This window comes from Calonectris borealis, chromosome 3 (assembly GCF_964195595.1).
Source record: "Calonectris borealis chromosome 3, bCalBor7.hap1.2, whole genome shotgun sequence".
NCBI classification, from domain to species: Eukaryota; Metazoa; Chordata; class Aves; order Procellariiformes; family Procellariidae; genus Calonectris; species Calonectris borealis.
In genome coordinates this window covers 72967899-73112077 of record NC_134314.1, presented here as the reverse complement: position 1 = coordinate 73112077, position 144179 = coordinate 72967899, and the positions used below count along the sequence as shown (strand labels likewise).

At 43.3% G+C, this 144179-nt stretch overlaps 1 protein-coding gene and 1 pseudogene across 1 annotated transcript; one reads left to right on the top strand and one right to left on the bottom strand.

The window, feature by feature from the left end:
* Nucleotides 1–46063: 46063 nt before the first annotated feature.
* On the bottom strand, nucleotides 46064–48339 carry LOC142081219 (uncharacterized; annotated as a pseudogene).
* A 1299-nt stretch (nucleotides 48340–49638) lies between these two features.
* PPP1R14C (protein phosphatase 1 regulatory inhibitor subunit 14C) lies at nucleotides 49639–103410 on the top strand. The gene is made up of 4 exons (XM_075148129.1): nucleotides 49639–50070; nucleotides 90325–90408; nucleotides 91773–91805; nucleotides 102086–103410. Exons 1-4 carry the CDS (start codon nucleotides 49795–49797, stop codon nucleotides 102158–102160), a joined length of 468 nt encoding a protein of 155 aa, XP_075004230.1. The 5' UTR covers nucleotides 49639–49794; the 3' UTR covers nucleotides 102161–103410.
* Nucleotides 103411–144179: the final 40769 nt, after the last annotated feature.

Below are 144179 nucleotides of genomic sequence, written 5' to 3'. Positions count from 1 at the left end.
TTTTGGCAGTTTCAAAACTCTTCAGAAAATACAGGGCTTCAGGAATGCTTGCAAGGGCAATAGACTCTTTGCGTCTTGATTGATTCTACAGGAAAACAGAAATACGATGATGATAATGTTTAACTTAATGGCAACAGTAGAAATCATGAGCTGACTGGACAGCTTGATCTGCAGTGGCAGACGTCAGCCGCCTTCACTCTGTTCTTTCTAAGGCTTCCTTTTAACCTCCATTACAAAATACAAAACTCACTTCAAACTCAAATCTGCTTCCATTTTCCTCCCAGATGCTCCTGTTCTCTGTTCTTTTCCTGGGGATGTCAAACAGTAGAAATTAGTCTACTGTTGATAATTTTAACCCATTGTGTTACAGCTGATAGCTCTCCCAATGATTTTTGTAAAGCGATTTCTTGGATAAAGCTTTGTCTCTTAATCCTGAGAATGCATTGGCTAGTTTAATAAATCAGCTAGAACCGTGAAAATGTTCAGTTCAGTTCAGTTCAGCAGCCTGAGCTGCTGCTTTCATATTCTTTTGCTGTCTTAAGTGAGTGCAGCCATGATTAGGTGGAAAGACAATAAAATTCATGTAAAGGATTGTTTTACTGCTGAACATCAATGTTCAAAAATAGCCAAAGACTGTTCTTAGGTCTTAATGTAATTTTTAATAATAAAAGTGATAGCTTATAGCCTTGCCACATTGGTTTGGCTACCTATTATTTTATCAAAGAAATAGGACCTGATGTATTTTTCTGTTGCAGGCATAAAAAATGAACCCGTGATAGCTGGAAAGACAAAATTTTTTCTTAGTCCAAAGGTGTACAAACAAGATCAGTAGATCCTCTCTGTGTCTTGCAGAGCAGATCGCATAGCTTGCCCTCCCAGCTCTGAGAAAAGACTTCTGGCTTTAGTAGGCTTTGGGTCAGATTCATAATGTGCATCTCTTATTTGCAAGTTGGAATTACTAATAGATATCTACAAAAGGAGAGCTGCAATAGAAAAATTAATTCATGTTAATAACACACTTCGACGTCATTGCATTGAGTAATTAAACGATGCAATTAAAAATATTCTTGTCTGGTTTTTCACTCGGTACAATCCAATTCCTCTTTTGCATGTTAAGCTGACTGTGTTTGCCTTAGATTACTATATTTGCATTTGTGGGTTTTTTTTCAGGCACTCTGACTGTACAATTCTAGCAGTTCCCTTGTATTTCTGGCCACTGTCATGTTAGAACTGTTGTCACTGTTGCATTGTAGGTCACACACACAAATCTCTCCAGGTGAAATCAGTGGTATGGTTTAGTGATGCTCCTGCTTTGCAGATGGTGGAGAAATGGGTTTTAGGTGTGTCATAACTGGCCTGTTAGTTGGAGCTCTTAGATGAGTTTTATCCCAAGCATTTTACTTTTATCCTCATTAAAAAGTCTTTCTGGACTTCAAAGCAGGAGGGCTGTTAAATTTACTTAGACGGAAGAGAGAGTGGGATTTTCTTTAAACTGGGCTGCAAATCACACATTTTGTAGTGAAGCTTGAGGCAAAGTGACTTGAATGCAGATAAGAAACACAGTGTTCTCCCATATGTGTCTCGGAGGACGCATATGTTTCCTCACAGGTGACAAACTTGGCTAAGCAAATACCACAGAGGGTGTCAGCATAAAAAACCCCAGCCATTTTATCTCAGTCACCTATACTTTAAATACTGTCACAGTATATAAATTGTAACGGGGGGATATCTAGATTTTGGTTAGGCTCAGATACAGATTACCCAGGGTAACCGTGCAACGAAGACGCACTGGTTGCATTAACCAAAAAAGGTCCTAAATATGATATAGACTTTTTTTCAGGGAGTGTAAGTTTCCAATTTTCCCCCACATTTTGGATTGCATTATTGTTTAATAAGGACCCAGAACTTGAATACATATCTGAACTATGGCATATTATGAATTTCCAGAACTGGCTGGTAATATTCTTGAAAAATACTGTTGAAATGAGAGTTACTGTTTTCTTGCTTCAAATGTGGCCTGGAAATATTGTGATAACAACCATTTTTCTTATGTTTCTGCACTTCTTACCTGGGCTCATCTGGAAACTAACAGTGAAAACCTATTTATTTCAGACCCTCAGAAGCAACTCCCCTGAAGCGCAGTTCTGGCAGGAGGTGAAGATTCCAGCAGGTTCATCGTTTAACCAAACCAGTTTGCCCCTTCTTGTGTTTCTTTTAGAGAGAGAAAAAGGAAATACTTGGACTTGAGCAATACTGACTTTTTGTATATATATGTTATCAAGTTACTATATTCCTGCTTAACCAGATAGTGCTTCAGTCAGTATAAGGGGTTGTGAATGAACACAGTTTATATGCATTATGCAGCATACTTTTCGCTTAGGAGGTTTTCTTGTTGCTAATATTGCACGGAAGTTATTTATATGTGAAATTTGGAAACTGTGATTAGAAGCAGTGCAATTCACAGTAAGTGTGTGTTCAGTTTGTATCATGAAGCCATTTTAAAAGGCTTTCCCTGCACAGTCGGGTTACTGTGTAGTGCATATATGCGTGGCACTTCTGGAGCTGAAAGCCTGCCCATAGTTTTACATCTCTTGACAGCTACAGAACAGCCAAAGGACGAATCCTGAGGCCGTATCACCAGTGTAATAAGTTAGCTCTCTGAGTGAGATGTGTGTGGCTGGTAACTCATATTCCTGACTGGAAGTCAGATCATATCCAGAAGAGTTACTGAGGTGAGGTTGCTATAGGATATTATGGAGCGACTTGATTGTAGAACGTTATTATCGTTACTGCTTGATTACAAAGCATGCATACAGTGCAATAGCTCATTCCGATAAAACTACTGAATTTATTTGTTCTTCTAATCTAAGTCAGTCTTGTAGAAGAGATCTTGCTGGATCTCTGCCAGCAGGGCCAGACTTCAACCTCTTGCTCTCTGCTGATATATAGTCTACAAGTGTTCAGGCTCCTAATACTTGAATAAATACTCGAATGCATACTTTTTGTTTTCCGTTCTCCATTCTCTCAATAAAAACCGAATGTCTTCTCCAAGGGCCAGGAAATTTGGCTGTGCATGAGACAAGTATCCAAATGTATTGCTTAGTTAGATCAACCTCACAAATCACACTGTTAGGTCCATCCGGACTGGAATCAGAGGAATTTTCTCAGGTTCTGTGTAAACTTCCTGCCAGATGGTATGGAAAGTTTGGATAGTGTGTGGGATTGACAGTTTACTTGAGAGGTAGATTAAAGTGATAATGGTATGTGCTATAGGGTTTTCTGATATCTTTGAGCAGCTCTCAGTAAAGCTTATGTGCTTTGTTTAATGTTGTTAAGAAAAAACTCTCCTTTCATTCCTTAGCTTTTTCATTTCTGCCAGCAACTTTTTTAATCCAGAGGAGGCAAGAACGTGTTTACCTTCTCTTTTTTCCAAGAAAAGGGGCAGGAGAATCATGTAACTTAATGCTTATATGAATTAGTAGTTTAACTATATTATAATAACATTTTATTTATACAACTGTTACTTAGCTCCCATTTTTAGGAAGAAAATAGGTGAAATATATTAAGGTAACTTCCCTACTTTGTAGAAAATTCTCTCAGCTCCTGCAGCAAAACTCTCCTCTCCTTAGTGGAAATACCATTTTTATAAGGGGGCATCCTCCAGGAAAACACTAGTGAAATATTTTTTCAAGAATGGTGCCATTAGCCGGTTCATGTTTTAGTTACAGCATGCATGACGAGGACTCTACTGTTTTGTCAGCTCTGATATTAGTAAGGCATTTCAGCTTTGCTTACTCACTGTTCATGAGCTGTTGCTGAAATTTCAAGTCTGAGGATCATTTCACTGGTATGACTTGCTATTCAGTAGGTCCTGAGGTGGAATATCGTCTCAAGGTAAAGACTTTTTAAGATCTGGTATTTGACTCCATGATGTCTGCGTCTCCCATGGCCTCCTACGAGGCTCTAGGCATTTGCCCTTTGTCTCTCCAGTGGTCTGACACAGAAAGAAATGGCAGACGTCTTATACGTTTAAGTATTGCTTAAGTGTCTGTAGGCTGTTCAGTGAAAATAACACACCTCTTTGTAGGCTGGCATTGCATTTGATCAAGATGCCACTTAGTCACACACCTATTCTTAATGCAGTTTGGGATCCTGCCGTATTTTGCATCATTTGTTATGTGATTACAATAAATTTATCCTCTTACTCCTTTAAGCTATTTCAATTATTTATTAATCTGTGTATTGCTTTAAACAGCTTAGCAATAGCCTGCATAAATACCCAGTGTAATTTTCTCCTGTAACAAAGCTGCCAAATCCTTGCAATAGATTGCCCAACTGTCACCCTGCAGTGCCCCAGCTAGCTCATGGCCTTTCAAGATCCATCCAGCCACGCTAATTCAGGTTGCCTTTCCAAACCCAGAGACACTGGGTAAACACCTGCACAACCCTTCAGCTTTAGAATTTGAGAAATAGCGTATGGGGTTTTTCTTTATTTCTGATTTTTTTTTTTCAGTTACAGGATTTTGCACTTATTAGACAATAAGCATAAAGGAAACATCTGCTTAAACAACTTCCACATTCAGTTTAATGGCACGACTTTTCCTCTAAGTGAATTCCTGGGTACCTTTCACATCCTGAAGGAAATCCTCAGTGCAGTCGTTGCAAGTATTCCCCTATGATATCCCAGTTCCAGATCAGGACACTGTGTAAGGGGGGCCTGATCAGTTGGAAGAGTCTGGCCCTACACTTTGAGATGTAGCTTTAATTTATACCAGAAATAAATTTGCATTCTTCACACCCCAAGTCTGCATATTGAACAATCGTTGTGCTCTTTTCCCCCTCCCTAGCTGCACACCCTATCTCTCTTAAACAGGACACAACCCTTCTGTATCTTCTCTCCTTCCCTACCCCGGGCGATATCACACCTCACCTCTCCCAAGCAGGACACAACCATTTATTCCCTTTTCACCCTGCTCTCCCTTTCACTATCTCCCACAGCACACGCCACCTCTCCCAAACAGGACAGAGCCCTTGCGCCCCTGTTCCTCTGCCTTCCCCTGCACATTGGGACCAGCTCTCCCAACCAGCCCACCATACTTGTGTGCCTCTGCTCCCCCTTTCAAGCCCATGCCTTTCTCCCGGCTAAATGTGATCTGGGTTTAATTCTAATTTTTTTTTTTTATGATTTGATTCATTCTGGTTATGTAAAGAGAGGAGAGAGACTTTCTGAATGTAAAGCCTTTATTATATACAGTACAGCGGTAGGTAAGGGCATACATTAACATACTCATGTATGTATGTCCTGAAAAGGCTGAGTTTTGCCTCGTTTCCCCACCAAGGTTCCAGGGGCATTGCATTACTTCTTGTTTAGCTAAGAAAAGTTCCTGCATCCTTCTGAACTTTGATTACCTTAAAATAATGGGATAAGAATTTAGTAATTTCATTTGATAATTTGCGATACCTTCTATTGAAATAAACCTTGTGATTCATTTGGGGAAGGGCGATGCAGCACTTTTATCCTGGTCTGCTCTGGGGAGAGGGGAGATCACAATCTGCTTAACAGACATGAGAGATTGAGACCAGAGCTTTCTGCATCCTTTCTCCTGAACTGCATGTGGGTCAGGCTTGCCATGGTGTGGTGAGGTACTTGAGAAGACTTCAGTTAAGCCTGACCATCCTCAGCTCAGTCAAGCTGAAGGAAAGGGGCTGAAGCAGCTAGCCAGGTCTTGAGGCTTTGCGCCCCAAATTCACATTTTTGCACCAACCCATTTGCACCACACAGGTTACCCCTCTGCCCCTTAGCCTGCACTTCACAGTCCCCTAAAAACATGCACAGCCCCACCAGCAAACTTTTACATGGAAACCTGCACGTTGTCCCCCAGATGCCACCTAGCACTACCTCCACACAAAGCCACCCTGTCCTCCAGGCAGCCAAAACACTCCAAGGGCTGCGTTAGAGGGGCAGCGTTATGGTTGCCTGCACAGCACAGTTGTGTTGGTATGAGTTAAAGTAGAGCTGGGTTTGAAGGCTGGATGTGAATGTGACATTTACAAAGCAATCAGGTTCTTGCCGGGAGAAGAGCAGGCACAGGACCTGATTAGAGACACAGAAAGAAGCTGCCCTTCTGTACTCTGAAGATGAGGGAAAGGAGTGGACTCTGTATTGGTGGGTAAAATCTTGTGGTCTCCTTGCTGCCTCCTCAGTTCGGGTGCTGCAAAAAATCTACAGGTTTGGGACAGGGTTAAGCACCTCGTGATCGTTACCCCAGCACATTGTTACCTGAAGCCTGCAGGCAGCCTGGAAGCCTAGCTCAGAGTTGTGCCAACCTCTTCATTCTTACGAGGTGTCCTCTTCTCCACGGCTGGTGGTTCTGGCGCATGGAGAGCGAGTGCTCCATTATGCTTAATGTGGCTTTTCATTTTACTTTCTTCATAGTAATATCCAAGCACGAGCCTGAAATGATGGAGCTGCTATTTGCCACTAAGAGCTCAGCCTCATCACTCTCTTGGGGAAAATTGTGCATTTGGAGTAACGCTTTGTTTTAACAGGGTTTTGTTTTTCCTTTAATAGGGTCTTGGTTTTGTTTTATATATATAAACCAAATATACATATATTTGTAGGTATAAATCTATGTAAATGTACTTACTTTTTTTTTTCAGAGAAGGCAAGGCTCAAGAGGAATGTCTTTTTTGAAAGGTGGAGGATGGTAATATTTAAGGTGGTTCCTGGTGGCTGCAAGAGTGCATTCTTTAGCCTCAGGGTCTGTCCTGAAAATTATGTTAACAGGTGGGCTTTATCCTCACAGCGGAAATTGTCAGTTTATCTCAGGAATGGAGCTGTTAACTGCAGTCTTTATGTCTTATAGAAACGCATGAGAAACTATGCTAGTCCTCCCACCTGCTTTTAAAGAACAACAAAAAACCCAGAATTATTTTTAAAAAGTCTAGGCCCTTGATAACCATCATCAGCTGGGATGCTGCCAGTGGTCAAAAAGTTATCAGCTAGCTCCATCGGTAGGCTGACTTTTGACTTCAATATCGGTTGAATGAGTTCCTAAAAAACACGGCAGATTTGCATTTGAGGCGTAAGCTACCTGAGAGTGAGAAAAGATTACTGTAATATTTTAAAAGAAGTGTTTCCTATCTGCCCTCAGACATTGTAATTAACCTGTATGAGGCCAGAACCATGTATTGTAAATGAGTGGAGAGCATCCAAGCTATTTGTAGACTAGGCAACTTATCTACTTTACAAGCAGTCATGCAGCACCTAGTGCAGCACCTTTAAGTATAGATTTTAAAGCCCTTCATTTTAAACAATAGTTGTGTGATCTGTAATTGCAATATACAGCTGTAAACTATCTTTACCCTACTCTGTATTACCTCCGTGACTGCTCATTCCTCAGTGGGCTCTGAAAGAATAATTCAAACAAGCTTAATTTATTGTTGCTTCACACTTCTTCAGCACAATAGTATGTCTTGTTACCAGGTTAGCAAGCACTCCCTGCTCCCTCTCTATTTATAGAAAAAGATGGAACAGGTCCTAGAAAGTGCCTTCCAAATCGTATAGTGGTCCCCGCATCTTCTGAGATTAGTAATGTTCCCTATTCATTTCCTATTATTTTCTCTGTCAATCTCTAGCTTTGCAATCACACTCAGAGACCTTTTCATAACTCCTGACTTGGGCACTGCTTTCAATCCACTCCTTCTGGAAGTTATATTTTGCGCCTATGATTCTGCGATACAGTATGTACATGCAACACTTTTATCTTCACTGGAGATGAAGCTGCAGATCTGACCCAGATTGTGTGCACTAACTATAATCTTGAAATTGCTTATCATTATCTACAAATTGAAGTGTGAAATTACAGGATTCGTAATTTGCATTACACTGGAAGGACATATAAAGTGAGTGTAAGTGTAATGAGAAATAATCAATAGGGTTTTTTCCTTTATGCTTAAGAAATATGTTCTAGAAATACTTTTACTTTTAGGTAGGCCATTTTGTATACCATGTTTTGGACAAGTGAAAGAAAATCAAAAGGTGGCATCTGTACATCTGAAGTTCTGGAGAGAAATGATATGAAGAAAGCTCTGCTAGCTTGGGGAAGTTTCACAGTTGCCTAGATTTTCAGTCTTGATAGGAATTAAGATACAATCTGGTGTGTAAGAGTCATGCAGTGTGCCTTTGTGTCTGCTTATCTATCCTTCTGTAGAATCCTTTTCCTGACCCTACCTCCCTGAAACCCCAAGCCTTGCTCATGAGCCCCACGCAAACGTGTTGCCAAACTGTGCACTGCCCTGTGGCTGATGGGTTTTGGGAAGGGGAGATTGCAGCCAGAGCCAGCCGGCTGACTCGTACAATAACACACAGGTAATTTCTTAAACAGACTAATAAATGTGCAGTTTTCTCTGGTTCTACCTATCCAATGCTAGTGAAGAAAAGCTGTATGGTAGTGAATAAAGAAGGGCTAAAGTCAGTGAGGTAGGTGAGGCGTATACAGAATAGGGAGCAGATGAGTGGTGAAGCCCTTTCATGCATAGGGATGAATCTCCTCAGACCCACAAAATACAGATTTTATTTAGTATTCCAGACTGGGCAGTGGCACGCTGGGGTCTGAGGCCGACTTCAGCTTCCTGTTTTATTTAACTGGGTGGCCATGATTGTGTGGGATCAGGTGGCACTGTCCCCCCAGGCGTGTGTGTGTGTGCAGGGGGAGAGGCCCTGAGTGTGCAGAGCGGGGTTCAGGCTGCCTGCTCCAAAGGGGCAGGCACGGCACTGGTTCCTGCGTGAGCAGGTAGCAAGGCATCCTGATGTTTTCAGGGGTGCATGTGGGGACAGACAGGGGCCAGAACAGACTAGCCCAGAACACCCTTGCGTTAGGGATGGGCAGGGCTGCCGTGGGGCAGAGAAAGCAAAGCTTGCTGGAGGTGCTTAGCAAATCTTCCAGGATGTTTCTGTGATTTTAACAAATCTAATTGCCCCCAGCACAGCCCCGCTGCATACAGCTGTAGATTTGCATGCTGGCCCACAGCAAGATGCACCCCATTTGTACGTTTTTCTTGAGTTATCTAGTCTTATGAATCCCACTTAGATTTTGAAGAAGCCATAGACTTCCTGGAGATCTAGGGTAAGGAAACAGCCCAATTATGCCTTAACCACAGACTTTTCATAACTGCAAAACACTCAGGTGTAGATCAAAGGCAGGGATGGAGAGGCACTAGAGATGTGCCAGTGCCAAAACAAAGGGGAAAAAAGCCTGCGTAAGAATTACAGACAAAAACTGAAGGAGATCAACGTTGCCTCTGTCAGTGCATCTCCTATCAGTACCTGCCATCACAAGCTGGGCAGATCCTGCTCTACAAACCACGTCAAGCACTTCGTGTCTGGCTCTGAGGGTGCCTCCCCTGCACAGGCAGCTGTGCCTCCACCAGCCGGGGTGCCAGGCAAAAATGCACAGGGCCTCCCCCATGGACAGGCACACGGCTTTCCTTCCAGGCAGCACCCAAAGGGAAAAACACAGATGGGGCAGGCACCGAGGCCTGGTTTGCAAAAACCAGCCAAGGAAACAATGAGCAGAAGACTCAGCATCTTCCACTAGTGGGTCCCAAAGGAAAAGGTAAGCCAAAGTTAAATTAGGATGCCTGATGCAGATGGGTATTTGGTCACATCTGCTGGGTAAATGATGCCCTGGATATGAAGGATGAAGTCAGAGACCCCTCTGTTTTCTCCCCCTGGTTTGTGAAAGTGAGGAGTTCATCCCAGCATATCAAGTGGCTGAGTCATGAATCAGAAGACTTTAGCAGCAGCTTATAGCAATAAAAAATAAAATTAAGCACTTCACTCTAAGATTGTTGCCATCTCTGAAACAGGGACTTTCCAGAATGGTTGGGAGTCTTCTTTACACAATTAAATATTCAGCATTTCCTGCTAAATTTAGATTTATTGAAGTAAACAATGATGCATAAGGGCAGAACTGGACAATTCCATTTTTAGGTATTAATAATTCAGAACCATATTTGAAAACAACAGAGGGATATGTACAATACATCATAGAGGTTTTTATTATATCCACCCACTGCCTATCCACCCACATGGAGATCTGGATACTGTTTCTACTTGGAAACAATATAGCATCATCATATCTTAGGCTTGTTTAAGTATACAGATATACGGGCTGCATTTACAAGAATGCAGTATTTTATGTGCAGCCGGATGAATCATTCTTTTTTTCCTGCAACCAAATCAGCCTCTTATTACTTAAAGTTGGTATTGGCAAACATTCATGCTTAGGATAACAGAAACTATGTTTATCAGATTACACTAAAATAGAGAAAACTGCGTTCTACAATGTGGAAAGTATTATTCCAGGATAAAGCTCTGTCACTTTATCACTCCATTTTACTATTACGTTTAAAATCTGAATACTTTTGTTTATCACATTGTCATTATTTATCTTGCTGTCACTGTAGGGCATGTAAAAATTTTTTTGCTTTGGGACCCATCTGATAAATTCCTTGTGCAATACTGGGTGTTACCTGTGTGCTCCCCATCACTGCCCCTGACACCGAAGCAACCACAGAACAAAGAAGTATGTGGGGTGCGTGGAAAGGGCAAGAGAAGAAAAGGGGAGACAGTGGATGCATCTGTTAGGGATATATTCTTACTGCAGTCTAGGGTTGTGGTTTTATTTAAGGACTGATACCTTAGCTGGCTTTCAACAACTTCAAGATTGATTTAGCTCAAGTGAAAGAGGTTTAAGGGTTTTTTGCTTGCCCATGGTGCTGAGCAATGCCTGCAGAGACATAAGTATCGCTCCTGCCCCATCAGCCTCGGGACCCCTTCCCCCCAGCTGCCACCCCCAAGATGCTCAGGGCTGAGGAGAGATGTATGTAAGACTGATTTCACCTTTCTGGAGATCAGTCTAAATGCTGCTCCGTAGACACTGTATAAGAGATTCAACAAGAGAATTAATAACATAAGGAGCCAAATTCAGCCTGGAGGAAAGAGATGAATTTCCAGCAAGTAAATTCCAGCAAGGGGCCAAACTAGACAAAGACCTAAGGTACACCTCAAGTGAAAGAGGTAAACAGCTCAGTCCCTTCAATGAAATTGTTTCAGGTTTATCCCTGGTGAAATGAAGATCAGAACTTGCCTGGAGGGAGCTTGCTTTATTTTATAGCTATCTAGTTATTTTTTCTGCTGCCCAGACCATCTGTTCCATTGGTGGGTATGTCATCATTCGCACACCCACTGAATGCCAAATTAATCCAAGTCACACAGCTTACACCTCCCTTCTGACTTTGACCAAACTATATTTTATTCCAGCATAAAATAGACATCAGAGCTAAGTTTGCCTCACTCACTTCCGAGGAGGAAGAGGTGAGCTTTGGGGCTGACTCTGATCCCCTGAGGGGAGAACCTTAAAACACCAGAACTTTTGTAGGGAGCCCCAACACAGCTTATCAGCACTGGGCAATAATGGATGCCCAGCGGGAAAAGGGATGCAGAAACAAAGCAAGGACACAGCCATGCTGCCAGACCCCTCTCTCACACTCCCAAGATCTGCATCTTTGGGAAACTCTGAGTCTTTGTATCCAATAACTCTCAAATGGATTCCTTTTCCATAAATCTTTTAAGCCCACAGAGAATTTTTGTGCCCGCAGACTCCTGTGGCAACGAGTTACACAGCTGAACTGTAGTTTGAAGAATTATCTCCTTTTGCTTTCTTTGGAACTATCACTATTGATTTCATTTGATGTTATATTGGAAGACAGCAAACAATTACTCAACATTTGCATCCTTCTAGCCACTTAAGATTGTTTAGACTTTTATCGTGTGCCCTCCCTGATTGTCTGTTCTCCCAGACAAAGGCTCCTGGTCTCGTCGACCATTTCTCATATCAAAACCATTCCAGACTTTGGAGCATCTTTGTTTTTCCCACCCACTTTTTTGAGCTGGGAGGATGGCGACAGAACAGCACACACTATTCAAATGCAGTCACACTGTGAATCTGTACAGTGACATCATGATATTTTCTGGTTTGGTCTTCATTTCTTTCCTAACATTTGATTTGCTTTTTTAAATGCTACTGAGCACTGAACTGACATTTGCATAGACCTCTCTATAATAACTTCAAGATTGCTTTCCACAGTGGTAAATCTATTCTGGAGCCTATCATTGCATATGTCTAGTTGGGCTTTTTTCTCCCATGTGCATTACTTTACATTTATCAATATTGAATTCAGCTGCCTTTTTATTTCCAAGTCATTCTGTATTATGACATTCCTCTGCAGCTCCTAGCAGCTGGCTTTAAATTTACTTCTTTGAATAACTTAGTATTGTCAGCAAACTTCGTTACTTCATCTTGTCCCACTTTCCAGGTCACTTAGGAATAGATCAATCAGTGTATTCCTGTGGGACTCCACTGGCGATCTTCCTCCACTGACTTTTATCCTTTGTGTCCTATCTTTTAACCATTTCAGAGCGTACCTTCTTTTTATCCCATTGCAGCTTAGCTTCAGGTTAGCTTTGTCCCACTGAAAATGCAGCCTAATGACTTTGAGAGGAACTTGAACATTGGTTGTCTCCAAAAGCAACTGAGTGGGACACTATGGAGGTAGGACCAAACTGATTCTTTTTTGTCACAATTCAAAAAATGCCATCTCTCCCAACAAAGAGTGCCCCTGTTTGCAAAGATCTAGGTTTGCTCCACGTTTGATTTGGGATTCACTGGGATGTGCTGGAGCTTCCTGGCAGTAGAGGAATATAATTAGCTGTGCTTGGGGAGTGGATTTGTTGATCTGAGCTGATGTCAAGTGTGAGGGAGACTGTGGCCTGCAGAGATGAGGTCACTGAAATGTGCGGTTGGGAGACAACTGTGGGAGCCGCTGGCAGATTTGCAAACCTGGGAGGAAAACAGTAACGATGGCCTTGGGAAGAAAGGGCAGTGGAGGCAATTACCAAGTGAGACATTTCACGAGGCAGTTCTGCACTGAATACCAGAGCAGCAGTGATTTAATGTTAGGGGCGGTCAAACTAGAAGCAACAAAAGATATTTAAAAATACTGAATTGTGAAACTAAAGGGTAAATGCGTAACTGTCACATAGGACTCATTGTTACAAGATATTGCTGAAATGACGATTTCATCAGAGCTCAGATTTAGCGTGGGCTAAATCAGCTTGCCTGGTGACAGGTCTGTCTTTTCAACTCTGCTACTCCCTGAACCGGAGCATGAGTCAGGGAGGGTTAACAGTGAGTAAGGCAGGTGAAGGCTCACCCATTACTTGTAAATGAGTGGGCGTCTGGCAAGAAGCCATTGTAACCTGTAGTAGAAAGCTTTGAATAAAACTCGATGGCTGAAAGGTGGGTTGTAAAGCAGAGACACTGCCAGTGCCGAGGCAGGGAGCCGCGGCACGGGTGTGGAATAGCCTGCCGGGGCATGGCAGCTCAGGGGCAGCTGTAGCCGAGACCGTGGGCGGTAGACGAGAAGACACAGAAATGGTCCCTCGAGTGCAGCTCTGAGAGGCAGAGCAGCGACTACTTCTTCTGAGCCCAGGAAATGGGGATTTCTTTGATTCAGAGAGTCTGCGGGTGACAAGGGAGGTAGTCAGAAGAAAGCTGGAAACCCAGGGGGGACAGGCGGGGAATTCCTATTACTGGAGCTGCGGGCGGGCGTGACGCAGCGCACCTCCTCACTGCGGCACCAGCCTCCCCGACGGCAGGGCTGGGTGGCTGTGCAATAAGGGAGCAAAACGTGTGTCTCGGAGAGGTGGCTGCTTTAGTGCCGCTAGTGATCGAGTGTGATCCACGGTGAGCAAGCATGACCAAGCATGGTCAGGGGGTGCTGAGGGAGATGCAGCAAAAGACCATCAACATGTCCAGATGAGAGAAAAGTCTCTGAGAACAGCAATTTGATAAAAAAAAAACTGGTGCCAGGGCCCTGGGGGCACCACCAGCCCTGACTGTCCCTGCCTGGCCCCCCGGGGCTCCCCACGGCTCAGGACCCCACGTCAGCCCCTGGGGCTGCCAGCCCCTGCCCCAGCGACACCACAGCAGGGCCGGTCTCCAGCTCCCCACAGCCCTGCCCGGCCATGGGCCCCACCGAGCCAGGCCCACCTGCGGGCCCACGTCCTGTCCCCGTCCCCAGGGAGGTGCCCGGGGCTGGAGCTGCCCTGGTGCTGCCGGCTGCCTGATCCTGGCGGGGGCTGGGAGGGGCCCTGGCTGCCAGGCCCTGCCCCAAGAGAGCCCCGTGGGAAGCTCCTGGCCCGGAGTTTGCTGAAGCAGGATTCACTAATGGTCCAGCGACGGTCTCAGCACACTCCAGCCCCGGCCGGGAGACAGATTTTGTAGCACCTAGGCATTGTGCCCATGGCAGTGCTGATTCATTGCCTGCATCACATTTCTCAAGGAGGAGGTAGAAGAGTGTGCTAGGCAAAAAAACCTCGTGTTGATTCCTGCCAGCATTAAAGCATATGGCTGCACCTGTGAGTCTCATCTCCCTGTTGCCCCTGCGGAGGACCCTTCCTGCTCCCCTCCCCACCACGGCTCGCATCTGGTGAGTGCTGGTGACTCCAGGCTTGGGAAATTTGGTAGGCGTCTGTGGGGAGTCATGGGGATACACAAGGTGCCATCTCACTCTGCAAGAGCTGCAGGGATAAGCAGCCATCCCTGATACCCGTATGTTGTGCAGAGCCACAGAGCTCTCCGAGAGCCTGTGGAGCCGGGATAACAGTGCAGGCACGGTGCTCCAGCCTGAGGAGCTGACTGCAAGACACGGGAGTACAGTCACAGGGCGATACCTCAAGAGCAACCTAACAGCTGGCTGTTTCCAGTCTCAATATTAGACTGAACAGACTTTTTTGTCAATAAAAAGACAGGTGTTCAGATGTCTAAGTCTTTCATGTAAGGCTGAATAAAACCTCTTGTACAAGAGTATTTGCAATTATTTCACACTTAAAGTATTTGTGTCCCTTTGGTTAGCTAGCAAGCTGTGTAAGACAGCAGGCAGAGAAGTTTCTTGGGGTAGATTTTTTGTCAGATCTTTCTGAGCGAAAAACAGTATGAAATAATTTCCTACTGCAACAAGGCCCTAAGCATTTTTTGTCAGCTTTTTCTATTCCTGCTTAGGTATCACCAGTGTTCCTCGCTGGCTGAAAGGATTTGAGCAGCAGATTGATGCAGCGGAAATTCAGTCAAGCCAGATGCACACGCCTGCAAGAGAGGTGATGGATCCTGTGTTGCAAGGGTAAATGAGGTCAGTATTCACAGAAGATAACGGGGTACTGCTGAGCCATGGACATGCTGGTCCTGTCGCACTCTCCTTTAGCCTGGAGATGGTGTTACGGTTTGTTCTAGCCTGGACCAACTGCCACTGGATGTTTCTGGGAGCATGGCGGGGGGGGGGGGAACCTGTATGTTAAATTTTGCAATGGGTACTTGTTCTTGGAAACCTGTTAGCATCTTCTCATTTTCTTAATTTCATTGAATTTGGATGCCACTTAAGACTTACTAATCTCTATTGCCCCATTGAGAAGCTAGATACTTTTTGTTGAATAACACCCTCACTTCCTATAGAAGAAAGCAGCATGGATGTGAGTATCTCTCCAGCATGAATTCTGTGATTTGAGAGAGGAATTTCCAGACATGTTGGAGAACAATGTGCAAAAAGGGATCAAGGCTGTCTTATGATCAGCGCTGCAACCTAAGCATTAGGCAGCCACTTCAGGGAGCTGATCCACAATGCTGCAGGCAGCAGGTTTGTGTCTCCTTGAGGAAGACATTTTTATATATCAGGGATTCTTTGGGGGGGAAAAAAGAGAAAATGCCTGTGGACAGAGAAGTCTAAGTCCTCAAAGTTTTATTAAAGAAGGGCCCTCAACAGCCAGAGCATCTGGCAGCTGGCCTCATAAAAGAGTATGCAGCCTTTATGTTCAATAGATGTAATATTGAAAATGGACCTTGGAAACGTTTGCATGTAAAATCTCCCAGGGGTATATGGTCCTAAGGGTTAATAAAGTCTCTTTATTGTCTAATGATGTTTACCTGCTTCAAAATGGCTAACTGTGGGTTTCATCCTAAGTGATGCTAGACCACTGAAAGCAAGCACTGCTTTTGCAAGTCTTACATTATCAGCACTCTTGTGCTTTTGGACAGACCAAAAATGGAAAGAGAATTGCAAATTTTTTTTTGTAATAAATGTTTCAGGGCTCTGCAAGCTGATTCTTAGTGGGTGGAAACAGGTAACAGAGAAGAAAATAATCTCTTGGTGGTAAACTGAACAAATATAAATGTAGGTGCAGAGTATAAAGGGTTTCTGGTACCTGTGATAGAAATGGCGGCACAGCAGAGCAGAGCTGAACTCCATCCACGCAGGTATGCCGTCTCTGACAGAAGCCCAGTATCAGCAAATTCATCTGCAGAAAGCAAACAGGACAGCTTTCTGTCCCTGCTTCAGTTTGTGTGTGGGCTAATAAGACTGACGGGGGAATTATGCGAATCAGGCACAATATGGAGCTGCCTGGCAGATTGCAGACAGATGTAAGCTTGCTTTGCCTGTGCTCTGCGCTGACTGGAGCTCAGCTAATATATTCTGTTTCTCCGGCAGGCTTATTGCATCAAGCTCAGCATTGTGCTGATAATGCAGTCACGTGGCTTCTGCATCCGAGCTGGCTCGCTTCCTACCAGCTTGAAGCAAACTTGCATCTGTCTTCGAAATATGATGTAGACTTAACCTTGTAACAGGCCAGCACTTCTCAGCCTGCATAGCGTGGAGCTGGGACATGCTCAAAGCAGGAGGGAAAGGATCAGAGGTTGTCTCAAACTCTTTGAAGTAGAAGGGATTTGAAGATAAGTGGTAGTACATAGGCAACCTGGAAGGGGTTACAGTGAGTGGGAGCAGATGGTAGCTTGACTGACAAGTGGAGATGCTGAGCATCTAAGTATACTAAACTAACTGGGTCCCTGGAAGCAGAAAATTGAACAGTGTATATTTCACATAGGCTTGTTACTATGGCTATTTCCTGACTAGCAGATTACACCCATGTGTGACCGTCCCTCTTTATTCCTGTGGTGTGTTCCCTACTTGTGATACAGAGCAACCAAGCAATTTGATTACTGCCATGCTGATACAGATGCTTTGAGATCTTTCCTTTGGACACAAGATGTCATTTTGTCATAAAAATGGAGATATAGATTGCTCCATAAATTATACTGATTATAACTCAGAGCATAGCAGGGACCAGTGAGATGGTTAGAGAAAGTCAGAAAGAATATACCTACCTACTTCTGAGCAGGAGAAAATTTAACTCTTTTATTTACAGTATTAGTCATTATTCCTATATGCACCTACAGTTAACTCTTAGTTGCTTTTTGCTTTAAATTTGAAACTTCAAGTAGGAGCTTTTTGTTTTAAACTTTATTTTTTTAAAACTGAAAATAAAGAGCAAGGTTCTAATGTTCTTTCATGCTCTAAGTGTCCTATTCCATCATAAGCCCCATTTGTTTTATGTTTGGAAGAACTACCCATACAGCACAGTTACCATAAAGACAAAAATATTGGGCAGACTCAAATTTCCCCTTTTTCCTAAACAGTACACACTATTCGTATAAAATGCAAATGGATTTTTCCACATTAGTCTTGTCCTAGTATGTAAATGTGTATTCTTTCCTGTACGATGGAGATGCTTTGCTAAGCTTAAGCAGACTTTTTTCAGGGTCAAAATGTGTATGTCCGCCACTTCCAGCTAGTTTTCCATAGAAAAGGATGTTATAAGTGCAAACATTTATAATCCTAACAATTGATGGAAATGAAAACAGCAATTCTTGCTACAATAAAAGTGTGTGTGTGTAGAACCTAACCACCAGTGAGAATATTAAATTATTCACTCGAATTTGTATAGTAACAAAGATTGACACAATTTAGCAGTAATTTTATTTTTATAATGTAAACACAAAGTTGCAAATGTAGTTATTTATGAGGCCCTATATTTAGTCTTGTGTTTAGTTTGCCATTTACTGTTTAAAATTAATACCTTCTATGCCTCATGAAGCTTGTACACAATTAAGCTTTCTCCAGGACCTTCACTCATTGACCAAAATGCCCCCATCCTGGTTTCCATTGTGGCAGGATTGGCTCCTATGCCTTTTGCTATTCTAAAATTTCTATTGTAGAGATGCTGAATGTTTTTACTTCGTAAAAACCTGTAACCTAATGCGTTGCTTAAACTAAAGGACCTTTTCAATGAATAATAGACTACAGTGTATCAGACTTCTAAGAAGTTAACACAGGTGATTTGGGACCAAGGAGAGCATTCAGGTAGTATAACCCTTGAGTGCTCTGCCAGATTGCTTATTACATTAAACTTTTTTCTTATTTCAATTTTTATGAAACTCTTGAAGGTAAAGATCTAACTTGAGATAACTTCTCTGAAAACCCAAAAGGACTTCTGAAGACTCTGATGATTTTGCATGTGATTTATAAAGCAAAAACTTGCTTTTCATTTTTGTTTTAATTTCCTCAAGCCTCTGTTGTGGTGTCTCAAGCATAGTAGTGTGAATTTATGGTTTCAAGACTTCAAAACCACAGCATAATTAGCAGTGTTTGCCAACCAGCTGAACAAGTCACTTGCCACCTGAATACCGGAATGATTGTTTTTCCGCTTAAGAGAAAGAGTGAAGGGTCCGTAGTTTTGTTGCACAGAATTTTTATCAACCAGTAAATGGAAAGACAGCCTCGCATCTTGCAGCAAAGCAGACTGCAGGAGCAACATTTCGCTGTGCTGAAGATATGCTCCTACTTCTCCCTAGGGAGTTACCATCTACAGCCAGTTGCCTTTCTGAGTGGCAAGAGATGGATGTTCTAGAGAAACACATTTAAACTTTTAATAATCTTATGTCAAGACGCCTGTAAAAGCAGTGGATTTATCCCCTGTTACTTCTGTTAAGTACTCCACTCTCTCCCCAGTGGATACTCCAGTGTTTAACTACTATTAACCATTAGAAAGACTTTCCTAATGGTCATCTTAAATATCTCACGTTGTAGCATAAACCCACTACGTTTTTCCCCTGTCTTCAGTCACATGGAAATTAATTCATTCAGGTTATTTTGCAATAATGTTTTAAATATTGAAAGACTTCTCACATACCCCATTTTCTCGACTAATCAACCCCATTTTCCCGTTTTTCTCATAACTCCTCCTCTTGCCTTCCCTAGACTTACTCCAGATGATCTCCATCTTTCCTAAAGCGTGTGATATGCACAGCTGTACACAAGTACACAACTCCACTTGAGTGCCTATATACACCACCCCTGACTCTGTGAGACTATCTTTATTCCTGAGATATTCAGCTCTGAAGCTACATCAGTAAAATACATATCTACATGGCATAAAATAGAATACATAACAAAATATATGTAGGACAGCAAAGTAAGGTTCCATAGGAATCTTCTTTGTAGGGTTTTTTTAGGTGATTTTTTTAAGGGAGTATAGATACGCAACGGAGATCTTCCAGTTAAACAAAAACGTCAGTAACTGATGAGATGTATGGGAATGGATGATGTGTATAGAAAAGGTGAAAGGTACAGACTGGTTTTGGTGGAAAGCTGGTACTGAGCAAAATGTGGCAGCATGTGGGAAGAGTTATAATGCATTTTATAAGACCCTGGCGCAGGTATAAGGAAGTAGAATCTGACGTGGAAATGGAAATGAGCTAATTAAAGGACTTGGAGAATTAATATGCCTACCTATTTAGTACTCAACCCTTTCAGAGCACTTCTGGTGATTACACCCTACAGCATGAGGAATTAAATCCTTTAGTCTTATTCTAAACAAAACTAAAACAGGTATCAGTGCATTGGCTGTATTTTCACTTTCTTCAAAGTGGGAATATCTAAATACTCAAGACCCCAACCTTGGTTGCTGGAAAATAACAGAGCTGAGGTAACATTTTACTTTACATTGCCTTAGAGCGAGAGTTTACTCCTTGAGCCATGTTTTCGAATAAGTGGAGATCCCTATGGGTTCAAATGCTTCCTTGCACTTCATTTGGATGTATGCTAGGAGGTCCTAAACTCAAGGTTTCCTGAGTCAAAGTCAGGAGGGCAGATTCCTGTCTCTGTCACTGAACACTTGAAAAGAACCAGTAAATCTCAAGTACTTCTCCTCTTAGCCAAGGGGGTGAAATTTGAGCAATTAAACAAGTGACCAGAGAGAGAGAAAGTGATAATGGCGTTCAGAAAGGGAAAAACAGTGGTAAAAGCAAGATGATGTCATTTCACTTTCCCCCATTTCTTTAATGCAAAGCTATTTGTGGAACAGGGAAACACAGTCTAGAAGGACAGACTCTGATGCAGAAATAGTTTGCCCAAAAGGAATCCACTGCTTGCTTTCCCCAGTTCCCTTCTCTCATGCTTTCCTGACAGTTCACGGATTATTTCACTGCCATAAGAAATGGGTCATCTCAGCAGTACCGTAGCATATGGGTCATTCAGCAGCACCGTCGCAAATGCACCAGAGCAGGGAGGGGAATCAGGCTTCTGAGCCTTCTCAGCTTGCTCCGGGCACCAACGGGCAGCCAGCTTTTCTCCTGACACACCTCGGTGCCCATCACTTTGGGGGCAGCGGTGGTTAGGGTGGCTGTCGCTAAAGAGATTAATCCCTCGCTGTGTTTAAGTGTCTCACAGATCAGGAACCCTTTCTGATTTTACCCCAGCTGGCTGTACTCACCTTTGATTCACATAGGAGTTAGACTGTTTTACCTCCTCAAAATGGAAGCTTTAATTGTCCTTGTGTTACATCTCATTGTGGTTACAATACATGTAATTAGATGACCTCAGGCAAAACTGAGTCTTACAGTAAGTTGGCATTGTTATTGGCCGCCGGTCTACTGACCCACTGCTTCTCAACCCTTGCATTTACTCCAAAACCTGAGCAATGATCTAAGTGCTTTTGTATTTCAAGGGTATGACAAAGAAATTTATGCAGACTTCTACCTACTGCCCTATAATATTTGTCTTTATTGCATATATCCAGCAGACATATAGTAGAACAGCCATTAAATATGATGTTCAATACATATGGCCAAAGGAAGTGTGTTTAGAAAGCATGGCTAATAGTGTAGGGACAAATTCCATTTTATTTCCTGCAGATATTAAGGCTGACAGACTGTTAGTTGCATGGTCATTAGCTAAAGTGAGCTCCACAGCAATGCTTGAGGCAAAATAATAATAATACGGTGGCAGATGCAGCAGGAACAGCACAAGTCAGCAGCACCAGTTAGCAATTCTTTTGCTTATTAGCGGAACATCCAGATTCCAGCCAGAATCTTTAGATTGTTTTTTTTTCTTAAATTTTCTTTCTGAATCCTTCCTATCTTCAGGTCTTACTCGTTTGTTGACAATCAATTTTTCAAAGCAATACCTAGAGACTATAAATTCCATTTTCTTTAAACAAGCATATAGGTAAGGGAAGTTCTTTATGGCCTAGGAGAGGCTGGTTTTTTTTATAGAATCATAGAATCATGGAATAGTTTGGGTTGGAAGGGACCTTTAAAGGTCATCTAGTCCAACCCCCCTGCCATGAGCAGGGACATCTTCAACTAGATCAGGTTGCTCAGAGCCCCATCTAACCTGACCTTGAATGTTTCCAGGGATGGGGCATCTACCACCTCTCTGGGCAACCTGTTCCAGTGTTTCACCACCCTCATTGTAAAAAATTTCTTCCTTATATCTAGTCTGAATCTACCCTTTTTTAGTTTAAAACCATTCCCCCTTGTCCTGTTGCAACAGGCCCTGCTAAAAAGTCTGTCTCCATCTTTCTTATAAGCCCCCTTCAAGTACTGAAAGGCTGCAATAAGGTCTCACTGGAGCCTTCTCTTCTCCAGGCTGAATAACCCCAACTCTCTCAGCCTTTCTTCATAGGAAAGGCGTTCCATCCCCCTGATCATTTTTGTGGCCCTCCTCTGGACCCGCTCCAACAGGTCCATGTCTTTCCTGTGCTGAGGGCTCCAGAGCTGGATGCAGTACTGCAGGTGGGGTCTCACCAAAGCAGAGTAGAGGGGCAGAATCTCCTCCCTCAACCTGCTGGCCACGCTGCTTTTGATGCAGCCCAGGACACGGTTGGCCTTCTGGGCTGCGAGCGCACATTGCTGGCTCATGTCCAGCTTTTCATCCCCCAGTACCCCCAAGTCCTTCTCGGCAGGGCTGCTCTCAATCCCTTCATCCCCCAGCCTGTATTGATACCGGGGGTTGCCCCGACCCAGGTGCAGGACCTTGCCCTTTATAACAGCATGCAGTGTTCAAGTTCCTAATTACTGTTGCATTTTAAAAATAATTTATGCATGTTTATTATTAGTACTCCAAAATTATGATGTATAAATCTGATGCCTGATGTCCTGATGCCTATCCCTAGGACTGGAACAAAAAATTACACCAAAGACCAGCCTGTAAGTGTAAATCACCCTGCTCTTTATCATCTTCCTCCTCGATAGCCTGGAAAAAAAGAGGATAATAAGGATTTAAATACATTCTTCATAATCTGTATTTCTTAAAGTGGCTGTGGTAACAGTAATAGATTTTGTAGGTTTGCTCAAAGTCAACCAAATGTGAAACAATCTATGCAGAGTTGCGTTTGGACCCTGAGGGACACATCCACGAAGAACCATGAAGTCATATTTCATAATGACATATCTGCAATGCATGGTTCAGCCTTCAAATTTCAGAGGCGTGACAAGTTATTAGGGTTTAATTCTATTTTTACTTCAGTTACTAACTGAAACCAGCCACTTCCTCACATTATTTAAAATTTCTCCAGATACTGGCTGGTTTCTCGCTGCCCTTTCAGGAGTGACTCAGTTCAGCAGCACCGCTGTGACCATCTCAGTGTTGTGCTGCACTGGGAGGGACTTTAAGACACCCTTCATAACGTGGTTGAAATAGGACTACAGAGCCCAGAAAACTATTCCAGGAGGTGGGTGTGTGCATTTAAATCAGACTTTCCCGTCAACACAACAACTAGCCAAGGCATTAGGAGTTACCTAATTTTTTACTACTACATAAGGCTCATAGATGTTGAGGAATTTTCTCCACTTTTCTCTTTTAGGAACGTGTCAGAACTCCGTTATCTTCTGCTATTAACCAGGGTGCCTGCAGTCTGGTCTAAAATGTCTTGATCACATGAAAAAAACCCCAAGTGCTAGACTGATCTGATTTTAAAGTGATGTTTGACAGAAGTGACTAAATAATGGATGCTCCCTAATTATAGAACATCTACAAGGATTTGTGATTTCTCTCAAGATGTATTATTAGAACTTTTTCAACCACTCGTGTTTATGCTTTTTTAAAGTTTCTGGGCAATAGCAAGGTGTCAGCTATTTAAGCTGACTAGTTGGTAAGGCACATGGCACCCAGTCTCCACCTCCCCCAGTCTCATTACAGCTTCAGTTCTGGGGTCCCGCATGTCAACAGATGAATTCAGAACTGTGCCTGGAGGAAGTCTTTGGGATTTAAGCACCCACTTCGATACTGCCCACAATAGGGATGGACCTAGGCGGACACCTACCTGCTCTCCTAAACTCAGAAATGTGTGAGCATTTCTATCAAGAGTAATTGTTAATCATAGAATCATAGAATCATTTGGGTTGGAAAAGACCTTTAAGATCATTGAGTCCAACTGTTAACCTAGCACTGCCGAGTCCATCACTAAACCATGTCCCTGAGTGCCACATCTAAATACCTCCAGGGATGGTGACTCCACTACTTCCCTGGGCAGCCTGTTCCAATGCTTGACAACCCTTTTGGTGAAGAAATTTTTCCTAATATCCAATCTAAACCTCCCCTGGCACAAGTTGAGGCCATTTCTTCCTGTATTATCGCTTGTTACTTGGGAGAAGAGACCGACCCCCACCTCACTACAACCTCCTTTCAGGTAGTTGTAGAGACCGATAAGGTCTCCCCTCAGCCTCTTTTTCTCCAGACTAAACAGTCCCAGTTCCCTCAGCCGCTCATCGTAAGACTTGTGCTCCAGGCCATTCACCAGCTTCATTGCCCTCCTCCATGTCCTTCTTGTAGTGAGGGGCCCAAAACTGAACACAGTATTCGAGGTGCGGCCTCACCAGTGCCGAGTACAGGGGGACGATCACTTCCCTGGTCCTGCTGGCCGCACTGTTTCTGATACAAAATGCTAATGCAAAGCTCATTAACCATGAATACTTGCATATGCAGCTTCATAAGAAATGAAGTGTAAAAACTGCTGTCAATCAAATGCTGTCAAATGTTTGTGGAAAGCCAATCCAAGATGACATGAACATGTTAAAAGTGAGTTCACCCTGGAATTTCGGCACTTTGTTGTGAAAGTATTTGCAGTGCTGACCCGTCTCCACCTGGATTCTTTTAAAACACTCTGGAGCTTTATCACTGCTATGATTTTTTTTTCTGGTTCTAAAATTGGTCTTGTAATAATAGAAGCATGAAATTTGCTGACAGATTTCCCAGTGAGCTCGGATGGGCTGAAGCTGCTATTTTAAGCACCCTTGTGAGAAAAGTGATTGGTAGTATATGCACTGAGCCCTGATTCAGCAAGAATTAGTGCAGGTTCCCTGCTTCATGTTTAAACTACAAGAAACATCGAAGAGGAACTCTACTTAAATGAATGGATAGAAACATTGCAAGATGATTGGAAAAGCAAATTACTAATTTTGTTAGTAATAGAGAGCTGAAGATTACTTAGAAGAGTCCAGCTCTAGTCAGAGCCTCAGCTGATGAAAATGGGCAGAAATTCAATGAATTCAACAGGGTTATAATGATTTTACACTCACTCAGGATTTGATCTGACATCGGAATGTGAATTTATTTTAATGACAATTTAATCACAACTGCTGTCAGTTGGATACCCTTATATCTCATTGTTCCGCAACAAAGACAGAACTGTTTTCCATCTATGTATGATCAACTTGAACAAACTCGGAAAGCAGTGGAACAAGCAGTTGAACAATCTAAACCTATGGTAGATGAGAGACCTCTGAAAAAGATATTTTTTTGAATGTAATAAATCAACTGCACCTGGAATTTGAAATAAATTTTGAGGGTGATCATCCAGATTAGCTTCCTAAAATGGCCTGGGAAAGGAGGAGGTTTCAAGAGTGGTTGGCAGTTGTAGTTACTGCGCTGTTGAAATCTGAAGTATACTGAGCTCAATTGGTCCCATATTTCTTTTCAGTTGAGGCTGGATTTAGCTGGAGATTATCTCCTGACATGGCATGAAGCTAAATATGATACAGAAAGACATTCTCTATAATAACTTCAGTGGTTTTGCGCATACTTAATTTTATTTTGTCAAGATCAAATTAAGCCTGTTCTAGTCCATTAGGAAGGTGTGTGCACGATGAGCCTGGGGATGTGGAAGGGGGAACCAGCCTTTGGACTGCGTGGATGCCAGCCCTGACAGCTTTCATACTCTCTTCCCCGGGGGGATGGAAAGAATGATGTAGCACAGCAGATTTTATCTGCATGTGATACTTACTGTTATTATAAGGGAATTTCAGGGTGTGGAGTTAACCCTCAAAAGTCTGTGTAACTACCTGCATATGACACGTAATACATGTCATGTAAAATACATTCAGCATTCCCTGGTGAGTCTTTCTCTTTGTCCTCTCCTATAATTGCCTTGATCCACCGGTGATCTGCCCAGTACTATTGCAAATGAGAAGCTTAGGCCCTCTCCACACCCCCAGGTTTTCCTCTGGCCCTTGAGAAGCATCTCCTTCAGCATCTTCCTGCTACTCTTGTCCTGTGATGTTCCTGGCTAACTGCTCGTTCTTCCCAAATCCTGACTTATGCAGCAGCTGTATACCACTTACTTCTCGGTGTTTCAGATCTAAAGGAGGGAAGGAGTGCTTTTTGGCATGCAGGCTTCATAGAAAACAAGAGTAATCTGGGATGGAAGAGTTTAAAATGAGCAACATCCAGTCCAACACAGGGCGTGGTTTTTGTTTTTGTTTTTTTTTTGTTTGTTTTTTTTTTTTTCTTAAAAGTGGTGTATTTTACACCTTTTGGGGTACCTCACATGAATGAAGTCTCCTGAGGTTAAAAAACCCAAAACAATGTGTGGATAATATCCTGCAGCTTTAGTACAGAATAAATGAGTTTACCCTGAAAGGGTGTTTGGAGAGAAGAGGAAGAGGCAGAGTTTAGTGCTTTAGCTCACTGAGTTTTTCTTTCAATAAAACTGCCATGCCTGGTGTCTCCTGCAAATTTATTACATGCTTGTTATTTGCTCCAAAGTAAAGAAAACATCTTTTTTCCTTGGGAAGTGTTAAAGACAAAGCTCTAGTCTCCCTTTCCAAGACTGCCTGCCTTTCTGGGCAGCCTGCCTGCAGTTCAGGATCCCTGTTTATCCCAAGGCGGGCAAAAAAGCGCAAAAGGCTTTTGTAACATTCGAAGCTTTCCAGGCGTCAGAGGCCAGGCTGCGCCTGGGCGAGGGGGGACAGTGGGAACCGCGGCGCGGGGTCACTGCCAAACTCACCTCCCACAGCTGACAGAGGGGGTCCCCAGTGCAGCTGCAGGCAGAGAAAGTCACACCAGGCATGTAGAAAGTGGGGGAGCAGAGTGCACCCCTGCCCACCCGTGTAAAACAGCCACGGTGGAAAAAAAAACCATGTTATGTCCTGCCTTTAGTAGGGCAGCAGAGTCCGGGGTTTCCCTGCGGTCACCTCGGGAAGCATCGCTCCCCGGGCTTTTGCTGGGCAGTACAAGTCCACGCAGCCTCTTCTTGAAGGCTGTGGCTTACCATCTTAGCTCGGTCCTAACTATATGTTTGACTCCGTGTGTTGCCTTGCCTGCCAGCAAGTAAAAATCAAACCTCCATTTCTTTGTGGGTTATTCTTTTTTTGATCTCTGGAAACTGTAGCCCTGAACTGCGTTTTCAGTAATTGCAAGATTTATTTTTGTGCTGCTGTACATTAATCACATTGGAATGGGAGGAAAGCAAAAATAGAGAGGGAACTGCATAATTATTGAACAGGAATAATAAAATCAAAACATTCATATCTAATTTTCTAAGACTCTTGAAAACAATGGTGCAGTTTGGTGAAAAAAAAAGTAGAAAGAGCAAGCTGCCAAAAAAGTACATAAAAGCAAGTCAAAATTGCACAAAAAGGCATGATGTTCCTTTAATAAGCTACATGTAATCACCAGGGTTCCTGACTAACTGGTACATAACATGTTCGTCTAAGCATAGTAACTCTCCCACTGAGACAAACACCGTGAGCCGAACAAGAATATACATGCTTTGGAAATACTTTTCCAGAATCATGATGCTTGTTCCATTAGTCAATCTGGGGCACTTTCAATGGGTAGAAGACTGTTGAGCCTTAAATGAAACAATTACACGGAAAATACAGAGAGAAACGGGGGAGCTTAGTTTTAGAAAATTAAACTTCTGCAGAGAAGAAAATATGAGGACAAGATATGATCCTGTGGGTGACTGCCTTAGAGGCCCTCAAAATGCTACTGTAGTCCAAGCCACTGAAATGCCCACCATTTATTAAGCAAAGATAAAGATGCAATAATCTTGTGAAGAAAAGAACCAAAAAGAATAAAGAAAGAACTGAAAGCTGTAGCACTCTTGCAAAGAAATAAGTTTTCATATCTTTCTAAATGTCTTTGAGCCTGTTATGTCTGACTTACTGCTGCCTTTGTCTTTTCTGAAAATGAAGTTCATTTTTCTGGATAATGTTTTGTGTCTTTGAGGTGAAAAATAAATCAGCAACATAAAAGCCAGCCCTAAGGAAAGAAGGGGTTCCCAGTAAAGAGTCTGAATCTTTGCTCCCCCAATGGTCAGCGCCATCTGTAAGCAAGGTCAGGGCAGAAGGGCAAGAGCTTTGGCCCAGAGAGGCTGAAATCGCTCGCTCCCTCTATCCTGCCACACTGGCAGGGCACTTTGCCACATTAAGTGAGGGAGAAGCAAATAAATCGCGTTGCTCTACAGCCCTCCGTGGTCGCAGGGGTGGCATCGTACACGGGGCTGCTGGGATGGGTGGCCGCGAGGGGCGGCGGGAGCATCTGGCACTGTCACCTACTCGAGGCTGAACGGGACTGGCTCCACTCCAAAGCCGCAAACTGAGCAAAATTTCCAATCCCTTTCTGAATAAAATTGAATGCGTTGTTGATGGGGCCTGAAATATTGATGAAGCATCAAGATTTTTGTTTCCCGCACTCTGATTGATTTGCGGTGCCCAGTAAATGTAAGAAAAGCCCTGCACATGTGAAATGGTTCCCAGCTAAATAAATGGGAAAAAAATCTCAAAAGAACAATCAATATAAGACCTGATACTTCCTCGACCTAGCTGGCTATAAAGGCTAAATGTACTCCAAATCAAACCTGTTCCATCATTAGCGAGAGCGAATGAAGGGGATGTGAGAAGTGAACATGTGTTTTGGAAATCCAAACACCTGTTTCCAGCGGTTGTCAGAGGTCATGGTGCGCAAGGGAAGATGTGAGTGACCGACTCGCCGAGGGACCGTACTGCCATAAATGGAGTAGTTGTGATGAACTTACCCTAAAGCTGTCCTTGAACTGGGGTCTCAGTTACACATTTCAGTAAATGTTAAGTGCTCAGGAGAGAAAAAACAATGATTTCACGGATTCTACTGATGCTTGGACTAGGTAGCTGCTTTGACTCTACGCGGTGCTCACTGCTGGCGAGGCCTTGAACATGTGGGACATCCCCAGTGAAGCATGGGGAAGAAGCTGTAGCTGTTGAAGAACACATTGATGGCTTTGATGCTTTCTTCAGCTGAGATGCATGTTGATATATTTGAATGCATTTGGATTTTAGAATACCTTGAGAATGTTTTTTTTGTGGAATCACAGAAAAGGGGATCTGGAAAGCAGGAAGGCACCTTGTCCATGTTTATCCTCTTCTTAAATAGCCACAAAGGGAGATGCTCCACTTCCTTGGGGCAATCAATTTGAGTCCCTCATTACCTTTATGAATTTCATAGTGAATCTTGTATATGCATACTGGAATTGATATTGTGCTGGCTAATGATATATTACAGTGTGACCTATAACCTCATTTTGGTGAGGTCCAGCATTATGCTCTGAAAACAATGGGTGCACACACTTTGCTACTCGAGTACATGACTTAACCATCATTTTATGTTGACTTAAGCACTAGCTACTTCCAAAATGGTCTATCTCACCTTCTCCTGCACCCTGCTCAAATACCTCTACTTGCTGCCTCCTGGGTATTCATGCAGCCACATCAGCTGTATTGGACTCAAGTCCTTCCCCCTTCTCTACCTCACCCAAGGAAGGGATGTTTTCTGGTGGATCAGGTCCCGGGTCTGGATGACTGCGCAGCTGCAGGAGTGCTCACATTGGCACCAGCAGCAGTGAGACTATGCAGCCGAGGACCTGGAGGCACGGACATAGATTAGTGCCAGCCCATTGTGAAAGTGGCCCTTAGGTACCGCCCAGGTATTCAGATATTGCAAGCCAGCTTCCTCTCCCCCTAAGATGCATCACCTCAAAAAGAAAAATGGTTTTCTTCTGTTTCTAAGCCTTCACACTGCTCAAAAGTTGCATATTTGCTCAGTCTTTTTTCCACAGATGCTAAGGCTGGGACATTGCTTTAAGAATGAGGAGACTCACTATGTGGCTCCAGGCACCGGCTGAACGTCATCCGCTCAAGTGGAGTTTTGCTTTTGACTTCAGTGGGGCTGGCTTTCATCCTGAGGCTTTACGCCAGGTGCGGAGAAGAGGAGTGGGGTTAGGATGGACATCTGAAGAACAGGCAGCGGGAAGACTTCTGCCAGCCATGCTGTGGCCTGCCTGTATCCCCGCAGCCTCCAGGCATGCCAGCATGCAGTGGGCATGGGCGTAGCATCGCAGGGAAATGGCAGTGCTTTGCACAGCCGAAGCTGCCGCGTGGCTCTGCAGGCAGCGCCGACATGACCTGCCCTAAACGGTGCCCCAGCATGGCTCCCCTCTGAGCCTTCCCGTATCTGTGCTGGGTGAGCAGGACCTTTTGGACGTCTACAGAAACAAGTCAGGAATGAGTTATAAACAGCTGCCCTGGGATTATTTCCCAAATTTCAGGGCCTATTTCTAGTTTTGGGTTTTTTTTTCCTTTCACCTGTTTTTAGCTCAACTTTTCGCCCTGTTCTCCCCAGGCCCAGCTTGGGGCAACTTCCAGGTCAAACAGGTGATGATGCAGCCTTTCCCCTCTGTCCCGTAAGGTCCCCTCTGCTGAGGGGAAGATCAGGAAAAAAACTTTCCAGGAGACAGAATTGTACCGTTAGGTGCAAAGGCAGGTGACAAGCACAGACATGGATGAACACTGCAGAACTTCGGCCACAAATCAACATGAAGGTTGCCAAAAAAACACAGCAAGGGAAAATGGCCAGTCTGCAAGGCAAACCACAGCAGCCCAGTTTAATTGCCTAATTCAAAGTCCCCTGCTAAATAAAGATAGGTCTGTAGTTCTCTGACGCAGCTCATCACTGCAAAAGACTCAGAAACACACAAACAAAACTCGGTGTGGAGAAAGGATTGTGGGAGAAAAAGTCACAGGAATAATTCCAGAAATTATGACATCAGTATTTTTCCCACTCAGCAGGTAAAATTAGAAAATAATAACAATAATAATAGTAATAATGGTAATAACACTTTGCTGTATTTACTGAAATAACACCAACCTGGACCAGAGATGCAGCTCCATAGATGTTGTGCTGAGAGATGACATGGCCCGTGCCCTGTACCCACTGTGGCCTGGGGCGTGGAGTGGCTTCAGGGAGTCCCCTGACACCAGGCAAGGTCCTCCTGTTGCATCAGTGCCATAAATCTACTTTTGTCTTCCTCCCTGCTATGCCCTCTGGGAAGTAAAACATAGTGAAAGCGTATTAATGAAAACTGTGCTTTTATAACGATCCTCAGGACTTTTCTGGCATTTTTCTAAATTGGATGGGTACGTTACCTCAGTATAGCAATTAATGACAGTTAAACATAAATTGACAATTAGTATCTGCCAGCTTGATATGATGTAGTCCTAGCAGGCTATTTCCTACGAAAATCATTATTCTTCAATTACACTGTTTCAGCTTTGTCAGCTAGTGTATACCTTGTGTATGTTGTTTTTCAAATTAAAGAAAAGCTTGGCATTGTAATAGGGAAGAAGCATGGCATCTGCAATAGAAATGCCAAAATCCTGGAAGCTGCTCTGCAAGCATGAATATTATGTGCAAAGCAGATGGTAGGAAACTAAGCACATAAGAAAATACAAAAGTGGTGTGTTTTGTGTAACTGTATTGCTACATTTTATTTAAAGTAAGCTTTTTTCAATGTATGCAATATACTGGAATACATATTAAAGCACTGGCAATGCTCTGTAGAACAGGTGCCATTCTTAGCATTTGTGCAATAATATCAAGCTTCAGAAAGAGAGGAAAGATTGTTGTGAATCATTTGGAAAGAACATGAAAAATGCTGCCTGTTCAGCAATAAAGAAAAGCTCCAACCACTTCACAGGATGCAGTTTCCAACCTTCATCCTGTGTAATGAAGTGAGCCAGGTTACACATGTGACCAAACACTTATTTAATAAATGTTACCATAGATTTTTCCAAGTGCATTAGTAATCCAGTAAAATAATTCCCATGCTTCAATTAGATATATGTGTATTTTTTCCCCCTACCTAATCAAGACAAGCTGAACTACATCAGACAGGGCCACCATGCCTCCTTAGGCACGGACTGGCAGTTGTAAGGTATCAAGAGCCCTGCTTTACTCTGTAGGCAGCAGGCGTGCCTGTTGCAGGCAGGCAGAGGATTACAACCTGTTCAGTCAAAGTCTTAATCTCTTCTCAGTCATGAGTCAGTGTTGAAATGGCAGTCAGAGCATGCACAGGCAGCAAGAGAAAGATTTGTTGTGGCTAATGAGAACACTAAAGGAGAAAACACTTCAGTTGACTTTACTGAAAATATAGAGGACTCCGCTATGAGGAACAAAATTTAATGACAGTACTCATAAGAAAATTAGAAATAAACAACCTAGCCATGCTATGAGGAGAGGGGCTTATTTAAAACCTTCTATTAATTTTGATAAATATATTGTAAATGCTTTGACATAAAAAGAAACATGTCATGTCATGTTAATCTATGAACCTAGAGGATTCACAAATTCTATAGCTAATATAGGAAAGATGGAGATCAGCTGGGTAAAAACACTATTAAACAAACAGCTGGTTATTGCTGAATTACTTAATGGTAAAATAGTTACTGCTATTAATATCATATCTCTTATAATAATATTGTACAGTCTAATATGTTCATCCAGGCATGATGCAATATAGAGTACTATCACCTCAGAATAAATTCAGAATTAATTTCTCTACCTCCCTTCAGCCACTAAGGAGCATCTGTTTTTTCTTTTTATCTTTTTTTAAAAGAAATTCCTAAAAATGTAACCCAGACAAGCACTGTACACCTTCTTTTGAATGATGCAGGGATGTGCTTCTGCTAGCAGGTATGTCAGACTAGAGATTAAGTCAGGCATGTGTCTTTTCATGGAAGTGTCTGCTTTTTTTTTTCACTAACAGACCATACGCCAAAATCCTTTGGCCAAATCCTATGGCCCAAAATCCCAGGGAGGAGAACTGAGAAAGCCTGGCAGGAGACACTGGCTCCAGCCATGAAAGAGTGCAATACTTCTATTTACTATAGAAAGGCTGTTTAATAATATTGTTCAAGACAATTGCTGGCAGAAAGAAGTGGTTTAGGGTGTGATGGGGGGTACCAACTGGCTAAGGAGATGTAGTGAGTAAATGTTTGTTTTCCGCCGTCTAAATAGCAACCTCATAGTTAGAGGACTCGTGTAGAAAGCTGGAGAAGTTGAATCTAGGATCGCTTCAGAGTCACCCTAAAAAAAATGCCTCCTCCCAAGAGACTGCTCTAGCCACCCCCGTGCCCGCCAGTGCAGCCCCCACAGCCTCTGCTGAAGTTACGCCGTGAGAAGCGGGGTATATAAACCCAAATAAAGTGCTGCAATGATGCTGCTATGTGCTTCTAGCTCTTGTTCAGAATCAGCCAAGGCAATTCTGAACGAGGCTCACCACTTCGGACTCAATTCAGGCATCTTCTGCAAAAGCAGGAGGTATTTTGGATTGCTCTTCTGAGGTGTCTTCTGCACTGTGTAGAAAAATGTAGCTACCTAACCATGGGCTTGGGATTCAGCTCTGAAAGGGGAGAGCAGTCAAAGTGGATTTATTAACTCTACCTATAATTGCCTCATTTCCTAGTGCTACAGAACTGTACTACGTATCATTCCAGGAATAATTTAGATGGAGGAATATAAACACACTGTTGCTAGAAAAAATATGAGTGCAAAGTGCACTTATATATCAAAAAATAAGCATAGATAGCTAATTCAACAACAGCATGCCTGAGCTGAAGGACCATTCCACATAGCACCAAATATTGGTTCAATCCTTTTCATATGCTCTGCCCCTCTAGTTTTTTCAGAGTCACCTTACATTTTCTAGAACAGCTGCTTTAGATCCAGCCTCATCATCAGAAAACACATAATTTAGCAGGTGTATCTTATCAAATTCAATTTCTGCCTGGTTTTTCTTTGATTCATTAAGCTCCTTCTCCCATTCTCAGGATGATCCATGGCAGATTGCAATCTTTTCTCATTTACAACATATCAGGGACATTTTATTGTCTGTTCTTTAAAGATGAATTGCTAATGTACTAACCCACAGAAGCTAGCATATATCTACATTTGATTTCTTCAAATGCCAAGGGTTGTTTTTGAGGTCAAATCTAGTGAGTTTTTAAGAATCAATACAGAGGGGCTTAGGAATAGGAATCATTAGAATTGCCCTAAATGATTAATGATTAATTTAACATTAGCTAGGATGCCATATTTAAAACTAGTAACATACTACCACTTTTTAAGTGCAAAATATTACAAACATACCTCAATACCATGCCTTTCACATTGCATAGGACCAAAATATAAACAGAATTAATAACTTCATTTTTTTCGTAACTCACCTTTTTACGTAGTACTGTGTGACAGAGGGACATTTGCAGGCTGTGGGGTAGATGGAGATTGAGCTATGTAATAAAATTCATGCATAAATTACTAATGGTACCCTGTCTAAGGTTAATATATTGACTAACCCTCCTGTGAACATCAAACAGGTCAGTGCACTAAGAGGTTACTAACTAACTGATGCCTGTGGTGGTTTTCTTATGGTGGTTTGAAAGGAAAAGAAAATGACCCTGATGTAGACAGTATTTTCACTACTGCAAGAAATATATGGGCCCATTTTGCAACTCTTCTCTGAATTTCACTTTAGGAAAGTGCTGATACCCCAACTCTCAGAGGTGCTTAGAAACGTGCAAGGCCTGAATGACAGAATAGCTTTAAAGTTGACTACAGTTAAAAAGAGTAACTTTTGTTTATTGAACCTGACAGTGTTTCACTCTCCTCCCATTAAAATTAGAAAGTTAAATACAGGACAATACCTGTAGGTAAAAACTCCTAAATCATCTCTGTACTATCCAATTCTTTGAAGCTTGTTAAATGGAGGCAATCTAGACAGGCATTTAGCAGATTAACTAATATGTATATTCGTACAAGAAAATTGGATTTTGAAGCAGTCATACCATTGTATAAACCTTACTGAGCTGAACCTCCTGGAAAATGACTTAAGCCTAAGTGGGGGAGGAAATGCTAAATTGTGCCTTATACTGAAAATTACTACAGACAATCTCATTTTTAGACTTAAAAAAAAGTCCTTTATGTAACCAAATGCCTTACATGACCATGTGTTTTTAACCTCTGCTCTGTTGTCTCAAACCATGCTGTGCAAAGTTTGGGACAGGGTGTGTCTCTTGCTACGGATTTGTAAAAATACTTAAGATAATGAGACTTTCATCTTGGTAATATTGCAATAATAACTGTTTTGTATTTATGAACATCTTATGCTTACACATGGAATATTTCTTTTCGTACGTTGTTTTTACAGAGCTGCTAAGTGCAGCAAAATTGCATGAATGCCCCAGAGCTGGATGGTTGTTGTACACATAAAAGCTTATTCATTTAAATTGCACATATTTAGAGAGGGCTTTTGGATTCTTCTTGTTAAAATTAGCTTGGTACAGAAATACCCACAGAAATTAGGACGGGAGGGCACTTTTAGGCTATGTCTTTACAAGAAACCGGGCCATGACCTTTTCTTTTGCCCTGAGGGCAAATACCATGGTGCAGTTGAGTACTTTCCGCCCTGAATGTGATAGCCTTGTCGGTAGTGGCTGTTGGGGATAATCTCTGAGGTCCCCAGGACAGTGAGCAGTGCAGGGCAGAGCTCCGATGGGGACACCACTGGTAGCTTAGCAAGTATTTGGGTACCAGTGCTTGAGCCTGCTCCTGACCCTGGAGAGCTTAGGGGGATAGGTGTAGCCTGAGAGGCTCCTGGTTCATCTCCTTGCCTTTGGGCTGGATAAACTCTCCCCGGAGAGAAATAAATAAACAACAAATATATGCCTTTTTCTTTCTGAGAAACCTCTAAAGAAGTGGATTCCACAGCCTCCCTAGGCAGCCTGTTTTGCCATTTCTCTATCCCTACCGTTGGAAATTTTTTCATCACGTTTAATCAAAATCTCCTTTACTTCAGTTTAAGCTCATTATTCCCTGTGCTCACCACATGAGATCAAGAGCACATTATTTCCCTCAGCTTTATCGACACTTCTGCATTTTATAAATTAAGTATTTCTGGTTCTTTTACTCTTTCCCTGTAGGTTATTACAGAAAGGGCACGTCTTTTAGACCTTTAATCATTCCAGTTGCTTTTCTCCGATTTCTGCCAAATTGGTCCAATCTCTTCTGGAGCCTCACACTCTTAACAGGGACCTTACCCACAGAATCTTGCACAGTGAAGTTACTTCATGTCTCATAAGTATGACACTTTTGTTTATACATCCCACTGCGATGTAGCTTTTTTCACCACAGCATGTTTCTGACCCATGTTCAGTCTGTGATCCAGATCCCCTTGGTCCTTGTTGGTAACTGCTGTCAAACTTGCATTTTCCAATCATGTATTTGCGCAGCTGACTACTCCAGATGAATATGGAGCGTTTGCTTTTCTTTTATTGAATTGCATCCTGTAATATACATATAAAATTTATGAACTAGTTTTTTTGCTGCTCTACATTTTGCTGATCTCCTTTCTTCAAAGCCTGCATCCTCCATGTTCTTCATTTACTAGATTGTGTGTTGCAACTTGGAATATCCTTAAGGTTTGAAAAATGTGTTCAGCACTCTTGTAAAAATCTTCCAAAAAGGCACCTGAGCAGTAGAGCTTGTTTTACTTTTGCTCCTCATTTTCTTCTCTATTCAAACCATATCTGATAGCTTTCGCCAGCTAGCCCTCTTGATTGTTTATGCTTCCTCCATCAAAATAGCTTTTAGCTTGAAAGAACATGCACTGGGATGGCATCAATTACTTAATGCTTTTAACAACTCTGAGCTCTTGACGTCTCCTGTTTTAGCCAGAGAGACCACAGGCTCTTTCCGTGCTAAACAGCCCAGTGTCATTCCTGCTTTCCCAAAGGAGGTAACAAAGGACTTGGGAAGTTTAGCATATCGTTCTTGTACAACAATGAAGAACAGCACCACGTTTTAACTGGTTTTTAGACAGTCTTGGCCTCATTCTGTATACGTTCTTCTGCAGAACGCTTTGAGGGGCAGGGATCAGGGGACATGAGGCAAACCAGGACTATTGGCACCCAAATTTCTAAGTGATTGCTTTCTGCTCTAGCTTTCCGGTTTTTTAGTTTGTTTTTTTTTTTCCAGATCCAAGCACCCAAGTGCCATCACTCACCACTAATTGCCAAGCAAAATGGGTAAAACACATTATGTCCCTCCTCTACAGGCTGGCCAAGCTATACAGAATAACTTATTATCATTCTTCATTATTTCTTGAGTGCAAGTGAAATGGACTGTGTAGCAGAGGTGACAGGTACCAGTCTGGGAGATGACTGATCCAGAATATTATTAATCTAGATATTGTCAGTGTCTCACTCTCTAACCCATATTTTGTTTTAATGTTTTTCTTGGTCTCTTTTTATGGACTAATACAAATACTTTATCTGTGTCACTCATTTTCTCCCTTTGTATTTTACCAAAGGGTTAATATCTCAATGTAAGCAGAGTGGGACTCAAGGGCAAAACAACAATCAATATTACTAGAGGCTGTGGCATGTTAATTGTCCAGCCCTGCTTCATGGTCTGTTTTGCTGTTGGTTTTTTTTCAAATATTTTCCTTTATTGATTCCCTACCTCCCCACTAATCCCTTCCAGAAAAAAGGAAGGCTGTCCACATCTTTCTAAATAAAAGTGACAGCTTGGGTGGTAGTGCTCAGATGAACTATCATAGGTTATTTGTACCAGCAATTGCTGATGTTGTTGAGGGCAAGTGCAAGTAAACAGAGGTTACCTACTTCTTTTTCAGTTGCTACCTATCCTCAACACAAAGTACCATGACAGCACAGCCTGTGTATCCTAACATGACTGAACAGCATGCACCAGGGATGCTCAGAGATGTTGTACTTGATACTTGGGAGTGCTCTGAATTTCTGGCTGCTTTCTGAGACCCAGTAGTGGGCAGCCAGACTGCAAACTGGAGCCCTTCCAGAGAAACTTTCTGTTCTAAAGGACCTGCCATCCTCTCTCACTGCTGCCACCACAAGAGCAGCTGGGAGAGCCAGAGCCAAATGGCGCCTGGGTCCCATGCAAACTGCCAAGACGTGCACCCAGGAGGAGCCCAAGGGGCAGGTTTCTCACTGAAGACACTGGCTGGGCAGCCAGAGGCAGGAGTCGGGGAGGGAGAGAGGGCTCCTATGGACAGCTAATATACAGGGGTCCTAATTAGCCTTCTTGTCTGGGAGCAGCTACATGGATGTATCACGCGGTCCTACAATATGTGTGTAAGGTGAGATTTTGGAGGAATTCCACCGCAGAGGAATGGCCACCGCTGGCAGACCTCAGGGCATCACAATCTCCAGCCACTACTGGTATAGGGGAGAAATGAGGCTACAGTCACATCACAGGCTTGGATCTCTGCTCTGAGACGAGGAACTTCTGGAAGAGGTTGTCATTGTGCACACTTACTTTGTAGGAAATAATGGGTGTATGCATATAAATTTGTGTTTCCTTACATTTTTTCTCCCTCTTATGTAGCGTTTATCTTGACCTGAATGTAGCTTGGCCTGTGTAACTCACGAGTACACAAGCTTTGTGTCATTAGTTTATACGACTAGTATTAGAATTACTGCTTCCACCACAGGTATTACAGCTGGGGGTTGAGCAATGAGCCAGTGGTGTCTCCTTTACAAGAAAGGACAAAGAGAAAAAAGCAGCCGTTGGTAACAGACATTTGTAAGAGCCAGACTCTGAGGAGCTTTTTAGTAAAGGCAAAACAAACTAAAAAAGTAAAGTTTTGGAGCATCAAAAGGATAGCTACAAGAACAAAAAGTTGGTGGTGCTGAGAATGATAGATCGACACAAACAGAGTGTCTTTGGAGTATGGAACATCAATATCACAAACAGATGAAAAGCAATTGAAAATGAAAACAAAATCATAATATGTCTGGGGAGACAAGGAAGTTACGAGTCAGAGGGAGGGGCATTAATTAGGACATGCAAAGTAGAAAATCACTTAGAGACACAGAACCCATTAACAGCTCATAGCCTCAAGCTAAATTCAAATAGGAGACTCAAAAATTGCACTTATACACTGTCTGACACACATGCGCTACTGCTGTGATGAAAGCAAAGCTTAGTTCTGCGGTGGTTTATGAACTGTGGCAGTATCCCCCCAAACCACTTTTGCTTATTGATGGGGAGGATGGCTGGTCCAGACACGGCAATGCACAAGCGTGACCCCAGTACCCACGCCACAGGGGTGAAACCTCCTCCGAGCTGAGTGGGGTGTCAAGGCTCCTCATTGAATAAACACTTTTCTTGCACAAAAATAACACTAAATAACTCAGGACAGTGTCTTCAGCCTCCTCAGACGCAGTCACCAGGCACAAGACTATATGGTTGATGGCAGTTTCCAATAATCATGCAAAAGAGAAGCCCTGCGACAGTAAATTTCGCTAGTATGCCTGGAGCAAAGTCTCACAGCTCACCAACAAGATGCCACGCAGAGCTCTTAAATGGCAGGGTAGACAGTAGACAAAGACGGTCTAGCATTGCAAAAATAATGGAGTCTATCATTACACACACAGGAGATTCCCTGGCAACTCCTAACTCAAGTATTTTGTTAGCAAGCCAAGGAGTACAAGCATGAAACAACTCCTATGATTCTGAGAACACGTAAAAGCTAACATGCATTTCAAGAAGGAAATATAACCACCAACTGGTGTGTACTTTGCAGTTTAAACAATTCCAGGTTGCTAAAAATCTCCAGCCTGAGTCTTCCACTGAACTCCAATTTCTTCCTGAGCACAGTCACGAGAAGCAGAAACCAGCAAAATTACGTACATGTGAATCCCTTAAAGAGCAAATGCCTCAGGAAAGTAACAGGTACTGAACTGAATGAAATTTCATGACACATGCTGGTTTATTTCAGAGTCCAGCAACTTCTTATTTCCAAAGTTATTCAGCAAAGAACATGGAAACATCTAAGAGAAGCTGCTATGAAACGGTGGTAAGCCATGGAGAAGAGGCAAGCTGCAGAGGTCCTTCCTTCGAGCAGCCTCCGGAGAAGGAAAACTTGTGGAGAGCGGCATAAGAAAGGGGTTTTGGTTTTGGCCAGTGTAATATTTGACAGTATAGGAAAACAAGGATTTAGACTATCACTGAAGATAACAGCCTAAACTTTGTTTCCTAAATAGCAAGCTTGCCTAGAGAAGAACCTTTTAGCCATAGAAATGAGCCAACATTGACATTTGTGGCCAGCACTGATGGAAGTGTCAATTGTTTAGGAAAAGAATATACCTGGTGTCAAACAGGGTTACTAAAGGTGAACCGGCAATTAATACTCAGGGCCTTGAACCCTCAAAGGTCACTGCGTAAGCCTCCTGAAAGATTAGTCCAGATATTCTTTAGTATTTTCTTGGATTGGAAAACAGGTGAGGACCATGCAATATGGGCATGGGAAGTGGATACAGCTTCATGTTGCTTACATTCACAAGAGATTCCCACATCCACTGTTTGGGAAAGAAACATAGGGAAGTACAGGTGATGCAAGTGTTCCTCTGCCTTTGGTGTTTTCTAATTCACATTGTCTTTACTTATCCTGTCACCCGATACAATGTTCTTGTGAGAGAGACCTGGACATGATCACACTGAGAGAGCACAATATTCCAGTGACGGTGTATTTTATCTCCCCTTTGGTTTTATTGATGAAACATTAGCGTTAGATGAAATGCAGCACTGTGATTTTGATTTAGCTGCTGGAAGACCCTTGCCTATGAAGCTTAATCTCTTACACCCTGAATTCATTCCTCAAGGTAAGTCTGAAACTGAGGCTGAAAGGTTGGGAAGGATTGTTCCTCTCTCTGCCACGTTAGCTCTTGTCTTTGTTATGGGTGTAACCATTAACAGTTCCGTTGTGGTATAGAGAAGTATTTGCGAGGAAACTTCTCACTCCAAGAAATGCTCTCATATGCCTCCAGACACTCAGGAGTAAAGTACAGATTGTGCCCACACAGGGCTGCATTGCTCGTTCCCATGATGTTAGCAGACCTAAACGTTTTTGCTCAACTTTGACTTTTAAACAACTAGATCTTTCTTTCAAATGAAGCAAAATCATTGTAGGAAAGATTCTTGGCAGCACTTTTTGCCCTGGCTTTCTGAGGAATGCACTTGCTTTAAAAACTGAATGAAAAACCAATGGCACATAAAACTGCCTTATGACAATGCTGGCAGTTCTACCAGTTTCTCATCCACCCACGTTTACCAACCACTATGCATTATGTTAGAATTGTAACTTTGAAATTATAACCTCTGAGGACACGCTTTTTAATCCCCTGTACCTCATTTTCTACTTTAAGAGTGTTGCAAAAGTGTTATTTGAATAGCGGGTGCCAGCATTTAAATGTCTGCAGTGATTATATTATCCTATTAATAATAGTATTGAAAAAGTCCCTCAGCTGAGACTTTCTGGATTCTCACACTCAGAGTCAATGAGATTATTTTAGCCATCCGTACACCTGATATTTGCTACAGCAGGGAACAAAAATCTCAGTATTTTCCAGCCAGCTTAGGTCCAGTGTGGAATACCTCAGCATTCTTTTGGCTCCAGAAAATATCCTATTACAGTGACAGTTTGGGTATTCCTGCTTTATATCCCACAGAACAGCAAGTATGATGCTTATTATGGCTTTAAAAAACCTCTTGTGCAATATTTACGTTCTTTTGCATTAATCCATTTTTTCTCAGCAACCGAAAACCAAATCAGTCTATAAAGATGAAGAAGTTCCTGCTCTAAAAAGGAAAGTTTCAAGTTTTGTGGTTGAGAACGTCAGCACCAGACTCCCAACATGACACGCAGAGCTGAAGACCCAAATTACAGGCCACACCAAACACAAAACTTTAAAAGACAGCCGCTCCCCTTTTTCAAAAACTCCTCTGCATCTTTTTGGTTTCTCTAAGAACAAGTTGTTGATGATGGTATTTTCCTGCTGTATTTACCCAAGCCCAGATTTGTAAAAGCCAGGCTGGCAGCACTACTCAGCTGCAGCTGGAAGTTGAGATCTGCTTGAGTAATGGCAGAGAAGACTGCCCAGCAGATAGGACAGGCTCCTTGCATAAACTCAGACTTTAAAGTCGGACAGGGATGCGACTTTCTCTCAAGCTCTGCCCGCAGCCCAAGCTTCAAGTGTGAGTTGCACTGATGCCTAGTGGCAGTTGCTCCGTATCTCTGAAAATCATGTGGTCCCTACAGATAAGGAGCTTAACTTTATATGCTTTGCTTTGAAGAACTGGCACTTTTTTAGATGAAAATCTAAAAGCTGTCATAGCATTTAAGACCAATAATAATAATATTTTATCTCTTGATCATATTGGACTGTGATCTCTTTAGCCGCATAAGCTGAGTTTTACCTAAATAGCTTGATGAGGCTCAAATGCCTCATGCTAGCCTCTTGTTCAGTGGTGTGTCAAATGCCGAGAGCAGAAGAGGCTGAAATGCCACTGCAACCATACAGGCATGCGAAACAGCAGCAAGGATTTGACTAAAGCAGATACGCCCAGGTAATTATGGCCGGCGATCCATGCCCCCTTCCCCTCTGCCCCTTGCTGACTTAAGACATCCTGCCCCGGGTCAGTGTGTGCAGGGGACGGTCCCCACAGCTGTACCGCAGCTTTGGGACACCGGGCGCTTCCAGTCCCAGGTCTGCATGCGCAGGGGGTGGGCTTCTGCCCCTTGTCACAGGCAAACCTCTTTGCTAACGGGGCCCCTAACCAGTGCCTGCATTATGTTGGCTGCTTACTTGCAGTCACAGGCACATTTTGGTGTGTGTGATGAACCACTGGTGATTTCAGTCAGTGCGTCCTGAGAGACACAAAGCTGCTGAAAACACTAATGCTAACCGGTGCCTTTTAGAAAGACCGCCATCTCCAAATGGCTAATTGTTACACTAACTGCGTTAGCTCAAAATATTTGCTTTCTATTTGGGTTCACTGCCCTGAAATCATTCATCCCCACCCTGTCGCAACCCAAGTCTCAAACCCTGGGCTTGAAGACGGGCCACAACTAAGTTTTGCGATCCCCGGCGGACAAATAAAGGCGGAGTGAACACCAAACAACTGATAAATACAATTAAACTCTTTATTGATTACAAATAACGAATGGCTAAGCAGTGGAGGATGTGCTCTTAACTATCTTATCTCCTACATTACTAGAGAATTAGAAAAGGAGAGAGAAGAAGAGGAAGGGAGAGAGAGATGATAGAAAGGAAAGACGTTTTATAGTCTCTAGCTCGTGCCTCCTGGATGCTGGGCCAGCAGCTGGTCTGGCTCATCTTGTGCCTTTTATTGTCTTGGGGTTTGCAGGGTCCTCTTACTGGGTGGAGCGTCATTGAGCATGCGTACCCTTCCATCTACAAGGTTCTTGAATTGAGTCTGGGGGGTGCAGGGGGTCTTGGTGGTCGACTCGTCCTCTCAACTGCAGTGACTGCGGTATGACCTTTCCTGCGATCATGCGCCCTTTCCTTCAAGTCAGAATGGGGGAGTTACAGCGGGCTGCGACACCGCCCTGCCTCCGCAAGACTTGCCGCCTCAACTGCTACTTCGCAGTTCTGCTGATTTTGCAAAGCAAAAATGGTTTGTTTAAGGCATACCTCACAGGTCCCGTATTATGTTCATGACACCACCCCGTGACTTAGACAGACTTCTTTGCTGAGTTTCGAGTCTCAATTTCTTCTTCTAGGGTGGTGATTCTCACATAGTGAATAGAAGGAGAAAAGAGAGAAGAGATAGAAGATAACATATGGGTAATCATACATCACACTATAGCTATCCTTATAATTAAAAATATAAATCCAGCTAATATAGTTAACCAGATTTGGTTTAACCCGATTTATATCAACCATTTTGCCCACCCCATGAGTCCTAAAGATTTCAGTATGGATGTGATCCATGACCCCGGCGCGAGTCCATCAAATGAGTCCTTTGGTTGAAGTGATTGGAACAGTTTGGCAGTCTGGTCGGTGATTTCTTTCATTTTAGCACAAGCTTCTTCAATAGGGTGGTGGCATTGTGGATAGTAATACAGCATTCACCACTGGTGAGGTTTAACATCCCACATAGCCCACGCTCTTTTAACAACAACATATCTAACGCTAATCTATTTTGCGATGTCGTTTTGGATACTTGTTGGACCTGTAATTTAATTCCCCAAAAGCATGCCTGGTCCAATTACTTAACAGGTGTAACTGCCAAGTAATATTCTCTAAGACAAATTGGTGTCTTTTCAGGGTAAGATATGGGGTAAATATGTTTTCAAACATCAAGGAGATTGTTTATCCAGTGGTATAATAATCGGGTATTCTGACTCTGCTTATTGCCCACCTGGGTATCCCGGTTTGGGACTTGGCTTGTTGACGTGTCCGTCTCTGAGGAACAGTAAAATTAAACACCCTAGTAGGACATAGGGAAGGGATCCCAACACTGCATTTTCATAGAATCATAGAATCATTAAGATTGGAAAAGACCTCTAAGATCATCGAGTCCAACCGTGAACCCAACACCACCATGCCCACTAAACCATGTCCCTAAGCGCCTCATCTACACGTCTTTTAAATACTTCCAGGGTTGGTGACTCAACCCCTTCCCTGGGCAGCCTGTTCCAAGGCCTGACCACTCTTTCAGTAAAGAAATTTCTCCTGATGTCCAGTCTAAATCTCCCTTGGCGCAACTTGAGGCCATTTCCTCTCGTCCTATCACTAGTTACTTGGGAGAAGAGACCAACACCCACCTCACTACAACCTCCTTTCAGGTAGTTGTAGAGCACGATGAGATCTCCCCTCAGCCTCCTCTTCTCCAGGCTAAACAACCCCAGTTCCCCCAGCCACTCCTCATAAGACTTGTGCTCCAGGCCCTTCACCAGCTTCATTGCCCTTCTCTGGACACGCTCCAGCACCTCCATGTCCTTCTTGTAGTGAGGGGCCCAAAACTGAACACAGTATTCCAGGTGCGGCCTCGCCAGTGCTGAGTACAGGGGCACGATCACCTCCCTGCTCCTGCTGGCCACACTATTTCTGATACAGGCCAGGATGCCATTGGCCTTCTTGGCCACCTGGGCACAACTGCCGGCTCATGTTCAGCTGCCTGTCAACCAGCACCCCCAGGTCCTTTTCCTCTGGACAGCTTTCCAGCCACTCTTTCCCAAGCCTGTAGTGTTGCATGGGGCGTTTATCCTGCTCGCTGTCCCTGCCTTCCAGCTCAGGGGGGCTGAATACCCTGAATCCTGCATGGTACTCCAACGTCAGATAAGAACAGAATTTCCCATCCAAACATCCCCAAGCCAGAGGGGCTGGATATATTGTCGGATATATTTTACAATTGTAATTGTCAGTATAATTTAGAACAGTTCTTATTGGCTCCGTATTTAAGGCAGTCTCTTTTATAGGGTAATGTGTATATGGGATGCCACACGGAGAAACGCATGAGGTGTTGGTAGTGTTACAGTTATTATTTTCATTTTGCCACCCTTTGGATGGGTAGCCCCACCAAGTACACATATCTCTAATCATAGTTCTGAGGTCATTTATAAACCAGGTCTTGGGGGGATCCCCCAGTCCAGTATCACAAGTAATCACCTTGGTAGAATTAAAAAGAGAGTTTGTTGGCCCCCTGATTGGTGGTTTAAATTTAAGATCTAGAAGTGGTTGTCCTATTGTGGATCTGGACAGGTCCACATTAGGTTACTCCCATTTCTTGGCGACATTTGTGTTTTGTTGGGAGTTGTATACACCAAGTTGGTTCCCATTTAGTATAATAGTTTGCTTCATAAAAGTCAGGTTTAATCAGGGGATTAAACAAGGGGTCCCAGGGATAATACCGACACCATTTGTTGTATGTATCACCTTCAAAAGTAATATTACCCTGAGCCATTTCTCCCTCATGTAACACTGAGTTTGGTCCTTTTACCGGAGAATGAGAAAATACGGTGATATTAGGCAGTGTGGCTGTGCATGTTTCCTTCCATAAACTAACATTCTTAGTTTTATCGGGGGGGTTTGTCCAACTCGTATAGCTTAATTCCATCATTGGGCTACCTTTCCACCTCACTTTGTTGTTGCTGCTGCGGCTCACTATAGTCCAATTTTTGGCGAGATACATTAGGGAAGTGGCATTGGTCATATTAAAGATACATGTCAAATTTACAGGCAACATGAAAAATCTCAATCCTTCTTCCGCTGCCCAGGGCATAGAAATACATAGCCCTTGATCTTGATGTCCCGTATCATTTCCCAGGTAAGGTTTGGGGTCCCATCTCCTCAGCTCCTTGTGACAATAAGGGAGAGGAGAAGAGCAACCCAAAACATCACTTGTGGTGATAATACATACATCCTACGAAAACTAATAAACTAACAATCACAGAAGTTAACAAAATGCCTGGGATCCGCTTCAGGCTTGAACGCGGGTCCGAGTCCTCGATGGCGAGTCCTCCTGAAAGAAAAGAAAGGAGGAAAACTCGGTTCAACCAGAACCGGTTTCAGAAGGAAGGGACAATCCACCAAGTATTAATTTTATGCTCTTTTCCATGGGCATCGGTGGCTACCCATGCATAAAGGTTAAGGGAGAGTTTTAAAGTTAAAGGCACTTGCCCCATGGTAGGTAGTTCTACCAGGACCGACTGCCCTGGATGATGGAGGGGTTTTACTGGGTCTTTATTTTCTTTACTTCCAGGCATAATGATGGGTGGCTTCGGGTAAAAAGCAATGAGCCGGGGACAGCCATTCACTCCCTAGCAGCTATTTACTTTAGTGACCGCATCCATTATTCGCTGCGCCCATCCCGGGTCATGATCCCGGGTCATGTGGCTTCAGGGCTCATTTTAATAGCCCATTGGTACACTCCCCAATGCCATTTGCCTGAGGATAATAGGGGGTATGGAAAACCCACAGTCCTTAGCAATTTCCTGCCTGAGAGCTGATGCTTGCGCGCCTGTATCTACTAAGAAGGTGGTTGGTCTTTTTAGTGGTCCAGTTGGGAAGGTGATTAACAAATCTCCCTTGACATTTTCAGTGAGCCTCCTTAAATAACGCCACTCGCCGTCCCTGGGCTCACTTACAGGGGACGATGTCGGGAGTTTCCTGAAGCGTGAGGTTCAAAATCAATCAAATCCCTTTTGGGGGGTGGGGGGGCAGGGGGACAGTGTTGTTTTTGTTTCTCCTTGGGGCAGGAGGGAGTTCTCGGGTTATGATATGGGCCTTCGTTAGGTCCTCTCCAGGTCCTGATTAATGCCTCTAGATTGGGCGTGGGTAGCTTGTCCATGACCTCTCTAGGGATCCCTTTCAAAATGCCTTCAGTCCACAGAGCATGTCTCGTATCGTCCTGAGTATTCACTGGCCTTCGCTCTCCCCATCCTTCTATCCTACAGAGGTTTGCCCGAGGCTTAGTTCCTCCTGAGCTCATAAATCCCATTTGCCGTCCATAATTAGTTAGCTCTTGGGCAGCTTCTCCCCAGGTCATGGCTTGCGCCCCCCCCCGCTCCGTGGGTCTTCCCCTCTTGCCCAAGGGCCATAGCATACAGCTCTCAATTGGTCCTGAAGCTGGACTGCATAAGCTTTTAGGCTGTCTGGCAGGCCTCTTATAAAGGGGAGTCATTCAGGAGGGATCCGCCACCATCAACATAGTAGATGGTCTCCATGGCACCAAGACTCTGTGATACATTAATTGGAGGCAGGCCGCTTTCTGAATGCTCTCAGTTAACCGATCAATGTTAGGCGTATCAATGCGGACTGGGTCACCCCTCTCCAATGGGTCTAAGCCTCCTGTCCAACATGCTGCCCTTTGGGTTAGGGACCAGGGCTCCCGAGGGTCATCTACCATAAGAAATACCCCAGGTCCCCAGTATCCCTGAGCTTCTTCCTCCGACAACATTATATGGTCTCCGCCGGTAAGCGAAACTCTCCGGACATATTCCAGGCATACCGTTTCTCCCGGTCCCCTAGAATGTTTCTCCTGAATTTTAGCCAATTCTGTGGGGGCAATAGGGGACAGTACCAATTGTAACTTCTGGCTCCATGCCATCTCTACCATCTATTACTTCTGTTTTTATTAGGGGCCTCAACGCTGCCTCCCCCTCTCCTTCGGAATATTTCTCCTTCACGCACCCTAATTCTTCTAAGGGATATTCTGAATCGAGCTCTTTACCTTCCCCTTCCAAAATACCACCGTACCATTTATCCCATATTTTGTTTCCTCAAGAGGGCCGCCTATTCTCCACTCCCTTCTCCAAGGATGCCTAGAGTTCTCCCGTTCTCTTACTAACTGATCCTTGAGACTCTCAGTCTCAGTTTTTAATTGTTCCTGCACTGCTTTTACCAGGTCCTGTAGGCATTGGATCACCTCTCCTGCTTGCTGATTAGCTTGCTTCTCCTGTTGGGCAGCGGTGAGGGCTGCCCCTAACACCGCGCAGACTACAGCCTTCCCTTTGCCACGTCTAAAATTTCGCTCCTTGGTTAACAGAGTTATTCGGTCTGTTACCGCTTGTGGGTCGTGCCAATTTTCCTGTGCCCGGGTCATTCCTGACGGAGAGGAATGAGCATTATAACACTCTAGTTTTTCTAAAAGCGGGGATACGTCTACCGCCATTCCGCCCTGGGAGGCCATTTTATATTTCAGCTCTCAGCCCTCTGAGGGTGAAAAATCCTTTCGTCCTGGGAGTGATCCCCTTTCACCCCTGGGGGAAAGCTCCACCAAGGTCCAGGTTTCCTTTGGCAGTTGCTTTTGTCCTGAAACGGGGTATCCTGCCCACTATGCCAATTTAAAATCTCGCAGCCCGAGTCTCAAACCCTGGGCTTGAAGACAGGTCACAACTAGGTTTCGCGATCCCTTGCAGACAAACAACACCAAGCGACTGATAAATCCAATTAAACTCTTTATTGATTACAAATAACGAATGGCTAAGCAGTGGAGGGTAACTATCTTATCTCCTACATTACTAGAGAATTAGAAAAGGAGAGAGAAAAGAGAAGTAGAAGAGGAAGGGAGAGAGAGATGATAGAAGGGAAAGATATCACCACCCTAGGTTCCAGCGACGTCTTATAGTCTCTAGCTCATGCCTCCTGGATGCTGGGCCAGCAGCTGGTCTGGCTCATCTTGTGCCTTTTATTGTCTTGGGGCTTGCAGGGTCCTCCTACTGGGTGGAGCGTGGTTGAGCATGCATACACTTCCGTCTACAAGGTTCTTGAATTGAGTCTGGGGGGTGCAGGGGGTTTTGGCCCCCTCAACTGCCGTGACTGCGGTATGAGCTTTCCTGCGATCATGCGCCCTTTCCTTCAAGTTAGAAAGGGGGAGTTACAGCAGGGTGCGACACCGCAAGACTTGCCGCCTCAACTGCTACTTCGCAGTTCTGCTGATTTTGCAAAGCAAAACCAGTTTGTTTAAGGCATACCTCACAGGTCCCGTATGATGTCCATGATACCCGCCCCCCCCGGGAGAGAAGAAAAGGATCGCATTCGGCGTTTTAATGCTGCAGATATACAATATTTATAAACGTCGTGTGCATGACGGGGCGATACTGCATTTCCTTAAAAAAAAAAAAGCCATAAACCACACAGCAGCCGGAGTCCCCGGGCAGCCCCCGGGGAGCGCCCTGCGGCGGGCACATGCCGCTCCGGCTCCCATGACAGCCAGGAGCAGCCGCCCGCGCCGCGCTGGCAGCGGGGCGACCCAGAGGCTCCGCCGCCGGCACCGCGCCTTCCTCGGGCTGCTCCGCGCTCCGCCGCTGCGGGGCCGGGACGCGCTACCGGCGCGGAAGGGCGGGCCGAGGCGGCGGCGGGCGCGCTCCGCTGTTCCGCCCCGCCCCGTGCCGTGCTCCGCCGCGCCGTGCCGCACCGCCCCTCGGCTGTCCCCGCCCCCCGCCGGTTCGGGCCCAGCCCTCCCGGCGGCGGGGCCGGCTGCGCTGCTGTGCCATGAGAGGCTTTAAACGGCAGGTGCGGGGGAGCGAGGCAGACGCGCAACCGGCGGCTGCTGCGGCCCGGCGGTAGCGGCGGGCGGGCGGGCGCCTTTCGGCTCGGCTCGGCGGGAGCCGCGGCGGAGCGGAGCATGTCGGTGGCGACCGGGGGTAGCGAGGCGGCGGCAGCGGGCGGCGGCGGCGGCAACCGCGTTTTCTTCCAGACCCCCCGCGGCGGCGGCGGGAGCGGCGGCTCCTCCGGCGGCTCCTCCCGGGAGGACTCGGTGCCGGCGGCGGTGGTGCAGGTCCAGCAGCGGCGCCACCAGCAGGGGAAAGTGACGGTGAAATACGATCGGAAGGAGCTGCGGAAGCGGCTGGTGCTGGAGGAGTGGATCGTGGAGCAGCTGGGGCAGCTCTACGGCTGCGAGGTGCGGGGCCGGGGTGGTGGGGTCCCCGGCGTGGCCGCCGCAGTCCCCCCGCCCGGCGCTGCTCCCCTCGCCCCCGGCATCCTCCCCCCGCCCCGAATCGCGTTTCGGCTGCGGGCAGGGGAGAGCTGTCACCGCCACCTCCAAATGACATTCCCGGCCCGCAGCCCTCTCCCTGCCGCAGCCCCGCGCCTCCGCGGTGCCCCGCCGCGGGGAAGAGGAGAAGGTGTCCCCTGTCCCCCCCGAGGTGAATGGGAGGGGACAGGCGGCGGCTACCATACGGCCGCGCATGGAGCGGCCCCTCTCCTCCCGGGGGGCCCCGGCGGCTGCGGCAGGTCCAGGGGTGCCGGGCGGCGCCGGGCTCCCGCGGCTGTGCGCGGTGTTTGACCGGGAGCCGCTGTCCCTGCAGTCCCCCAGGGCAGGGCGGCCGGGGCGCGGAGCTGGGGAGGTGTCGGTCCCCGTTAGACGCGAGCTGGCCGTGCGGAGGGGCGCCTGCCGGGCCGGAGGGGAGAGCGGTGTGCTGGAGGCGGGGGGGGGGGGGGAGGAGGAGGAGGAGGAGGAGGAGGAGGGAGCTGTGCGGAGGCGGCTGTTGTGGAGGAAGGACTCCGGTGCGGGTACGGTCCCTGCTAGACCATGGTTTTGTATTACCCCGGCCTCCAGCAGCGGGGTAGATACTAGCCAGGAAATTTCAATGAGCAGTTAGAAGATCATTAGGATGAGAATCGAAAATACTGGCGGGGGTTGTATCTAATCTGTAGATATCAAACCTGTTTTTCTGTTACTCTGCGCAAAAAGTGTTGCCAGAATGAATTTTCTTCTGTAGAGGACAGGTGGACAGGAGGATTTTTTCAAGATTATTCAAAGGAATGGTAACTGTTCTCTTCCACATAGAGATGACAACGTTGTAAGTAAAGGAAGTACCAGTACTTGGTTTTGTCAAAGCTTCATTAGAAATGTAGACCTTTTATTCCCCAGGATATTTATTATTTCCTCAAGTATTTACCCTTATAAAGGATCAAAATGTTAAATCTAAACTGAGGTTTGCACATGCTTTTCCCATCACTAGTCTCATTCACTTTTATTAGAGCCTTCTGAAGTGAGATTTGTTGAAGCCAAATGTGAATTTTGCAGCTGGCATCTCTGGATGCTAGCTAGCTGCTATTTGCAGCTAACATCTTTCCTCAGGGCTCCCGGCTGTTCTGGAGCTAGGAAGGCAAGAGCTTGACAGTCCCTGAGGTGTGGATGTCTCAAGTGGATGTGAGGGCCTAAATAACCAGGCCTGAATATCTAGCACGTACATAATACAAATGTTTAAAGAAACTTCCTTTCATCTCAAAACCAGTTTATCAGCAAATTTGTCAGAAGGACTTGCCCTCATAAAAAATGTGCATGTGACAAGTTAAACCTCCTTAACTATTCACATCCATGAACTAAGGGAAGGAAAGATACAAATGGAAACTCTGGTTAAAAATAAGCAGTTTTTATTCTTCATCTTGGTGTGACTTGCTTCTCCAGCCTCATGATTTGTTAGGCCACATAGCCTGTAGGCAGCAAGGATTTCTTTGAGGTCAGAAGTACTTACAACTGTTTGCATGAACTGATGATTTTGTGTCTGCATGAGCTGATAATGTAGTTAGTAGCTGGCCTACAGGATGTATTGCCTCTGGTTTGACCCTCATTGTTCAAAAACACCGAGCCTGTTTGGGCTGCGTGTTTTTGACATACAGGCATAGTTCCTCTGTCTGTAAGAAAGGAGGTAATACATAGGACCAAACCAAGGTCCAGAGGAATTATTGCTGCTCTTCACAGTATTCAAATAACTGGCTTGCTGAAGGAAAAAAATCTTTCATTCTTTTCCTTATTGTGGTTGCTGCTTCTGACTGAAATAGAAGGAGGTTTGCTTTAGGAGGGCTCTCCATTAAGATGGGGACTGTATATGGCAGCATAAAAAGAACTTTTTTGACGATTTGGTTTCTAAGTTGGCTTTTAGGGGAAAAAATGGTTTGACACAACAGATGAAAATCTTTTTAGCTTTGAAGGTTGAGGACAAAATGTTTAAGTCGTCTTCTGCTTTTCTTTGCTGTTATGCATGAACTTTATCCAGTGTCAGCACGGATGGCAGTAGTGAAAAGGTCAAGCAATTAATATGCTATCAGGATAAAGTTGAAGATGCATGATGAGTGTAGTGATTAAAGACAATAGCAATTTATTGCAAGGTGCTTTGCTTGAATCTGCTTGAATTACTTTTAGGCTTACAGATCTAGCTCTCAGGCTGAAACTTAATCACCTATGCAGACAGTTAATAACCCTGTCTGAAGGCAGGTTGGAGGGGGTTGGGAATTGCTCGCTTTAACTTCTGTGGAAGATCTACTGTAACTTCCTGATGCGATGACACTTAAGTTCTGAAACAATCTGAAATCTTCCAGAATGCCAGAAATAGCCATTGAATTGCTAACCCTGGAAGAGCTAACCAGTGCCAGTGTTTCATTGCTATTCTGATTCGGAGCTCTGTTTCTAAGGAGCAATGCACTTCATTCCTGGGAAGAGCAGAAGTAAGTAGAGGGCGTTTGCAGTGTGGTGCACTGAAAGTCTGCAAGAAGACCTAAGTGTCTCTTTGTGGGACTGCATAAATGTAGTGCCTGCTCGCTGTTTTCCATTTAAATAATGTTTTCTATTAAATTATGCTGAGATTCATCAGTAAGTGGATACTTGCAGAAAGACTCCCTTTATCCAAAGCTAAACATGTATTCATAGTCTCTCAAGTACTTGCAGGTTAAGTCAGCTATAAGCCTGTCTTGGCTTGGTGACAAAGTTTAGGAGACGAGGTTGGGAAATAAGGAGACAGGTTGGTTTGTGTTCTTTTTCTAGTGGATCTTGTCTTTAGTGGTGCAGTTTTAGTTTTAAAAATTGGACGCCAAGCAGGATAACGGAGTTGGGGGGAAGTGGTTTAGAAGGAGCTCTTTGAGACTATTTTTAATGCTGACCACAGATCTGTGATAGAAGGAACAGCTTTAGAAAGGTTATTTCCACTTGATGCAGACTTTAGGGATAAAAACCAGCCTGAATGGTAAAGGGTCACCAAGGTAGAAAACTTTAGTAGGATCAGAGACTCTTAAGCAGGATTTGTTTGGCACCAGAACCTTTCAGGCTAAGTACTCGGGACAAGTGTTCAGGTGAATGTCAGTCTGGCTGTTTGCTCCTGGAGCTGCTTCATTAAAAAAATGAAGTTTTATAACATGTTTGTTCTGGTTTTTATGAATGCTGAAACCAAGGTTGTGGTCACAGATTAGTATATTGAAAATGCAATGCCTTAATTGCAGGACTTGGACTGACTTCAGTGTTGACCTTTACTAGGTATCTTGTTTCTAAAAATAGTTTCTCCACAGATGCTTCATGTTTTGGGCTAAGTCCATTATTGGTTAAGAATTGCTAAATAATGCTGCACAGAACAACTTACATCATCGCTATTCATTCCCTAATGGTTTGCAACTTGTAGTTCAGCATGAAAGTGATGACAGTCTAGTTTTCCAGATGTATGATCTACGTTGTGTGCACCTGCCAAACTTGTACAACTTTATATATGGAAAAAAAGGCTATTGGATTTGTCCCCAGAAACCATTCAACTTTGCAGGTGAATTACTGTGCTCAGGGGTCCTGTCTATCCACAATTACAGCATCTGCTGTAAATGGCAGAATGCTGATGGAATGACTGCATTGAGGGCACACAGATTTTGCACAGCATTAGTAAACAATGAAGAAAGACTTTGCTTGTGCTATGGGTTTGTTGCTGAGTATTTTTTAATGTAGAGACATCCATGTACAAATCAAATGAGCCCTTAGATTTTGCACTCTGGAAGTTGAATATAACACCTTCTAATAAGAGATATTGATGAGCTTAGTTGGATAATCTATTTTATTAGTCTGTCTAATCATGTGTGGAAATTGGTGCTTAGCAAAGGATATGGTGTTGGTCTGGAAGTAACAGGGAATTATGACCAAGCTTATCCCTTTTCCATTTCCGGGCAAAATACCCTGTTTAAAAACTCAACGTACAAGAAAATATAACTGAAAGAGCTTCCCATAAAAGCCCCTCAAGCATTTCCTTTAAGAGTGCAAGGCCATGCCAGACTGACAATTGTCATATGTAGGATTCTCTTTCACCGCCTGATATGGGTACTGCAATGACAAGAATGGCATGAAACTCCAACTCAGGTTGGCAGGGCCAATCTGTGGCCATTAGTTAAAAAAAACCCAAACCGGTATTCGTGGGGTATGGGAGGGAAGGGAGCAATTTAACTTTGTCCTGCATGGATTGAGCTCCCTTCCCCTGGGTGCTCAGTGACTGCAGTGCTGGAGAACACCCTCTTCGGCCATCTTCCTGAAGCTGCTGGGGTATGCTAACAGTGTCAGCTTGTCCCTGATATATAGCATCAGAGAGTCTGTTGGTCTGTACACACTTCAATTTGAACTGGTTGGTGCTAGACAGGAGACAAGAGGAAGGCCCTCATGTAGGCTGGAGAGCTAGGTCACAAAAGTAAAAACTTCCTGGCCCTCCCTTTCCTCTCTTGGCGCACAGCTGTGTTGGCTGTAGTGGTAAAGCTAGTGGCAAGGTGTAAAAGGTGGACCGAGGGTTGTGGGGAAGCTCTGAACAAATTAGCTGCCTTGACTATAGTTCCAAAATATTTTTTCAATATTGAATCCCGTTGCAGACTGATGGGTATTGGTGGTCTACCGAGAGCAGTGCTGCGTATGCTGAATAACTAGATACTGTACAGGGCATCAGTTCCTGCGTGCATTTGCACCCAAACAGGCATGTCTTGTGATTTGATGGACTCAGTTGCAGCTGTTTCTCTCTCTGCTCTCCGGAACTGTATTTATGTGGGGCAGTGACCTTCTGCACAGTGTGGACCACCTTCTCCAGCCCACTCTCTCATGGGTCAGTGGCTCTGCACCCCCTGCAGAGGCAGTTGCCATGGTTACCAGTGATCTCTTTTGCTCTGGGTTTGGAAGAATGCAGAATAAAATGGTGCAAGGACTTCAGCACCAAACTTTTCCCCCCTCCATCCCAAACATCCCGTTCTTTCCAAAACAGCCCGGTCAGCATGCTGCTAAGGCTGCCATGTAGTGATGTGGACCTGATGGTATGATCAGGTACTGCTTATTCCTCAGGCTATGGTGAGGTAATGTTTGAAATTCGTTATTCATTTCTCAGAAAGGTGTTTGGTAAGGAAATCCACTGAATAAAACACTACAGAAACCAACTTTTGCTGACTGTCTGACTCTTTGAATAGACTTCGTCTAACTTGGACCAAGATCTCACAAATGGTAATTGCGTGTGGACTCTTTTCTAAATGGATCAAAAGTGGAAAGAGACTGAGAGGGGTCTAAGAGTTGGAGAGAGTGTTGCTCCTTAAAAGGATGCAAGTCAGTAGGAAGCGTAATAAAGGATTTCTTTCTTCAGGAAATCGAGTATTAAAGTCTAGATGCATTCAAGCAAAGTACTTAGAGGTCCATCAAATTGCTTAGAAATGTATTTGGGTTTTTCCTTTTGGACAACTATTATTGATGTCAGATCTCCATGTTGCACGGCATGAACTTTGGAGCACTCTCTTGAGGGCAGGGATGCTGCTCAACATACCCGTGTCAGTTGAAGGTTGCTGTGATCAGAGACCTACAAAGGACAGTAGGTAGCAACTACTGGTTGCAAAGGCTTCTTATATCATATAGCAACCAAAGAAAGACATTTGAGTCCCAAGAGTAGAAAATAGGAAGTCCAAAATGGCCTATAAAATGCATGTTGCTGTAAAACAACCCTTGTAAAATGCATGCTGCTGCTTTCAGAGAAGGACTGGGCTTAAGTACCTGTGAAGGTGCCAAGTACCTGATGGCGGTGAGGCCAGAGCCTTTTGTCTCTAAATGCACTGCTTAAACTCTGATCTTAGGTTCTAAAGACCGACCCTAGACCCTAATCTAGTAGGAAATGTACCACCATTCAGCTACTTTCCTCCTTTTTAGATGCAGAATTTGCACTAGGTCTCAAAGGAGTGCAAAAAAATTATTTTTCTTCTACTTCACCTTTGTATGGTCTGGATGTCATTTCTGCACTGGTCGTGGTTCATTGTTTTAGCTTAAGTAGCAGCAATATTCTTGACTTCTGATTTAGAATCTTCATCTTCCATCAGCTATTCCATAGCAAATCTTTTGTCCTCTCCCTCTCTGTTCAAGATTCAACTGGTCTCTTTGCTGAAGCAGTAGGTGTGGTTGTTTTGTAATAAGGCAAAGAAATAATTGATTGCTTACATCACTTAAATTTTTATAATTGTACTTCTTATAAACAGTAGCTTTCAACCGTTGTGGCTACAAAGGCTCTTCTGCCTTTAGGCAAATTGCTTTACATAGAGTCAGTGCTTGATTATCCAGGGTAACAAGGGTGGGGAGTGGGGAGGGGGTGGAAGAGAGAACATGGATACAATGGAAAAAACCGTGGATTAAAAAAAAAAGTTAAACTATGCTGCAAATCATGCAGTGAACATGCAGCTGAAGGGAAAAGAGGGGGAATCAATCATTAATCTACCCCATTTTCTCCCACTCAAGTTCATCACACAAACTCATCTTTTGGACTTGAGTGTAGCTTGGATGTGTCTGTACTTGTAGCACAATTAAACTACAATACGGATGATCTATCCACAGAGAGCTGAGAGCTGGTTTTGTTGTGCTTTGTTGAAGACGCTGGGCTGACTTGTGCACTGTTGGTCCCTTGTACCCCTGTATTCGGACAGGGTAAGTCAGAGTGGGGTCTCTCCCATTATTCTCAGAGCTTTGCATTAGCTGATCTACACTGTGCTACGGCAGCAAATGCCTGAAACACAAATAACCCTGTTTAAATGAGGAAAAGATGTATTTCATGGCACATCTGCCTGCTTTTAAAAGACACAGGGAATGTTTCTAAATAGATCTTGTATCTAAATAAAAAGATGTTCTACCTGAAGTAAGACTCCATTTCACAAGTAGTGTGATAGCTTAGGGTTATCATGAGACTAAACTAATTCTCTGACCCATGCCTTGCAAAGGCTGGCTGAACTCTTGTTTGCGTTCTCATAGCTCTTCCTTTAGACTAGCTTATGTCCAGCCACTTAAAAGACACTGTACTGGGCCCCAGATACAACCAAAACCACCTGAACAATTTTGTAGTGCACACTACTGTACATGTATGTGAAGCAGCTCTCTGAGAGTACAGGAGCTGCTGATGAAAAAAAATTCGCTATCCTGTCTCTAACCTGATGCAGTCTGAATTATGGTCACCTTGTCTCTTGTCACCACAGGTGATAAAGCAGCAGCAGTATCAATCCATTCTTCCAGCAGCCTTGTGTCTTGCCTGCATTATAAGAAAGCTAAGTTCTCATTTTTCCCTTCTCTTTTTATTTCCCTTCCCTCCATCTAACTCCAGAAGCTTCTATTTGACAGCACAAATCGAGTAGGTTAGGCATGGCCATCCATCTGTGTCGCTGCAACTTTTGGCTGCCTCTTGTAAAACATTGGCAGTTTCTTTTGCTGTCCCCTTTTGTGTCACATGGAATTATGGAAGTCAAGATTTCTAGAAGTTATTAATGTTGGAGAAGGGGTGGATAAAATCTTAATTGTATGCAGTCCATGCAGCAGCAGTATGACTGTATTTCAAAGGTAGAATAAATTTAGCCTGTTAAAGATCTTGGAACAAGGAATCATTTGGGCAGAGGTACATACTGAAACAAATCAAATCTTCTTTGAAGTGATAAGTATTTAATTCTGAGGATCACATTTGAATAGCAGAACTGTTACCTTTTTTCCCCCCTAGGGAGAATGATATCTATTCTAAGAACCAGTTCTACACGGTATCTTAAACTATTTTCGGGGAACACACAGATCACAGCCCCAGAAGGCATCTTGTATTTTTTCAATCCGCGTTGTATTTATCATCCAGATCTATTGGATCTAAACCTAGAGAAAAATCATAACATGTAATGTAGGTCTTTAATTATTAGAATGCTGGTAGCTTAATTAATTCAATGCAATACTGTTCTGCATGTGGAGCAAAGCTAGTACAAACGGTAGCATTAATTTAAAGTGTCCTAATGGTAAGTAAGTAAATGTCTAGCTTGCGCAGTGGTGCTAGTCTACAGGTGACGCTTCCAGTGGTGACTGAAGAGGTCACCATTCTGAGTGTGCTTCCAACAAGGGGATCACACTTCGGTCCTGTGTGTTGGACTTCATAAATGCAAATGATGGCACAATCAATGCCTAATGAAAATCCTCTTATCAGACTGTCTTAATGGGATTGCTTTCCAGAACACAGAATTGGGAAGGATCTCCTAGGTCACAGGAGTTCTCATTTGCAGATAAGCTCTTTGCACTTGATACAATTTTTTTTTAATGGAGTAACTCAGTTTATATGATGTTTATTTAAATCTATGAAATAATGTGGAAATATAGCTTTTAAACCTTTTAGATACTAGGCTCTTTCCCACCCCCTTCATAAAATACAGAAGGACATAGACAAAAAACTAATGCTTGCTTGGGATGGGCTTGCCTGGACTTTCACTCAGGGATGAAGTTTAAACAGATTGTAAATGCACTTTACTGTCTGACCTTAGTCTGGGCATCATCAGGCTCAGTGATGACTACAGTAGAGGGGCAGTAGAAGTATCAAGATGGTGATTCTTCTGTAGGTCACTTACTACCTTATAACAAAATCTGTCTTTTGAGTAGATGTCTGCAGACTCTGGCAGAAATGTGCTCACTAATATTTCATGGAATTAATTTAGCAGTACTTGGAAAATATATGATGTTAGCTGCTCAAGATCCTAACTTATTTTAGTACTTGAATGATAACTTCTTTAGGAGATATCTTTAGTAGATATCTAAATTAACTCTAGCATGGTACAAATGATTTGTTCTACTTTAAGTGACTGATATATAACATTTTGACACATTTACTTTAAACACAAAGAATGCCTTGAGCTTTTACAATTGATTGCTTTACATTTTAAAAGATAATACCTGAAGCACATATTGCATTTTTTGTCAGAAAAGAAGTCCAGGTGTTCTGGAATAAATTCTTGGGTCTTTTTGGTTTTATTATGCTGGTAGTAATCATGCCATTTTAGGCTTACTCTCTAACTCTGTATTCCTGTTTCAGGTGCACTGAGGCAAAACTACTTAGTCTTCTTTCTAAGAAAGTTAACAAAACTCCCTAAATTTGGATTGTGGTTGAATTCCTCCTCTTAATACCGAAAACTGAATCCTCTCTGAGTGCAGAAACTAATGTGGGGAGGCTGGTGGGAACTAGCTTACTGGCAGCCAGAAACATCTCAGCTCTTACTTTAGCTGTTACTGTAGTACTACTTTACTAGTCTGCTTAGCTAAAGATTTAATCAAACTTGCTTATAGGTATCCAGCTGCTATTTGTTTATCAAGACCAAACTCTTACACAGAAGATTTGCTTTAGTGTCTTGAAGTAATTCTGATAACCAAAGAATGCATTTATACAAGGAAGCAAGATACCAATCCTTCACTTTATAATTGGGAGGCTGTCTTGTCTCAGGTTGCCTGCAAAGGAGGCTTCCAGGACTTCTGTAAAAGCAAACACCTGAACAACCTCTCCCCTTTGTCGTCTTTTTCAGTAGGTCTCTGAACACTTTTTCCTGTTCATTTTTTTTTTTAAAGTTTATATCAGATTTCAACTTAAAAGATACATTAACTACATTTGATATTAGAATTGTTAGCTCTTTCTCTGGGTTAGTAGTTTGCAGCGCATTGGATGTAGCAAGTGGAAGGAGGCAGGACTGTGTGCCAAAATACTCTTTTGGTAATCTGACAGTGAGAAGCACTGGAATCAAACAGGGGTCCCATACAGTCTTTAGCTCCCTTCTCCCAGGGTTTGTCGTCCTCGGTGGGATAGTCGCAGCAGATTATCCCACTTCCTAGATCTGGAGCTGTTTGGTGAATTCATTTTAAAGATCCCTCAGGCCCTCTTCTATCTTTTGCAGTCTGGGGACTTGCCTGGGGAGTGAAGCGGTGTCTCTGGCCCCTAGGGAAGAGGAGTGTCTGCTTTAAAGTGTATTAGAACTCCTGCTGATATTTCTTGACACCAGTGGACCAGAGCCAAAATGCATTGACTGCCAGTTCCTGGCCTGCCTGCTGCTCAAAATTAGCGTCTTGGGGGAGGGAGAGGTCTAGCAGTCATCGCTGTGTAGGGCACACTGCTATGCCCAGGCACCACTTGAAGGAATGACTTGCTACAACCCATGAGATGCTCTCCAGATCTCTTACAGACTAAATTTCTTCAACCAGAAGATTACATTGCTCTTGGATTCTGCAGGATGTGAGAGCACTTCCTTTGGTACCACTGAATAAAACATTTTTCCCCTCTACAGAAGGAAGACTTCTTATGTCCCATATCAAATCTGACAGGACCTAATACTTCTGACTGCAGAAATATTGGCATTTGAAAACTGTGTTATGCCATCCAATAAAGCTTTAATTGTTTGGTACCACAAAAATGCAGTGAGAAGACCATGAGTGTGTCAGACACTTGATGTACCCACACTGTATGACTCTTACTGCAGAAGTCAATTTGCACACAGTTTCTCAGCGTAGAGAAGATCAATACTGGAGACTAACAGATTATTTTTACAGAGCTGCTGAAGCTGAGGTGAGGAGAGCTGTTTAGAGGCCTCATTATCTCGTGTGCTCTTTCCTTGTGTTCTTTCAGGTTCTCTGATGGAGTAATTAATCCTTGAAGTGCCCCAAGAGGTGAACCTACTTAATTGCATTGCTGTTTAGCCTGAATCCCCAGAGTGCAGAGGACCTGGTATTGATCCTCTTTGGTTGAAATGTTTTCTTAAAGTGTATTCCTTCAGTCTTTTTCACCTCCACTCTTAAAAGAAAGCAGTCAATGTGTCAAATTTGACCTAGCATGAATGGCCCTAGTCGTCAGGGGTCATGCTAGGAGAATGTGGCACCACCATGGTGTGAGTCAAGGAGAAAACTGATGAATCTCAGGACTCCTCTGAAGTGCTAGGTTGGCACTTGGGAATCTTAAGCTAGAGCTGTATGAGTTTTTATTCCTTTCTGAAAGGGAAATGGATCTTTCCAGAGGCTAGAAAGTCAGTTCCAAGTATGGTATGTTCTTTTCAAGTAAAGCCATATTAGTGTGGAAATGCATGGATGAGGTGCGGTAAACTGTAACTGTAGAAAATGCCCTGCTTGTTCCTCCTGTGTTGTCTATCTATGGAGCTTAGAGCACACTCAAACTTTGATTCCATGTAGGGCGCCTTGTTGTCACAAGCACTTCTTTTCTTAGACAAGAAGTCCTCTCTTCAGCTTTTCTGGTTCATTATTGCTCTCCATGTGGTGGAACAACACAGCATGGGCTTAGCTGTTATCAAACTATTGCATTCTTCCCAGATGCAGAATTATGTACAAATTGCAGGGAAGCAGTCGACTGGGCTTCTGTTATTTGGAGGTCGAGAGTGACCTGCTACTGTGAATCAGGCAGAGGTAGGGATGTCCTGTGACTGCTATGTAGAAAGTCATTCCACTGGTGTAATCCTCAAAGTACCACCATTTAGAAAGCTCCTGATGGCTTAACTTCCAGTGCCTCTCAAGGATGACTATGTAACAGTGATTTAGCGTACAACATGTATTTGCTAATACCAAACTATTTCTGCCCTGTGTGAAAGTGGATGATGACAAAAAACATGATGAGTCTTCTCTATCTGCTTTGGAGTGTTTTCTTTAACAGAAGAGACAACCAAGCATAGACTTAGCATGTCCTACTTTTATATCGAGAATACAACGCATTTGCTTTAGAGACAGCACTTGATTTTTAACAAATGTTTTGCTGAGATTGGATCCATGTCATGGGTATGGATAGGAAATGCTGAATGCTTCTCTCTTCTCTGCTCGGTGTAGTGTGTGATCAATGCCTCTTCTTCATTTAGTGATTTCACACTCTAGCGGTTCCTTTAGACTTCTGTAGGGATGCACAAATTAGACAACAATTCCTTAACCAGCATGTTACGGATATTTTTGGATAAGCTGAAGTTGTTTTGACAGTTCAGTTGTGAAAACAGTAAAATACCAGTGTTAGTACTAAAGAAGGCTAAATTAAGTCTAAACCTTACTGTGACTGGATGTCAGTTCCTTCTGTATGCTTACTAATGACAGGGCAGTTGCAGAGTGCAAGATTCTTTACTTTCTCTGCGTAATGAACAGAGATGTGGTAGTGTGTGGTTTTTTATTTTAAAATTAACCTCATGGCTGAATGGAATGCCTGATGTGCTTTATTATTACTGGCAGTTCTTTTTGGGGAAACAGGTATTTTGGTGTCCTAAAATCTTTTCCTGTAATCACATATTCTCACCAACTGATTTTATTTTGTGTTGTGATAAAGACGATAGAGAGCTGCAGCCATCGTAACAGGGGACTGACTTCTGTTATTGAAGTTATGGGCACTATGAGGTGTAGAGTTCTCAAAATTCAGAATCTCATGGCATTTAGTCTTGTATTTCTTGTGGTGCTTGTTTTACATAACTTAATAGCAATGGCATGAATCCCAGAGAATTTGCTGCTCCACCTTGTGTCTTGCCCACACCTCCACCTGCTGGCTATATCCCTGCTTTTACTGCCTGTGGCTCTAGGGTAATTTACCCTCTTAGGATGCGTACTACAAGGACACATCTCCTGCCTTGAGAACTGCTCTGAAATTTAAGTGCTTGAGAGGATGGAGTGGTTGGGAACTCTTTTGGGAACCCTTGTCCTAGAAGGTGCAAAGGCTGCAGTTGCTGATAGGGCTGTGAGGAGATGAGGATTTTCTATCCTTCCTCCACCTATTTCTCCAGTCAGCAAGTGAAGAACAAGTTCTGTGCCAGGAAGTTTTGTGCTGTCCTAAACACCATGTCTTTGATTAGTGGAGAAGAAATACTCCTCTCTCCTCTAGAGCTTGCTTCCGTCCATCTCGAACAGGCGGTAGAAGGATGTCTACTGCCTCTGAACCAATGGGGAGTGTTGGGTTATCAGGGCCAGGTAGGAAGAGACTGGAGAAGCAAAGGAGAAGATGGAAGGTTGGGTGGACCTGGAGAGGCAGAAGTAAGGTAGAGATGGTAGAATACATATAGAAAGCCTATGGCAGGCTGCCTGCCTTGTGTCTATGTTTTTCCATGTTACTTCTTTCACAGAGTGGGTACTTCTGGTTCAGGTATGTGGGTATATGTCTCCTTGCCTAAACTCTGCTGGCTTGCTTCTAGCAGCAGGAGTATGGGCAGAGGAAGGTGCCAATTTGACAAATGTAAGTAATTATTCAGTAGCCTGCTTTCTTCCTGTGCCCCCAAGTCCCTGATTCAGCTTGTTCCCTTTGTCCTTCTCTTCTTCGTTAGACTTTAAAGACTCACAGAAATATCCACAGTAGTGGAGGAGAGAACTTCAGAAGTCAGGGGTTGTAGGGACAATGAGATTGACAGTTATGTTATAAGTTTGCTTCTCTTGCTCTGGAGGCTGCTTTTGGGACAAGTGGGTACTGGGATTTTGTATTTTAGGAAAATAGTTTCAATAGTGTTTAAAGCAATGCCAGTATTGGAGAGTCCACTGGAAGTGGATTAGAAGAAGTAATACGATCACTATCAACAACTGCTGGTGTTTCTACAATTAAGTGAGGTCTGTACACTTAGCTCTGAAGGCACATGATGTACCCAAATGCTTCTAAAGAATTTGTCCAATGATTTTTGTAACTTGTGCATTGGATCTGGGCAAGTGTCTTCAGGTACACTTGTGCAGTTGCCACCTCACTCCAAGCTTATCACTAGTGGGTGAAATGGTCTTTGTAAATGGCTTTTCCTCAGACTTTTCTGGGCTGACAGGTGTTCAGTAAGATAAATTGTTGACAGCCATAAGGCGTTTCTCGTGGAGCAGGAACCACCAGGTCCAAATGTCTGAGGTACAGGCTATAGCAAAAATGAAATACTAGACAGTTTTGAGCTGATTTTCTTGACTCTGTGCTTCTTAGAGGCATGTTATGAGGCAAAATTTTAATAGAAGCAATTTTCCACTCACTGAGCCCAGCTTAACGCTTATTTAATTTTAGTACTCCTGCTATGGTACAAACAGTTAGTGTTAGAAAATGATGGTCTTTCAACATTAGTCTCAAAGTGACCTGTTCACCCTGTCACATTATGGCATCTGCTGTTATTCCAGACTAGCACTATTTTCTTATCCTTTTGACTTTTTTTTTAATCTTTACAAAAAGGCAAAACCTGAACTATACATGGAATTATTTCCACAGTGCTGAACAGGAGCACTACTAAGGATGTGCTTCTGAAACACTGCAGCAGACAGGCTGGCTATGCCTTGAAAAAGCAGGTTTCTTCCCTTCTGATTTTCACAGCTGCAGTGTTAAGCATAAAAGCAGTGAAGTTAGAGTATGTCTGACTCTATCCTCCCACACTGGCTTGTTTTTCATGTCGTCTCCATCCCGTATGATTGGTTTTTTAGCAGTCATCCAGGTTTCTGATTTTTTTTTTTTTGCTTTTCAAGTGATCAGTTAGCAAATCAACATGAAGAAAGTTGCATTAAAACCTAGCCTGGGAATTTCTTGCCCCCAAAGACAAAATACACAGACAAGGCAAAAAGAAGGGAAGCCATCTGTGAGTTAGCAAAGACTGGCTCGCAGAGGAGCAGTGTGCAGAGCAGGTCTGCTGCTATAGATGAGGAGTCTTTGCTTGCTGTAGGGTAAGGAGAAGGGGAAGAATAATAGCAAGCAGAAGGTGTGTGTTATAGGAGGGGAATTAATATATGCAGAGACATGCCTGTTCGGCATTTCTCTGACGTAGTGTTAGAGATGCTGCAGGAGATGAGACATGGAGTGGAAGCTGGGAGAAAAGGAGCGTGATCTCTTCTCTTCTCTCTCCTAATTTACAATCCCTCCCCTCTCAAATCTTGTAATGCTCAGTGTGGAGCAGTGGCGATGCTGAAGTTGACTTCTGGTCAAAGCATGGCTGCAGAGCAGTGGCACTGCTGACGAGGCTGGCTGGCAGCGAAGGAAGGAGAACCCGAGCACCCTTGGAGAAAGGAGGAAGGGCGGCAGCAGCCCGGCGCTGGCTCCCCAGTGCCGGGCGGGAGGTGTTTCGTGCTTGAGCTCAGCAGGGGCCCTGGGCCGTGGGGGAGGCCTGGGGGGCTGGGCAGGGACAGTCAGGGCTGGTGGTGCCCCCAGGGCCCTGGCACTCAAGTGAGTTTGGCTTCTGGGACTGGCTTGCCTGTGAGCAGAGCTCACTTTAGGATATGTTCTTATAAAAGCTTTTGGTCCTGGATGTTTCTTAAGGCTGTCAGGTGCAAATGTGGGAAGTTTGGCCTTGCGGGGAGAGCTCCGGGTCTGGAAAACAGGCTGTAACATGGGGGTGTGAGGTTTGTTAATGTGCGTGTCAGAGACTGAGCGTTTGAAGATGTTGGTGCAGACCCAGCTGTGTTATCATAACCAGGGCGGCTGTATGGACCCTGATGAGGTGTGTGTCAGGCCATTAATTTAGTTTTTAATGTAAAGACTCATTTTTTGAAGTGCCTTTGTTCAGCCATGAAACCCATTTAAATGTCAGTTTCTGGAACAATGTTTCTTAACTTAATTTCCTCATATCACAACAGTTTGATACGCTGAAAGATTCTGCTTGCCACAGACTCTAGGGGCTGAGGATGAAATAGCTGTACAAGGCAGAGCAGGGGAAGGGAAGGGAGAGGAGGGGGCAGGCTAAGCCCATGAATGCTGTGTGGAGGGACTGCCGTCCTGTTGGGGACTGGGGGTGGCTGGAGGTGTTAAAAGGAGGAAAGATGGTAAAAGCCCCAGTACTATTTCTGATCCAGTATTCCTCCAGAAGTCAGCCATGCAACCCCCTCCTATCACTTTCCCACGGAAATGCGGTGGGAGATAACATATGACAAAAGCAAGTGCAGGAGCTGATGACTTTTCCAGTTGTATCTTCATAAGATTTGGAGTACTGCCTGACCTGCAAAGATTTCTGCAAAGATTCATGTAGGTAAGGGGAAAAGGATTAAACTCGTTGATAATAGTTTCTTTGCAGCAATGTAAGCCAGTCTTGGCTGCTGCTGTGTTAATGGTGCCTTAAAGAAAACTATCAGCAGGCTAATGGCAGCTTTGAAAACAGAAAGTTACCCTGCTCCATCCTGTTCATCTCCAAAGGGATGAACATTTCCAATCCTAATGATCCATTTAACTGCCAGTATTAAACACACATCTCAAGAAAAATTATATGCAGTTAAAAAGGAAGAAGCCTGTTAATGTAACATTGAGGCTGTGCGATTGAGGACAGTCAAGCATCTGGAAGACAGATTTTTAAAACTGAGGTTAGATTTAATTTGACTTTTACTCACAGAATTTTATTCTTCCTGTTTCCCAGATAAATATTTATATCGCTTTAATTCTGAAGCACAGTCAGTCTCAAGGGCTCAAAGGTTAATGAACAAAGCTTCAGAACTAAGGGCTAGCTAAGTATTTCCTCCACGTCAGAGATGGAAACGATCACTTAATGACTTGCCCAATGTCACACACATACTTCGTGGCAAGATCCTACTGTAAGGTGGTTGGGACTCATTCATCTAGTTTAATTGCAGGACTACCTTCATTCACTATCTGTAATTCCTGTTTCCTAAATGTGGAGCTCTTTGCTCTTTTCGAGAACACACTTCCTCGCGAATCGTCAACTTCTGCAAGCCCTGGGTAGCAGTCTTGTGGTGTACGAATGAGTTCGCTGTTCAGTTGGCATCTTTCTTCTGTGTGCAGGATAGCCTTGCATGTAGAACAGAGCCAGACGCAGAGCGGGTGGACCAACCTGGGCTCCCAGGCCCGGTGCACTTGTTAGCCGAATGGATCACTCTCTACCTAGGCTCTTCAGTCCCAAGTGGCCATTGCTAGGACTGCAGGTGTCGTGTTCCCATAGTTGTTTTGCTGCAGTAAAGGCAGCAGCTCTTTATTTCCCAGTGAATTGTGGGAACTTGTCTGTCCTTGGGGCATGTTTTGAGGGGGAAGGGAGGAAGATATTGTGGGAAAGCATGAAATAGCTTTAGGGCTGTAATCAAAGGGCTATAATCATCAAAAGGTGGAAGCGTACCAGCCCACGAGTAAGCAGCGGTGGGGTTTCTGCCTCCACAGCTCCAAATAGGCCAGGGCGGCTGGGAGCGGAGCGCCGAGTACACACGGACTACCGGTGCGGGTAGGAGCTCATTAGGAGCAATGCATGAGTAAAGGCCAAAGCTGACTTGCTGTAAAACAAAGTGTTAAAAGAAGGCCGGAGTAGTTTCTTATGAATAAAAAAAAAAGTCAAACAAGACAGATACCATTGCCTTGGCTGCTAGGGCTATGTGAAGATGCTTTGATGTAAAACTTTGGCCCGGTGCTCAAAACAACTCTTATCACCTGAGCCAGATTGCCAGGTTGAACGTGTATATAACATAAGCCACCAAGCTGTGCTTACCAAGGGATGAGTAATTTTTAACTGCAACTTTAATTTACCCTCATTTGTTCCTCTGTATGTTTGGAATCTTCCTTGTAGATGGGAAGCTCAGCCAGCTGTTATTTCTCCTTTGGCTCTATCTGAAGTCTTTCAGGATTTCACATGAATATTCCCCATTTGAGTGCATACATCCTGGATTCTCTTCAAATTATAAAAAGTAGTTTTTTTCTCTGTGTACTTTTTGTTTATTTGTTAAGAACATCAGTATGAAGGAACTTAAAAATTAATCTGCTCTCCTCACTGTCTTTGCATAAGTAGTCATCCAGAGCCACATCTGAAACCACAGCAGGAAATGAGTTCTGGTCTGCGTAGAAATAAGGTGAAACTGATGTCCTAATTTTTCTAATGAAGTACACAATTGTTTAGTCCCTTTGGATTGGAAAATGGTGTTGCAAGTTTGTATATTTTGGTTTTGAATATTTTTGTGTTACAAAGTATCTTATAACTTGGCTTGTCTTTATTCAGTGGTAGATACCAAAGGCATCTTCAGTAAAAATACTGAAGGATCTTCAATGTTTTAAAAATAAGTACCTAAGAGTACTCTTGGCACAGCTCATCTACTGCTTGCAGCTGTAGGTAATCTGGATTTTAAACAAAGGAATATTGGATATGTTCAGTTTTAGTGAGTGGCAATGGATTCTGCCACCTTCTTTCCACTCTCTATTCCATAGGCCAGTTAAAAAGCTTGGGTTAGACTCTTTCCTGGTCATAAAACACACCCTGGATGCCTATATTCTGCTGTGCTGAAATGACTAGGCAATGGCTGCTGTACCTGTTCTATACTCAGTAGATTTTATCCTGTGAACTCTTGTTATGGAAGGTAGCACTGCTTATTATGAATGTAGGATTTATTAGGGTTCAAACTCCTGTGCTTGGCACCATGTGTGTGAAACTGGACTGACTCTTTGTGCTTTATCTAAGCTGCCTGCCTGTGGGAGGAGTATGAATACAGTGTCCTTTACACGTACCTTCTACAAGCTGTGAAGATGGGTTTGAGGGGGTTGCTCCATCTTCTCTCTTCCAAACCAATCTGGAGGATTAAAAGTATTCGGTAGCTTTGGGCAATAAAATAATGAGAAAGTGGGGTCCTCAAGCAGTGTCCAGATGTAGCTACTTTAGAAACATCTCAACATTTTTCTCGTCTTTATTTTCAGAAAGCAGTTCTCCCTCCCCCAATCCTTTATGTTGTCTTTGAGCCAGCAGATGAGAGACCTCTTAAATGGCCCAAGCTGTCCAAGCCCTCTGTCACAGGAGGGAGTCAGACATTTCTTAAGCTGTTGCTCTGACAGTGAAGTTCAGTGTGCAGGGGTGGAAGGTGCAGTTGCTACTGTTCCTGGAGGGATTTGTAGTGTCTAACCATTTTCTCATTCTGGAGACATCCTGAGAGTGGTGAGGTGAACTTTGAACTCTGCTTTCACTGGCCATTTGAATGATTAAGAAGGCTAGCACCAAGTGAAGGCCGGTGGGAAGGAGCTGATGATACCACTTTGTGCTGACTGGTATCACCCTGTGCCAGCCAGTGCCTCTTCTGAGTTAGGTTGAGAATGCTTTAGCTTGGGTTTGCTGGAGCAAAGCTTGCCTTTGGAGGTTGCATATGTGTGCAGCCCAGCTCTCCTTAGTTGGAGGAAAAAGTCTACCAGGAGGTTGGATTTAGGCCAATTACTGCATGAGAAAATTCTCATGCTGCTCCTGTATTTTGGCATGCTCACTCTCCCTGACCAGCTCTTGGAAAAGCACTAGTGTTTCTTTAGCATTTGAGGGTGTCAGACTACTCATCCAAACTTTTAATTTGAAGTTGGGTATTCTATTATTAGCTGTAGCCTGAAGTGATTCTCAAAATCCACCTGTCACTTTGATTATGCTGTCTCTTTCCTTGTTTTGTTTCCTTGTTTATTGATAAGAGAGAATATTAAAGAAATGTGCATCCTTTGCAGCTTGTGGCTAATGTGGTATGCTAACATGTTTTAGAACACCTAAAAAGAGTTTTAAAGAAGTATGGTAATGTAGGCTGGACAAAGAGCGATTGCATGCAATTGTAATTCTCCATGGGGAGTCCTCTAAAGCTCAGGCTTTTAATTTGGGGGGAAAAAAAGAGGTTTTGGGGCTACCTGAGCACTGATTTACCACTATCAATTTTAAGAGGGTCCTCTTCCACTGCAGAAAGTCTTCTGAGCGGGTGCTACAAGGTACTTAAAAGTTGAGCAGGAGCAGATTATTTTTATGGGCATAAACACTTTTTCCAAGCTCAGAACAGCTTGGAAAATTCAAATACAAATCCCAAAAGCTGCTTCTCTGGCCAATACCAGGACTGCCACTAGAACAGGGTTGGTTGTATTTTAAAGGCACTGAGTGTATTTGTTTCCATTATTAAGCTCAAATGGCAAGCTGAAAGTGTTTGGCAGAAAATCCGTGTGTGTGTGTCTTCTGCCATGCTAGTCTTATAACACTAGCTTGAAATTGGCCGGAGGGATGATATCATAGCATGATGATAACTGTAGAATTTAGCTGCCTATTTTCACAAAACTTAGAGACCCCATGGATATCTTCACTGAAGGGAAGATCTTCATCCTTTATTAGATGGTAGTGAATCCACACAGGTAAGCTGTTAGAGCTTTCTATATATTCTTAATAAGGGAAGCGCTTCATTTGGGCACCTGAGAATCAAGATATGAACTACAGGAAATCTACGCTTCCTTAGCTCTGGTGCTCCCTAACCTGTGTCATTGTTTCTGCTCTGTGTAAGAACAGACATGAGGAATCCAACACGAATGTGGTACATAGCCCTCTTTTGAGTAGCTGCTATGTTGGTCTCTGACAGACCAGACATAAATCTGCTATTGATAGCAGATCATAGTGACATCAAAATACCCCCCCCAAACCCCAGTGGTCCTGGACGTTACCCTGGGAGCTAGGTGAACGCTCTAGTTACTTCTGCAAGAAGTCTTGTGGAAGTCAGTTGTTTCAGGATGCATTGGATGTAGTTTGTGCTGAAAACTATTGATGACTGAAATCTTTTAAAGTAGGAAACAACAGAAATATGAGACAGGAGCAGCATGGAGCTGCTTCTCTCATCTTTTTTTCCCAGGGAGGGAGAGGGAGTGCCTGACTTTGATCTTACTCCCTTCCTTCCACCTGCTTCTGCGTGCATGTTCATGCAGTTTCATGTCTGAAGACTTGATTATTGTCTCTGGTATTCCTGGAGTATCTCCCATTTGAGAAAACCTGTAGGTGGAAATAGAAACAGGCCTGTGAGAATCTGGAGGAGCAAAGATTGTAGGAGTCTTCCTCATGAACGTGTTTGTGTCCAGGCTGATCTGAGCCCTACAAGGGCCTCAAATCTTAGACTTTGGATGTTTGTAAGAAAAGTAGCCAGTTAAAAATAACTTGATTGTTTAACACAGCATTATACTTTGAATTCAAAGTTCCTTTGAACTGGCCGTTCTGTATTAAACAGACTAGCACACAACTGGTACTTTAAAGATGCACAGGAGTGCTTCTGGATTCCTTTTGATGGCATCACTTCTGTGCTGTGATTGTGAGGTCAGACTCAATGGGGTTTCTGTTTGCAGAAAGTGTGTGATTACTTATGGCTCTCATTTTATCCCTAGAATGGAAATAGGCTGCTGCAAGTATTTGGTTTATATGCAGGTGTTTTGCAGGCCTGGGTCATCTGAGAAGGAGCTCCACTGAAGGGCTTTATTTTGGATTCCTTGGAGTTAGTTCCTTATCAATGCCCTATGGGATAATGATGTTATGTTTCTTATACATACTTCACTGCCACCCAAAGACTCTGGATTTGAATGTATATTCTAAGTACAGTGTGTCAGTGAGAACACTGCTGTCCTTTACATATACCATTTTATTTTAAGTTGTAATGTTTAACTGCTTGAAATTTTCTTCTGCATTTCCAATCCTATCTTTGATTTCAAACGTGGACAATGTGAGAAGAACGCAAAATAGTCAGCTCTTTGACTAAGGTGTGCCAATGAGGAAAAAACTAAATTATGTTTAAGAACTGGAACAGAAAGGATGCTCAGATTGTATTACTTCCTTTCTGGATATCTGGAAGTAGAAAATGATTTTCTACAGAAAAGACTACTGCACTATATTGAGTAAATTAATTAAAATCTCTTCAAGTTAAATGTTTAACTTGAGGCAGGCTAGGGTTTGTTTGGGGTTTTTTTGGCACTGAAATTAACATTTTTTGGGTTGTCAAAGAAGCCAGCTGGTAGTGCCCATCTTTAAAACTTTTGGTGTGTTTCATTTGATCTGGTAGTAAAAAATTTAGTCTTAAAATACAGAGTAACAGATGGAAAAACTAAATGATATTAATTGTGATTTGTAACATGTCTCTTTTGGCAAAGCAGTATGAATAACAGAATCAACCAGACTTGAAGACAGTCTGTCCTTAGTCTCATGTCCTGACTCAACCTTTACCAAGGTACACTGGTTAACTTTATCAAGATCTGAAGAAGGGCATTGGCTCTAGCTCTAGCTCTCCTAGACTAGGATAATGTTGTATGTTGCCTTCAGGGTCAAAAATAGTAGCAGTGAACTTCAGCTACTCCCGTAACAGGAGGATACAGGTCTTCCATGCAGGTCTGAGAGATACCATTAATAAGATTCATCTGGCGTGAGACAGACCTCTGTGCTATAATTGCTTGATGCTCCCTTTATAGTCTCCTGTTGTTTACTGTAGATGGATGGTAGACATAGAAAGCCAGGTGAGAGGAAATACCAACTTGTGAGTCCCGGTCCTTGGTAAAAAAAAAAAAGTCATTTTTGTAGCTTTGCTTTAAAATGTTGCCCAACACAAATGATTTTGATCAGATAAAGGTCTCATTCTGGAAGATGGCTGCTCTTAGGTTAGGTATGACTGTTTACATGCTAAGTGGCTTCATATGCATGAATTTTGGTTGTCACGTGATAAACGTGTTTGTTTGAAAGCAGGGAAGATGAAGAAAGGAGAAGGCTAACCTCCAAGTACTTCCAAGATGCAAGACAGTGGAAGGAAAGTGAAACTCAGAGGAATGAGTAGCTGAAGTGTGAATCCAGGTAAATTCTTTGACTGGTTCCTTGAAAGTCTGCCAGAGGCTAGAAACTAGCCGATGTTGTCCAGGAGGAGAAAACCCATGCTGTTACAGCCTTACCTGATGCTTGCTCAAGTCTGGTCTAGCTCCTTGCTGTAGATACATTGTATTGGCTGGGTTCAAGGTATAGAAATCTTGAGCCCATGTTACACAAATGAGATAATTTAGACAAAGTTGATCTGTCTGTTGTCTCCTTAGTTTCTCTTGCCAGCAGTTTCTGAATGATGCCAGCAAACTTATGATTAAAATTACTTTGGCGGCTGTTGTAGGAGCTTTTGCAAGACCAAGCAACTAAGATTAGAGCCCTACTGTGATTGGCACTTAGTTGCAAACACAAATGAGAGGTAGTACTGCCTGAAAAATGTGGTGCTGAGGTGTCTAGTAATGGTGACTATAATGCACTCAAATGAGCTGGTGTAGGATCCATCCAAAAGCTGTTGGTAGTCTAAAGCTCTCATCTGAGGTGGCTGGCCTCAAAGTAGCATGCTAAAGATGAGGGCCATTTTGGACACTGAAAAGGTTCTGGGTGGCAGAAGGTTTAACTGATAATATTTTGCTTGTGAACACAAAGGTGGCTTTCTGGAAAGAAACATCAAACTTGCCTTTCATGAGCTTGTAAAGATGGGGGTATCAGCTCACTGGACACCCTCTCAAGACTCTCTAGTAAAATTTGCAGTTTGTCTGTTAAGGGAGACTTTCAATTACTGTAAATATAAATGTTAAAATGCAGTAGGAAATGGCATCATCAAACCAACTTCGAACTACAGTATTTTTGCAACACTATTCCATGTGTTCTGGGGCCTGAAAGACAAGCTTAAGCTTCTGGGCTCTCCTCATGGGGGTTTACAGAGAACTGGGCTCAAAACTTTTAAATCCTAAGCAAACTTTAGCTACTTCAGGTAGATGTAGTGCTAAAGCAGACGGCACATCTTGTGCTTAGCCATTATATGCCCAGGGAGCAGTACACATAGGCTTTACGTGGGTTCTTTATGGCACTGGGAGCAAAACATGCCAGCATTGTGATAGTCAATATGATACCCTATGTAGGTGGAACTGAAGCCTATGGATGTAGATGCATGAGCCTTCAAGTGGTCAGTTTGCCTTAAAATATGATAAAACTTCACTTTTACCTTGTGCTAAGCAAACACATTCATTATTTGGTTGGCTCTGTTTAAGATGTTGGTCTGTTGTACTAGAGACTAATAAAAGTTAGTTGTTCTTAGTCTCCTGGTGTAGAGTTCAGCTGCTTTTATTTGGGAAAGCAGAACTTCCCATCTTCTTCAGGTAAACTGCAACATACCTTGCTCGGACACTATAGAAATACCAGTCTCCTCATTTGATGCTTCATTTCAGAAGAGCTCTGGGGAGCCCCAGGGTGCATGTATGTCATGTTTTGCTGGCCGAGTTTGCTGCAGCTGGGATTAGGGCTGTCACAGCAGTGCTCTGCTCTAAAACCACATGGTGTGCTTTTCCTCAGGTGAAACACAGAAGTTAAACTGTACCACCTAAAGGCCTTGAAGGAAAGCCTGCTGTCGTGGGAGGTGGAGGGAAGGCAGAGGCATGTTTTTGTCAAAATGTGAACACTTGTCTCTGGAGATGCCTCAGAAGGTGGCCCCTACATGAATGTCTCTTGATGGGAGACATTCTTTCCTCTAGTGGGAAGAGGTGGATTTTAGCGGAACAAAACAAGGTGTAGCTGTAGCCCTGCCGGAAACCTTCTCCTCTAACCTGGCAAAGCTGGTGCTGTTTGCTGAACCAGACTTCAACTCTGCTTGGTTATTTGTTCAGAACATCTGTCTTTGTTGTGAGGATCAAAGTACTATCTGGAGGTACATGTGAGGTAAAGTGTTGAGATTGTTTCAGAGTTTTAAGTGTGACAACAAGTTTTTTGGTGAAGAGCAGAAAGTAGTTTGAAATTTGACTTGTTAACCAATTCATCCTTTTAAGTAAGACTCGTGCTGTGCTGGTCTCCCTGTTTGGAATTCAAAGGCTGAGGAGTTAATATTTGACTTCAATCCTAGCTTTCCTGACTTAAGTGCTACACTTATTTATTATCTTTTTTTTTAAGATGTAAGCCAGCTGATTTCACAAATCAGTGGTTTCTTAGTGTAGTGCAGGTGATAGTGGCTATTCTCACATTTTTGCACCTTCTAATGAACTTGAGCATCTTTTAGGATGGGGCCTGGCATGCTCTAAACTTCAGAATGGGAGCCTTGGGAAAGTTATTAGTTTAATCTTGATTCTTTTGATGCCAGCTTTTCTAGGAGAAGGAACTGAACTGAGGTTGCTGAGACTTAGCTTAAAAATTTTGGAACTACTAGAGAGCTGTTTTGTGTCTCTTCATAATAGCTGGCCCTGACAGTTTAACAGAGCTTATTGACCATCTGCTTTGTCTAGTTTGCCACATGGCAGAGTAACAACTAAGCCAAAATACTGGCTGCACAGTGTATTAATTAAACGACTTGCTTGTGAAAGCTATCAGGATACTAAATTGATTGATGTTGTACATTTAACTTGAAGAGTTTTGTCCTTTCTTTTGCTGCAGTCACTGGATATTGAGCCAAAGAACATAAGATAGGTGGTGAGAAAGGAGCTGTTTGACTGTACGTTGGAGTCCGTATTTGTCTCCTTGCCCTCTGTCTTCTGTTACCCTTTCTCAACAGATGGGCCCCGGAGTATATTACAGTCTTGTTCCCCTGCTGCTACTTCTGACTGCTGCTCTTTGCCTCTCACAAAGCTGGCAAAAGCAACAGCTGTTTCATAATTTCTCTGTTTGAAGGGAGAAACATAGCAAGGGGAGGGGAGGAAAGGAGGGACTGAAAGACTAGTCATCTTGCTTGCAAAGGACTAGAGAGAAATGTTTTTATCTCTTTTTCAAGAGCCAGTCTCTCTTCTGAGAACAGATTTCATGTTCTTCAGTGCTTGTGGTCCTGGAAATACAATGCATCTTTCTCCAAGGTGAGAGCAGAAGTTGAGAGCTTTAAGCAAATACCATTGGTTATGTCTGCATATCTCTAGCTGGAGGAACCTGACTCTGGGCTGCTTGTTAGTGTGACTAATTCTGCTCAAAGGCACAGCCTCCTGGGAAAGCAGTTTTTAAATCCAGACTGTGCTGGTGGCAGAGACATATAACATGTTCTCTGAAAGGGATGTGGCAAGACTTTGGCAATATCCAACAACTGTCTGCTTCATCAAGGGATGTGCTGTAGGTAGCATCTCTGCAGCTAGAAGCTGAATCCTGTTGAGCTTGTTATAATGAACAGATGGCTTGTTAATATGCTCTACTGTGCTATGGCAAGCCATGCTTCTTCAAGGCCTTGCTACCTATGTTTTCATTGCAGAAATCTGCGTATAGATCCTTTTTCTTCTGGTAACTTTCTGTAACAACAGGGAACTGTTCATACATATGTGTATGTAGGTGCATATTTGTGGTCTATTAACATGCTGCTGAAGGACTAGTGTGTGTGTATATATATGTGTACACTGTATATAGTATGCTGTTGGATGGTGTTACATGAAATAGTATTGCAATTCAGTATAACATCAAACTGAATAAAGCTACTGTTTGGCTGTGTTTTTAATATACCTAAGCTGCTGGAAATGCTTTGCATAGTAGGTAGATAACTTCAGAAGAAAACTGAAAGACTGCTGTACTCATTTGGGTTCTGTCTGAAAAGCTGTGTCTAGTCAGCTGCAGACAAAGCCCCTGCTAACACCTCCTTGTTTTGGCCTCTGGAAACTCAATGCTAACCAGAAGCATTGCTCTGATTGTGTTCTGGACTTCCAGGAGTTGCAGAGGATCTCCGATTTACACCAAAGTGCTTTGGATCCCAGGTAGTCCTGGTATGTGCTGTCCTACAGAACGAGGAGACTGTTTAAGAAATGGGATCTTGACTATGCATGCGAGTTACCTCCTTTCTGGGAAGCTTTGGAATCCCTGATAATTAAAGGTGTCTCCTTCCAGCATTTAAGGGATAGTTGAGAAAATCACACTCCCCTTAAAACCTTCTTCCCCTCCCCATCTTCTTTTTTTTTGCCTACTTAAGAGTAGTCTATCACTCTTTTGTTAACTTAAAAACGTGAGGATTATAGCATTTCTGCCAGTGCTCCAATCCAGTAATGAAGGGCTAGGCTTGATGTAGCTTTTCAAAAATAGTCCTTTCCCAGAGCTGTATTTCAGTCATAGGAAACAAATTTAAGCAGTTGTTTTCTTTAACATGTATGTGGGTGTTGTGCTGTTCAGAAGGGGGGGAAAAATTAGTGTTCATCCTTTGGCAGCTTATTGGGGTTCTTCTCCTACAGTTCAGCCCAATTGCAATTTCTCTGTTCTTGATGTTGCCAGTCTGTAAGCTTAACTCATTTAAGGGGCCCTCATCGGTCCTGGACTTGCTCTGTTTGCCTGCATCATCTTTCAGCTACAGTGATTTGTGAGGGCTAGCAGCTGTTGCATGAGCATCTGGAATTTTTACAGTTGTGCTGGAAAACATTGCCTGTTTGTGTATCTGAGGGGCAGAGGGACACCTCAGCGCTTTGGCCCCATTCTGTTTTGGGCTTGCTAACATTGTCATGATCATGTGTCCCACCACAAGTTTTCCTTATCCAGTGTGAAAAGGTCTGCCACATGTTTGCTGCCAGCAAGATAGCATGTTCTGGAAGATAATGGGCTCTTTAGCATTTAAAAAGTAAAGCTGTGAGTAAATTAGATGCTTCAGAATGACTTCATTTTTTTTTACTTTTATACCAAGCCAAAACAACAAATATCTTGCCTTATATTATATTTTTCTGCTTCAGAATGCCTTAAATGACTCTTCAGGCTATGGTTATGGAACCACAAAGCTTCTATTCCTTTAAAAAAAAAAAGAAATATATATATCCGTATCATCCATAACTCTTAATTCTTCTGGAATGCCACTGAAAGAGAAACACATGTTTTTCTTCAGCCTGTGACCATTTCCAACAATGCAGATGATTAGAGATCGCTGACAAGTCCTGACTTTGCGTATCTGTGTCTCTGTGAAAAATGGAGGAAAATATTTTAACATACATTTGACATCTGCGTAAGAAAGATAAATCTTGAAGTTGAAGCAGGAGAAGGAGAACAAATTTTAGGCTGACTACAGCAAAGTGAGAATTCAGTTAAAAAGTGCACTGTTTAAGGATCTTGGGAGCTGAAGTGGGAGGTCCTGGTGCTGCAGGTTACCTTGGAAGTCAGTTAGGCTGGTATCTGTTCTTAAAACAGTTGTTGCAGATCATCTGCAGACTCTGTCAAATGATACTTGCTCAACTTGCATTTTCAAGATGGCAACACCATTTATAAGGTTGGCTGGCTGTTTAGAGTGCAATTCTTTGGCAGTGAGCAAAGGTTTGCTTCTCTTGGGATAGGTAAATGTGCTCGTAGAGATGTGAAATGAGTAGAAGAATGTGGTAGGAGTTGGGACTCAGAAGGGTTTACCGGAAGCTTTTCTTCTAGTGGTGCTTTGGACTTCTTTGCAGTGAACTATTCTCTTGCGTGCAGTGCTCTGGCTGCAAGGATGTGCTCTTAATGTGGAAATACAGTGCCTCCTTACAATCTGTTTTTCGGAGACTCTCAGGAAAGACTGAATGTGTGTACTTGAAACTAAATGAATGGGAAGACATTTTTGCTAGACTACTTAGAGATGTTAAATGGAGGTATCCTAAAATGAAGCCTAAAGCCTAAATTCCTTTCAAATGTGCTACATTTGGATATAATAAAAGGATTTTGGAAAAGAGTGGGCTAAAACTTACTGGCAATTAGATGTTAACTAAAACGGGATGAGATAACATATAGGACCTGTGAGCACATATGTCAGGTAGTGAAATGGTGCTTTTGCAAGTGTGAAGGAGGGGTGATGCTGCAAGACAGAAATCCCAGTTAACAAACCAGCTGGGAAAACAATGCTTCAATGCAAGAAGGAGAACTGAATGCTTCCATTGAAAAAGTCCCCATTTGGAAAGGAATTAATACACCTATACCAATGGCAGAGAATATAGTCTGAACTTTCTGTTCAGCTTTCACCTTCCAGCACTTACTTGTTTGCTCTATCTTCCATTGATCCAAACTTTTCAGATGAGATGTTTATTAAATTGTCAAGTGGTAGAGAAACAGAGGTTTCCTTGTATATTTCTTACCGGCTTGTGCTATTTTGTCTGTAGAGAAATGTTGGGGAAAGATAGCTTTTTCTAACTTAGCAGCTGTGTCTGCATTGGCATCACGATGCCTTTTCCTTGTAGACTAGGCGAGGATTTCCCAGCCAGGATAGGAAAGCACAAAGAGGTATTCTGCCTATTCAAGAGAAGTGGCCGTGTTTCTGTTGTACTGGGCAGCTGCCTCAGTGTCATAGTTAAAACCATCTGATTTTTAAGGGCTGTCACAACTCTTCTGAAGTTATCAAATACCCATGTGGTAAAATAAGAGTAAATAACAAATTGTATCTGACTCTCAACTTCCATTTCCCAAACGAACCAATAGAAGTATTTAAATGAATGATGGGGCCACGAACCAAGCAAGGCTTGCCAAACTGTTTTTTGGCCAACATGGGATTCCTAGAAGCTGTTCTGTTCCAAGTCAAAACCTATTTTGGTTTCACACTGTTGGATGCTTTGTGGCAGGAGATCTGAGCAAGTGCTTCCTAAATTTACAGCTGCTCATACAAGAACTACTGTGTATGGACAGACCACAGTCCGCACTGCAAGTGAGTGAACCATGACTAGTGTTTCAGTCACCCGTTCAAGCGACAGATAAATGTCAAACTAAAAATAGCAAGTCCAGGGCCCAGGATAAGTATTTTCAGTCACATATGTAATAGCCTCTTTTGAAAACTTGTTGTTAAAACGCAGGATACCAAGAAATTAATTTGCTAGTAAAAAAACCCCCTAAGTAGTGTGTGTATGCATTTTTTTTTACTTTTACAAAAGCCTGTTTAGCAGCTAATTAGAGGAAAAGTTACCGTGTTGATTCTTTGCAGATTACTTCCTTAGCTCTCATATAATAATAAAAAAAAAGCTGAGAGGAAAAAGAGTCTTGGAACAGCAGTGAGGAGAAGAAAAGTAAAAGGATCTGTTATTTATCTTTATTGGCCGAGGCGCCTGCACAAGCCTCCAGTGCTCTTTATGGAGTTGCAGGCTGCATCCACATGTACAAAGTTACCTCCCTGCCACTGATGGGAGAATGCAGCCAGTGAAATGTGGCAGCTAGGTCATGCTGGCTCTAAGGGCATCTAAGTAAAAAGGCATGGCCTTCTGAAAGAGTACAGAAAGTCTTCCTTCCAGCCAAGAAAACTTGACGGGTGTGTTGGTGACCAACAGTAGGCAGTGTGTCTGCTAGGCAAGCCCAGCCTCAACTGAATTGGCAGAGTTTGAAGTGCAGTAAAACTCCAGTTTAGCTCTCCTAACACATTATTCTTTCAACAGCAGCTTTGTGGCCCTGCTAGCAAGGAGAACAGAGAACTGTGGAAAAAGAGGACCAAGGTTTCCTCTTCTGCAGAGCCAGTTTTAGAGCATTTGACTGAGGTCACCATGGCATTCTCATATGGTCTATATAAACACAGAGGTGTCTCTGACAGTAGTGGTCACACTGATGCAGAAGTATACAGTGAATTTTAATGGCTGGTTAGCCTTTACTGATTTAAAGAGAGCCCCTGATCTCCACTTGAAAATCCTGTTGCCATCACTCTTGGGTGTAGGTAGGCCAGAATCTACATTGAAACAGCTCATGCAAATTTTGATGCTTTGTCTATTATAAGCTACTACTGTTATAAAGTGCTAGCTTCAAGTAAATACATCAACAGTTTTTCAATTACTTGCTCTTTTGTTGTATGCTGAGTGGTACCATGTTTTATTCCAAGCCTTGTGTTGGCATAACTGTGTGGCACTGAGGTAGTTTAGATGTGATGTGCAGCATCTGTCTGCAGTGCATCAGAACGCAGTAGCAGGTGAGCGGTCCAGATTTTCTATTGCTCCGATTCCAAAAACGTTTAGTTGTGTAGCCTCTATATGTTGAGTTGTCCTCTGAAATTGGCCCTATCTCCCTTTCCCTGAGTAACTTCACTTCAGTGAATGGTTCGGCAGTACTTGTACCTGCCTTGCTGTGCTTTAACTTAACCTTCCCTTTCACCTCTTCCAGCTGACTTTTGACACAGCTGGCCATCTTACTTTCCCCCACCCCTACACAGGGTAAGTGTTATATGTGCTAACCATGTTCTGATGTAGGACCTAAGCAGCTGACTTAAATTTAGCATTTGGGCAGCCTGTAGCTGTAAGGAGTTTGTCCAGAGGAAATCATGGTGTGTTGCCATCGTTTTTCTGCCCTCTAGCCTTCTAATTGAAGGAAAGGCAAAACTCCAATGGCATCTGCAAAGACAGCAGCTGCCTCTGTGTCGAGTGTCAATGCAGGCAGGCTTGTGTTCTGGGGGAGGATGAAGATATTCAGGGAAGCTGGGTGGGGACACTTGCTCTGGATGTGGAGGTCCGTTCCCTATCCTCTTTCACAAAGGCTTGCCCATAAAGGGAGCTTTCACAGGAGTTGCATTGAGGGATGATGTTCTTGTCTCTGCCCATAACCCTGATCCCTCCATGCTGACAGAGGCACCCCAACTGAAGTAAGGGCACAACAGAGTTGCTTCTTTTTGTGTCACTGAAGTGCCAGGGTTGTGCTGTTGCTATTTTGGTGTACTTGAGCGCTATTTTATAATAAAAAATGTGGGCTGTGTAGTACTGCTTTAAGAGGGACTGACTCTTTGAATGGAACTTGTAACTGGAATAGCATCTGTCCACTTCATCTGCTCTGCAGTCGCTTGAGAGCCAGGAGGAGAGGATGATCTGTGGCAGTGCCAGCTTGAAACAAACATCGATTTACAGTGACTGAGGGAAAAGAAAGAGTCAGCTTGGGTAATGAGATGGAAGAACTTGGCTTGAGTGGGTGCTCCTCCCCTGCTTATTGAAAATATCAGTTGTTGTTAATTGCTTTAATGAGGTTCATAACTAGAATTCTAAGTGTTTTGTGTGTGCTATATAGTCATTGCCCTGTTAGTGTACTTTTTATTTCCATTTGAATTCTGAAGCTACAGCTGTACCTCACTCCTGGTTAGGTACATACATGGACATTAAGATGCCCGTATACTTAAGTGATTCCCAGAAGTTGTTTTAAATTTGGTTTGCACTATGTTTTTTCTTTATAATTGTTTCTAAGTAAGGAAGTTTGAGCTGTTCTTGGCTATTGATAAGTAACACTAATATACAGGATTAGTGTCCCAATTTGCCTAGGGTGATATCCTTATACAGGGATTGTCCTGCTTGACATCATTCTGTCCTGAATTCTTCCCTCCCACCACCTAAAACCAAACCCCTAAACCTGTGACCCTCATGATTTATGCTTTTCAGGCAGCTTGCGAGAGAGTACTTGTTGAGAAGTTACCTTGTCAGAGAATGTAACCCACAGAGGGAGCATGTCCCTGTTTGACTCCATCCCTTCAAATTTTAAAAATCTCTAAACTTGTCATTGTGGAGGCTGGTTAAATCCAAACTTTGGGTTCCTCCCTTGCCTGTAAGGGACATATTGCTCAAACTGGTCTACTACCTGTATAACAGGAAATGATAATGGGGGTGGTGGTGGGTACAGAGGAGGCCAAGCTACTTAGGGGCTGCCCTTGTACTTCAGCTCTGTCTCTTCCTCTGTGTGTCTCTTGGCTAACTTTACCCCCTTTCATAGCCTTCAGAAAGGAATCGGTGATCCTGAATATTCAAAACTCTTAGGAGTCCCAGCCCTTAAGGAGACATTTTCACAGGATCCCTCTCCTCTGTCTGTTTTTTGCGTGTTGGCCAAGAAAACAATTTGCTTCAGATGCACCATGGGCTAGTGTTTTTTAACTAGAGTTAACTTCAGGACATCTTACCAAGCCTTTAAAAAAGAACTGTATTTTTCACCAAAACGCTTGCAAATGGCTTATATGAAATGTGAGTAAAAGCCCTTCTCATGCCTAGTCTCATTTTCCCTTTGACTCCATATTGCTGTCTATTGGAGAGCATACTCTGCTTTGTTCATCTAGATGAGTGTGTTAGACCAACAGGTTACTGTCACCGTATGTGCTTCTTTCAAATATTTGCAGTTGACAATACTGTGAAAGCTATGTAGTTCTTCACCAGGAATAATGAATGAGCTGTTGACCTAAAGCTAAACAAGGAGCTTCAGTCTTCTCTTTTTTTCCTTGCTCATTGGTGGTCAAGAGCGGCTCCCTGCTCTTTGAAGCTTCAGCTCACAGGACTCATGTTTTCATGAGTCACTTGTTGATCAGCTGCTTAAAGTGATGCGTATGGACACACTGATATATTGAAGGTGTTCTGTACAGAAAGTACTAGCCTGGAAGATGCAAAGGGATCTGGACACTGTCATATCCTCCAACCAGTCAGTGTTGTCCTTCCAGACTTTACTGACTTAATTTAAATAAGGTTATTTCTGCAAATTTGTCTCTGTATTTTGAAGTGGAAGTGTTAGAAGGGTGTGTTTGCTCATGCTGGGATAAGGGGAGGAAGGAGAAAGAATAATTCCTAACCATGCTGTTTCAGTGAAGACTGGCTAGATGGCAGGACGGGCATGCTCTTCCAATTGTCCGAGGAGCATGGTGGTATCCTTTTTAACATGTAACCCTGTGCTTTTTCTTATAGGGTGTCTCTGGTTGGGGGCAACACACACCTAAGTTGCATACTGACATAGATCTGGGATGCTGTTAGGTTACACTTTAGACTTGGGAGCTTGAGAGTTCTCCCTGTTCCCTGGGTTCAGACATCAATCTCCAACAGGTCTCCTCTTTGGGATTTTCTTGGAGTAAGATGTGCTCTTCCTAATATAAGCTTCAGGCTATTCGCCCACCTATCTACTAACCAACATAAGGTGAATTGGCAGATGCAGACAGGCTTTAGCTAGCTCTTTCTTCTCTGAGCCAGGTGGATGTAGGTAAGCTTTGGTCTGGAAATCTGATTGCTGTGTTAATAAACTATGGCACCTGAATGTAAATGCTCTGCCAATAGGGTTTATTCTCTTGGTCTGAAAGCTGCACTAATGCAGCTATAGTTTCTGGACCATGCAGTTTGTGCACACTGGCTGAGCCAGCTATGGTCCAGCTGTACCTGCCTGTGTGGACACTATCATTGTGTGTGTCTGTCCATCTCTCATCTAGCTTAATATCCTTTCCCTGCAGCTTTGTTACATCCTCTTTATTGCCAGGCACTGATGATTCCTAGGTAAGCTCCCCCTTGGCTTCACAGCAAGGTGTGTATTCCTCCATGCAGAACCCCATAAGCATTGTTCTTGGCATTACCCTTGATTTAACAACTGGAAAACACACTTTTAAAATGTTAAGCTTATCCAAATTGAAATAATCCAAGCAGAAGAGATTCACAGTAGGTACCTTCCTCAGCTGGAATATCTTGGAAAGATTTTTAGGTAAGAGTTCAGTTATTTCTGATGTTGAGACTAAAATCAGGAGGAAGAAAGTGTTTTTCCACATTATATCAGGACTTTCAACAGCTTAGTTGAAACTCTAGTATGTCTGATCTTAGAAATTTAGGAGGGACAGACTTGCTTTGTGTTCGAGATGCCCGTGGCCAGTTTATGAAAGTGTTCTTAGTTTAATCAAGCATCTCCCCTCCTCTTTCACTTGTACTTGTCATGTGCCCAAACTTGTTAAAGTTTGGCAATAAGCTCAAAGCTTGTCTTATGTGAACAAGCTTCCTCTATAGGGAACTAGGAACGTCTGGGTTCTTGCAGTTCTTGGCAGGGAGCTCTGGTCACAGTGCCTGGGAGCTGAGTCTTGCTCCTTTCTCTGCTTGCAGCGGTCCTTCCTTGGGCTGAGGAGAAAGGGTACATAGGAAGGCGGTAGAAGCAGTACCCCAAAAAGTAGGAGTGGAGGAGGTAGGATTTTGCAGGAACAAAGCTGTGAGAGTAAAAGCTGAGGACTAAAAAAGCAGAGGGAGATGGGTACTTGAGGACAAAAGTTACACTGCTGTTCTCCAGACCTGAGAACTGAATCTAGGTCTGGGAAGACTTTTCCATGCTCTACCAGCAACTTCAGGGGCCCTTGCTGTGTTTGTAAAGTGTTACCTCCCTCTAGTGGTGTGTCTGCAAGGCTATGGGCACGGTCCCCTACTAGCTCCAGTGGTGAGGGTAGATCAGATCTAGACCATATAGATAAAACACCGTGTCCTTGACTTTTATCTAGCCATTCATACCATGTTGTGTAGATATAGATGCACTTGCCCTGTGAGATACTGGGCAACTTGCGTAAGCCATTCTGTTGACAGGTGGACACTCAGTGTCCTTCCCTTTCTGGGTATTTAACTGGATCCACATGAGGTCAGGCTTGAAGACAGGCTCAGCACAGGAGAAAGTTTCTGTAAGTAGCCACAATGTCACAGATAAGTTATAATTATTCAGAAACAGTAGGATCACTGACTCAAAATGAGTGGACAAATCTGATAACTTAGCCTTTAATGTCTCTGCACTTTTCTTTAATGAACAAGAGTGATGAAGAAGGGTAGACTTGGTGTTGGTGAAACAGGCTGCTGCTGTGGTTAGAACAGCCTGGGTGCAACACAGGCTTTTCTAACTCTCAGTTGGAGTCAAGACTGGCATGTGCTCAGGGGTGTGGGGCCTTGCGCTCTGTGTTGCCTTTGAGATTTCACATTCAACTGGCTGGTTGCTAATGAGATACGTGTCTGACCAGGGAGAAAATGGTATGTAACTGCATGATAAGGATTGCTGCATGAGAAGGATTGTATCACAGTGGGAGCAGCATCCTAAATGTGTTCACTGAGTATCAACTGTGCAAACCCATGTTCACTGTTGCATGAACCACTTCACCTGGACCAAGAGAAGTGAGAGATAGTGGGTTTTTTTTGCACATGTCTAACATTAGATCATCATGGCTGCTGTGACGTTACTGCTGTTAATATTTTAGGATTGGAGAAAACATATGGTCATTTAGTAATTGGGTTGTACCACTGAGGATTCTTGTTCCTACTGCGAGTGTCCTCAACCCTGGCACTTCTGAGTCTCTTCTTTCTGTCTTTAATATCCTTTCCTAATCTTCTGTTCCTCATACCAATCAATAGACATTAGCAGCCTTTTTGTGTTGTAAACAGCTGTTGTATTTTGACTCCTCACTTAAGTAGGATTAACTTTAAGTCAAAAAGAGCTTGCTCTGATTCTGGATTCATAATTTTTGATCCCTTAAAAATGAGAATAAAAAGAAGAGTTTATCTATTTTTGTCCTGACCCATAAGTCCCCCAAAACAACTGAATGCTTTGAAACAAGGAACACATGGGTTTTTCCTTTGTGTTTCATATGAATGACTATTTAGTAGTATTCTTTCACCTGTACTAAGTGCAATCCATTCATAATCCCACCAGGTTACATATGCAACCAATGACTTCCAGTCCTGGTAATTCATGGCACTTTTATTTATCATCCTGAGACTTAAACCATTGTCTTGCATTGGGGCAGTGCCATCCATATCTGCAGATGAACTTGTTTAGAGCTAACTGTCCAGCAGATGTCTCTTTTTAAAAATAAATAAATAAATCTTTTCATATATTAAATGGATACTTCTAGAAAAACTGATCCTGTTTTCTGGTTTGGTATTAATCACTTACACTGGCCATCTTCCAGGACTTTGAGAGAAATCCCTGATTCATATGGTCTGAAACTTTCATACATCTGAATTCTATGATCTTCTTTCCCTCCTTTTCCATCATCTTTCTTTTGCTGTCCTTTCAGGTTGCTTCCAAACTCACTATACAAATGATGGCTTTAACTTTTCTTGCTGCGCTTAACTTCTCCTTTCTCTGCCAAACTTAAAATCTGAAGTAAAAACCAAACAAACCCATTTCATTATTTCCCAGCACTGCAAATGAGATGATGCACAGTGAATGGGCAGTGAGGATGAGGGATAGCAGGCTGATTTGAGAGTTGGGTTTACAGTGGGAAGTTTATCCATAGGACAACTATTGTCCTTTAAATTTGAAAGCCTCAGATAAATGTTTACTAATTAAATACTTGTAACAATGTCAGAGCTGCTCTTGCTGTGCTGGAGGTGCTGTCCTCAGGGTCAGCAGATGAGAGTGTGCAAGTGTTCTTCAGCCGCCCCTGCAAAATCCAGCCCTTTGGCTTAAGCTGCTGTGGGAGGTGGTTTCAGAGGCTGTCAGACCTTCTCCCTGGTTTCACTAAGGGATGCTTAGCTGTTTTTCTTCCATTCACTGTTGGGGCAGTGATCATCTCTGCCAGAGGCTAAATAACATACAGTTGGAGAGGTTGTAATGTCTTAAACTGCTACAGCTATTTATTACTTAACGCTTGTCAGTGCCCCAAGGTCTTTTGCCTGCAAAGAATTCATGCAACCTAAATAACCACGGGGCTGTTGTCCAATGCAAGGTTGAATTTAAGTTGCATTAAACAGCACAGAAGCCAACTTCGGTGATATTTTTTGACTTTTGAATACGAAAGCAGAAACGGGCTCATGTCCTGCCTACATTATTAATGCAAACTGAGAGGGTGCTTAAAAGGAGAGTGTCCATCCTCCCCTCCCCCAACTGTTTCAATTGATGGGTGTTTGCACCCGCAATCCCCATACCTCTTCTGTTTTAGCTTTTCTGGAGGCTGCTCCCTGTCAGCATGCTTCTTGTGGTTTCTTCCCCCCCCCCCCCCCCCCCATCATCTGCTATTTGCAGCACCTTGTCTCCCTCTCACTGGAGCAGAACACGGCAGTGCTTTGGTTTCCTTGCACAGCCTTATGGTGCTAACAAGACCCTTGAAATACTATCCTTCAGCTATGCACAGCCCCTTTCAGGCTTGCCCCAGCATAGTCTGGAGCTAGCTGCTTAATTGTAGTAGGATCAACCACACTTCTCTCACCAGTAAAATCAGGCAAACAGAAGACCTGACTGTTCTTCCTTTCCTCTGTCATTACAGCTGTTGTGGAGTGGTCATGCTCCTGACCTAAGCACATGTTTTTCATGCCTAACATAAAACTCTTGAGATCATGCAGGCACAGTAGTTCAGAGGGGGGGGGAAATGCTTTGATTATGTTTGTTCGTTCAGCCAAAAATAAGAGCAAGAGTTACCTTTTTGGGCTTCCCCCTCCATTTGTGTTGTGTATCAGAGTTCAAATCTGCTGTGGAGTGATGAAGATACACGTGATCTTTTACAGAAAATGTAACTTAATTGAATGCCAGTATGTCAGACACAATTACAGTCCCTCGTTTCTGAAGTATCCCTAAGTTATTTCTTTGTTATCGCTTTCATTGATGTAGAGGAGCTGTGTTACTCTTATACCAAAGCTTCAGTGAATTACTGGTACAGTTGCCCTCTGGACTGTGAACCTTGAAGACGTAGGAGAAAGTTGATTTGAAGAAGATAAAAGTGAGGAGGGATAGACTCAAGGATTTCTCCTACATGACTGGTACCAATCAGAGTAAAACTAACCTTTCAGGAGTGCTCAGTATCAATGAAATGTGATCACAGAAAAGCATTATATACCTTCTAGGGAATTCCTCCTCACTGTTGCCTTTCAACATCGTTTCAGTTGGCCAGAATGCCACGCTGACAGGCAAGAGTTCAAAATGTGTATCAGGCAAAATATTCGATGTTCTAAACAGCACTTCGGAGTGCAGACAGATGCACAATTGGCATTTATGCAGGTCCATGGGTGTGTATTTTGATAAGTTTACAGTATTAACGATAAATCCAGGCACCCTATCTTAACAGTATTTATAATGAGCTGCTTAGATAAAATGTTCAGGAGGTTTACTGTCTATTTGGTGAATTTCTTGTTCTTAGTGTGATAAGCGGATTAGTGTAGGGTTCGGATAGTAAGCTACTAAGTAAGTGTACCACTGTTATGGATTAATCTTTATCCCTTCCAATGCTGATTGCTTTTACTGAATAGTCTGTGAAAGACTTCTTTTCCCTCCTCTTCCCCTTGTTGTTTAAATTGCTAATGAGTCTATAGCATTAGGTTAGAAACTCCCTTATTGCCACATTGTGTTACAGTAACTAGTATTTTTATGAATTCATCTCGGCAAATGCCCACATTTCCTTTCTGACTAACACGCATGCTGAAAGAATGAACCTGCTAATTGGGCAAAGGATGTGCTTCGTGTATTTTTAGTCATCGGGTCTAACAGCCTGCACGGCTGTGCTATCGTGTTCCTGCACGCTTTCCTTCAGAGGTGTGGAAGAGGGAACTTAATCATCCTAATTCTGTCCTTCCTCCTCACACCCAAACAACCGTTGAGCAGTTGGCATTTTAGCTGGAGCTTCTGATATAGGTAGTTGTTTGGCACTTTGGTACTTATCTTTCATTAGATTAACTCGAGTTAATCTTCCTTGCTAATGTTTGGACTCTTACCAAGTAGAAGAGTGATTTTGGTGTTACCTGTGGCAGTTGCTATTGGAGCTATTAGATTATTTCACAACTGGTGAAACTTTTGCAAATCACTGGAACCACCACATTTTTGTCAAAATGCTTCTTTAAAGGATCTCAAAGTGCTTGTGGGGTACAAGATGACAGCTGCTGCTGGGGATAATGGTCTTGTTGCTTCCTCCTGACTCTCAAATCCTCCCTCCTCTTTGGACGCTTTCAAGTCCCTGCTTTCATTCAGGAGGTGCCAAGGTGATGCAGTGCCAGTGAGCCGATCAATCACAGTGTACTCGTGGGAGAGGACAGACTCACAGTGCCCGTGCATTGCCTTGGCTGGAGCAGGGGCAATGGAGGAGCCATGCGTCTGTGGCACTGAGGCCACTGTGAAAGTGGGACTTTGGTATGGGGGAGAGGCTGAGACCAGAGTGTTTTGTATGTGCAGTGAGGTGCTGCTTTACTGTTTTGAAGTGCCTTTTAAGATGGGGAAAATGCGAAAAATGGCCAGCAGTATTTTTTTTTTACAATTGCATAATTGTAAATGCAATAAACAGTGTTATCTGTGGACAATGAATTCTCATTGGGATTCCAGAGCTCAGGGGTCTTTCAAAATGGGTGGACTGCTGTTCTGACTCAAGGAACAACGTGTCTGATGTGCTGGTAATGCAGAGGGAGAAGTGTATGGGTGGAGGAGGTTTAAAAAAAATTCCCTAAAATACTCTATGCCTTAGATTGTGCTTCACTGCAGGCACTGGAAATCTGAGCTCTTCTGATGGGGCATGTATGTCATCCTTGTAAGCCAACTTTGAGCAAGGGAGAACTTCCATAGTGTAACAAAATAAGCAGTCCAGTCAAGAATGTTTTCAAAGCAATTTTGTGGCTTGCTGCAGCTTTTATCTACTTCCCCTGCCCTGACCTCTTCTTCATCTTCTTGTCCAGTACTGTGAAAATAGCATGACTTGTGCTGCTGGGCATGGGTTGGTAACACAGCTCTGGGCTGTGAGGGAAGGGTTGCTTAAGAGCTGTCACCTCCTGTGTGGCTGGGGCTTGGCCTTCTGCTGGTCTGGGAGCAAGGAATCTTCTTGTCTGGCTCCAGGCAGATGGGGTTATATGTGCTATCACTAGGCTGTTTTTGAGGTTAGTTAAAGGATATCTCTCTGGACTAAGTGGGAATTCTTGCTTTTCAGGAAGAAGAGATGCCAGATGTAGAAATTGACATTGATGACCTTCTTGATGCAGCCAATGAAGAGGAGAGAGCTCTCAAATTACAGGTAGTATTATTTTCTAATTTTAAATTGGAATGTGGCTGAATTAATGCATCTGGGTCCATATCTTGTGTTCACTGTAAGCGTAGAACTAAAACTGAGAGGTTTCTAGGTCTGAGTTTAGCATAATCTACTGGACTGTACAAAGGTAATCAAAATCCTTTAGGATAAAAAAATTCTGGAAGGTAAGTGATAACAGGAGTAAATAAAATTTCAAAGAATCCAGTAATATAGGGAGATATGCTGAAACTCATTCTTATTTTTACAAGTATATAAAATAAAGAACAGAAAATGTAGAAAAATAAAGAACAGTCACCTAGAAAAATTATGTGGCTGAGAGTCAGTTATGATGACCAGATAGTTTCTGTGATTCATTGCAGCAGCAGAAATATACATGTGTGCATATACAGACCAGAAATCCTCCCTTGTCCTTAGGATACCAGAAACATTTCTCTGTCTATACTAGCTAGACATTGGAACCCATCGAGTTATCTTGGAGTAACTTGTCTAAAAGCTTGAGGGAAGGATAAGATGGTCAGCAACAGGAGTTAGTAGGGAAATTCAGAAGCTGTCTGATGAAATTACGCAATTCAAACCAGCTCTCTAATTCTCTGAATCCTGCTTGAGGTAAAAGTTAATGAATGCAAGAATGAGGGGGAGAAGAAAAGAAACATCATTGTCTTAGAGATACGTATATCTAAATCAAGATATAAAACCGATACGAGGGTCTCTGTTTATAATGTTTTCAGATGCACTAAAGGAAGGAAACCTGTCCCAGAGCAGTGGTTTGCCCTCAGCTCACTTTTGGGAGGTGACTAACTGGATGCTCGGATGTACCACATCTGATTGCAGTGCCTATTGGCACCCTTTTCTCAGTGCCCACTGCCCAGCCGCAGAGACGTGGGGCATAGCCCCAGGCTGTTTACTCAGCATTCATAAATAGCTGTGCTGCTTCTGCCTAAACTAGTTGCTGCAGCTGCCCTGCTAGGAACACCTGACCTAGCTAAGGTCTGTATTTCTGCATTACAAAGACTGTGGTACCCTCACAGAAAGCTACCTTTCACATGTGTATTGCTGGGAGAAATGTTCCTGGATTCTCTTCTTCTCAGTTTTTTTTTGGAGAGGGATTTTGTAACTTCCAACCTGGAGGAAGAAGCCGTCATTTCTCTCCTGTTGCAAATCATTCTGATCCACCTAGGGAGCAAAGGTGACTTGCTGTAATGCTTGGTTTTCAGTAGCATCTTCACCCAGTGATTCCTGGTTCTTGCTCCTCTTCTTTCCCCGCTCCCTTGCCAGGTTTCATACTGTAGACTTGTTTATGTTCACTGTTACTCTGTATTGGAACTGACACTTTCATATTTTCCTTCTAGGAAACTCTTGTAGATTGCTACAAACCAACAGAGGTAAAAAGACTTTTCTTAAATACTGTTCATGTGTGGAAAGTGTAGCTATGTACAAGCTAAAGTAATTTTTTTTTATACTTATGAGAAAGTAAATATAGGAATATTAATGGGAGCTGATGGGCTTGGGGCTTATCTTGGGAATGTTGTGCCTGTCACTTGACTACAGTAGGAGCAGAATTGAGCCCTGTGGATCATTCCAGTTGAAGTATCAATATTGTCTTCTGTAATGTCCTTATTGACTTTACTGATGCTTAAAGCTCTCATGTTACAAGAGAACTAAACACAATTCTCATCAGATGGTTAAAACCCTACTATATTTGCATGAAATTTCAACTTGAGAGATGGAATGTGTGCTCTTCAACATGAAGCCACTTAATTTTATCTTTGACAGTAAAATTGTTTATTCTGAGAACTGTTATGTAGATATGCAGCTCAGCTAATTGTTTTTGTGAATGGACTTGAATACTGTTGTGGCTTAACCCCAGCCAGCAGCTAAACCCCACGCAGCCGCTCGCTCACCCCCCGCTCCGCTGGGATGGGGGAGAGAATCGGGAGGGCACAAGTAGGAAAACTCCCAGGCTGAGATAAAAACAGTTTAATAATTGAAATAAAACGAAGTAGAACAGTAATAATAACAATGATAACAACCACAATAGCAGAATATATAAAGCAGGCAATGCACAATGAAACTGCTCACTGACTGCTGACCGTGTGTCACGAATGGAGGGCGAGCCCCCCCCCACACCTGGTTTTTATACGGAGCATGATGTCACATGGTATAGAATACCCCACTGGCCAGCTGGGTCCACCACCCTGGCTGTGCTCCCCCCCTCCCCCCCAGCTTCCCCTGGACATGGCAGGACATGAGAGGCCGAAAGAAGAAAAAAAAGTCCCCAGTGCAAGCACCACCCAGCAACAACCAAAGCATCAATAGGCCATCAACATTCCTCTCATACCAAACCCAAAACACAGCACACCCCCCAAGCTACTGGGAAGAAAGTTAATTCTTTCCCAGCTGGAACCAGGACAAATACAATTGTGGGATAACCTGAACTAGCAGGATTTCATTAAGTACTCAACTTTCAATTTGAATATCCATTAACGTGTCCAGTGCCCATATAGCCTACTTCTCATACAGTAATGTGTGCTTACTAGGAAGAGTAAATATTGTAACAAAAACTTGAATTCATTGTAAAAAAAAAAAAAGTCTAGGTTGTGGGTCAGTTTCTTGGTTCAATTTATAGAGTCAGTGCTTCCGCACCAGTGGCTGCTGCTCAGTATTTAATAGAGTGGGTGGCTTACAGGATTCCCCTAGTCAGGGACCTTCCAGCTGTGCGTGACTGGAAGCGTTTGATTTTTGAAACAAGGCTGCATATAGCTTGGTTCCTCTGTAACATCTGTAGCTGTAGCCACTTAAACTGCTGGGGCTTAAGGATAGTCAGGCTGTCAGGAAGAACCACTGGTATGGTTAAATAGACGCTTCCCTGTCCATCAGATGCTTTCTTCAAAGCTTTTCCATTTTTATTGATTCCTGTGGTAGATTGGGAAAGTTCTCCAGAGTTGCTGTTACAGTTGCTGGTACTATTTGTCAGTGCAGGGAATTGACCCAGAAAGACTCACATGGTAACACTTGTATAGCTTGGTCTGTGTTGTACCTTGGTTTCTTTACAGCAGATAACACACATCTCCCATTATGGAGACGCCAGGCCAAAAAATCAAGTCTTCAGATGTCTCACTGTAGTAATACTACACTACAGATGAAGCCCTGTCAGCCTCCTCCAGCAAGTGCCGTTGAACCTTAGGTGTTCTTCGTAAGATAGGTGTGGAGACTGACATGGCATGTGGAGCCTGACATGGTTCTTGTCACAGGCTAGTGAGAAAACGTGGGGGTCATGAGTGGATGAGAGGAACAGGTTACCAAGAGTTTAGCAACCACTCATGTGCTGACCTCTTATCTCTGTGTTATCTGAAGGTAAACGAGGAAGGCAGAGAATCAAATAATTACCTTTCTTCCTCTTTCATTGAACATGTAATATGAATTATTTTTCTTAGCTCTGAAGCTTGACACTTAATGCAAGGAAAAATTTCAGAGCTCTGATAAGGGTACATGACAGATGTTAGTGAGTTTTCACCTGAAAACCTTGGTCATAGAACTGCAGGAAATATTTGTGCTGTGCTGGTAAATTAAGTTGGCATGACAGTTCACAGGAAACAACATCCTGGACATGTGTGACATCGACTGCCCTTAAGGCACTTGGATCAAGGTGAGAGTTTAATACTGAACTTGTGACTTGTCTCTTCGGTATTCTGCTGATGGAATGGGGGCAGCTCCTTTACCTGGGAGAATATCCATCTTCCTTGACAATCTTTTGAGATAGCGAAGTTTTTTGAGATAGCAAAGTTGAGAGGAGTACTTAATCCACTCTTCTGTGAGGGTAGTTGCCAAAATGGGAGTCATTTCCCAGGACTGTTTTCACAACAGCAGCTTTTTTTCTTCATCTGTAGCATGATAAGCCCAGTAGTATGGCATGACTGCTAACTTAGGCCACTTAAATAGTGATTTTTTTTTTTTTTAACCTGCCATGTGTGGACTAAGAAAAGCCTTTAAGTTGGCTTAAACTTGCTATTATAAGGATCCACACCTCGTCTAGAAAATCTGCAATCCTTTCATATTTGCAGACTGTTCAAAGCTATTGAGGTAACTAGTTTGTGAAAGGATTTCTAGAAGATTTGTGGAGAACGGATGTGAGCTGATGGAATTTCTCCTGACCAATCGAATACAGTCAATCAAGTGCACTAGGGATTTTAGCATCAAGAGTTACACAGTTTGCAAAAGGCAGTAATCCCTAACTGGGGAAAAATTTATGTAATATGTCTCCACTACTCAGAACATGAGGAAAAACAGTACAGGCAGAAAGCTTAATAACTTGAAGCTCTTATCCCATCTATTTTATAAAAAAAAACCCAAACCCAAATGTCTATCTTAAGTCAGTTTTGCTTAGTGTCTTCCACTTAGACTAAAGATTAAGGAAAGACTGAGGGATTCTTGCATGTTTTCTGGATTGTCTTTTCATCACAAGAAGCAGAATTATCCAGGTCACTGGAAAGGTGGAAGGAATTCTCAGCCTCTAATAAATTGGCCAAAGATAGTATCCGACAGTAACTTACGAGGAACTGCTATGAAACCTTGCTTCTAAGGGAAATACAGCTAGACTGTTGAATGTGCTCTAAAATTTTAAAAGCTTTTCTAAGGTAGCAGTTATGGCCGTTGTTTTAATTTGTATGGAAATATGCTTAACGTGGGAACCTTGTTGTAAAGAGTCATGTAGTTTACCCAAACAAGGCAAGTAAAGGTTAATTGGAAAAGTGCACAGTCAGTATCATTTTTGGGTGCTATTTAAGTTTACGTTAATGATCCTTAAATTAAAATGTTCATTTGCTAATCAAGATTCATATGCAATGTGACTGATATGTCATTCAATCATTAAAAGTTAGTTTTGTAAAATGTGCCAGAAACTGAAAATAATTTCTGGGCACAATTTGCCAACTTCGCTGTTTGTAGAAACATAGTAATTAAAAAAAACCCCAGTGGCTAAGAGATACATTTGGTAACTAGCAAACTGTAAAGTATGTTTTTATTGGTGTTAATCCCTCCAATATGTGACTTGTATTTATACTTCACATCCTTTTACTTGAGCCACAATCTCCTTGCTCTGTGTAGTTAAGTTTCACTTGTTGAAGAGAAGTTGAGTAGCTGCCTGGCTCAAGGCATAGGCTTTGGGATCTCAGATGCAGACAGTGCTTTGACACATGATGATGGTCTTCCCACCATACAAAATTAAATAGTGCTAGAAGTATTCTTCAGACAGTTGACACTTCCTCTGCTTCCGCTTCTCTCCTGTTACTATCATGCATAGTTCAAAAGTGGTACATGTCATGTAGTCTTGACATAAGACAAGGCTTGATGTGAGAGAACAGCAATTCATTTTTAGGACTGCACAAACGTAGAGTGTGCTATCGGCAAAATGAGTGCCATAACCAAATCTTGGATCTGAACTTTTGTGGTTAAAAAGGAACAGGGAGCAGAAGCATCCTCCTGCATCACCCATGTGCCAGAGCAGCCAGTGCTTCACTCAGTGCCATGTGTTGCCCGTGGAGAATCCCACCCAGACCTTTGTCAGGATGATGTCTCGGTTCTATCTATGCGATGGAGAATCTTAATGTAGGTCACAAGGAATTTCGAGTCTCATGTTAGCAGTGAATGTAACAAAGAAATTTAAATATAATCTGTAATCTTGATGATAGGGTTTTGACACTTGACAATAGACTCTTATTTAGAATAGGAAGACAGTTGTGGGCATGAAATCAATGAAATTTTGTCAAGACACATACTTTGAAGGAGGCTGGCTAAATCTGTGTTATTTTATCTCTGTTATTGGTAGCAGCAAGACCACCCATTTAGACTGGGCTTTGGAGGAAATCTGAAATATTTGTGGCTGATACGAATTAGAGCTTCTGCTGGTGGGACTGCCAAAGTAGTGACAGGAGAAATGACAAGGAGACTCTTAAACTACTATGGGAGAGAAATCCAATGAGTGGGCAATTTTTGTTTACTGACTCTGAAGGATGTGGTTGAGCTACACGATGTCTGCAGATAACTAATCTTTGAAGAGAACTGGATAAATTAGATTTGGGGTTTCTTTGCTTCTTTGTTTTCTCATAGAAATATACAAAGCTTCAGGCGAATGGGCGAGAGAGCTTTCCTACTCAGGCAGGCAGGATTAAATCTGTCCAGACCATCTTGTTAGTATAATTCTTCACTCAGTGCAAAATAGGAGAAAAAGGAGATGAAGCTGCATCATAAAAGAAAGTTATTTTGCTGGGAACTTTTAATTAATAACAATTTTCGATATGGTTTCCAGACAAACTATGTTAAATTGCTGTGCATATTCTCTAGAGAATTTGGGCAGAGATTTAAGTCACTGACTACTCAGTTACTTCAGTGGCTGGACTATTTCAGCAGCTTTTTATACTTAATTTTGAGAAAGGTAGAGATGCATTTGCTTAACTAGATGTTTCTCCAAATTTAATTCCTACTTGGAGCAAATGACAGGCGTTGTAGAGTGGTCCAAGCACTGTGGTTTTTAAAATTAAAAACTATTTTGCGTGTGTCTTCAGATAGTGTATGTACTTATGCAGGTATGAATAGAAAACTCAACGATTCTGAAATGGAACCTCTAAAATTTTGAGGGATCATTTTTTTTTGATCCTACTATGTTATGAATTCTTTCAAATTCATGTTACTATTTGTTTTTTAATATAATCGCAAGGCAGCAATACCCATTTGAAGCAATAGTAACTAAAGATGTGTCCTAAAGCCTCAGTGCAGTGTACTGCCGTACAGCTGAGGGAGCCTGGAAGCTCTTAGACACTTATTGCAGCTCAGCTGACGGATAGTAGATTATTAAGCCACAGTAACTGTATTATGTGTCCATATTACTTGAAATCAAATAGGACACTTTGCAGCGAAAAAAGTTAAGAAGCATATATATTTAAAAGCAATGCAGACAGAGGCATTTCTAGAAAAACGTGGTTTCTTGTTCATCCATTTGACCACTCTGAATTCGGTGAACTAAAACTGCCTGCTGAGATTTGCCCTATATTGTACTACAGTGTTGGAGGGAATTAAGCTTGCAGTTTTCATTTCGGCAAGCACTCATGAATACAACTTACAAATACCCATAGCAATATTATAAGAGTAGAGCAGCAAACAGTGATTTGACAAGAATAAGCTGTGCTTGTTTACATGCTGCTGAATTGGAGAATAACTGGACTGTGTGTCTTGACCATAGCTAAGCATTGTGGTATTTAGTCAATGCCTTGTACAGGGCTCGTCGAGAAGATAAATTGCTGCGTATTGTCCTCCTCTGGGCTCTGATGGTGCCGTGGCCTCACTGGAGAGGCCATGCGGATGGGATTGTTTAGTGAGGCTACAGAGATGCTGCACCAGTTCTTGCTAATAGAAGGCAGCTTCTGGCCCCGTTCTCCTGAAGCATCTGGCCTCGTCAGTTCCCTTCTTCCTGTATGATCAGCTTCAGGTTTGAGCCTGTGGGGAAGGGAAGGTGTTCGGCAGTAGGGTTCCCTCTCTCTTTCTTTCTTTTTTTTTTTCTTTCCATTCAGGTGGCATTTTTGAGCTCTCAGGGAAATAGCCTTGGGCAAACAGTTAAGGAAATCTTGATTTTTGACTTGGCTGCAGGGAAGTAAAGCTGTGGAGGAAAGCTGATTTAGGATTCATTTCATGCTCTAGTGAAGCAGGAGGACTAGAAACCCTAAATTTTGGTTTAAGAACTAGTCCTATTACATGTGTACTGTTTGTGGAAGAGAAATCTGGAGAGACAGAGTCTAATTAGTCTCCAGAATTAATTGGAAGACTTGAATAGGAAGCCTGGAATTCATTGTCTGTCAAGTGACCTCATTAAAACAATGAATCACACCTCCAAAGCAGAGAGGTGAAGTGATTTCCTCCCCTTTCCTGAATTATCATTTCACCTTTGTTTGTCGTCTTTATTTTTTTTTTTATTCTGCATTAGATGAATGCTTTTGCTGAACTGAATGCTTTTAATTCAAGGGAAAGCGTTAGAGAGGGGAGAAGACAAATGCCGGAGGCTGATTATAGATAAGTTCAAATGAACTATAGATTTAGTCTGTCTCATTTAAATTTGCCTTTAGAATTAGAAAGACGTCTTCTAGAAACAATGACTTTTTATTATAAACTAACAGGACTCTCAATACTTGTAACAAAACTGTATTTAAAGGTGGCCTCCTTGCAGAAAATCTGTAAAAAGAATTTAAACTGAATTTGTGTACATTTTTGCCTTTTTTTTTTTTTTTTTCATTTACCAAGGCCCACAGTGCTGGTAGGAGATTTTTCTTCTATTAAAAGTAGATGTGACCTGTATTTCTGGCTGTAGCCCTCCAAGGAATAACGCATAAGTTCTTGAATCTTTAGCTGAATGATTGTTAAATGTTTTCCTACTCTGTGAATTAAATAACTATTATATAAGTATATATAAGTAGATAATCCAACCTGTGTTACAGAGCTACTTTTAACATAGATTGGTACGTGATCAGCTTTCAAATGCATGATGCTAAACCTTAGCATCTCCCTTCGAGGGGATTTCAGGAAAATGCTCTGTGTAAAATGATTTTTGTGTATGAGGGTGAGATAGATGTGGATATTAAGCCTTCTATTAAGCCTCGACTCAGATGTCCACAAGGAATAAAACTGCAATTTTTGAGTGATGTTTAAAGAAAACAAATGGGTGTTACTGTATGTCATAAAGCTGAGTTGGTTAGTTATAAAGTGAAGGCTTATTCAAATGCTGTGAAGTCTCCTTTCCTGCCTCCAAGAAGGCAAATGTACATCTTTTCTAGAATGCTGCCTTTCCTTGATGAGGAGCTGCAAAACAAGAAAGGCACAAGCACCGGAGCACAGCTGTGTTAATGACAGCTGGCTCCATGCAAGGATCAGATGCAAAATGATACTTAAATCAGAAATGTAGTGAACCAGTGCTGTGGTTTGCACACCCATGGGGTGTGCACAGCAGCACTACTGCATCGTGTAAAATGTCTGCCACATACAAAATGCTCTTGCTGGGTTTTACTGTTTGGTACTGCAGACCCTTATTTCAAGAAAAATAGCTCCTGAGGAGTAAAGCATTTTCAATTATTATATGTACTTCTTCAAGTGAATACAGCTCCCTTCCCCTTACTTAAGAAGAGCCTCAGTTACCTCAGACCTGGCTAGGGGGTTGCCCTTACAGTTTGGTTTATTTTAGCAGCACTAAGAAGTTTCTAGGCGATGTCAATATTGAAAGCTTCAAGCAAATATCTTATTTTACAGAAGAAGGTGCTTGTGGTACTGCTTCAGAATATAAGGGGAGGAACTCCCCTCCCTTGCTGTAATGTCATATTGAAAAGCAACTGATCCCTGGCTGCATTTCATATCCAAGGGAAACTTGCTCCAAATCCTTCTGGGTTGTGGGGGAAACTGGACAGAGAAATGGCAGAGGTGCCTTTCAAACAGGGATATCCCAAACGGGTACAGTCAGAGTACCATGGAATTCCCTGTCCACTCTGCAGATGCCCCTTCCTGTAATGCTCTTACTTTTGACTTCTGTGAAGCAGTTGGACAGTTTCCAGTTGCAGTGTCTTGTTGCTGCCTTGATGGTGAGTGAAGGTGGCGTAGAGTATTTGTGCCTTTAACAGACCACTAATAAAGTCATTCAAAGGGAAGAACTGAACTTCAGCCCGTTCCTTCCCAAACCTGTCTTAATCTGATGTTTTGGCATGGGAGTATAGCTTTTTATGGAAAGAGCTGTTGAAAGGCAATACTAACTGCATTAATCCAAGTAAAAATCTTTTAAGATCACTTTAGAGAGTTTATTTCTATAATTATTTCACTGCAGGGCTTCATTTAAGTTTGATAGTAAAAAAAAAATCCTAAAGTGTATTTAGGATGTTCTGAAAAGCACCATGCCACATTAGTTTTGCATTATCTAGCAGGTCTTTACAATGATGAAAGGATAACACAGAACCAATGCATAGTGCACTGAAAGCTGTGAATTTTTAGAGTGAACCTATCTCCCTCCTTTTTTTTGACCACTGAATAGATAAGTGCTGTACTCTTGACAATTTTAGAGTGGATACTGTTGCAGTGGCTTGTGCTACGTGGAAAAAGACAGCTTCTAGAGGATGGAGGGGCAGGATTTGGGGTCTTAATAAATCTGCTTTTCTGATCATCTCTTTAGGCTATCTGTCTATCCAGATGGGAAGTGCAATATTGATATACATAGCTGTATTCCTATACTGGTCTTGATCTAGTTAGTTCAGGAGTAGAGGCAAGAACATAAAAGGTTTTCGGCGAGCGTTTGCAGCCCACGCTGATGCGTATGCTGCTCTGCCTTTGCTGCTGTAAGTTGAAGCCACAGCTAGTGTGGGTGCCACAATAACCATGGTGCAAAAGTACATGCAGTACAGTATAGACGTGCATAAACTGTCAGGAAAGGAAATTGCTCTCCTGGGGTGATACCTGCCCAGATTGTGGTCCCACCAGAAAAACCTGACATCTTTCTCAAGTTAAAATACACATTTACAGAGACTTTCCTTATGCACAGTGTAGCACCTGGATAATATATGTTTCAGTGTGACTTTTTTGAAAGGTACTGTGTTGTCATTTAGGTGGTGACCTTGTTCACTGGAATTTTTAGCCTCAGGTATTCAGCTAGGAAGTCACGCTTTTTGTACTTTCACATCAACCTGACTGACTAAATCCATAATTACAGTCTGTGTTTATAGCTAAATGATTTCATAAGAACCTTTTTGTACGTGTATATGTAGTACTATGGGTAAACATTATTCTCCCAATGTGACAGTAAGGGGGTGATTTAGCTTTTAATGCATCTGCAGTTATTATAAGAAATTGTATACCAAAAGGATTTCAGATAATGGTGCAACTCTGTTAGCTTCTGTCCTCCTACAATTCAAAAAGAGAAAGTCTGCTGAAACAGGGGAAGATATCACTGTAAATAAAGACCTGGTCCATGAATTTTTTTTTTTTTTCCAGAACAGTGTCACTCACTGAGCTCCTCAACCAGTTTCACACAGCATAAGCCAGTGGTGCTACCTCTGGCTACTTGTTCTTGCCTTGCCTGAGACTGGCATGAGTGGTGTTGTGGGGCTGAGAGGTGAACCTGGTCGGAGAGCTGAGCCAGCTTGGAAAGTAGCAAGGCAAGAGAAAAAACAGCCGAGTTTTTAGCCAGATCAGCTTTCTGTTCCAGCTGAGTACGCAGCCAACCAAAATGCTAGTGCTGGTGCGGAGAGTGGCAAGAGAAACACCTCTTTTGGCAGGAGTGCTGATTTCTCTGCAGGCTGAAACTATGAAAGTCTGCTTTGACTATTTGCATTATATCCAGGCATAGATTTTGCTTGATTCAGCAGTTGGTAGAAGGCCCTGTGTAGTAAAAGCCTGAAAAACGGCTAGCAACTGAGCCTGAACACTCATGTAGAGGAAAAGCTAGTTGTTCACACCTCTACTGTGTGATGAGAGAATGGAGAGTATGCATATAAGGTTCTTGGAGATCAGGCCAGAGAAATTCCAGCTTAGCAGTAAAAGCTTAAATAAAAATGTATAGTTTTGCTTTGATCTTTTTTTTTAAAATCAAAATCATAGTATTATGGGATCATAAAAATTACTCATATTTTCTAATCTTTTTTCCTAGGAATTTATCAAAGAGCTGCTAACTCGGATAAGAGGAATGAGGAAACTCAGTCCCCCTCAAAAGAAGAGTATATAAATAACTTGAAGTAGTAGCACCCTGTAAAAGACATGGCAAGGGAAATGGGACTTTGAATACAAGACCTTTATTAAAATAGTTGTCTTTCTCCACAACTTTTTTGATTTCATTCAGTTTTGACTCAAGGAATTTCTTTTGTGTTTTAAAAGTTCTTTTTTAAGTGTCAATTTTTTTTATCAAGAATATCAACAATTTGGATGCTGCTCAACTTTCACTTGAGGATTACTGAAGCAAGTGAAGACTCCAGGAGTTAGTGATGAGGGGCAGCAAGCCTACGTGGTGAACCAGAAGATCTTGTAAATTTACAGAGCTAGGAGACTTCTCCTTGCAACTAGTTGGATAACGTTTTTTTCAGTTGATTGTACATTTAACTCATGGATGTCAAGTTTCTTGTGCTTGTCTGTACATAAATTATAAAGTGGGTTGTGAATACTGTTTCACATGGATGGAAGGAAAAGTTTGTTACAGTAAATTATTTAAATGGTGGTTATTGCAAATTTGCTACCAGAAGGTACCAATTTAGATTACTAAAATGAGTGCTGCCATTTTTCTAAATACCCTTAAAGCAGCCTAGCGAAGAATTTCATCCTATCTCCTTGTTTAGACTACAGCATATGAGAATTGGGAATTTTAAGGGCTTAATTTGTAGACTTAAAGTTATTTGATTGACTTTGATGCTTTGCCAGATCACTTCCTCTCCACCTCATGGTGTCTTGAAACTGTGGTAACCTATACTGAATAAGGACCTGCAGTGATATCTAGAGAAATGTCCGTCATCGTTTAAAAGCTGCTTCACAGTGGAGGAAAGGCAATGCTACCAAAATGAATTACAAGCACTGTCTTGCATTTAGTGATGTGGTCTTAATCGAATGCAGATTCCTCTCCTATTAAGGTAGGCAATGAATATTATAGTCTGTTTATGGCTCTGCCCTGAGAAGTGGGGAGACTTTTTAACTTGGGTTCTCTTACTTGTAAAAGCAAGAACAGAGGAGATCCCTGCTCCCTCCTGGAAAATGTCCTAACTAAAATGTTCAATAAGCTACCATATGCTGGTAGGTGACACTAGTCAGGCATTTTATATCAAGGGTGCTCTGAACATATTTTATTTTTCAAAAGAAGTACATGTTTGTGAATTTTATGTATACTGGCAAGCTTTTTTAATGTATTTAATTTTGTAATGTTTACCGATGATTTTATTTACCAGATATTTACTCAAATAAATGGAACAACTTGTGACTTGTTTACATGTACACTTTACAAGACTACTGTTGCTGAGTAGTTGGTAAATGGACTTGCTTATCAGAAAGAGAAGCCTGTGAGGTGGTAAATACATGGGAACCCAGCTGTATAGACCCTAATTGGCTTTTAATGTGCAAAAAAAGCCCTTGCCCAGTATCACTCAGCCAAGTTCCTGTAACGTGGTAGCCTCACTTTTGAAAGTCTTCTGCAGATGAGGTGTTCCTTCCCTGTGCCCTGGGGAAGAAAAAAAAAAGAAAAAAAAAGCCACCCCAAAAAACCAACCAACCAAAAAAAAAACAAACCACAAACCAAAAAAAACCCCCCTGGAAATTCTTTCAGAGAAATGCTGCTGCTTCCTTTTTTCCTTCCACCAGAGGCGGGAGTAGGGGAGAGCTCACACTGGGTGTCACTCCGTTCTCTACCGAAGGTGTGGCAGAAGGGTGTCTTTCAGCAAGAGGCGGTCTACCTTTCTTCCCTTCTGCACCCCTCTGAATTCTCCTCAAGAAATTCCAGCAGCCCTAAGAAAAGACTTGGTTGTTTTGCCTGCGGCATCTTAAATCTAAATCTTGTACCTTGCTGAAGTTGCAGTTCAGCTCTGGTTTCCTAAGGAGTCTTCCAGCAAAATTTTTTGAAGTTGTGAAGTGAAACCTATGCCAGGGAAATCAGGGTGGGAGAGCTTGTGATTTCATCTGTTTCTGTGTTAGGATCTCCCACTATTGTTGTCAGCATTATCAGTGGGATGTCTTTGGTTCTGAAAGAGGCGCATATGAACGACCTCTCTTGCCACAAGGAGATTGTCTCTCCTTGGTCTGTGCTCCTTTCAGAGGATCTGATGTAGCTAGATCTAAATGACCAAGTTTTGGATCAACATCACCCTTTGAAGGAGGGAGAGTTACGGGAAAAGCTTCCCTAACTTCTGCTGTAAGGGGCCTTTTGTTAGACTTTTTTCACTTGACTCTGGAGGCAGAAATCAGTGGTGGTGGTAAAGAAATCTTAGTTACTAGCAAACTTCTGATGTTTGACTAGGCAAGTACTTTCACAGGCCTTTTTCTGGAAAGCCTGTTGGTTTGAGAGCCTTTTGTAAGCACCAAGTTTATTATGTCCAAAATGGAAAAAAACCTTTTGATTTGAGACTTGTTAGTAACGTTTAGAGTTTTGAGCTGGTGTCTGAAATGCTGTCTGCTCATGGGTACTGTTCCCTGAGTCAAAAATGTATTCATGTGCATTTAACACACAGGCTGAAACAATCGAGAGCATGCAATACGCCTTTTCAACTTCTGAGGTGGTTATAGCTGCCTACATTTTGCAGGTGATACTTAGAAAAAACCTGAAGTCTGAACATAAAAGTTTTAGTAATTTCCACATCAACAAATGCACTTTATGACTTCACTTACAACTGCAAATATTTTTTTTCTTCCTTTAATAATAATGGTCTGCAAAATCAGAAATGTCAAGTGATGGCAACTGTACCAGTTCTCTCTTACCTCCTACAGCAAAATGCTAATCCACAGATATTTTCCCCTCAGGTTACTTGACTAAAAAGTGCCCGCCCAACTGTGCGCATCATCCATTTGCATCTTTAGTCCTATTCTTCCTGCATTGAAGTAGTTGTGGAAAACAGCAGTCTACCCCTTCTGAAGCAAATTGGTTTGGTAATACTTAAAGACAATGAAGTTTGGGACAGTCAGTCCTTACTATTTTCTTGTCTTATGTGGATGGGACAGTCAGTTCTGTGAAGGGCTTCCTCTCCTCCCGCTCTATGTGTTTCACTATCTTACAAGTGTCAGTGAGCAAAAACAAACTCCAAGTCGCTTTTGTTTGCAGCTGGCAAGATTTCCCTGGAGACTTACAGGGTCTCATTCTCGCTACTTTTTACTTAAACGAGATACTCTTGGCCTTGGTGTAAGTGAGGGGAGAATCGACCCATTCACTTTAGATTTCATTGTGCTTTATGTCTTTATACTTGTGTGGGTGTTCTTGGCTCTGGGCAATATTCAAGGGGCATATCAATAGCACACTGTTACTGAAACAACTTGAAATTGAATCTTACAGCCCAGGCTCTTCACTGCCTTGGCTGGACAGCTTTCATGTGAAGGGCCAAGACTGGCTGTGATGAGAGCTTCCTCTGGGCTTTTAAAGTGGCTAATGAAAGGAACTGATGTTCCCTCTTATAAATATGTAGAGAAGCTGATGTTTTTGTTTTGGTATTGAAGTGCCTCTCCAGTGTACAAAGATTGCCTGCAAGAGCGTGTGTTTCTGGGGTCTGCTTCATGGCATAATTAGCCTTTGCATGTTTTACAGCAGGGGCTGACAGTGTGATGTCTCCTGTGGTTGATCTTCCAGTTGGCTTAGAAAGAGGAGGAGAGTGCTTGTAATCATATCTAGTGTGCCTCGTGAGGCTGCAGTGACAGGATAGTATATTCCCGTGGCACAGAAGAAAGATGATGAGCTGTTCTTCTGCCGGCCTTGTTTTTGCCCCTTCCCCTCATTATTCTTATGGTGGGTTTTACTCCTAAAGTTGCCATTCGCGCAGGGAACAACTGGGGAAAATGTGGGAGGGAAGCTTTCCCTATTGTCAGAGAACATGACCGAGAAAAGCAGGAGCAAAATATCCACTCCTTTTGTGCACTTCAAACTCTTTGACACTGAGTCTTGGTAAGAGTCTTTAGCACTTTATCCTGGTAGGTATAATAGTGTATGTGAAATTGGAATTACTCAGCAATCTATTTCTATGATGGTTTTGCTGATTTAAGACATACTGTAAACATGCACCTCTTGCGGGGGGGATGGGGGGGGAAGAAATCATGGGGGACACAGCAGAGAGCCTGTTGCTTGGAAACTGGAAGAAGATACAGGTCTCATTCTGAACATAACAGTTGAACTTAAACTCTTGGTGAAGTGCTCTAACAAAAGGATTAATTGCTTCTTGGCTACATAAGGTTTTCCGTTGCCAGCATCATGCGCAGATGTTAAACAAAATAACTGCATGCAATGCTTTTAAAGGATGTTGAGGTTTTTGGAGGGAGTCAGAAAAGAAATCAAGTACTGGGAAGTCTAGAAAAATATTAAGAAAACAGAGAAGAGTCTTCCTTTGCTGCATAGGGGAAGAGCGGCTGGAAAGGCTTGGGGAAGAGTGGCTGGAAAGCTGCCCAGAGGAAAAGGACCTGGGGGTGCTGATTGACAGCCGGCTGAACATGAGCCGGCAGTGTGCCCAGGGGGCCAAGAAGGCCAACGGCATCCTGGCCTGTATCAGAAACAGTGTGGCCAGCAGGAGTAGGGAGGTGATCGTGCCCCTGTACTCGGCACTGGTGAGGCCGCACCTCGAATACTGTGTTCAGTTTTGGGCTCCTCACTACAAGAAGGACATGGAGGTGCTGGAGCGTGTCCAGAGGAGGGCAACGAAGCTGGTGAAGGGCCTGGAGCACAAGTCTTATGAGGAGCAGCTGAGGGAACTGGGGTTGTTTAGCCTGGAGAAGAGGAGGCTGAGGGGAGACCTCATCGCGCTCTACAACTACCTGAAAGGAGGTTGTAGCGAGGTGGGTGTTGGTCTCTTCTGCCAAGTAACTGGCGATAGGACAAGAGGAAATGGCCTCAAGTTGCGCCAAGGGAGGTTTAGATCGAACATTAGGAGAAATTTCTTTACTGAAAGAGTGGTCAGGCCTTGGAACAGGCTGCCCAGGGAAGTGGTGGAGTCACCATCCCTGGAGGTATTTAAAAGACGTGTAGATGAGGCCCTTAGGGACATGGTGTAGTGGGCATGGTGTGTTGGGTTGACAGTTGGACTCGATGATCTTAGAGGTCTTTTCCAACCTGTATGATTCTATGATTCTATGATTCTATATATTTCTGTATGGGAAGAAAATGAGAGATGTAAGGGTTTTAATGTATTGGAGAAAAGCATAAGGACGAATGCTGGGATGATGAAGGAGGGAAACTTCGAGTGTGGAGGAAGATGAAGCACCTTGATAGTGAGGGTGAGAAGCCCTCTGAGCCCGCTACTGAGGGAATAGGTAAGATCACTATCTATTAGTATACTCAAATTGAAATTGGATGCTTTTTGAGATAAGTTCTGATTAGATGAGTTCAGTCAAGATAATTAAAGGTCTTAAAACTCTGGACATCTGCTTCACATTTTTTCTAGAATTGTGTAAAGCAGAGGAAACAAGTAAGAAACTGATTTGTATATTTAGGTATCATGCTTATGTAGTGGTCAAATCACCAGTACCAGTTACATATATTATGTACAACTCTACTATTTTTTACTTGACTTCCATGTTACTTTGCCTTTCTTTTACTTGGCAGTAAGCAAATGGTAAGTGTGAATGTAATTAAAATTGCTGTTGAAAGCCAGAGAGAAATTGAATTGAAGAAGAGAAAATGTGCCTAGAAAGTACCTAGTGCTGCAAAATTTATTCTTGCCATTTTAGGACTCTGCCAACAGTGTAAATACAGTGTTTCTGAAGTTTTAAATAGGTATTTATAACAATCTTTCCTAGTGCTGATGGGATTTTTATCTGCTTTTTTTTTTGGTAGAACTAATGACCAAATTCTGAGCTATTAGCTTATATTATTTTACTTATAGACTTTTCTGTTTTCTAACAAAAATTAACATTAGCTTTTTAAAATTAAAGAAACTGAGCTATTTGAAAATTTATTTTTTTAAAATTAATTTAAGACTGAAACTTCTTTTGGAGGAGCAGTTAACAGGTTTTGTTTGGTAGTAAACTTAAGTGTCTTCTCTCACTGCATCGGTATTTATTTAGTTGATTTCCACCTCCCACCCCCCTCCCAAGTTCAAAATAAAAAAATATCCTGGGATAGCCCTTAGCAAAGGTTTCAGACTGGTTGACTAACTGTATAATAGTCAGTTGGACTTGAAGCAAATAGCGAATTACCAAGAAATACAGGAGCCGATCCACTTCAAGGATACAGACTTGCCTGACCACCCCCTCCGGGGACAAGAGCACAAGAAGCTCTCCTGCCTCCTACATGAGGACCCGACATCAGTGCCAGCAAGGCTCTGTCTCTTGCCCTGGCTTTGTGGATGGGTCTGTGTCCCCTCACGTAGCCCACAGTCATACTGGGGCTTGTGGGACTCGGAGCGGTGAGTGCTATCAGATATATGAAGAATTAGAGCGTGCAGGTCTATGACAGGATTGTGCTTATCCAGGCTCGGTGTATCCCTTAGTGTTGCTTGTCCTGAGGCAAAACCAGGTCCGAATAACCTTTATTTAATGTACTGATCTATAGCAAAGAGGGAATCCTGATAGGGGTAATAATATTTAAATTCCCATCGTTGTCTGCTGCCTCCCAGTAAGAGAAGCCAATCTGTGACAGTGGTGGCTGTGTGGCCGCTGCAGGCAGGTCTCCCCACAGCTCTGTCCGAACCTGGCTTTGGGTCAGGCCTGCCTTCCTATTTGTTTGGGCAGCCTCTACTACTGCAGTGAGTAGCAGGTAGCTTCATAAACCGAACGCAAAGGTTTCAACAGATGCCTCAGACTTGTCCAGCAACCGGTACAGAGTCAGAGCCGTGTCAAGAAGACTACAGACAGTGTGCCATGATGGGGCTTGAGACACAGGTGCTAGAACAGACTGACTGGAGTAGGCTGGACAGGTGGGCTTCAGGTGCATCCTAAGAGTTGCCACAACAGAGAGGACTTCTGGACGCTGCTTGTGCGTTGCTTCCAGTGTACCTGGGCAACGCTGTGGGCAGAGGGTGATGGTGCGCCGCCTATTGCCTGTAGAAATGTAAAGGATCACGTCTTGTTTAACTACCACACCATACCAAAAATGGAGTTGGACTCAACCTGTCCTAATGTGGGCCCTCAGGCAGTTTCGTACCTTGTTCTTGCAACTAACAATCTTCAGTGAACTGCATGTTTTCTGTTGTGTCTCTCCAGTCTTAATTTCGAGCCTACCAAAGCAGTAGTTACTAAATCAGTTTTAGCATCCATTGCCTCCAGTATTGTCATGGTGCATTTGTCTCCAGTCTGCATTAATTTTCCCTATTCCTTCAAGTTTAACAGCTTGATTATTCCTCTTAAGGACCTTTTAACACTCAGTGGAAATGGGAATGTGTCATCTGGTGCTATTTCTGCCACAGAGGCTCTGCTGCCAATACCAATCAATCAAAAAAACTAGAAAGGATGGTGTAAATTTTAGTGTCTTCTGAATTATGGTCTTAGACTGCTGGAGCTTATTTTCTTTTTGCCTTATTTCTTTACTTCACTTTCCCAAGTAAGTCTTCATCAGTGTGTGAATGCAACTCAGCCACATACTATAAGGAGAGAACAAAGCTCCTGGAGCTAATCAAACAAATTCTCTTACATTCTGGGGGAAAAAAAAGAAAAATGTGGCCTTTAGGTTTTTTTTCCCCAAATATCTGGAAGACACTCCAGTAACGTTTGCAGGGCCACAGAAATGTTCTTGTTTAGAAACCTGAGGGCATAGTGCAAGTAAAACAAGGAATAACTGGTGGTAGACACACAAACTTGCCAAATGGAGACCTTCTTTGTCCGTTGGAAAAAAACCATCCGTGTCTCCTGAACTCGGGGCTTTGTCGCAGAGATTGACTTCCTTCCACCGGGCTCCACTGAGCTCTGCACGGGCTCCGGGTGGTGGCCCCGCGGAGAGGTGAGTTCTTCAGGTGTAATGCAGATAGAAACACATTTGTGCAGTCACGTACCAGCTAACTTGCCCAACCCTGAATCCAACGTTTGGGCTGCTGATAAGCCAGTGTGTCAGGGAGAGCATTGGTAGGATGTGTCATCACCCTTTCCATTTTGCAGTGGCTGTGATGGGTGTAGTCTCTGCTGCCACTGCCAGTAAGGAATACTGCAGCTTTTCAGCCTTGAAATTAGGAAAAAGCATGTTTTTTGCTTGGGAGGGCCAGGAGTTTTTTTGCCAACCCAAACATAAAAATAACTCTGTTCCTCTGACATATGTACCTAAAAAGCAAGTCTTTTGAATAGGTATAGCTGTACATACGCTATTACCAACTGACAACGTCTGTTTTTGAGAGAAAACGAAGCTGTTTAATGTTCTTTTATCTGGACCCGTTTAATTCATGCCTCCTAAACTCCAGCTGTCCTTTTAATACAGCTTTCACAGTCATCAGAAATGCTTTAACATATTCCTTTGGGGAATTTTTCTGATGCTGGTTTAGACTTAAACACAAAATATTCCCGTATTGGAAAAAGGCTATGTATGCTATAACTTGTTAGCAAGATTCCCCTCTTTATACTTGTCTTGAAGGTGTTTCTGTTTCCATATCAACTATGTACCGCAGTACTGCGTGTTTTATAATGGTAAATCCTTGGAATTTTAATAGTCTACCTCAAGTGCCTGCTCTTTCTTTCGTCCTCTGATGTGTCTTGGTCAAGAGCTGCCACTTAGCATATTGTATTGATTATTTCTTCGTCTATGAAGCTGTACATTCAGCTCAGCACTTAATCACTCTGAGGCTGGATTTTCTGTCCTTGGCACAAGGACAATGTGTTTAAAAATACATGTCAACTCTTCAAAAATCAGAAGTTTTAATGCCAGGGTTGAGTGAAGTGATAATGGTTTAAATTTCCCCCTTCTGGTTACCTCTTACATATGAAAATGTGAGCACTTCCTGAAATTAGTATGACTCTCTCAGTTCTGATCTTGTTAGCTGCTTCCCAATTCATTTAGTACTTGTATTTCTTACAGTTTTTATTTATGGTTGCAGTTGGTATCTGCTCTAACAACTGTTCCCCCTCCCTCAGAATTCCTCTCTAGTGCTCTCATCCCTTTTGCAACAGAAATTCAAGTATGTCAAAATTACGCCACCTCTGCAGCACCAGCAAAGATAACTAGGCAGGGATTCAAGAGAGATCAAATAAATGAGATTGCTGTGTTTTCTTTGCTGAAGAAAGTTAGACTATCATGCCCTACCCCAGTCCTGAGTTTCATATCTTCTCTTTTTCATAAAAGCAGAATCTTCCCTAGGAGAGTGGGTTTATTTCTCTAGGCAGGAAGCACCTGAAAGAAAGTGCTTAAAAATCTGGGAGTATCTCAGATCAGGCTCATGTATGAGGTTGGCCTTTAAAAAAAAAAAAATTACGATTGGGACTGTTCAGAGCCTTTGTAACCAACCATTGACTCTTGTTAACTAGAAATTGAGGAGCAGCTGTCAAATATGCATCAGGGCTGGGAACCCAGGTCAAACAGCAGGTATGGTACAGGAATATGCTGACCTTCCACTTCTTTCAAAGGTTGCTTCCTGTCTGAACCTTGCTAGTCTCAAATGCTCAAAAATCATGAGGTAAATAATGTAGGCACTCTGAGGCTACACAGTCCTGAATCTTTTATCATGCATATTGGATTGTTTGATTGTTTCTTGAGATGTTTTCTCAAGGGCCACTTGTAAGTTGTTCCCTCTGTTGATGAAGGACTGAAACTTCCTTTTCTATTTCCAGCAATTTCAGGAACAGAAATCCTAGGAAGGATGCTGGGCTTGTGATAAAAACATTCGGGTCAGGAACAACCAGGAAAATAACATTTGTAGATGCTGGAGCTGACCATGCTCCTGTCATGATGCCCTTCTTGGTGCATCCCATGTAGCCCGTGGAGCTCCCCCTGTGCTGGTAGGACCCCAGGTCTGCTTGTGCACAGAAGCCCACGAGGTAGACAAACTAGATGATAAAATTAAAATATGTTGGCATCAGTTGGGTTTAGAGCTGATGTAGTTTACGCTCTATCTAGTTAAACGCAGGCTACTGTCGTGGTTTCACCCCAGTCGGCAACTAAGCACCACATAGCTCCTTGCTCACCCTCCCCTGCCCGCTGGTGGGGTGGGAGAGAGAATCGGAAAGGCAGAAGTAAGAAAAATCATGGGTTGAGATAAGAACAGTTTAATACTTGGAATAAAATAATAACAATAACAAAAACAATAACAACAATAATAACAAATTGTAATGAAGAGGAACACAATGAGAGAGAGAAAGAGAGAGGAACAAAACCCAGGAAAAACAAGCGATGCAACTGCTCACCACCTGCTGGCCGATGCCCGGCCAGTCCCTGAGCGGCGATCAGTTGGCTTCCTGGCCAACTCGCCCCAGTTTATGGGGGGGAGCATGACATCATATGGTATGGAATATCCCTTTGGCCAGTTGGGGTCAGCTGTCGTGGCTGTGCCCCCTCCCAGCTTCTTGTGCACCTGGCAGGGCATGGGAAGCTGCCAAGTCCTTGACTAGCGTAAACACTACGTAGCAACAACTAAACCATCAGTGTCTTATCAACATTATTCTCACTCTAAATCCGAAACACAGCACTGTACCAGCTACTAGGAAGAAAATTAACTTTATCCCCGCCGAAACCAGGACAGCTACACATGTCATTAACTAGAAAGCAACCTTCCTTTAAATTGGGTTAGTGATAGGGGCTTTCATATATCACTTCCACGCTTTGCTGCAGTATATAGAGATCCTGGTGGAAAAAATGGTTATTGGGTGGGTGCTAGAAACAAACAGCTCTTTTTTTTAAGATAAATAGTTGAGGGCAGAGAGAAGCAAGCTGGTTTTTAAAATGTGTTTAGATTGAAAGCGTGTTGCAGTGGAGCCTAGCTAACATCCCAACCAATTATACTTCCAAATTTTGCCCTTTGGGGACAGGAAAAGGCTGTCAAATGCTGGACTGTCTGCAAATCATGGAAGTCTTTGAGTTGTTCGCATTGTTAGAAGGGTCACTTACTGAGAGCAAACAACCCTAATGAATGGTAGTTGATGCTCAAAATTTGCCAGGAGGTTTCAGAGCTGTGTAATGGCATTCGGGAGATGGATCCACAGCTTTCTATGCCATGTGTTTGTAGGCTAGGGGGAGCAAACTAAAATGACATTTTCATTATATCCTTTTTCGTAAATGACAGATTAGGTGTGTGGTTCAGTCACCCACACATCTTCCCCACACAATCTGGGACTGTTGTACTGCTGAGGGAGAAGACAGATAACCAGTGGTTGCTTTCTGTGCAGAGCTTTGGACATGGATTATCTTATACAAGAAGTGTGTGACTGCCACTGGAAGTTACTAAAAATAAACAGTATCTTATTCTCCAGTGCATGGGCCCCCCCCCCCTTAGGGTAATGCAGGGAATCGGAAGGGTTGCTGGAGAAGGAACAGGGCTGCGTGGAAGGGCAGGTGATCCCACGTCGGGCAACTCGGAGCTGAGCAGAAGTGCTTGTAACTCATTTCCACGGGAGTGCACAGAAGAATTGAAGTCCCTCGCTTAGGGATAGCAAATGAGTGAACTCTTACATTCAAAATAAATACCACAAAATATTTTTTCCCCTATTTGTTGGCATTAATTAAATTGAACTGAGTTCTCTACTTTGTCTACTGTTCTGGTGCCCACTCAGCTTGCCACAGCCTGAGCTTTCTGTCTCATCCATCCTGTTCCAACCTAAATATCTCTTACTGTCTGCTGTTTTGTTGTCTGACTGTCTTCTGCTTTGCAGATCTTGGAGACATGTTTTCTACTAGGCATAAGGGTATAAGACAGCACTTTGCATTCTGCTGTGACAGAAACTGGCCATTAGTTCCTACTTTTTGCACTATCCCTACTTGGATCATGACAGTGTACTATTCATCACTGATTAGGGAAAGGGAAGGGCTCCAGTGAGCAGAACCTGCCTGCTTGTTCCTGGTGGGACTCAGGTAAAATACAGATCCTCACAGGCTCACGCAGAGGCTGCCTAAAGTGGTGTCAGCAAGTCCCACGGCTGAAAGCCTAGATATGGGTGGTGCTCCCTCCTTGTGCACGTCTCGGACCGGCGTGTCACCGGTGCTTAGTCAACAGCAGTGTCAAAAAGCAAGGAGCAGCACTTCCTCTCCTCTTCACGGAGCTCTTAACAGTCAATGTCCTGAAAGCTTTGTGTCCTACGCAGTCTGGTGCCTGTAGGAAAACAAACACGCGAACTCTCCTGCATCTAATATTAGGTCACATTGCCAAAAGGTGATTCTCTCTGAAGAAGGAAAGGACAAGTCTTCATCTCAAGTCCCAGTGCCCTTCATAGTTTTGACAGCAGAGTTTCTCAGGACAGCAGCTTCCTAAACAAGATGCTGCTGGTATCTAATGGTGTATTAGTATTTTTCCTTCCTTATTTCTAGTTTCCTAAAGGAGTGGAGTCGGTCCTTTTAGCAGCTGACGTGTCAAAAGCATCCAGGAGGAGACCATCCGGGAGGAGACTACAGGAAGCTGGCAGTGACTTGGAGAAATGAAGCAAATCTGCAGGGAGTCTCTTGGCTGACTCAGCGGCTTTCTAACATCTTTCCCTCCCAGCTGGACCTGCCTCCTGGCAGCAAAGGCCCTGTCTAGGCTGAACACATCAGAGGCAGAAGCAGCACACTGACCTCTTTAATTTCTGAGGATTAATGAGTTTTGCTGTTTAAGGTGAACACCTAAATGAATGTTGAGGAGCCTTGCTCATGTTTCTCTATCTCTTTCTCTCCTCCATCACCTCTCAGTTGCTCACTGGCAGGAGTCAGAAATAATGTAGTATTTTTAAAATACCTTTGAAAAAATGAATATAATTGATGTCAACTGTGTAGTATAAGATCACTTGTGAGGGGGAGCTATGGCAGATTTAACAAGTGGGAATCCTGCTGAGGGACTGTTGTTTTTTGGGTATATTTCAAAGGTTTAAATAGGATTAAGGTATTTATTATTGTTAATGGGAAAATAATCTTCATCCATCCAGAACATTAGAGATACACCATTTTTTTTTATGCCACAGGAACACTCTATGAGCAAATATAAAGTTCCTGTAGTCTAAATATAAAGTTCCTGTAGTCTAGACTACAGCTGGGCTGTAGTCCCAGCCTAACTGAGGATTTTCTCTTAACAACACACTCTGCTTTTTCTGCTGCAAGCTTGTTAAGGCTGATGGCTGAGACATTCATAATTAAGTACTGGTTTGAAGGGCCTTGATTTATACGTGTTCCAACACGGGGCACTTTAAAAGGACCTTTATTGAAAAGATAATGACTCTCTTCACAATGTTTCTCACCTGGAGCACTACGCATTTGAGGCTCCCAAACTGGCCATTCTTGAAAATCTTCTGGATATTGACAAGATGAATGAATAGCATAAATACCGATTTAGGCAGTGCCTGTGACTGCTTGGTGCTATAGCAGTAAATAAAAAATAATAAAAAGCCAGGCTTTTTGGTTACATAAACTGCCTTTTTCTGACAGGATAATGTTAACATCTGATTTGTATAGCAGGAAGTAGGCTTTTTTGTCCCATAAAAATAATGGGTTAAATTAAAAAAACCTCCCAAACCACCTTCTGTTACCCTGACAACTCTTTTTAAAATGCAGCAGGTAACATTATGTAAAATGTTTGTTTAACACTTCTTCCTCCTTTGTCCCTAATGTGTATATAGCACTTTCTGCTATTTGAAGGGGGAGAGGCGTTTTGGTGTGTTTGCATGCCTCCGTTCAAGGCGTACGAGATTCTTTGCTTCCCGGAGTGTGGAGGGGGGCAAGGTCGTCTGCAGCAGGCTGAGGAAGGGAATCAATCAATGAACCAAGCAAAGGCAGTCACTGGTAACTAGCTAAGAATAAAGAGAAGGGCTCGGGTGTGCAATGTTCACCGTCAGCAAGCAGAGCTTGAAATCCTCGGGCCAAATGGTGCATTTCTGAGCTTGGGGTGAGGCTCAGAGGAAGCCCGAGTTATTGGATCTCGGGATGCTGTGGCCTGAGTGAAGGTCAGCTTCAAACAATGTTTGCTGACAAGTGCAATAGATGAGCTGCTGCGTGAGCTGGCTTTAATGGACTTGAATGAAACAAGAAACGTTGGACCCTGAGTGTTGTTAAAGGGTTTTGTGTATGAAGCCATTAACTCTTGGTTTTGTAGCCCCGCAGGTTTTGCCTGGCTGGGAGATGGCAGAAAACCTCGGGGGCTCTTTCTGACCCAGCCAGGAGGGAAGAAGAAACCTGAGTGCCTGACTGCAAGGTTTCCAGCCCAGTGGGCAGCCTGAAAAGAGCTGGATGATGCAAATGCACTATTAAAACACTACAGCTGCTCCGGGAAGGAAGTAGCACATGTGGGGTTTCTTGGGTGCCTAATTCGTTTTTAGTTTCGTGTATTGTCCCTTTTTTAAACTGGCTGCTCTGGCTATGTAACGCTGCCTTGGCACATCACCTTTCAGAAGTTGCCAGCCAACGCTGGACCAGGGCTTGATCCAGCTCAGTAGAAAGGCCAGATAAAATATTCCTGACCTGGTATAGAGCAAGCCCCACATTGCTCCTGCTGTTCTTGCCCTCTTGGGGCACTCCACTATGCCTGTCCCCATGGCCTCCAGGCTCTGGTGGCTGTCCTTGCCCTTCCTCGCCCACCTGCTTTGGCAGCCCTTCTGCCCTCCCTTGACCTGCCTCCTGCCTCCGAACCCGCTCCTCCTCCCCAGGGCCCTGTTCAGCTGCAGCATCTCGGTGCTGTTTGACAGCGCAGGGAAGGTGCAGAGGTCTCGGGCCGAGCTGAGGGCTGGTGCTCACAGCCAAGAGGCTGCACAGCATCACGCTGCGAGAAATTACAGGGATCTCCCAAGCTGTTACTTCTGGGGTGTACCTGGGGGGTGTTCTGGGGATTTCACCTGTTTGGAAGGGAGGCAGTCGCAATACAAATGCGCTTGGCTGCAATGAAGAAAATAATGCAGTCGATAAGGGATCTTCTCAGCTCTGCAAACGGGGATTTAAGCTTGCTGTTCCGCTAGCAGCCTCCTGTGTGGCCTTGAGAAAGTCGCTTCAGCGCATGAGCCCCCCTTGCAGTAATGGTCCAGGGCTGGTTTTGTCACAGGGGTGTTGTCAGGATAAATGCAGCTGAGGCGGGAAAGCATCGTGGTGACGCGAGCCACTTCACTGCCTGGAATCAAATGCAATAAACAGGATGCGTAACTCTCCCATACAGTTTCACCTTGGGGAAGTATATTTTCTTAGCTTGCCTCAAAACTGTATTGGTATTTTAAAGCGGAAAACAAACCCAGCTCCAAAGTCCAGCGTACAGAGACAAGAAAGGTTATTTTTAGCGGTGTGGGAAGTGCTGTACTTACAAGGCTAATGCTACCCACGGTACGTGCCTTACATTTTGCTGAACAGAAGCAGAGCCCTCTCGGGTTACGGTGCTGAAGGGGAATAGCAAGCTGGCGTGCTAATAATTCCCATGTTACTATTTTTAAAGTTCTGCCTGTGTTGTTTGTAGTGTTGTTACCCAGTGGTGCCTCCCGATGCCAGGTTACTTGAGGCAAAGTTGGTGTTTCCACTTAAGTCTGTATTAATTTTCTGGCTTTTTGTTTGTTCCCCCTCCGCCTTTTTTTTTTACTTTCATTGCAGTCTTATGCTCTTGTTCATAAAAAAAAAAATATTGTAACCAGAAACATGAATTTGACAAAGCTTTTGTTGTCTGGTTCAAATACTCAGAGTTGTACTTGCAGAGTATGCCTGCCTTTGTAACCTTAGTTATGGGTACACAAAATGGCTTCTGTGACTTTTTTTTTTTGGCCTGATGGCTCAATGCTTTCCCAGTCAGCTTGTATGTGCAAACACCGCTGAACATGTACAGGCAAGCTGACAGGTTAAATAATTACAGTCACAAAGCTCCTTTTTGCACGCCTGCCCCAGTCCCCGGCAGCAGCTCACAGGGAGGCACGATCTGCTGCTGTGGGGCTCGGTGAAGCCTCCGCACTGCTGGTTCCCTTGCAAGGGCTCCGTCAATACATATCAACAACTGTGAGGACGCCTGTGGAAGGAGAGCTGCTGAAAGAGCAAACAAGACAGTTATTTGCAATAAAAGCTGAAAATTCATGAGAATTCCCCCGAAAGGAAGGGAATTTTCTGCAGGAGCGGGGAGGGTCAATCTACAGCTTGTCCCCTGCGGTAACTCTGTCTCTTACCCCTTCAACGCACAGGCAGGCGCCCTCATGTCCGATGCCGGTCAGCCTGTGGCACCGTGATAAAGCACCGCTTGCCTGGAGGCGGCACGACTGCCTGTCTGCCGCTGTGTTCTCGGAGTGACGAGAAGCCTTCCCAGGTGCGTGGAGCAAATAGGGAAGGGGGAGAGCTGAAGGGGAAAGGGGGCAGCTCGTTTTCGGAGTCACGGGCGCAGGTCTAATTGACCTCCACGGGGGCAGAAGGTGTGAGAGGGAGAGGAGGGGAGGAGGAGGAGGGAGGTGGAAACGGGGAGGTCCTTATGTGTCAAGCCATCTCACCACCTCTTGGTGTAGTCTCCCGTGTGGCTGTGCACAGAGGTGTAATATAAAGGTTATACCAATGCACTATGCCAGGCTTCATTTTTATTCCGGAGGGGTGTGTGTGGAATGGGGGGTGGGTTTAAATTATTAATGTGCGGCACAGCAACAGCTGAACCTGCTGTTAGATGGTACCTCGTAAGGCCTTTTTAAATATTTAGTACTTACTAACAGAATGAAGCAAACAAACAAGAGTAGCTAAAGGGTTGAGCATGCACTTAATTTTTAAACAGTTAGAAACAAATTAGGCAACACTTCAGAAGACAAGCACACAAAGGCTGTTTGCCTCATACAGAGCGATCCGCACGGCGATAGGAGACCATCTGCCTGATCTGGATTTCGGTGTGGGGCTGACTGATCAGTTCAATGGACAGTGCTCTTAGAGCAACGATCCTGTAGACTCAGCTGCTCGGCAGCTCCTGAATTTATCTTTTTGGTCAGCTACCATGGGAACCAGGCACTTTCCTTTCTAGAGATGCATCTGCTGTGGGCAAATCTCGCTGTGGTATGTCCTTGTAGACCTGAGCTGGAGCTCTCACTTTGCCAGCTTCCCTCTATCTTCCCTTCTGCATGGGTGGATGTTGCCAAAGCAAATGGATAGCAATCACATTTCCCCCAGGCAAAGAAAATAGAAAACATTCCCCAGCAGCTTTCTTGATTCCTTATTCCAAAGTCCTGTTTATCTTATCAATATTCATGGGCTCTATATATTTTCAGGGTATCTCACAGGCCAGTGGGAGACTAAGTAGGTTCAGGAAAGCGCTGTTCTCGTTAGGGATTGCAAAGCAGCTGAACGACTTGCCTGAGATCACACAGAAAATACGGAGTGGGGGCTTTGTCTCCGAGTTTGTTGGATTTATTGTTCTCCCTGGCTGCCGTCGCCGGAGCTCAGCATGGCGTCCCTCCTGCTGTCGCTGGTGGCATCCAGAAACAGCAAGGGGCAGATGTCCGCGCTCCTTTACAGCAGCTGGGTGGGAGGAGTGGGTGTGACTTACTGACCTCAATCCTCCAGGAAAGGCTGATGACTTTTGTAGCAGGTAAAACAGTAATCTTGGGTCCTGCTGAGAGGAATAAAAAAACCCAACACCCAGCTCAGGCCTGGATGCAGGAGCAGATCTGCTTAGAGCATCTCCTGTCTATCCACTGAAGCCAAGGGGCAAGAATAGCTCTCCCAGAGCCCCAAAAGGCTGGTGCCTCTGTGGGTGGACAGAGGACACGTCTGCACGTGGGCCTGGACTGCCAAATGCGGGCTGCCCAGGACAGCTGCTGGCCGTGGGGATGGGGGGTGAGGGAGGGAAGGTGCCCGAGGGAAATGCTGCGCTTGAGCCTGGTCTCTCCCTGTGGCAGGAGGGAAGATAACATGTGACACTGAACTGCACCGGAATAAAAAGGGTATGGACGAGAGCTTGTGTCAAGCCAGAAGAACTGTGTCTGAGAAGAAAGATGAAGATAGGAACTGATTGCGTGTGAGAGAGATGCAGGCGAGCGGCATGTGTGCGAGGTAGAGGAGGGGAAATAAAGGGAGAGGGAGCTTGAGAGGCAGGGAACAGCTTGAGGTCAAATGAGAAAAAGTGGAACAGAGTACAGGCAAGTGATATTAGATACAATAAAAATCCAAATAGAAAACTCAGCAAGGGCTAGAGAGCATAAAATGAGGTGTGGCTGGGCAAAAAGAAGATTAAAATCATGGAAATAAAGTAAAAATGACTAGGGCTGCAGAAACAGCGGAAGATAATACAATAACATTAAAGAGAGCAAGCGCGCACTCATTTACTAGGATGGATCAATGCTATATTTATTTGGGTAAGATAAATACACTTCAGGGTTGCTTAAAAGGATTATATGGCTCTGGCCAGAGCATAGTGCGTGATGGCTGTAATAGGTGATGTGGAGAAGAATTAAGAGGTGGCCTAATGAGTACCAGCTGATTCAAGAACAGAAACAGGTGAAGGGAATTGTGAACAGACATGTGATTGTTGCTGGAAGGAAGATATAAGAGAGGCAATGGAGAGAGATAAGAGAGAGGTGCAATGGAGAGAGGGATGGTAGGGCTGTCCTGTTATGATAAAGGCTGTGCATGTATGCTGCAACAAGGTGACAGTAAATAATTATAGGTGGGAAGGCTAGAGTTACTAATTATTAAAATTTCCTGACCCTGTTCATTATAAGATCCTTATTTCAGTTACTTATAACTCTAAGAAGCTATGACTGGGCTGTCATTTTCCATACCAGCTGTCTGCCTCAGGCTGAACATCTTTGAAAAACAGTGTTGCAAGACAACTGGGACGAGACTGGGAGCATGCAGGAGATGGAAGTGGGGACAGACAATAGAAGAGGAGTACAAAAGCATCACTCGTGTGCCTAAGGACAAAATCAAGAAGAAAAAAACCCAGCTGGAGCAAAGACTTGAAACAGACTTTAAGGATAAGAAGGAGGAATCCTGCAGGTATGCTAGCTGCTAAAAGAAATTCAGGGTAAATATGGATCTGCTTACAGATGGGGGAGGCAGCCTAGTGATGGCTGACACAGAAAAGGTGCTCAAGTACTTGAAAAATAGTCGTAAAGATGAAGCACCCAAATCCCCGCCAGTAGTGCCAGGCAGTATATCAAGGGGCAATGCCCATGGACTGCATCATGGGGTGTTTGGGTTGGATCTGAGGAAAAAGGAGAGTGGTGCTGCATAGCAAAAGGTATCCAGAGGGGATTTGGAGGTTTTCAGGGCTGAGCTAGACAAAGCTGCAACTGGTCTGATGTGGCTTTGCTGATAGCCCTGCTGGGAGTGGGGGATGGACTGCCTCCCAACCAGCATCTCCTTGCTGCTGTGATGCTGCGGTGGAAAACGTTGCTGTGAGTATGCTGGAAAAAGGTCCTGTGACTTTTTATTTGAGAAGCTTTAGTGTCTCTATATTTTAGCTTTGAGAGGCAAAAGAAATCAGGTTTTAGGTCATGGGTAGAGGACCCAAAGCACTGTCCTCCAAAGCAGCCTTTACTTCTAAGTCCATAATGACAACCCAAGTTTTTCCCTTTTACTCTTCCTCTGCTGTCAGGAGGCATGTGGGAAAGCCTCGGGCAAAATGTCCCATCTTCCCTGGTGCTGCAGATGATAAAAGAAGCAAACCAGGTTTGGCTCTCAGTTGTGCTTCTCTTTTGAGTGGCAGCAGTCAGCTGCCCGTCTAAACTCTGGCAGGGTTTGCACATATTTTTCCCCATTTGACATCTGAATGTTTCTGACATGCTTGGAGACCTGATAGGGATGACAGCCTTGAAAAACACAGGAGGAAGTGACTAATTCTTTCTCCAGAGCAGGGACTAAGTTGTGCCTCATGCAGAAAAATAAAGGGAAAAACAAAATATTGAATAACTGCTAAGTGAAACCCAACTATTCTAAGCGGTAAGTAAGGCAAGAGTCCTGTGGGAAAAAAGATGTGGTCACATCATAAAGACTGTATAGTAAATGAAAACAACAGACAGAAGTGATATATTTTTTTTTTTTTCTTCTCAGGATTCGATCACCCGTGTGGTGCTTGGTGTCAGGCCGTCAGGTTCAAGCAGGAAAGATCTCTGCAGCAGTCTTTCACAACAGGCTCTAGTTTGCCCCGAAACCAGGAGAACAGCATCTTGCTAAAACTGCACTGGTGTATTTGTAGACCCCCTTTTAATTTAGCGGGCACTTGGGATGTGAGGAATGGGTGTAGGCACACAGGCAGCGTATCTGCGTATCTCTTGTCTGCGAGGCGGAAATGTTACTGATGTAGTTGCAGGAATTCAGAGATGTGGTTTCGAATGTGATGTGTGAGGGAGGCAGAGCCCCGCTGAACAAGCTGAAGACCCGAAGCTTAGCACAGAGTAGGGGATGTTCACTTGCTGTCTCCCAGAATATCACTCTTGGCCATCCCACACGAGGGAAAATCCTTACCTGGGTTTGAAGTCAGGAACCAGGGCAGGAGAAAATGTGCAGTTCTTGCAGTGGAGGAAAATCACCAGAGGAGCTCCTGGGGGTCTGTGCAGTTCAGTAGATTTATACATGACCTGGAAAAGGGGGTCAGCTGTGAGCTGCCAAAATTTGCTGATGGCATTAAATTGTTCAAATTAGTAAGGAGCAGGACCAGCTGTAAAGATGTGTAGAAGAACCTCGTAAGACTGAGTGGCAGAGCAAAAAAATTACACATGAAATTCAGTACAGATGAATGTTAAGGGATGCACATAAGAACAAAAATAATAGCCCAGATAAGAGCTGAGGGAGCTGGACAACATAAGTGGTCAGTACTTTGTGATGGTTAAAAAATCCAACATATCAACTATTAGGAGTTATTAACATGATGGGGAACAAAACAACATTGTGCCACTATACTTTTTTTGTACCTACTCCTTGAATTTTCTGTGCAGTTCTGATCCTCTCATCTCAAATAGGTTGTGGTAGACCTGGAAAAGGTTCAAAAAAGGGCAACAAGGATGGTCCAAGGTGTGGTAAGCCTTTTGTACAGGAAGGAAGATGCTAGACTAGAGAAGAGGTGTCTAAGGGTGGATAGGCTAGAAGTTTAGAAAATCATGAGAAGGGTAGATAGGGACAGAACTCAGCTAATATGAGAACTGAGGGGCTTCAAATGAAGATAATCAACCTAGATTCGGAACAAATGAAAACATGGGGTCATGTGGCTGCCCTGAAGAACCAAGTCTTTACCACAGGATGTTGTGGGTGCCAAAAGTTCAAGGGAGACTGAATGATTCGTAGGAAGAGGGAGTCATTGGTTACTACAAGAAGATAAACCCTCATAACCCTCATACATATCTGATACAGGACAAGTCTGAGCTGGAACTAGGGAAAAGGTGGGACAGTCTTAGGGAGAAGAATCATACAAGCTTGTCTTATTCCTATTTTTCCCTAGACATTTGCTTATGGTGACTGCTTGGAGAGGGGTTTCTGGGCCAGGTGGCTGTTGGTCTGATCTTATCTCCTAGAGAAAGCAGTTCAAGAGGCAGACCCTAGGCCTGTTACCACTTGCCATCTCCGTGGAGTGTACAAATTTCTCATGCAAACTGACAAACTGGTTAAAGAATTATACTAAGTATTTTTATAATTATATTTTAAATTGCTATTTTGAAACGTCTTAACTAGCTCTAAATGTTCCTGGCTCTTATAAAAGCACATCTGCATTGAACACTCATTTCATGACAAATCAAGCTGCATGGCCCTCGTTCCAGTGTTATGTAGGCAGCAAATACGGTACTTCTATAGCAAATACTAGTTTTGGTAAAACAGCACTTTCTGCTCTGACCTTCACTAGACTGGTTCCCAAGGCTTTTTCTCGGGGGCTGGATGACAAATGCACGCAGCCTTTTTGCCATTCCCTCGTTTGAGACCGAGAACGGGGTGGGCTAATAAAGGCGGGGTTTCTTCCCCCGGTGTGTCCTTCAATTTTCCTTTGATATGGAGAAGAACCTGTTCCTCTGTCAGAAGAGGTCAATTTTGCACTGTGCAAAGGAACAACATGAGCCCTCCAATAACTGCTGTGGCAGAGAACTCAACAGTCCCTACTCTAGTTCGTCTCACCCCAAAGACTGTCAGGATTCCTGTTAATTGCAGAAAGGTCACTACAGGTGAGAACTGACCTTGGGGTGAGGTTATAGCTCAGGATGAACGTAGAAAAGAGTGAGAATCTTCAGTAGGTGTTTGTGATGGATAGACAGCTCATGCGGGACAGCTAGAAATGGTAAGATGCAATAAGATTTTATTGAAAGAATAGAGTTGAATAGCTGTATTGGAAGGATTACTTGGAGGTCATTTAATCTAACCACTTGCCAAAAGCAGAGTTAACCTCAACATCAGATCAGGTTGGTCACGGCCTATTTGTGATTCAGTGACTGCTTTGTGCCGTTTCTCTTTTGGTGCTCAGCCGTAGGCTAGTCCCAGTGCAATGATCACTATATGGATCACTGTGTCTTGGTCAAGGTTGTGAAGAAGTAATGAATCTTGCAAGGTCTTGTATCCACTCACATTACCTGCTTTTCACTGGGGCTGTGATATTGGCAGTTCATGCAAGACATTGGGATAAAAGGACAATTAAGCTGCCTGCCTGAGCTGGGAGAGTCAATGGCAAATACGTGCTACAAGCTGAGTATTTCTGACACTTGAGCCTGTCCTGCCGGAGAAGCGACTGGGTAAGACTGAACCCCAAGTGCACTGTATGGGGCCGAGGAAAATTAGCAGCTTTTTCTGTCCATGAGAGCTAGTCCTTGCCCAGCCTTTGGGTGGAATGAGGACCCAGACTGGATCCAGGCTGATTGTCTTGAGTGTGTTCTCTGGTTGCCTTGAGAGTATCTTCCCCAATAGACATAACCTCTGGGCCTTGCTGTCTCCCAAAGAAGCTGATCAATATATGGGCTGTAGGTGAAACTTCTTACTGGGTTGGAAAAGCCAGCTTTTGCCCCCTGTGGGTCATTTATTATCAGCCTCCATTGGTGGCCAGTGCTTCCAAGGGTAGGTTTGTCGTGGGAATGAGGGACAGTGTGTGTGGGGGGGATTGGGTGGGTATTCAAAGACAGTAGACACACCATTGTATCTTAAATACTTCTTTTGGCTGCTTTCTGCATGGTTTGAACAAGGTGAAGAAGCACAAATTAAATCCAGGTACCCTATTCATGACGTGTCCCTTCCGAGTCCTAGCTCAGCCTCCCAACCGTGTTCCTGCAGCTTCTTGCTAGCGAGCCTGGTCTTATGATCCTGAGTGTTAGCAGGCTGGTGGCAAGGTCACAGCTGTGGGTGACCTGTGGCTGAGGGCTGTGGCAGGAGGGTGTCCCGGGGAGCCGGGCACGGGGGGCAGCCTGCTGCTCCCCAACTTTGCTCTCTGCTGTGGCTCAAACAAGAGCTCGTGGGCTGGCGTTAATGTCTGCAAGCTTTCTGCCACCTGCTCACAGAATGAAAAATTAATATGCTTATGCACTGACTAAATTATGCTGCACTCTAATTCCTGAAGAAAATGTTGATAAGAGTGCTTTTGAGAAAGGCTTTTTAATATCCTTTCCAAGTGACTAAAGGAATTCCAATTAGACCTTACATGTCATTTTCATTTCCCTTGTCATTGCTGTCTAATTCTGAAAAATGCTTCCATCTCTACTGCTTTCATGTATCATCTGCTCTTCTTATTTGTCCACCCGGCCATAATCCTGGTGGGTGACATGACAGCTATTTCCAGGGCAAGAGCATTACAAATTCTAATAATATCTTTCACTGAGGTAGCACTTTTATCCCTGGTGGAGCTGTGCAAAGTGAAGTTTTATATACGTACTTTCACCACTTCATATGGTTTTCTAATCTCACATCGTGCAGCTTCTGGTTACCACATTTCATGTAACTTGGAGAAAAAAACCCACAACCCTCTTTTTTTCCTTTGTGCTTTTGATTAAAAAAAAAAATCTCTTTGGCTTCAAAGTAGGATTTATTTAGTTTTTGGATTGGAAACAAGGCTATTCAGCATTTAAAAATAATAAGAAAGTGTCCCTGTGTGCTAAAATAGGCTTATTTTGGTTTGTGTAACGGAAAGTAAAACCCAGTCCAACCCCTCTGAGTTTTAGCCAGTCGGCTTTACCTTTCATTACTGCTATCCCATGCATCTTTACTCTGAAAAGGTCAAAAATGTATTTTTGTACTGAAGCTTTTATATTAAATAATTGTTTCATCTGCCATTGAAATACAACTATTTTTTGAAAGGGATGTGGCCAGTGCTGAAGGTTGTGCTGCAAGATTGTGCAATAGTTTATGGGATGCGGTGGAGGAAGCACAATGCCAAGCGTAACGACAGCGAGGATTTGTGTGGGCTGAATGTTAATGACTCAAACTGCAGTTTTCCCAAGGCACTAGGGTTAACTTCTCTCAGCATGGAGGACAACGAACAAGAGATCCTCCCAGCCAAGTGTCATGGCTTTAGTTTAGCACAGGTGCGGAGCGAAGGTTGCTGCTGAACCACTAGCACTGGGTTTTTTTGCAGTACCTGCGACTTCTTTGTCCTTGCTAATGAAAAATATGTCTGTGAAATGAAGGACTGACGAAAAATATTCAATGACTTCTTTGGATGTTGGGTTAGGGCAAAAATGATATTTCCTAGACTTCTCTAATAGTTCTGCTCAGTGCCTGAATACGTGTTGTTTAAATTGTATGACTACTGCTGCAGCCTTCTATCGAGGCTAGAGCTCATTTGTGGAAACTTTGCTCTGCTACATTTGTTCTCATACAATACAGGGCCCACCGTTGGCTGGATTCTTATTTAATTGATGTTGATCAGGAATAATTTCATAGAAGGCAAAAGACTGACACTGCAAAATAGTCCCAAAAAGGACTTAGTCTCCTTGTGCATTACTTTATTAATTATAATATGCTTGAGAACTAAGAATATAATTTGAATGAGTAAAATGTGCAGACAGTCATTGCTTCATAGCCCCATCGACTTTCCAGGGGTGGCTGTGCAATTTATATTTTGTCCCTGGAGAACCTGTGAGCTCAGTCATGTCCAAATCAGAAGTACTTACGTATTTAGTCCATATTTAAGTCCATTTTTATTAATCCATATTTAAGTATGGATTGCCCTGTACTCTGCGGTAATACATCATTTAAAGGAAAACTTTTACTTTTAGTTGTCCTATATTTTGCAATGTGTAGCTCTGAATATCCCATAAAGGGGCTATTTCACAAGCAATAAGTACATACTCCTTTGTAAAGACACCCACAAAAGATCAGTGAATGATGTCTTAAACCACTGAAATGTAAAGTGAATGCTCCATGAAATTCTGGGAGAAATCCCAGCAGGACCTGTCTATTGCTCTCGCTGGCCTTGGAGGTAGACTCCAAAAAAAACCCAACCATGTGCAATGGATTAATGGAAAAGGAATTACACAATATATGAGAGTATGGCACAATGTACTGTGGCCCTAGACAATGGCCTTGGTCATGCAGAAGAGCATTTTTGCAGGGGGGGAAAACAACACATTTTCAAATTTATATTGTATTTGGAAGCGACATGCAGAAACTGTAGCTGCGTGAAAAAGGAAAGCAAATTAGATTACACGTTCTTCAACAAGATTGCCTTCTTTTGATGCTTTTGTGTAGATGTTGAATGCCTCCAAAAGCACAGAAATTATCCTACAAAGACCTCAATCAGTATACTGAAAGTTAAGGCTTTGAAGGACACTTAATTATGAGGTTAGAAATAGTTGTTTCTGATATTCTGTTTGAGATCTCTTATTTCATGCTTAAAACAACATACAATGCAAAAGTGACTACAAACCTCTTGGCAAAGAATTTGTGGCTAATAACAAAATGCACAGCATATAACGTCCTTGATCTCAGGGATATAAGACCTGCTGGAAAGGGATAACCAAAACTCTGATGTCAAACCCCAGAGCATTCTCGGTTGGCCTAGAGTTTGGGGACTTCTTCCCCCGCTTTGCTACCCTACTTAGAAAAGCTGCCAGGAGACGTGTACTGGGGACAGCCCAAAAGAAAGCACCAAGCCCAGACCCTCTGGCTGCTTTTTCACTCCTGTTTCCTTTTTTGACTGCTATTATAGGACAATTTTTTTTTTAGCAGCCGTGTCTAGAATCAAGTTGATCAAGTTGAATATCTCTGCTCTGAAAAAAGAATCTTTGATTCTTTCTTATTCTTCCTTACTTTGCTCAGAGGAAGTACCATCTACCGTATACTATATCTAGTTGTGCCAAAGCATTCGCTGTGTTTCCAGTTTGGGGTCCTTTCTCTGCTGTGCCAGGGCAAATCTCACATTCTTGAGGAGCTCAGTTCAGTTGCCTGAACAACAGCCATCTAGTGCTGTTTGAGAGCCTTAGGCTTTCTGACAGGTCTTGCAACATCGGCGGATGTGGCGCAGAGCCCAGCGGTGGCCGGTGCCCTACCGAGGGACAGCTGGAGCGAGGTGGGGTAAACGTGGGTATCTCAGGGGGCCTGAGGCTCCTATGCTTAGAGAGCAGAACTGGACCCAGCCTATCCTGGTGTATCTAGCTGTGCAGGTGTGAAAGCAAGGACCACACGGATGGATAAGGCTTAGAGTTTTATCAGGATCCTTGCCTTGCAATTTCCATAGGCAAGAGGTCTCGCTGTCCTTCTCTGCCTGGGTAATGAACAGAGGAGAGCAAACAGGGCCGTTTGTGGAGCAGTTTTGCTAGGGAAGGGGGGAGGAAGAAGAAAAGGGGTTTGGGTCCTGGGAAGCAAGCTTGTTAAATTTCTGCCTTGTGTGATCGGTGGGTGTCCTTTTGCCAGTGTGGGGAGGCCATTGCCCTGGGAGAGCACTTTCCTTCTCCAGAGTCTGGGCTGGAGCAGCTGGGAGAGACGGGGAGCTTCCTAGCTGATGTCTAACCCCGTTGAGAAGACCAGCCCTCTGGCTGGCATCATAACGTGCTCCTGTATCAAGGGTGCTCCCTGCAACTCAGGAGGCTTCCAAGGCTAGGAAGAGGCAGGTGATGGAAAGGAAAACTCTAATATCAGGCAAAATGACAACTGGATCTGTGATGTCTGAGTGAACTGCATCGTAACCTGCTTGCTGTGCACAAAGGTAGGGGACCTCATGAGAGGCTGGAATTGCTCATTCAGGCGTGCTGGGAGAAGCTAGTGGTTGTGGTCCCTGTTGGTACCGATAAAGGGATGTTCTGGGGGCTGTCTTCAGGTTGGGAGGCAGAAGGCTGGTATCCCAGACCTCTGCAGTAGCACTGTCTGAAATACTGCCAGGGCCATAAATAGGGCTTAGGAGGCAGGGGAAGAGCCAGTGTCCCAATGTACAGAGGAGGTGATGGGGCAGAAAGGTAGGATTAAAGCATTTTGGAAAACGAGGAAGCTTCTGGGACAAAAGGGATCTGCAGGCTGTAAGGCTGTGCCATGGTTAAAATGAGGCCAGGCTGTGCACCTCTGAAAAGGTTGGGAGGGAAATAAAGAGCCCAACTGTAATAAACAAGGAAAATGTTTTTTTCCTGCGGTCCCCCTTGGCCGGCAATGCTGAGCAACGGAGCTAGGGCAAAACATACCTGTGCTTTTACAGCAGCGCTTGGTGTTTAAAGAACAGGATAGGGGGATGAGAATTCCTGGGCTCAAATGGCAACCCTGATGGAGCAGTCATCCAAGGGACACGGTGGGAGGAGGATAATCCATGGGATACGGTGTTGCCAGGCTACCAACCTTGCAGGATGAGAAAAAACCAGGACATATGGGCGGGGGAGTGACGCTGTATTTGAAGGATAATATGAAGTGTAATGGCACAAAAATGTTCCAAGGAAAAGAGGTGTGCAGTGGAACCCCTAATAACAAGATTTTGTGGTAGGATCATACTGACTATCCCCTGCTCAGGACAGGGACTGATCATCATGGCATGACCAGGAAATGTTAAGCAAGTTGAGAGGAGCTGCAGTTGTAAGACAGACAGTAAAGTGGGTAGTTGTAACCTCCCTCTGGATCAATGCCTTGTCAGGGTGAGGTAAAGACGGTAAAAAATTTTGAGATGCTGTGTGACTGCTTCCTAGAACAACCTGCAAGAAAAGACGCTGATCTGTGTTTGTCCCCAAGTGGTGCATGAGACCTACTTCAAGAGGTAGCCGTGAGAGACCTGCTCTGTAACAGCTGTCTCAACATGATTAGATTTCAGCAAAAGCAAGTTGAATGAATTCAGAACATGAATATTCAATTTCAAGAAAGGAAACTCTGTGAAAATGAGACAATTTGTCAAAAAAGAAAACAAACCAACCTTGAAAAGGGTAGTCTAGGAAGTGAGAAAACTGGAGGCTTCTCAAAATTACTGTATTGGAAGTTTAGGTAAATTTTGTGTTGCAATTAAAAAGAAAACATAATTCCAGTAAAATCCCTTCAAGGCTTAATAGAGAAGTCGAGGCTATCACAAGGAAAGCATCGATGTGAAAAAAATGGGAAAATTGCCTAAATGAAGAAAGCCCATAAATTATGACAGGTAAACAGGCAATTAGGAGGATTAAAAAAACCCCAAAAACTTGAAGAGAGCCTTGCAAAGGATGCTTGTGCTGCTTGTGAAGAGTTCTTCGAATGCATCAGAATTGGGAAGCCAGACATGGAATCAGTGGGACCATTTGCTGGCCAAAGGTGAAAGATGCTCTCAGTGCAACTCTGCGCTCAGTGCATCATATCTGAGAAGCTCAGAGTATTTGTGTTGGTCTTTGCTGCCGGGGAGATTCCTACACCTAACATCATGAAATGACACAGTCCATGGTCCTCTGGAAGAGAAGAAGAGGTGACAGGACAGGCTGGGTCCTGGACAACTGGAAAATGACAAGCGTGATACTGATAATTAACAGAGGGGGAAGCAGGAGAATTATTTTTAACCAATCACTTCAGTTCTCTGAAGAATTTTGAAGCAAATAGTTATGCAGTATTTTGTAGGCATCCTTGAGATAACTAACTAAGTAGTATCCATTATGAATTTGTCAAGAACAAAGTGTTTTAAGCCAGTCTAAATTATTTTTACAAAATGGTAACACGTCTTACAGGTAGGAAAGAATCAGCAGGAGCTGGCATTTGACATTATTTCACATGTCCTTATAAGTAAGCTACGGAAAAATGAAATTGTTGTAGCATAGGATCAAAACTTATTGAGTACCCATTTTCTCAGGTGGTGTCAAAGGTTTGTGGTCAAAGTGAAAGGACAGATCAAACGGGGCTTTGGGTAGTATGTATTGGGTTTTCTTTCTTTTAGGATCCAAAAGCATTTTGATAAATTGAAGAAATTGCTGGGAAATAAAAGGAGACAGTTCAACAGGAACAAGTGCAAGGTACTACCCAGGGATAGTTAATAAGTGGAAGCAGTCAATATTTGCCCTGAGGCAGGCAGTCAACACGTGCAGCAGTCGATGCAGGGATGAGAAGGGAGGCGAGTGCCAAGGTAGCAGCCTGCCAGAAGAGGGTCTGGGGCTTACAGAGAAGCACAGGCTGAACAGGATCAGCAGCTCCACGTGAAGACGGCCAACCTTGCAGCTGATGGGGGGAGGAAGGTGAAACACCAGGGATCAACCAGATACTGCTGCTTTGTCTGAACAGGCCAGGCCAAGGCTAGAGCTTTGCACCTCATTTTGGGTGGTAAGCTTAAAGAAAAATGAGGACTGCCTGGGAGGATGAATTGAAGAAATTGCGAGAATGATTAGAAGGCTAGAAAACATCACCTACTGGGATGAAAGAATGAGGTCGGTTAATCTGAAGCAGGGGGATGGAGGGGAACAAGGGAGCAGTCTTTGAATATGTGAAAGGTTCTTGCAAGGAGGAGGTGAATACAATATTTCCATAGTGATAGTAGCCAGGGCAAGAGATAGTGGTTTTGACTCTACTGGAAGTGCAGCAGAGATTATTCAAATGAGACATTAGGAAAATCTTTCTAAAGCAAGTATAGCAAAGGATGGGAATAGATTCCAGAGCGGCAATGTTGGTGCTGCTTCATCACTGGAAGTGTTTAGGACAGGTTAGTCAAATCTGTCCTGGAAAAGATAGAGGTACAAGGTGATTCTGCTGTGGGACAAAATTATTCTGAGACTCCGTTTTCTTCCTATCCTATGTTGTTCTGATTTAGTATTTTTAAATTCAAAACCTTTTCTGAACTGCTTTCCCTTCTTCTGTGCTCTATTTTGTGTTATCTTTGATGTGATATTTTCTTTGAATAGTGCTGCTGATAGTTTTCTGCTCATCTGTTTTACCCAACTCAAAATCTTAGAAATTGTTTGCATGATACTTTTATTCCTAGTCTGCAAAATCAATCTGATACTTGATGCAATAATCACTGAGGAGCACAATTGCTTTGATGAAAAGCTCGGCAAATAGTTAAGGAATTAGGAATACTTTTCAGTGTTTGTTTTCTGAGTACCCCTTGGCTTTTTTAGGATTCTACCCTTCATGTACTTTATTCTTCATCTCTTCTACTTACTTCTGTTGTATTCTGTTTCCAAAGCCGGTAAGTTTATTAGCAAGTTTCTTGTACTTGCACAATCCTGTTACGTCTCTGTAAGCATACTGCTTCCCTCGGTGTTGCCTGGGCTAAGTAATGGAGGAACTCCATGTAATTACTTAGGGAAGTTGGAGAGGTCTTTATGTCATTGGTAACTGGGAATAACTGAGGTGTTTGCCATATTTGTATCTCAGCAGAAGGAAAGTTAGATGGATAAAAGGCTGCTGTCTGGTCTCCCATGTGCATTGTTTTACTCCCAAGGTAATATTTTTCCTTTGTTAACCAGTATGTGCCCATCCACTCTGCCTGTCCCTCTTATTAGGAGCAGACAGAGCAGTGAGTCAACATGTTTCTGTCTTCTGTGGGTAAGTATTGACCCTTCCACAAGGCTTGCTGTCATGAGATAGTGTGGTGAAGCATCTGTAGCTCTTTGTGTCACCATAACCTGGAAGTTTTGCCTGGAAAAATTGTTTCCAAATCTGTTCAGCCATTTGGTTCTGCTTAGGAAAAAGTTTTCAGCTGTGAGACACGGGGAACTTGTGTTAGAGCCACCTGTTTGAAGTAGGCTATCAAAAAGCCATAAGAGGGTGTCTCACCACTCAGATGGAGTGTTTTCAATTAAAGGATGAAATATATGTGGGACTGATGCCCATGAGCAGAAAGCATAGGCAGTCGGTACCCTGCAACAGCCTGCAACGGGCAGCAAAACCGCATCCGCACCTCAGCCACTGCAGCTACGCGCCTGGATGGCTTGTGCAGGCGTTGCAGAGCACGGGTGAGAGGATCTGAGATGCTGGCATCTCTGGTCACCTTGGCAGCCATGGGGATGGCTGACTGCAGCTGAACCTCTGGGCTGATGAAGAGTATAGAAGACAAAATAAGTTTGCTGAAGGGCAGATGAAGAGATTATAGTCCTAAAATGTTTGCTTTGCCCTTCTGTTGGGGTTTCTTGCCTCTGGAAGCGAGCAGGATATCCCTATGAGATTTGGCATAGCTTGTTTGCGAGAGCGAGTGAGGGTTAAGTCACCTCGTGCTCTCTGCAGTCTCCAGCACAAGGGTGGCAGCTCCAGGGGAGGGCAAGCAGACAGCTGGGCATAGTATAGCCATAAGCAATTTTTGAACTGCTGAAGGCCATGAAAAATCTTGCCTCTGTCCTGAGTGTTAAATTCACCAGAAAGTTGCCTGATCACCAGTAAATCCTGCTGGGGCCATTGCAGGCAACCTTTGCCCTTTGGTTTGGAGCGGCTGGTGAGACTTGCCACCGTTGCCCTGGTAAGGCAGCTTTTTATAAAGGTGCACATGGGCTGGAAATGGGCCTTATTTTCTGCTCAGTCCATTTGTTGCACAGCTACGCAGAAGGCAGGCCAACAAAAGATTCAGCAGAGTGGCTTTGAATGGAGAAAGGGCTCTGATGTAGATGTATGGTTGCATCTGTTTAGTCTTCACGCTACAGTAGTAATGTTCATCAGGGAGTATGAACCAGCTCAGCAGATGCTGTTGTCTTGGAGAAGGCGTTAACACTGATGCCTTCTTTATTGCTAGTTTTGATCAATGATTTCAGTAATAAAGGAGGAATCAGTGCTTACCTATTAAGATTCTGCTGCAGAGAGAAGTATGAAAGATAGATAATAGACCTTGAAGGGTAGTGATCTTGAGTTTCCTTAATAAATGCAAATCAGTTATATTGCTTATCCAAAGGCAAACTAACAGATAGCTACCAAAGGAAAGGACTCTTATCATTGCACCCCAGGGTGTGCAGAAAACAGGTTGTAAAGAGAACATGCGCACCCGGGTTGCTGCTGGTGGGAAGGGGAACCGTGGTGTGGGGCCAGGATGGGGTGAGCATGTTGAATGCACCGGCAAGATGGGAGCACAGAGGCCAAATTGGTACGACCTTTTGTGGAGAGAGGGGGATTTTTGAGCACCTCTTTTCTGTGAGTCGACTGTTTCTGGCTCGGGCAGGGAGGGAGGAGGATGGCAGTCAGAGGCAGCAGAGATTAAATTACAGCAACTTGGGATAGTGAAGTAGCATTTGACATGAATTCTGAGGCTGAAACTCTTATAGAGATCACAGCTGGCATCAAAACGTCTGAGCTTGGGGAAATGAAAATTATTTCTGTGTTGCTTAGTTTTTTGCGACAGGGAGTTTACTTCCTCACAACCTAAAAATAGACAAGACCTCCCCCCCACTTCGAACAGCATCATTTTAACATAACATATTTCCCTCCACACAACCCTATTTCTCAGTGAATGGGTCTTCTTTTATAGATGGCATTTTAAGTTTACCATACAAGAGACATGTCAAGGCATTTTCCCCTCTAACATTCATTATTAAATATGATTTAAATTGTCTTGAAAAACCATTCTGTGAGCTCTCTAGCACCTGTTTCTCTCTCACTTTTTTTTTTTTTGGGAGGGGAAATACCCCAGGTCATTCATGTGTTATAACAAGATGTTCATTCAATGATTTCAGGCAAGCAAGTGCCCCCATTCTGCGGTTTTTCTTTGATCAGCACCCATTACAGCACTTCTGTGCGTGAATGCATTATATCTTCCTTTAGCCCTCGGGATTCTAATGCTGTGCTGTAAGAAAGGCAGTGCTGTAAGAAAGAAATGGACCTTTTCTTTCAGTGTGTGCATTGAACTAGATGGCAGTGATTTACAGCATGCCTTAGAAAAAGCAAGAAGTCGGGGGACTCTGTGGATTGCATTCATAAAACCATTGGACTGGCACTTTGCGACGCTCCCTTCTGGGTGATCCGTTGCAATTCCAGGCATCATCCCTCCTGCTACAGATGCCATCCTGTGTGATTTAACCAGCTGTGCTCCTATGCAAGGCTTGTTTCTCTCTGTGTTAGAAAGGAACCGGGTGTCAGGGTTCAGATTTCAATCTCAAGAGAGAAAGGGGCTGGTGCGGGATATGGGGCTCAGCCCGTACCGTAAGGCAGAGCCCTGGGGCAAGCAGCAAGCCACTGCTGGGATCCAAGAGGGATGGGGAAGGGGTGCATGTGCGCGCATGCAGGTGAATATGTAGGAAACAGGGACAGCCAGTGATTTTGTTGAGGACTGATGCATATTCAGAACTCACTGTACGATGACCTTGAGACGCACAGAAGAGTCGGGAGGCTTTTCCTTCAGAGGAGATGATAACACAGGCGAATAAAGGAACTGTATGCTCTCTGGATATATTTCGCCTCATTCAGACAGATGAATGGGCGAGGTGTGCTCAAACCTCTGCAGCAACTTCTGCCGGCTTAATCCACAAGAAATGATACTTGCATCACCTTGTCAGTGGCCTTTAGCTTCTCCTGTTTAAGTTCCTGTATCTTACTTGTTTCTTTATTAAATATGGTGCTGCATTTTGCAACCGTGTTGTTGGCCTGTTCAGTGCATTTTTCTTGATCACAAGAACAGTGCTTTAGACTTAAATATCTGCACTTAAAGTAATGTGAGCTATATATTGAGTCAATGACTGCTAAATAATTGAGGCTGTAGTTCTCTTCACGGTAAGTGTGAGTTATTCCAAATTCTGCAAAACTATCTATATGCCGGGCTTCAAGCTGAACTTAGTGCAGAATATATTTAATAGACATAGTATTATTAGATAAATTAAATGCTAGCAATAGGCTGTCAGCTTAATTATGGTAGCTGGCTGCTTTAAAAAAAAGAGTGAATTATTTGAAGTGTCTGTGTGATAAACTTTTCTAACTTCTTGCGGTTCTTGAAGTCAGTGCTGAAAGGAAGGAAAATGCTTGTGGTAGAGCCCTGCTCAGACGCCTGATTTATAGGTTCCTATTAGCATTTTCTGTTTTGACATGAGGAACCACCATTGACTGGAGCCATGGGATGAGCCCCACCACTACTGTGCCACAGCTCTCTGACAGGGCTCTCGGAGACGCTCTGTCCTTTGGTTTGCTTGGCTGATAGGTTTTTGTTTTCTTTTTATCAACCAATTCATATCAGATGTTCTGTGTGCGAGCCTGAGGTTTAAGTAGAAAAGAAGTAAGACTTGCATGAAGCTTCCTGGAGATGGCTTGTGCTCTCTTTGGGCACTTGAAAAATACACCTGTTCAAAAGTGAGCATGCAGTTGTTTCATGGACCTGTGACCTGGGATTCACTAGCTCCTACACTCAGTTGCATCCTGGTCAAATCCTCTGTCTACGTCTGCATGGTTTCTTTCCTTGCCTGCTTCAAAGACCTTGACGGTTGGACTTGATGATCTTAGAGATCTTTTCCAACCTTAATGATTCTATGATTCTATGACCTGAGATGGAGATTAGCTTTCTGGTAGGAATAACTAGGCTCTGCAGTGAAGGCCATCAACAACATTGGGTTTCTCAATATGACTAGTAGTAGAAGCGTATTACACAAGTGTGTATATTCTAAAGCAATTATTATCACTCTGTTTTTAAATGATCCTTGCATAAGGTCATCTATTGCATTTCAAGACTTCAGTTAAAGCAATAGCAAAGAGTCACAAAACCTAACTGGAATAGGGTGCTTACCCTGGGCAGTGGGAAAGGCACTGGAGGCTCTTTCAGGCAAAGCTCTGCCAAGTCCGCTCGGGGAGCGACCTTGTGCTGGCTGCAGGACTGGCTACACGACTACATGGTCAGGTTTTTTCCTCTGCTAAACTTTCCTGACAAACTTCTATTCATTGGCAGTGAGTTCTATGGGCTGTCCCAAACAGCTTTGAATGAAACCTCTCTGTCTCCGCCTCTTCATCCCTTTTGCCCATTTACGTGGAAACATTGGGTTCCTGTGGCATTGGATTTCTCCCTCCTTCACTAACGTTGGTTACTATGGGAACTGCTAATGGGAGAAAAATCAGTGCTTTCCCCAAATACAATATGAAGTAATTTCAAATGTAATGTTCATGTTATGCATTGAATATCTAGGTTCCTGAAGGATGGGTATATAAGAGGATTGTTGTGTGAACAGCTTGTAAATGATATGTATGTGGAGTGTTGTTCTTGCCTTCAGTATATCTGACTGGCATCATAAAAAAAGTGTTCTAGTACTTTTGTTTCCACATGCTGGGTGCCATATAGTAAAGGGGTTTGAATATAAATTCACATTTTACTTTGGATTCAAATACTTGTAAAATAATTCAAATACTTGTATCATTTAATTAGCCATGGGTGACATTTTTAGGGTACACTAACAAATCCTACTAAATTTCAGAGAGATTCAGGCAACTGAATAGTAGTATTTTAAGAAAGTTTCTCCCACCATAAACAAAAATCTTTGAACAGAAAACAGCCCACTACTATACATGCCTCCTCCCAAGCATACTCAGACCTTAACCAATGACTCGTTCTAACCCGAAGCGAGGCAAGAGACAGATTCCCAACGCATCCCTCCAGTGTGGTGTCAGGTGCTCTTAGGTGGAGGACACTCGCTGAACGGCACCAGGCAACCATTCAGAAATCTGTTTGTTTTGGTTTTTTTTAAGTTTAGAAGTTGTGGATGATTGAAAGAGATTTCAGGTGTGAAACCTCCACGTTTGATTGGTGCATAAGATTTGCTTCCTAGGTGGTGGTTTTACTACAGAGGGCAAATTAAATAGAGTGAGGAAACTACTAGGAGGAGTTTTCAGAACAGCTCAGCACCGAAGTTTTGGTATTTGGCTGAGACTGCCGGTAACTCTCCTAAGGACCGTGGCTTCCAGGTAGCCACCAGCTGGGTCACCCTGTGTGACGTGCTGAAGAGGAGTGGACGTGGCTCTGCAGCTTGCCTCCTGCAGACCTGCGCCACACAGCCATGAAGCAAGATTGAGTACCACCCTCTGTCTTCGTGCCAAGTTTGTTCAGGTTCGGGCATTGGTTTTGAAATACGGTACAGGTTTAGTGCGCACAGAGATGAGTTGAGGAGGAGGAAAAGGGACACAATTTGAAGTTGAAGTTCAACCTTCAGCTTTCCCTTGGGATGCCTTAGATGTGGGTTTCTGGTCTAAATTCAGCAAATACTACTTACGCGGCTAAAAAAAATATCCCCCCAACACCTCCCAGAAAATACACACACACAGAGAAAGGAGGGTGGAGTGAAGGAATTTGTACAAAAAGCTTTTTTCCCCCCGTACAATATCTGTACCAAAAATTGTGATTTGGAGCTCTGTTCTTTTCCAGCCAAGCAGAAAATATATGTAAGTTTTACCTGCCTAGCCCCGTTTCAGTTCTATATAGGATTTCTTCCTGCTGACATTTCCCAAGTCGACATTTAGGTTTTAGCAGGGGTTTTATATCTCCTTGAATCCCTCACCTTCACCCTGTCTCCTTCTGTCACTTGTGTCACATGGAAGTGGTTAAGCCAACATGGAGTGCTTTTTCCTCCTCAGACTAACCAGGAAGGAAAAGTTGGAAGTCAATGCAAAAAGCTGTTACCCAGTTTGACACTTAGTGAAGACAAGGCCCCACAGGCCAGCCTGTGTGGGGAACGACGACTAGCCAAGTTGCAGCAGAGAGCGGTCCAGCCTGAAAGCCCGAGTTCACCACCACGGGGAGCAGGAGGCTGGAGGAGCCCGAGGAGCTCCTGGGCAGGCGAAAGACAGCCCCGCTCTGCCTCTGGCACAGTGAATATCCAACAGCTTCCTGAAAACTCGAGCAAAAGGTAAAGTTAGAGTCCTGTCCTCCTAAAAACCCCAATGGTGACAGTGGTCTTCTGGGATGTAAAAGGCGTGGGTTTGACTCTCTTTGTGTGCGGGAAGGAATCCAAGCTTTGCTGAAACCACCCATCTAGAGGATCGAAGAAAAGAGGCTGTATTTTGAAAGGAGGGGAATGGTCAATGGTCTGTTAAGAAAACACGGAGCAAAGGTTTGGGAAGTTGGTGTGACCTGAGCAGAGAGAAATTTGAAGGGCAGGGTTTCCAGGTGGAAAACCCTGTTCTCAATCTGCCTGCTTTTTCAGGGGTCCCTGGCAGCTGAGGCTGCAGCGTTACTGCTGTGGCCGTGTTCGCTGATGCAGGATGAGGCATCGTCCTCCTCAGCTATACCGTGGGGACCTACCTAGAGCCTCTCAGTGTTTTGGAGACTGCAGTGAGATTCAGACCTTTAGGCATAAAAGCCCGCTCCATTCATGCGGAGTGAGTGTAACCCAGACCCTGTATCTCATTTTCTACTAATAAAAAGAAATCTGACTTTTGCGATAGCTAACCCAAATCACCCTTGTGTTATACATGAGCAATTCCCCTTCCCCAGTCCTTTGGCAAATGTTTCCAACTGCAGTTCAGCACAGGAAATTTTCACATCCAAAGAAAGTCATCCCAAAGCACTAAAATCTTGAAGAAATATTTCATCTTCCCCTTTTATAGTAGAAAGAGATAAGATGCTCTTGGTGGGGGTTTTTCTAGTGTGGGTGGCGATGGAGCATATTCTGAGGCAAGAGTACTTTTCTGACCCCAGCTTTGCCCAAATGTAGCTAGTCTGAAGGGCTCTTTCAAAAGAACTATGAGAGATGTTTGTGGTTTTTGTTGTTTTTTTTTTTTTTTTTAATTGCACCTAATGCAGACAAACTTCCTGTTGCTTGCCTTAGCTCCGCTAAGGTTTTCTAAATGTACCGCCTTTCGTTTTTAATATAGTAAGAATTAATTCTGATTGAATACTTTGCTTCACTGAACTGCAGATAAGATGAATGGGGAACTGCTGGCTAAGAAAAGGCTCTCACAATGTGTTTTAGACCTCTATGTCCCTGAGCACTTGATCTATTGATGGGTTTTGTAATGCTGTTATCCTGCTGATCTAGTTGCAGGATTTTACCTCATGCTGCAGAGCGCCTGCAGAAGAAAAAAGGGAGGAAGGAGTAGTGGTGACCCAGTTCTTCTCACGCGTGCACACACAGCATGTCCTGGATGCCCTCTAAGTCATTTTGGTGGACAGTGTTCTTCACGCTCGGTCTGGTCTCAGAGTTTGTTACTCCTACTGATGTCCATGAGGAGAAACCAGCAGGACAGAGTGGATGGTATGCTCTGTGTTTGAAGCGTATCCCGAAAAGTTTTATTTGGAAATGTCTACAGCTGTGGCCTTCGTACTACCTTATAGTAGCTGAAGCTGGGTTTTCAGCACTGCTTTAGGAATGTCCTCAGACACGTCTCTTGAGGCTTAATGCTCCTTGGTGGGAGCTGTGCAGAGTGAGGGAGAGAATCAATTTTAACAGTCGTCTTTAAAAAATATGGTGGCTAACCCTCAAAATCCTAATGCTGGAACTGCATTTAGCTTCTTCCCGATGCTTTCTCAAATATTAAGATTATTTGCTTGGAGGGAAACCAGAGATATTTTTAACTGGAAGAGACCAGGCTGCAGGGAAGGGGCGTTTAGCCCAGGACTACGAGCACTTAGTGCTACTTCTTGGCACCAGCCTCCCTGGGGGGAACAAAAGGCAAGTTATTTGCTTTGTGCTTGTACCATTGCAGCAACACAGTACCAGTAACAACCCCATTACCTCCTAGAGGTCTCCCAGCCTAAATATTTCTTTAAAACAGAGACCTACAGGGCCAGATTCCAACTAATGTACCACTTCTTATTAGATATAGACCCATATGGATCATTTACATTTCAGGCACTCTTATTATACATTTTTATTATATGCTATTCTTCGTGAAACAACTGAGAGAAAATCCAAAAGTTTAACTGCTAGCACGATACGCAAAATCTGTACAAATAATGAATGTTTTGGTCTTAACAGAAATCTGGCCTCATTTTACAGGCAGGGGCTATACGAGTCTGACCCCACTGTGCAACCTGTGTGGAAAATTACCCATGACTGGCCCAAAGTAAGATCCTGTTCAGGTTCATGGCAATCTTGCCATTGATGCCAGTGGGGTCAAAGTTGCGGGGCTAAGGTGTAGTGGTTAAAAATATTGGTTGTTTTTTTTTTTTTTGTCAGATATAAAATGCAGTTGATACCTACCCCAACGCCTTCAACAAGTTTTCACAGCTGGCATGTGAGTACACGTATATCAATCCTTTCTGGTAACTCTGGCTGGCTGCCAAAATCGCTGAATACAGCTACAGCCCTGTTTGAATTTGAACACACGTCTTGACTCCTCTGAGATGCTGCTAAATAAGTCATGAGCAATTGCAACAGTCAAACTGGTATTTATCCACCCTCTTGAAAGCAATGCTTGGAGTTCTTCAAGACTTCTCAGCACGCTTCTTGTGGGTTTTCTGTAGGGCTTCTTGGTGAAATGTTTTTGCAGGGGGCAGAAAATCTCTACACAGTGGAATTCTGAGGTAGTGCTGTGAGAGACAAGTATCTTCACAAAACATTTTATAGTAGTAGCACTGCTTTGGTTGCAAAGCTGCACTTCATTGGGTTTTTTTACTGCCACAATAAATGGACATTATCTGGGCTTAAGGTAGATGGCAAACAAGAGAGACCTATCAGGGGATATTGGCCTGCCTAACCTTCCCTTCAGCAACAGTTGGCTGGGACATCCAGCTTTAGTGGATCAGGACATTGGAAGAATAATATGAACTGCTTGACTGGTCTCTGCATTTTAGACAGAAATACTTGCAACTAAAATCAGAGGGTGAGGATCACTAGGATAAGTCTCTCTCATTGGCATTACCTTACATGTAGTAGCTTGCCTTATTCCAGAGAATATGGATGTATTGTAGCACAAAACCAGATGTTTGTGAATATATTTCAAAGTTGATGCTTGCCAATATACATGTTCCTTTCTGATCTAGACAGCAGCCTTCGAAATTAAAGAGCGTTTTCTTGTAAGTGGGGCATTTTTTAGCTCCCTTCCAGAGGGCTTCCCTAGTTTCTAATTGAATGCATATTCAGCTAGAGCAAGAACATGTGTCTCTTTTCTTTGTGGCTATCTAGTGTGGCTATCTATTTTCAAGCAACTTGAAATAGCTGAAAATTAGTGAGCCTGCTTAAGGGCATTTTGCTCTTTTGTCAAATTTGTTTGGATTCGGCCTGTGGGTTTAAGAAACGCCTAGCACATACACACTCACACACAGGGTGTGATTGCACTAGCCATGTTTCCACAAAAAATTGGGCTAAGAAGGTCAAGCTGTGTTTAGCCCCGAGGTCAAACATCACAGACTGGAAAATGAGCCTCTGTTCTTGGTTTAGTTCTAAATGAAAAATATTTGTTTCTAATTTCTAACAATTCCTAGCACTACAGTGTTTCCCTACTTTATTTAAGAATTTCTGCAATTAGAAGAAAATGAATAATGCAAAAATGTATTTGCAAATTAAAGGGCTGACTTTATTATGGTGCTAAAAATGAGGCTGCATTGTGAATTATTCATGTATACCTGGATGAACACTAACTTTCCTTAAAACGTCTGTGAGGTCCAGAAGATTCAGAGTTTCTTTCCTCACCAAAATAAGCTTGTTTGGTAATCAAAAATAACAGCAGCAAAATCGCATGAGAATAACAAAAAAACCCCAGATTAAATAGGTTATATGAGTCACAGTCATTAAATATGTAGAAACACAATGATCTGTTTTAAATGCAAACTAAATTTGAAGGAAAAAAATAGTCTAAATATTATACAAATCAGCATAAATATTAGTCTTTGTAGAAGGGAAAGGTTGTCAGATGGTGTCATGAGTTATTTGTTCAGAAACTTACGTTAGGAGATTTTTAAAAAGAGTCAACATATTTTATAGAAGGGCAAAAACCATATTCCTGACTTAAGCAGCTAGGGATTTGCCATTGAGAAATTTAAAGTAGGTTATGTCTTACTTGGTGAACAGTTCCCCATGCTGAAGAAACGTTTGCCTGAAGAGGGCAGCCAATATAAAACATGACAATTTTCAGGAAATTAAGGATTGTTTGGGAGTAACTAAGGGATAGAAAGGAATACCATATGCCCAGTCATACATAACTATGTTATAAAAAAGAGCACAACTACTTGTATGTAACAGCCAGGTTTGGGATTCAAGTGCTTTGTGGACATCTACCCAGTACTCAACTTCTGCAGCTCTTCACGTTGTTGTCTTTGGCTAGAGGCTCCACAATCACGGCAAGACCTGACAGAGGTGACATTGAGTCTTGACTTCTATCCTTCAAATTTGAAAGGGAAAATATTTAGCACCACAGAAATGTGACACATGAATGTAGATTTCCTGACAGACCGTCTTTACGTTTATACATACTAGGTACATTCTGTTAATTAGTCATCAGCTGATCCAGAGGCCCCTACCTGAGGTGCTGCCCTAGTTAGTGCTCTATTTCAGGTCTCTGGCCCCAAGTGACATGGCAATATTACCTCTGTGAACGGCTGGAGGAGGCAAAAGGCCTAGAAGTTTCTCCTGTTTTGCTTTGCACATCGTGGAGGATTCTTGAGTTTATTTGTAGAGAGGAAAGTGAGCTCAAGTCCTATGGCCTTCCAAACCACCCTTTAGGTTGCTCCTATTTAAGGCCAGATCAGCCTTATGGTCCTTTGGGTAACCACTGCGCATGCTGAGCTTGTTCAAACTAGCTTCCTGAGAAGCTAAAAGCTCCCAACTTACAATGAGTTTTCTTTCCAGTAAGTAAGTGTCCCCACCTTCATCTCACGTAACCCCTTCCTCTGGGGAAAAGTGATTTGCAGCTGCTACTGCTA

What these genes read in the sequence shown, in the direction of transcription:
- PPP1R14C (XM_075148129.1), top strand. Translation starts at nt 49,795, where the DNA reads ATGTCGGTGGCGACCGGGGGTAGCGAGGCGGCGGCAGCGGGCGGCGGC. An exon ending in GGCAGCTCTACGGCTGCGAG is followed by an intron (nt 50,071 to 90,324) that starts GTGCGGGGCCGG and finishes CTTGCTTTTCAG; the next exon opens with GAAGAAGAGATGCCAGATGT. An exon ending in AGAGAGCTCTCAAATTACAG is followed by an intron (nt 90,409 to 91,772) that starts GTAGTATTATTT and finishes TTTTCCTTCTAG; the next exon opens with GAAACTCTTGTAGATTGCTA.